The sequence below is a fragment of the Microcaecilia unicolor genome, chromosome 1, assembly GCF_901765095.1.
Source record: "Microcaecilia unicolor chromosome 1, aMicUni1.1, whole genome shotgun sequence".
Classification (NCBI taxonomy): domain Eukaryota; kingdom Metazoa; phylum Chordata; class Amphibia; order Gymnophiona; family Siphonopidae; genus Microcaecilia; species Microcaecilia unicolor.
The window spans coordinates 258,331,131-258,475,309 of NC_044031.1; positions in this window are offsets into that span (position 1 = coordinate 258,331,131).

The following is a 144,179-nucleotide window of genomic DNA, read 5'->3' on the forward strand; positions in this document are numbered from 1 at the left end:
CAGCACCCCCAGGTGCAGTAGAGTGCAGTAATTAGAGCCATGCTGGAAGCAGCCAGCACACAGAAGGAAAACTACTCCAGAAAGGATAGGCAGAAGCCAGCTTAGAAGCTGACCCCCAGAAATAAGGTAAGTCTGAGGGTGGTCACGGCCACAGACGTGACATCTAGTCAGTATTGCCTAGGCCTTGCTTGCCCACCCAATGGCATAAAGTTTTACCAGCAATCTACCAACGGTAAGGCATAAACCTCTCCAACACTGACACCTGCAAGTAATGGTAATATAATCCGTATTGCCCATGCCTTTTCTGTCCACCCGAAGGTATCAGGTTTTCCAGGCCACCCGTGTGCATAAAGAAAACCCATTACTTAAAAGCATAAACCGCTACCCTGAATATGTGATTTTATAATACAACCCTAAGGAAAAAACATAAATTAAAATCATATACCATCAATAGGTATTTTAAAATATGTCATTTCCTGAAGCTATCTCAAACCATCAGGTATCTAACTCATGTAGAATTAGAAACAATAAGGTCTTTGTTTCTTTTGTACATTTTTTTTTGTAATGAATGAATTGGTAGTTATCAAATTGTTAATTAATATGTCCTCCATTCGGAGAAAGTCCCTCATGTGCATGATAACCTCAACCAAATTGCTGGTTTCACTATACTTTTATTAGGAGCTAATAGGGTGCAATAGCAACAAAATAAGGCCTCCCCAAAATGGCTGACAGAGAGATGCACAACATGGCCGCTTTCATGTGGTCACATTAGACCTTCCCAATATGGCCTCCTGATGGAAAATCAAATTGGTCTATATAACACCATAGGCCTCCCTAAGATGGCCCCAAGTAAGACAATAACCCTCATCAATATGGATGTCCATTATTATGCACTATCCTTTCTTAGCACCAGACCTACCCAGATGATGATGCACACTGTAGTTCACGCGTGCCACAACTTCCATCTTTATGATACAAGGTTCCCACCGTAGACCAGATCTACATGGGAATGCTTTAGAGGTTGCGAACAATAGCAGGAGCAAAGCTAGACAACACCGCTGCAGCATTAGAATGACCTCCCTTTCCCAAATCGCACTGGCCCCTATGTCCAACAATCAGGTACTCTCCTAGTACCAGACGAATTCACGGAACACAGACTTTACTCAATGTACTTGCTGGCACATGCTCCCGCACTGCCACTCCTGCAGATCGCCCCTTATGCTCCTGCAACAGCACTCACCCGGTACCCACAGAAGTCGCTCCCCTGTATAGTTCTTCTGTGCTCATTGCCATAAAGGTAGAAGTCCGGCCATAAGATCTACGTGGCACAGCCAAGACAACTCTGCCAAAGGAAGTGCACACACAAACACATCCCATAGTGAGGCAACTTGGCAGTGAGGCAGCACATCCCCCCATAGGCGCTGTTGCTTTAAACTGCGTGCACAAAAAGAAAACAAACCTGCCACTGGCACAGATCAGCCCGCTCCTAGCCAACCCCCCCCCCCCCCCAGTCATTCCAGAACCTCCCAGCCATGCCATCCTCTATTTCTGCCCTGCAAATGCAAAGCAGTGCAAAGTTTCTCACCTACAACTCCCCAGGCAGACTCTTTGTCCACCCAAGGTCATGCAGGAGGAAGCATATGGAAGGAAGCCGGGAAGGACAGGTAGAGCAGTATTTGGGGGAATGGAAGTGGATGACATAAACAAAATCTGGAGCCGAGGAAAACATCCTGAGCTATTGGAGCTCAGCATTGCTCCTTTAGCAAACCAGCTTCTAGCACAGGTCTGCCCAGCCAACCCCCCAGCCATTCCCATACCTCCAGGCCATGCTATTCTCTACTTTTGACCCACAAATGCAATGCAGCACAAAGTCATTCACCAACAACTCCCCAGGCTGATTCGCTGCCCCTCATGAGGTGTGCTGGGTTCCTTTTGTCTGGACTTAGAGATTACAGTCATTTCTTATGCAGATGATATCCTGAGCCATTGGAACAGCAGGCAAAATGGTGGCTGCACCTTTGCAAATGCCCGTCTTCCTGCCTCCAGTGGGCCACCCCTTTTCCTGCCTTTTGGACTTCCCCTCTTGTTACCTGCATCTACCCTTTCCCCTCTGCCCTTTATTACCGCCCCTTTCCCTACCTGCAAGACCTTCCAAATCTCCAGCCCCATCCCTCCCAAGACACCTTTTTCTAGCTGTTCCTGGCTGCCGCCCGTTTGTGCATTGACCCGCCTATGTGTCTAAGTCAGCTTCCTTTTCCAACATTTTCCTCCAGTTTCAAATAACATCATAACATAACCTTGCTGTACGTGGCTTCCGCCACCCAATGAAACACAAAAGGAGAAAAACACTGCAATACATTAACTATATAGTGACTAGCAATCAGTATGTCAGGCTCTTTTTGTCTTTTCTGTAGGTGGAATACTGTGTTATGCTGTACCTGGCTTGACATTAGCCTTGATCTTATTGTATCCAGCCCTGTATATGCTTTATCTGAATTACCAGTGCTTGCACTTATGAATATTAACCTCTGATGCAGGCAATGTGCCAAAACATGATTCATTACATGCAGTTTGAGCTATTTATTGATTTATTGTTTTTGTGTGTTTCAAAAAATGTATACAAGTCTTGTTTTCTGCATAACTCTGTAAAACTTGACCAATTTCAATATCATTCTGAAACAATTTGCAATAAACCTATACTCATGCTGGCTACCTCACCTAAATGACGTCATCACCACCTAGTGATTATTGTCATGATACATGCAGACAACATTTTGCTTTAAACATAAACAGTTACCATGGTTTTCCATCAGGAGGGCCTGGTGCTTATTAAAAATTTGTATCTGGAGAAAGGTTATGGTTGTCATAGACTGGTGTAAGAGTTTCCAGAAAAGATGTGGAAGAGGGTAAGTGTAGAACATGTTTTGAAGAATTGTAAGAGACAGGCTCAACTCACACCAGTCAAGAATCAGCAGGGCCCGATCAGTTTGCACTGAAGAAAACATTGCAACAGTTAAAGAACTAGGAAGTGAAGTGAGGTGGCCGGTGCAAATGTAGGCTTATTGCAAATTTATTCAGGATGATATGTCCAAAATATTATTGATACTGGTCAACTTTTGACAGAGTTATACAGAAAACAAGTTTTGTATAGTTTTTTTTTTTAAACACAGTGTATACATGTCTCTCTCTCTCTCTCTCTCTCTATATATATATATATATAGATGTTGTAAGGGATTCCAGGATAACATCCCTGACAAGACCCCTAGGGTTAACACACGAACCATGAAAAGAGGAGTAGCCAGCAACCACAAGCCTAGAGATGCCCCTCATAGGAAGGAGGGACCTCTGAAAGCAAGTTCTGCTTCCTGACCCAACAGATGTGTGGAAATAGAAGGGAGGGACTCCAGGCAGGAAGGGGAGGAGCATGGGCTTAGTTTGGGGATGAGGGGTTATTACACCCCCCCCCCCCAAACACTGCTGGACTGAGTGCCTTACTCTCCCTCCCAAAGTGTTCCAGTATCTCTCTCTCTCCTCCTTTCTTGTTCTGCTTTGTCACTTCTTGCCCCTCCCCCCACTTTGCATCTGCTCCCTCCCCTCAAACCTGTCCTAGTCCTGCGGCTCCTTCTCAGTGCAGCCATGATGAGCAGGAACTAAAACCAGTACTTTAAGCAGTGATCTCCCAGGCTGCCCTACCCTCTTGGACACACTTCCTTGGGGGCAGTTCCAGTGAACCAGTCTAGAAGCACTACAGCACAAGGCTCTACCGTTTCTAGTTCTTGCTCAAAGTGGCTCTACTGGGAAGGAGTCGCAGGACTAGGACAGGTTTGAGGGGAGGAAGCGGATGCAGGACGGGGCCAGAAGGGACAAAGTACAATGCGGAAAGAGGAAAGAGAGAGAGAGAGAAAAAAAAAATGCACGATACTGGACTGTGAAGGGCAGGGGAGGGAGAGTAAGGCATTCCATCCAGCCACAGGATGAGAACAGGATTGAGGGAAGAGAGTGGATTGGGCGGAGGGCAAAAATGGACAAAGCTGGACAAGGAAGGAGAGGGGGGAGGGGATGCTGGAATATGTAGGGCAAGGGAGGGAGAAGAAAGATGGAACACCGTTTTGGGTTGGGAGAGGGGATATGCTGGACACTGGGAAGAAGAGAATAGGGAGACAAAGGGCAGTTTTGAGGAGAGGAGGTGGATAGGGGTGGATAAGGGCCAATGCTGGATGGGGAAAGAAGAGAGAGAGAGGGAGAGGGAGGAGGAGATGCAGGAACACATGGAGAAGTGGAGGGAGAAGAAAAGTAGCATGTCTTCTTGGGTTGGGAGAGGGGATATGCTGAACATGGGGGAAAAGAATAGGGAAACCAGGGCCAGCTTAAGGGGCCAGTGAGACATGGGCTCAGAGTGCTCAAGTGTAGAGGCGTCTAAAGCTTGCTGCACGGGATTGCCCCTTCACAGCTGCCATCAGGTTCCACCTTACCCCACCCCCTCCCCGGTATCTGGGATGCAAGCAGCTAACACCTCCTTTCCTTTCCCATCCCGCACTCTACTGAAACAGGATAGCAGTGGCATAAAGAAAACGGCAGCATGGGCCTTGGGACTCATGCACCTCCTGAGTGGTTTGCTGATACTACCATCTCTGAATTCAGAAGTTACATCAGAATGGATGGGACCGAAAGAAGCTGAGCATGTGCTGGAGTTCCCAGGCCTTGTGCTACAAGTTTTGTTTCTACCACACTGTGGAGAGGAGGGCATGTAATAGGAGAGATTGGAGGAAGACTCTGGAGAGTAAGTGTGTGGAAGGAGAGATTAGGGGAAGATGCTGGAGAGGAGACTGATAGAAGGAAAGATTGGGGAAGACGCTAGAGAGGAAGTGGATGGATGGATGGAGAGATAGGCAGAAGATGCTGGAGAGGAGGCCATGAGAAAAGAGAAATCAGGAGAAGATGCTGGAGAAGAGGCCGGGTAGAAGGAAAGATAAGGGGGAGACACTGGACGTGGTGGCAAAGAAGATGGAAGGATGCACGGAACATAGAGGAAGGTGGAAGGGAAGATCAAGGGGACATGCTGGAAATGGAAGAACGTGGGACATCGTAGGGCATGCATGCTGGATAGGAAGGAAAGTAGAAAGGAATATCAGGAGAGCATGCTGAAGTTATTGGAAAGGGAGATGGGAGGACATACTGAAAATGGAGGAAGGTGACAGGAAAGATCAGGGAGAGATAACTGGACATGAGAGAAGGGAAGACAGGAGGGATGCCTGATATGGATGGAGAAGAAGGGAAGAGAAGAGAGATGTTTGACAAGGGTGGGGGAGAGATGGAAAGCTAGAAAGAACAGGGAGCTTGAAGACTGGAGAATGAGAAGGAGAAATGAAATTTGAGATGCAGAAAATAAATTGGAGAAAGCTGACTGTGAAAAATCAATGAGGAAATGAAGAAGATAGGAATACAGAAAAGAAATTGCAAATGGATAGGAGGCCCTGGACAGCACAGTAAGAGGATAGAAGAAAGAAGAAGCAGCAGCAGCAGCAGCAGCAGAAATTAGGACCAAATTGATTAGAAAAAAAAATCACCAGACAAAAAAAAAAGGTAGCAAAAATAATTTTATTTTCCATTTATTGATTGGAATGTGTCAGTTTTGGTAATTGACATCTGTTATCTTTATATTTGCACATTACAGGAACAAATACATCTCTTTCTGTTTCTCTGGTGTTGTGCTGCATGCAGAATCTGGCTTTTTGAAGTTTCACATTAATTTTATCCACGAAACAAGATGGCAAATGATCCACAAACTCCAACGTGGAAAACAGAACAGCAGATCAGTAATGGATATTTAAAAACGTTATTAATAGTACCATATACCAAAGTATTGCCTGACACAGGCCGTGTTTTGCCCAGCAGGGCTAAAATAATAAAACACACAAATTGACAGATATAAGCAATCATATAAAAACTGATGTGAAAACAATAATATTAAAAATATTAGAAATAATATAAGAAGTAATATAAAAACACTAGTAAAAGAGACCCGTTTCGTAGAGGAATGAAACGGGTGCTAGCAAGGTTCCACACCCCCCTCCCTACTTCCCTCTCTCCCTGTCTGTCGTCCGAGTTACAGCCCCCTCCCCTCCGAGTTCCATGGCCCCCTCTCTCTGTCCCCCTCTGTCGTCCGAGTTCTAGCCCCCTCCCTCCCTCCTTCTCCTCCAAGTTCTAGGCCCCCCTCCCCTTCGAGTTGCAGGACCTCTTCCCCTGCCCTTCGAGTTCCACGGCCCCCTCCCCTTCAAGCTGCAGGATGCCCCCTCTCCCCTTCAAGTTGCAGGACGCCCCCCTCCCCTTCAAGTTGCAGGACACCCCCTCCCTCCTTCCCTCCACTCCCCTCCCCTCCGAGTTCCACGCCCCCCTCTCCTCCGAGTTCAACGCCCCTGCGCCTCCCTCCCTCGAAGTGCAAGCAGGACCTGTCCTTCGGCAGCCCCTCGTGTTCCTGCGTGCCAGCTGTAATTTAAAAATTGTTACCTCGGGGTCCGGCATCAGCATTGAAGGCGAGCAGCGCTACAGACTGCCTTCCCATCTGTCTGAGCTCTGCCTCTGGTCCCGCCCTCATTTCCTGTTTCCGAAAGGGCAAGTATAATTTAACTCAAACAGTTTTTGCTGATAAAGATTACTTTTGTTGTTGTTGTTGTTGTTTAGTAAAGCTTGGGCATATAAATTGCATTATTTTTTTTTCCTTGGGACAACTGCCTGACTAGTGTTCAGAGTAAGGGGATCTCCTCACCCTCCTTCTTAACCAAAGTTTTCAGAGGACCTTCTCTTTTGGAAGCCTTGGAGGGGGGGAGGGTGCCACCTCATCCCTCACATCAGGAAGCAGTCTGCCTTGAGCCACCCCTGGGGGGTAAGTGCTATCAGGTGGCATGGTAATATAGATTGTAAGCTCTGTAGAGCAGGGACTGTCTCTTCATGTTCAAGTGTACAGCGCTGCGTATGTCTAGTAGCGCTATAGAAATGATAAGTAGTAGTAGTAGTGGTAGGTATGGTAGTAACGGTATCTGGCTATTTTTAAATTAGAAGATTAAATTAGAGGCAATGTTTTGTTTATGATGATTATTGTTTTATGCATTTTATGAACATTTATATGTTTGTACACTGCATAGAATGGTACATATTGCAGTATATAAGTTTTGTAGATAAATAAAGTGGGGAAGTGCTGGTAAGAAGGGAGAGAGATAGGGGGAGAGGAAGGGAGAAAGAGCTGATCTTTGGAAATGGAGAAAAGAGGAGGGCTGTTGGTGTCAGGCCTAGGGAATGAGGAGGGGAAAAGTGTGCTCTTTCCTTGCTAATTCATGTGAATGCAAGAGGGGGCTTTACTAGAGAAATGTACCATGGTGCTGGCTCATTTCAGTTAAAAAATATATATTCAGTATTTTGATAGGCTGCTTTCATATTCATATACTGGCATCATATTCAGTTTTAGCCTGTTTGTTTGTTTTCCTTTAGAATAATCATGAATATGTATGAGATAGCTGTATGCAAATGAATATGTTAATGTGCCAAGCACCACCCTTTTGCCCTCTCCAAACGAAACAGTCAAAATACACCCAAGGGGAGGAGACAGAGCCTATGGACTATGAGGGTCTCTTTTACAAAGCCGCGCTGCAGATTCTCGTTGCGGCAAATGAGAGGAAGCCCATTCAATTCCTATGGGCTTCCTCTCATTTGCCGCATGGGAATCACTGGTGCGGCTTTGTAAAAGAAGCCCTGAGTTAACAAATTTCTAGCCAGATGAAGGCCAGCAGCAATGGAGGTGGAAGGTAACAGTTCAGCGGAGTCCAAAGGAGCAGAGAACTATAACCAAGAAGAAGCTATGGAGCTAAGTGTTTGAACATTTCTTTTCCATTTTTGTTTTGGATAGAAAGTTTTGCCTGAGTATTTTGAAATTGATATAGCAGCTGTGGGAGGACTAGTGTAAGAAAACAAATGATGCAAGGGAGGAGGTGGCTGCTCAGCCTTGGCGGAATCTAAGAAGAGTCAAGTGCTGTATTTTTTTTTAAGGAACAATGATTTTTGTATTTTGTGGTTGTGGAAACGGGACATTGAAAAATATTTTCTTGTTTCTGATTAAAAGACTCCTAAGGATCTTGAATGGACAACTAAATGAGGGAGGGGAAGCCCTTGAACTGGATATAAGAAAAGGGAGGTGGGAGGTTAAGAGAAAGTCCCACCCTCATCTGTCTGGGCAAACTGAAGGAACTTGGAGCAGAGTATTGCAGGGGAAAGGGGCTGCAGAAGACAGGACAGTGTTTTTCATGTAAGCATGTGCCTTCAAGTTTTGTCACTACTGATCTAATTTTTGCCTACAATTGTGGTTGCAAACAGGGATTTTTTGAAAACAAAAGGAGAAGGCTGGACTTAGAACGGCTGATAAGGACTGACTCCCAGTTACACTACAAGTCCCTGTGACAATATGCACACATATATTTGATTCTGTTTATAAATAATATATATTTATCTGTTTATTTATTTATTGGCTTTTGAGTTTTATATGCTTACTTACCTACTGCTTAGTCTTTGTATAATTCCACCATCCAATTCCAAATAGTAAAGATATCCAGACCATGACTCTACAGATTTAAAAATGGAACATGAGTTTTAGGTATGTTGTAATGACACTAATGATAAAGCAACCAGGGTCTGGTCTAAAAATTCAGGTATCTTAGTATATTTCTTTCACAGATAAGCAGGTCTTGTGGCATGTAATTTTCTTTAAATTATTTTGATAACATTTTCAATTATTTGTGGATGTAAATTTTTCTGACTTCAAAATTTACATAAATCAAATCCAAAGGACTTTCCTGACCACTGTGCTAAAATGTATTCATGTAAAACTAATTTTTGATCCATTGTTTGGATGATATCCACATAGAGAAAATAGAGTCAAAATTTAGTAATCTGCCCTTTGCCATCTTCTGTGTTACAGTATGCTCAACTAAATAGTTTCAAAAATCCTAGTCACGGAAATACTTTGAGCTAATCATCTCAATTAGTGAAATACATATTATTATCCCTTTAATTATGTAGCTGTCACAGTCAGGAGAAGGAACTCATAAACCTAGTGACCTCAGAATGTAATCTTGGCACTTTTACGTGAATTTCTTTAGAACTTTCAACCACTCATTCATCTTCTCTGTTTAGGTTTCCTTAATTTGGTCTTTTTCTGAGTCACCCGCTGTTTTGCTGGGTAGAAGCATTCTAAAACTGCAGCTTCTTTTTTGTGCCAGAAATAATCTGCAATTTCTCTTTGAGCTTTCTTCTGACTGCCCCTACTTGACTGACTGTACACTTGTCCTTTAGATTGTAAGCTCTTTGAGCAGGGACTGTCCTTCTATGTTAAATTGTACAGCGCTGCGTAACCCTAGTAGCGCTTTAGAAATGTCAAGTAGTAGTAGTAAACTACTGAGGCATTAAGGACAAGGGTTGCTAAAATGTATTGTTAGTAAATAGGCCCCATTGCATAAAATGTGCTTCTGTGGCAAGTATTAAGGAAGGTCAGTGTATGCTAATGTAGTTATGCCATTTAGTAAATCTTTTTTTTTAAATCATTTTACTTAATTACATTCACATTTATCACGTAAATGTAAGGAAAAACAGAAATTAATATAAGGAAAAAGAAAAAACATTTTCTCTCAACAATATATATAAATAATTGTCCACAATTGGGGGATCCAAGATCAGGAAAACAATCTCAAAGAAAATAAGAAAAACACCAAGTGGTTAATCTTACAAATTCATATTTTCTGAGGGAGGAAGGTTAATCGGTAATTGCAGCCGGTACAGTGGTAACTAAAGGAAGTTGCTGCAGAGGGTTCTTCATCTGTTCTTTTAACTCCACAAACTCTTGTAATTTCTTGGGTTCAACAAATAAGTAATAAGGAAATAAAACACTTACCAGGGAATCGCTCTAGGAAGGTCCCACCTAGGGCAATGATTCTTGGCTTAAAAGCCAAGAGTTCACACCTCCTAGTCTGCGATTCGCTTGATATATCAGGAAATATATTTATCTTTGAACCCAAAAAACTATCAGCCATGTATAGGAAATACAATTTCAAAACATTGTTCCTATCTAAATCAAAGGCAGCCATTTAGTAAATCTTTTTAAACTTCAAATGAGCACATTCAGTGTTTGGGAGTCCTGCCATCAATAACAACAGTTTAATAAATTATGGTTGCTTATTCCTGTAGGTCTCATGGTAGTATTGTATCTATTGAAAGACTGATCAGTACAGTTTCATTGGCTATAGTGGTACTAGTTAGTCAATAGAAAGCCAAGCTTTTTTTTTTTCAATAGAAAAAATCATTTTATTTTACTGATTTCTTTTCAGTAGGAGATCAAGGCAAGTTACATTCAGGTGTATTGGGTATTGCCCAGTCTCCAAAGGCTTAAAATCTAACTTTGTTGTTGAGGTAATGGAAGGTCAAAGGAGGGGGGAGGGGGAAATTCATCAAGCAGCATGAGGGCCTTAAGCCACATTATTGGGCCCTTAATGGAACTGAAACAGTCCTAACGCCATCTGACCAAAATTACCACAGCAATAGTTGTGTTTGCAGGTTAAACAGTAATGAGATGCAAAAAATGCATGTATTGCATCTCATTATTATGCAAGTAACCTAATGCGACTTTAAGTCACGTTAGGGCCCTAAGATAACAGTAAAAAGCTGAGGTTATTTCACCGCATGGGATCATAGGGCCACAGCCCAATGCTTCCAGGTCAGCAGAGCAGGATCCCTTCCCAATACAAGCCTCCTGTCTGAGATCCTGCCCATCCCTACCACCACAAGATTTCAGGCCCCTCACAGGGGCTACCTTTAGAAAGATTGGTGATCCAGGGGGGCTTCAGACAGGAGTGAGGCCCAGTCACTTCTGCCCAGTCCGGCATCATTTTACTGAAGCTGCTGGACTGGGTGGGAGCAACTGGGTCTTGATACTGTCTAAAGACCTCTTTCGACTACAAATGCTTCCAAAAGTAGCCTCTATGGGGTGAAAGCTTCAACTGAGTGGGGAGGGGGGGGGCTGGAATTTTTGGAAGGTGGAGGTGGTTGGGACCTTAGCTAGGGGGGGGGGGGTCTTGTGCTAAAGGGGGAGGACCTTGCTTTGCTGGCCCAGGAACATTGAACCACAGCTTTCCAACCTGATGCTGCCAGGCCATGGGAATAATGCTGCTTGTGAGGTGTTGACTGGAGAAGGGCAGATGAGGACTGCAGATGGGCGGATGTGGTCCCTCTGCACAAGAAAGGAAGCAAGGAGGAGGTTGCAAATTACAGACCAGTCTGTCTGACCTCAATGGTGAGTAAACTAATGGAAACACTTCTAAAGCGGAGGATTGTGAGGTTTCTCGAATCAAATGGACTGCAGGACTTGAGGAAACATGGTTTTGTAGCGCCCCCTAGGTTTCAGCGCTGCTCCGCTTCACAACAATAACAAAATTTGCTATTGGTCACAGCACCGGGGTAAGATATTTCCCCTGAAGCGGAGCACACTTCCACCCAGCACTACTGCCTTTTTTTTTATAATAAAGGAATAAAATAACTAAAATAAAATATTTTTTATTAACGGAGTTGATTATTTTCAGAGTGTGAGGAACCCCATTCACAGGAGTAAAGCAATAAACCACTGTTTAACAGGTAAATATGTTTTGTTTATTCCACAGCAAACATTTGTTTAGCAGTTACATTTAAATAGTTTAAACAGCCCAAAATACTTCTCTTTCTATTAAAACCTTTTATCACCCTTTAAAAATCATATAAGACAAATTCTTTTCCACCTTGTGGAAAATTAAATTACTTTCAAAAATACTTTTTAACTTCAAATGGCTAAACTGAAGTGACAACATGCAATAGTACATATTATTAATCTGTACGCTAACAAAAAATTCACTTTCCCCAGTAACTTCAAGCTCATTCTCTTCCTAGGGTTCCGGATTTCATAGAACCAAGTTCAGGAATTCTCGGAACCGAAACCCAGCAAAACTCAAGTCCCAGCAAATCATCAGATAAGTACTTTAATAATCCATAACCTTTGCTCCTATCTTGACCTTAGCCAAGAAAGTTTAAAATTGCTTATTTTTTCCACAGGTCAAATGAACAACATCAGGTACACCCAGAACTTTCAGGAACCTCAGGAACTTTCAACTCTCAGGTAAGTGATGAACTTTGATATTGCAAGAAAAGCTAGTGCATAAGCTTAAAATTTCCTTAACCATTTCAACAGTCCAAAACTAAAATTATGTGTGCACACAAAACACACACACAAAAAAAAATAGTTCTGGAAAATTATTTAGAATAAAAAAAAATAACATCCTCTCCTCCACGGTTTCAGTCAGGAATCCCCTTGCTGCCGGAAACTGGAACTGTCAGGAACCACCGCTGCCACTTAGGAACAACAGCCACTCTGGAACATCTGTAGCTGCCACTCAGGATTGCTGTTGGAACTCACAGGAACCTCCTTTAATGCAGTTGGTGCACAGGAACAGAAACTTAAACACTACTGTGACACTGATACATGAGTTCTGTCATTAGTACTGGCTAACCTTAAAACCAGGCCCAGCTTCTTCATCTGACAGACACCCACCTCTAAGCCACCCTGTTCAAGAATCCTGTGCTATATTCTGGAGTCTATTCATCCAATGTCACTACTTTCTTGTACAATTGCCCTCTTAAAATAATAAACTCTCTCTCCTTCAACTGGAAACTCCCCAGCACAACACCCTTAAGGTGCTCACTCAGAATCCCAACAATTGTTGGTAAATAACTTCTGTGCCACTTTGGCCTTTCTCATATAAAATTAAACCCCTCTGCCTGGAGCACTGGAGAGTCTCTTTTAAATTCCCTACTCCTACCAGTACAGCTTCCAAAACGATTCTCTGCTTTATCAGCCTTTCACTGAAATAGCCTCTGTCAAGGAAACCAGAACTGGATGACATCAACTGTCCCCCCCTGAGCCAATCAAACTCTCCAACACCAGAGTTACAGTTTGTGCTGAGAAAATAGAATCTGGATTTTCCTGATGTCAGCTCCATTTTAAAACAAAAAGTTCCATAGACTTTAATGAAGAAATCACACTTTCTAAATATTTTAATACCCATACATGCCACACCACTCCCGCTCGCTGAGCTGGTATAGCACATCCCTCCAGGTACCCTGGTAACTTTAGATTTCTAAAATACGTTTTCTCCCGTCCGCACCGCGTTTTCCTGAACCCCCCCCCCCCATAAAATAAGTAATTAAATTTCATGCACACCATCTAATAATTTTCCTTAAATTCCCCTCCATCCTATACAACCATTAAAATTCCAAAATGCACACCCAAAGATGTACAGCCCCTTAAAACTGCGTTCTCCTCAGAAACAATTTTAAATTAATATTTATTTTGGTCAGATCCCCATAATTCACCCAAATAGGACCCCCAAATGCCCTTACTAACAAAAATAATTTAATTAATTAATTTTCTCCAAGGCCCTGTCCAGTCCTCGATTTCAGGCCTCCTCAGAGCTTCAGAGCCTTACTAAGCATGTGCAAAGCTTGTAATTACCCAGTAATGTTCTCTGCCTTCCACTCACTTGAAGCCAGCCAGCCAGCCAGCTATCAGGGGTGGTCACAAACAACTCCTGCTGCAAGCCTCCCTGGAACCACCTTCCACCAGATCAGCCCCTAAAAAAGTCCCAAAATGGGCCAGGAGTATCCTGGACCCCCTAGAAAGGTCTCAAAATTAGACCAAAAAAACAAAAACATTGAACTGGCCTCAGATCTCCTCCGGAACCCTAAAAGGATCCAGAAATGCCTCGGACTGCCTTTGCAGCCCCAAAAAACCACAAGCAGCTCCACACAACAGGTAAAAACACTTTTATTTTATTTTTAACCCTATTACAGTTTCACTATATGCAGATGTTGTCAGACAAATCTGATTGACTTCTTTGACTAGGTGACCAAACATTTGGACATGGGAGGGGCGCTAGATGTGGTGTACTTTGGTTTTAGCAAAGCCTTTGACACGGTTCCACACAGGCGTCTGATACGTAAATTGAATGCCCTCGGTATGGGACCTAAAGTGACTGACTGGGTTAAAACCTGGTTAAACAGAAGGAGACAGATGGTAGTGGTAAATTAAGTTTGCTCTGAGGAAAAGGATGTTACAAGTGGTCTGCCACAGGGGTCAGTCCTTGGGCCAGATGTTTTTAACATCATTGTGAGTGATATTACGGAAGGGCTATCTGGTATCATCTGTCTCTTTGCAGATGATACCAAACTCTGTAATAGGGTGGACACCCCAAAGGGTGTGGATAGCATGAGGAAGGATCTGGCAAAGCTTGAAGAATGTTCCAAAAATTGGCAACTAAGATTTAATGCTAAGAAATACTGGGTCATGCACTTGGGTCACAAAAACCCGAGGGAACGGTACAGTATAGGGGGTGAAAGAAGAGCGGGACTTGGGGGTGATTGTGTCTGATGACCTTAACGTAGCCAAGCAGGTAGAAAATGTGACACAAAGCCAGAAGGATGCTTGGGTGTATAAGGAGAGGGATGACCAGCAGGAAAAAAAAGAGGTGATAGTGCCCTTGTACAAGTCTGTGGTGATGCCCCATTTAGAATACTGTGTGTGCACTTTTGGAGACTGCACTTATGGAAAGATATAAACAATATGGAGTCGGTCCAGAGAGCGGCTACAAAATTGGTCAGCGATCTCGGCCATAAAACATGTAAGGACAGGATCATGAACATCAACATGTATATGCTGGAAGAGAAGAGGGAGAGAGGGGATATGATAGAGCCGTTTAAATACCTCAGTGGTGTTAATGTACAGGAGGTGAGCCTTTTTCAGATGAGGAAAACCTAACAGGAAATGGGCTTAGGATGAATCTGAGTAAATACTCTTTCACAGAAAGGGTGGTGGATGCATGGAATGGCCTCCTGGTGGAGGTCATGGAGATGAAGACTGTATCTGAGTTTAAGAAGGCGTGGGACAGACGCGCGGAATCTTTTAGGAAAAGGAGGAGTTAGTGGTTACTGAAGATGAACAGACTGGATGGGCCATAAGGCCCTTATCTGCCATCATGTTTCTATGTTTCTAAACAGCAGGTTTCTGAATCCAGCGAAGAATCCGGTGATGTGGTAAAAGGCAATCTTTTACTGCACCTTGATGAACTCCCCACTTAGTGATATGCCCAATGGCAGAAGCTGCAGCAGCATGAATATGAATGCGGACTTCCCTTGGTCATAACCCACTGCTCTCATAAGTAGGTTACTTCTCCACATTTTCAGCAATATTAGTGATATATTGTGGCTTGCTAACATTTGATAACACTTAATATTTATATGCCATAATGAGGAGATGTATAGTGAAAGGGTAAAATATATTTAGACCACAGGCATTTATGTTGCTGTCAAAATCATAGTTACTGAAACCTATCTATAGAACCTAGGAAGGGATCTTGGGTGGGGATAGATGAACACATAAATATTGTAACAAAGAGGAGCACATACTGTACTGTAGGAGTGTGTAGCCAGAAAACTTTCATGTTGTGTCATTTCCTGTGACATTGCCAGAAATGTTCATTTTTTGGTTCCATTATGTTGTTCTGGGAGCAATGTCATTAAGAGTGCATGCTCTTTCAGAAAGCACGGGCACCCTTTTTCAAAAGGGTGTCACTGGCGTATTGTTGAACAATACCGTTAATGGAAATACATTGTAGTTTTCTGAACATTTTAAAAGAGCTAAATTTCCTAGCCACTCAATTAAGTGCAATGGGAAGTAGAATGTGTAAATGATGTGGAGTAGAACTCAGTACTAAAAGCTATCATGAATTATTCACATATTTGTGTGATTAACATCAATGCAAGCTGTAGTTCTGGAAAGTGTGTGCTTGAATTTCAAAAAGTCAATATAAAAGAACATTCTGTTTGTCCAGGTTTCCTTGCAATCCAGAGAACCTCCATATTAACCTTTGCAACCTTATCAACTAAGATGCTGAAGAATTTACTAAAGATTTCTGCCATAGACTCAAAAAAGGAAGAACATCCAGAATCAGAGAAAATGAGAGCAGATAAAGACCATATGATCTATCCAGTCTGCCTATACCAATACCAACAATTAAGCTTTTAAATCCTTTCCTCTCCCTTAGAGATCTTCTGTGCTTGTTCCAAGCACTCTTGCTTTCAGCTACAGTCTTCCTTACTACCTCCAGTGGGAGGCCACTCCATGCATCTACTATACTTTTTATACAGCAGTATTTGCAAATATTACTCGAGTTGATCCCCTTTCAAATTCATCCTGTGCCCACTGATTCCAGAGCTTCCCTTCTTATACATTTATGCAATGGAGGTATTTAAATGTCTCTGTAATATCTTCTCTGTCCTACCTTTTTTCCAAAGTATTCACATTAAGATCTGTAAGTTTATCCCCACACGCTTTAAGAAGACCACTGACCATTTCAGTTGCTTCCTTCTGCACCAGCTGTATCCTGATTATACTATCAGGCTTATTTTCGAAAGAGATCGCCAGCGATCTTCCGACACAAATTGGGAGATCGCCGGCGATCTCCTGAAACCAGCCAAATTGGTATAATCGAAAGCCGATTTTGGCCGGCTTCAACTGCTTTCCGTCGCGGAGCTGGTGAAATTTCAAGGGGGTGTGTCAGTAGGGTAGTAAAGGCGGGACGGGGGCAGGATGGGGCGTGCTCACGAGATGGCCGGCTTCACCCGATAATGGAAACAAAAAGCCAGGCTTGATGAGCATTTCGCCGGCTTTACTTGGTCCCTTTTTTTTAATGACCAAGCTTCAAAAAGGAGCCCCAACTGACCAAATGACCACCGGAAGGAATCGGGGAAGATCTCCTCTTACTCCCCCAGTGGTCACTAATCCCCTCCCACCCCCCCAAAAAATCGATGTGCTCGTCAGGGACGTCCTAAATCAAAACTATTTTTGCTCGGCTACCACAAGCCTGGGATATAATAATATATATATAATAATATAACATGATACACTATAATAAGTGATTTTTTTAAAGTGGATTGAATAGATCAATGTTAAAATCTATTTAATAGTTTGATGTGGATTTCTGAGAGCCGCAATGAATGTGGAGTGAGAGAACGTTCTGAGTGAACTTTAGGGTAACATATGTATTAGTGTAGGGGTTATAATAAAATGATTTAAAAAAATTAAGAAACAATCTGGAGTACTTTATGAAAATTATTAGTTATGACTGAAACAGATCTAGATAAAAACACATTTCTTTCATGCCCTGAACATTATTTTCTGTTCCATTATTGCTGAAAAAATGTTCAGATTTTAAGTCAACCAAAGTTCCACCCACAACAAACTGCAAAGTAAAACATCCCAATTCTTAGACTTTTTTTTCTGAGAAAAAGTCCATCTGCCACTTTGTGCTACTTTTGAGATGATATTCTCATTTGGAAATGAAGGCAAGAATGCTATAGGGTCTGAATTAGAACCACCATCCATTTAAAAACTTTTTTTTGTAGGCCCCTTTTAGCATCTATTTTATCATGTGTTTGCGACTGCTTTCATATTATTCAATTACTTAGAGATGTTTGAAGGACAAATAATGATTTTCTGCTAGTGATTTTAGAGAGAATAGCTATATATGAATACACCATAGGACAACGGCATAGAAGCAATTCATAAGGCACTCATCTCCATAGATAGGATATTACACATTCCTATTGATTTTATAGTGAGTCTAGCAGAGATTGCTCCGAGAGAAAATTATTGTTGCTTCAATGGAATTTTTATATAAATAAGTAAAAGGAATAGTAAAGGGCAAACGTATATGGAAGCATTCAAAACTATATATTTAGAAAACAATCCCTTTGATGATACATTAATATGGGGAAACACTACAGTGATTTTATTGTTGTTACATTTGTACCCTGTGCTTTCCCCACTCATGGCAGGCTCAATGTGGCAATGGAGGGTTAAGTGACTTGCCCAGAGTCACAAGGAGCTGCCTGTGCCTGAAGTGGGAATTTAACTCAGTTCTTCAGTTCCCCAGAACCAAAGTCCACCACCCTAACCACTAGGCCACTCCTCCACTCCATATATTTATCATCTGGAAAGGAAATGCAGACAAATTACTGGACTTTCACTAGTTATTCAAGAGAGAGAAATTTGAAATTCAAAATAAATTATGATCTGCAATCAATTCCATATATAGACATCCTAATATCTAAACTGTCCACTCATTTTGCAACATTGATCTATAGAAACCCAACAGATAAAAACAAGTTATTACATTTTAAGAGCTTCCATAATAGATCATTAAAAGCAAATTTACCAATAGCTATGTTCAACTATTGAAGATTTGATATATAGGAGGTGATGTGCAGCCGGTGTTGCTCAGTTCTTTGCTGACCACCCATGGCGTTGTGCCTGGAAATTCAATGCCAGGCCATGTCTGGGGTTCTGCGTTGAATTTCCGGGTTTCCAGAGTTAGCTGAAAACATAGCAGATTATTAGGTATAATATTCAGCCCTTAACCAGCTATAGGGCACTGCATAAAGATAGGACTGACTTTTATATGGTCCTATTTATGCAGTTACTATGGCCGGTTAAGGGACCCTTATACTAAGGCGCACCGAAAAATGACCTGCGCTGGTGTAGGCACATGTATTGGACGTGCGCAGGTCCATTTTTCAGCACACTTGCAAAAAAGGCCTTTTTGTGGCCGAAAAATGGACGTGTGACTAAATAAAAATTGCTGTGCATCCATTATGGACCTGAGAACTTACCACCACCCATTGAATTAATAGTAAGGTCTCACACGTTAACCAGGTGGTAATCATCAGCGTGCATACACTGCCGATTACTACCCAGTTAGTGCCACATAGTAGAAAATTAAAAATATTTTCTGCCGCACGTATCGGACGTGTGTAAAAAATTAGAATTACCGCCCGGGGCACGCGGTAGCTGGGCTGTAGTTCTAATTTGACACACGTTATATGCACATAGGTGCCTGCACACCTTAGAAGAATGGCCCCTAAGTGCTGGATATCAGCACTTAACCGGCCAAATGGCAACTCTGCCCCAGAACACCCCCAAAATAGCCAGTTTTGTTCTAAGTACTAATTGGTCATTTTCAGCAACATTAGCCACTGAAAATGACTGGTTAGCCTTGGGCAGCTGATTTAACTGGGCAGGAGCTGTTTCTGGTCAGTTGAGTCGCTTTGAATATCAACCGCATAATCTTTAGATATGGCAGGTAGGTTTCACAAAAGAAACTATTGAAAAGATTGTTAGAGAAGGATTATATTACAGCCAAAGAATCCAATAGAGATTTTTTTTATAGAGCCATTATAAGATTTATACACCTTTTAAGCAGTAATTATTTATTTGTGACATTTATATCCCACATTATCCCAAGGAATCTTGAGTTCAGTGTGGCTTACAGCAATTAATCAATATAACATTGGAAATGCAGTAACAAGTAAGTATAAGAAAAATATTGACTATAATGTACATCAAACATTATAACAATGAAAGAGGATATATTAACAACAATACATTAGAGATTATTATCCTGAGTAACATACAATTTAAGTTGATGCATGAAATTATAATAAGTACAGTAAATTAAAGTAATTGGAGAAATGTTTAAGTAGACAAAAGTAATTTTAAGTATAAAGCTCATATAAATTGATATTAAAAGGAAATTAAAACAAAAAATTAGTTTTCTGTTGATAACAATTTAATTAAGAGATGTGATTTCAAAAATTTGTGGAACTGACGTTTAATTGATTTTGGTAGCATATCAAATATCTTACACCTTTGATGGCAAATTGTATAAATTTTAGAATGCCTTTTTCTGAAAATAGGTTTCACAATTGCATAGATGAGAGGTAAGAACAAAAAGGCTCCTTTTACTAAACTATGGTAAAATTTGCAGTTATCACAGCAAGAAGTAGGAGCACAGGAATCAATGGTGTTTAAGTTTAAAGTAGGCCTTCTGAATAATATTATTAACCTGTGGTTCTATTGACAAAAGAAGTAAAGCAGCATACCCTGAACTCTGGACTCCCTTTCTACCTTTAAATTTTCCCTTCTTCCGTAACAATAGATTGAGGAATATTTGAATGATGTAGACCAAACCATAAAATCTTGGTTTTATCTGCATTCAATTTAAGTTGCATAAATATAGACCAATCTACAATGTTTCTAATGCTTTTACAAATAGAAGAAATGGAGTCAACATTCTTCCTAACTGGAATTAGGAGAAAAATATCATCAGCATAAAACATACCCCTATATAATCTTTCCCAAAGTGCTCATGTAGAGATTATACAGTAGGAGAGAAATAAGTGAACCCTGAGGTACCCCACATGGTAGGGACCAAGGAGTTGAAAAATGACCATCTTTTAAAACAAAATACTGTCTATTTGATAGAAAATGCTTAAAAGAAATACAGAGTCCATCAATCCACAGCCAGATAGATAATAATATCTTGCGCTTAACTGTGTCAAAGGTGGCAGAGATGTTGAACTGCAACAACACTACCTCGTCACCTCGCCACAGAACCTGCCTGTCCTCAGAGATCAGAGACAGTAACAGCGTTTCTGTGATCTGGAAAGGACGGAACCCATGTTGGGATCCATGAAGCAGATCAAAACTATCAATATAATCTGATAGTTAGAAACCAACTATGAATTCAATTCATTTGGTGAGAAATGGGATGTTAGCAATTGGTCTAAAATGAGAGACCTGAGATAGATCACCGGGAATTGGGGTCAATATAATGTTCCCCATATCATGAGAAAACCAAACAAATACAAGGGTAATATTAACAAACAAAACTAACCAATAAATCAGGAGAAGGATCTTTCAACAGAAAAGAAGGCATTCTATCTAAAGGGCAATTAGAACAGGATAATCTATTTATCGAAGGAAGCAATTTAAATGCAGAAACAGGATTAAAGGTAGCTCAAATTCTGTCAGCTGCAATAGTGTCAGAATCTATATTGCAACCAAAATAATTGTATCTTATCATTGAATTACCAGCAAACAAATGAAAAATAGTGCTTACTTTGGAAGCAAAGTAGGTAGCCAGCTCCTCAGCAGAGGGATGAATTGTATTAGATGAAAGGGGGTGCTAAATTATAATGCAACAATCCTAATAATTTCCTGAGGTTAGGCCTTTCTAAGCCCTCTAATGTCGAGTAATAAGTTCTTCTAGCCAGATCAGATCATGCTTATACTGTTTTAGCAACTGTTTCCAATTATTTCTAATTGACTCCTCCTTAGACTTTTGCCAGCATCCTTCTAATCTACAGCAGTGTCTTTTAGCTCCAATAACTCTGCAGAAAACCATGGAGAATTAACCTTTTTGTTTAGCTTTACTTCACGCTCAGGAGCAATAGCATCTAAGACTTTCAAAGTGGAAAACTTCCAATTAGAGAGCAAAACACCAGGATCAGCTTCGGTTGCATCCAAAAGCGAAACAACCAAAGATCAGTAGGATACCTTATCAATTCTTCCTCTCCCAACTTTGGTGTTTCGAAAAGGAGTTGGCTTTAATTGGGAAGAGGAAACGTTCAGGGTAAATGTGCAACAATAATGATCCAACCAAAATACAGGCTTCCAATTGCAAAAAGTCAATAATGAAGAATTTTTAGCAGACTCTAAATCTAATACATGGCCATTTTCATAGGTAGGAGTTGTCGAATGAATTTCAAATTGCAAATGACTCATAACAGATAAAAAATCACTTACAGAACTGTCATTACCATTGTCAATGTGCAGGTTAAAATCACCTAAAACTATCAGCTTAGAAAACCTGTCATTTTGGCATCAAGAATCTGCTCATGCAGAGTAGATGATACCGAAGACCAGACCCCAGGTCTTAACAAGTCTGCAGTGTTGGTGGTGGCCATTTGACAAAGCATAACCTCCAAACCTGAAGACATATAAGTGTTAATAACAGATACAGATTAAAAAAAAATCCTTATACATAACAGCTAAACCTCCCCCTCATTTTTATTTTTGTGAAGAATAAACAATAGAATAGCCAGGATGTCATAAGTTCTTAATTATAGGAGTAGAAAAATCAGTCAACCAGGTTTCTATGATGAAAGTTAAACCCAGGAAAGTGTCCCCAACAAAATCTCGTAGTAAATCATACTTATTACAAAGAAACCTAGCATTAAAATAGCAGCAAAGGATTGGTAAATCAGAATCAAACAAGGAGTCTGGACATGACAATGAAATCTGTTTAAGATTGCACTTTTGACACCTGGACAGCCTTTAAAAAATGGCCTATTGCTATAAATTATTTCTATATAATATGGCATCATCAAAGAGCAGTCAATTAAAGTTCTTGAATTTCTAGGAGTACCATCAGCACTGCTAATTGTAGAAACACAAAAGAAACATCCCATCATATACTTAAAATATGGAAACTGTACAACATATGAAGTTACTTTACACATATAACAAGGAATATGCTTTGAAAGACTTTTCACATTGTAATACTTCTAATGTAAGAGCTCTTTACTAAATCATGTTAAGCCCTTAGGACAGTGGTTCCTAAACCTGGTCTTGGAGACACCCCAGTCAGTCAGGTTTTCAGGATATCCACAATGAATATTCATGAGAGAGATTTCCGTGTAGTGGAGGCAGTGCATGTAAATATCTCATGAATATTCATTGCTTCCCTATATAATGAGTACAGTATTTTTCAATCTCGTTACTAATATCAATAACTCCCTTCAGAAGAAACTATACATTTTTTTCTACACAATTTTATTAATTTTTAAAACAACTTTTATCAAATCCAATATATATTAAGTACTGTTTCCCCTTGCCAATAATACCTCAATCATACACAATCTCATACTCACTAACACACATCCATTCTCCTAATTAAAACACAGTTTCACTCTTCCCCTTGAAGTGATGAACTCAATGCATATGCCTATTACATTTATTAAAGCTCAGATAACTTTAACATACCTTCTATACCCTCATGCCATCTTCTTCAGTTCTCATACATGTCTTATATTAGTGTTCTTTTCACCAAAAGCTAAGAGCATGTTTTGCTGGTGATACCCATAAGTCCAATGAGCCCCAAAATTAGCAAACTGATTCAAATACCAGATGGTTTATACCACATAATCCTCATCACAATTCACTGTTTTTTCACTTCTTCAGTAATCGAGTGATGTATAAACTCTTCAAAATCCAGTTCTATGGTTGTTTCGCTTTGCAACGCTCCTCTCATATACCCTGTTGAATTTATACAGTAATGGAAGCTGGCATCAAACCCGACGCAGTCGCTGTGTTTCATGCAAGCATCATCAGGGTTTTAATTATTATTATTTATTATATTTGTACCTGCGCTTTCCCACACAATGCAGGCTCAATGCAGGCTCAATGCGGCTTACATAGTAATTTGAAATACAAAGAATAGAATTTTCAATAAAACATTAGTAAAACAACGTAAACAGAAACATATAACAGCATAGAAGAAACCCAATACTTTCATAGCGCCTCATAAAATCACAAATGTATTATTTATTTACCTTAACCAAAGCGAGCCTCCCACAGATGTCTGGAGCGATGGCGTCTTGCAATCCAATGCCGGTGCATGCGCTGTGTGTTAGAGAGTATGAGAGTGCATGATTGTGTATGATTGATGTATTATTGGCAAGGGGAAACTATACTTAGTTGTTTGAAATTTTATAAAATTATGTAGAAATGTGTAGTTACTTTTGAAGGGAGTTATGAATATTCATTGTGGATATCCTGAAAACCTGACTGGCTTGGGTGCTTCCAGGACCAGGTTTGGGAAACACTGCCTTAGGAGGTATTTCTATCTATAAAAGGCACTAAAATTTAGCTGCTAAAATGATGAGCGCTGAGCTAATATTCTATAAAGACATCTGGATGCCCAGATTCCGTTATAAAATATGAGCATAAATCAGTAGCAGCATGCTTAAATGTAGGTGCAGCTATTTATGCCAGCACTATAAGTGGTGTGAATGTGAATGACTAAATATTGACCTTTACCCCTACAACTTACAGTATTCTATAAGTTTCACATGTGTGTGATCTGCCCATATCCTTCCTTCATCACTGTAGAAGTTAGCAGCTAACGTGATCATTTTCAAAAGAGAAAAATGTCTGAAAGTAGCAGAAGAATGCTCTTGTCACTGAAATATCTAAGTTACGATTTTCAAAACTAAGATTTGAGATGTTTTTCTCCACAGTTCATTCAGATTTCAAGGGGGCATGTTGGGAACGTATTTTGGTTCACAAAAGTTAAGACATTTTTCTGCCATAATTGAACAAAACCAAAATGTCTGGGGCAAAAATTGAGACAGTTTTGTCTTGACCTGTTTCAATTATGACTAAGTTATAAAAAGGTGCCCTAAATGAACAGGTGACCAATGAAGAGATTAAGGCATGCCCCCCTCTTTAATCCCCCAGTGGTTAGTGACCCCTCCTCCCCTCCCCACAAAGATGTGACAGTAACAGTACATACAGCCTCTATGACACCTTCAGATATGATGGCCATTCCTTTTAGAGCAGCAAGCAGGTCTCAAGAGTAGACTAGTGGTTAGTACAGTGGACTGTAGAGAAGGGGACCCAGGGCCATATCCTACTGTACCTGGTACACTTGTGATGGAAAGTGTGAGCCCTCCAAAAACCAGTAAATACTTGTTGTATCTACATATAGGTGACACTTTCACGTTTGAGGGCTATTGCTGTGGTGCACAATGAGGTGCAGTTGTTGATGGTTTTTCTTTTCTTTCTGTTCCTGGAATGCTCACAATACATTATAAGGAGGTTATGATGAAAGTTGTACCTTGGACTATACTTCAGTGCCTCCTAGGCTGCCCCACAGCTCTGCTGGGAAGTCTGTTTAGCCAGTCTAGTAAGACTGCTGGCCCTCAGACATCCCAATTACTTGCTTTTGTGCTTCTTTCCCTAGGATGCTTTTTTTTTTTTACCCCAAATTTCACCTTAAGAAAGATGCACTGAGCATAGAAATATCTAGAAAATGGTGATTTTTGAAACAAAAAAAATAGACTGTCTGATTCAAAAATTGTTCTATTCGTCACTCAGTTTTTGGATGTTGTTCTCAAAACGTCCCAAATCGGACTCAGACATCACAACGAAAATGTCTGTCCACGTTTATAGAACAGGGTCATAAATCAGTTATGTATACAACAGCAAATTGGTGCCAATGAATGCTTGCTAAAAGCCAATTTGGCACTTATCACCAACTGAGTATCAATTTAGCACCAATTAACTAAGTTACTTGCATAACTGGTGCTGTTCTATAACTGAGCACCCAATTATGCTCCTGTGTGTACCCTACAGTGGCATATTTAGAACAAGGGGATTTGATATATATGTTAAACAGCAAGAGGAGCTTTGCAGCCCCTACACAGTACTTCCTACCACCTTAAGTCTCACTCCAGCAAGAACACAAGAAAGGACTTGGGTGGCCCAACCTAATACCTTCCATTGCAACAAAAAACAACAAGAGGGATTTGGTGGCCCCAACATAATTGTGGGACTCAGTGACCCCAACAACCATCCATATCACTTCCCAATCCTCTTTTCTGATCTAAACTGTATCCAACAGCTTCTTCCTCTCCCTGTCTCTCTTATCCCTTGCACTTCCCCTCACTCTCATCTCCTATTCCTTAACCACACTCCCCTGCTGTCCACTTACTTCTTCTTTAACTACACCATCTTACTCCCTTTACCTTCTGTTCCCCTCCTGTTGCCATACCTCCCTCTTCTATCCTAACCACATCCCATACTCTCCTCTCTGTGTTTATTCCTTTACTCTTCTCTCCTTGTGCTTTGAACTTCTCTCACTCTGCCTACCCCACCTCCATTCTTTCTTCCCTCCTGTCCCATGCCTAATGCTTCTCTCTTCCAATCTTGCCACTCTAAATTCTGTACAAAAGAGGGTATAGAGGAGACAGGTTAGGGATACAAATTGAATTAATCTGTATCCCTAACCTGTCTCCTCTGTACCCTCTTTTGTAACCATTCTTTTTTTCTTACCATTCTAAGACTCATCCTCACCATGCACTCACCTCTTTGTTCCCCACTGCTTCCCCTTCTCCTTCCCCTCTGTCTTGCTAAACTCTCCTCTTGGACCTAGAAGCATCATTCTGCTCCTACCATTATGACAATGATGACTCAACCTCTTTTACTTCCTTTTATAACCTATGGATATGTTGCTGTTTGGGGGGGAGAGGGGGAAAAAGTGGGGGAGACAGAAGATTGATGCTTCTTAGGAACCGGGTTGCCTAAGGTTGCTAAATGTTTGAAGGACAAAAATCCATCACTTGCTACACCCATATTCTGCCCCACCTCCACCCCCTCTACCTTCTACCCCCTGCTCCCCCACCAAAAAAAACGCAGCTAAGACAGCAGTATAGGATTCAGTGCCTGAAGGCTATATTGAGGGCTGAGGAAGTACAAGAGATTGTATTCTTCATTCCCTATTGAGCCACAGTCCTCCAACACACATATGCTTCCCCATACAGTATTAAAGCCAAATTCTGCACATCTTCCTTCCTTGTGTCCCTGTTTCCCCCCAAGTTCAGCATCTTTCTTTTCTGTGTCCTTATCCCTACACCCTATTTTCAGAATTATCTCTGTTTCCCTATCTCCCATGTCTAGCATTACCTCCCATGTCCAACATAACAGCTATGTCCTTACCTCTATGCTCCCAGCTGTGTCCAGCATCTCCCATCTGTGTCCAGCTACCTTCTCCCCATCCAGCATTGCTCCCATGTATCCATGTCCCAATGCTCCCCTATACTCAGTATCTCCCTACTGTGTCCCTATCCCTTCCTGTGTCCAGTTTCTCCACTCTCTCTGCCTTTCCTGCCCAACATGGCTTCTGTTTGCCCATTGCTTCACCTCCCCCCCCCACCATTACTACTACTACTACTACTACTACTACTACTACTATTTAGCATTTCTATAGCGCTACAAGGCATACGCAGCACTGCACAAACATAGAAGAAAGACAGTCCCTGCTCAAAGAGCTTACAATCTAATAGACAAAAAATAAATAAAGTAAGCAAATCAAATCAATTAATGTGAACGGGAAGGAAGAGAGGAGGGTAGGTGGAGGCGAGTGGGTTACAAGTGGTTACGAGTCAAAAGCAATGTTAAAGAGGTGGGCTTTCAGTCTAGATTTAAAGGTGGCCAAGGATGGGGCAAGACGTAGGGGCTCAGGAAGTTTATTCCAGGCGTAGGGTGCAGCGAGACAGAAGGCGCGAAGTCTGGAGTTGGCAGTAGTGGAGAAGGGAACAGATAAGAAGGATTTATCCATGGAGCGGAGTGCACGGGAAGGGGTGTAGGGAAGGACGAGTGTGGAGAGATACTGGGGAGCAGCAGAGTGAGTACATTTATAGGTTAGTAGAAGAAGTTTGAACAGGATGCGAAAACGGATAGGGAGCCAGTGAAGGGTCTTGAGGAGAGGGGTAGTATGAGTAAAGCGACCCTGGCGGAAGATGAGACGGGCAGCAGAGTTTTGAACCGACTGGAGAGGGGAGAGGTGACTAAGTGGGAGGCCAGCAAGAAGCAGATTGCAGTAGTCTAAACGAGAGGTGACAAGGGTGTGGATGAGGGTTTTGGTAGAGTGCTCGGAAGAAAGGGGCGGATTTTACGGATGTTGTAAAGAAAGAAACGACAGGTCTTGGCGATCTGCTGGATATGAGCAGAGAAGGAGAGAGAAGAGTCAAAGATGACCCCAAGGTTTCGAGCTGAGGAGACAGGGAGAATGAGAGAGCCATCAACAGAAATAGAAAACGGGGGGAGCGGGGAGGTGGGTTTGGGGGGGAAAATGAGAAGCTCGGTTTTGGTCATATTTAATTTCAGGGTGGCGTTGAGACATCCAGGCAGCAATGTCAGACAAGCAAGCTGAAACTTTGGTTTGGATGCAAGGTGAGATATCAGGGGTAGAAAGGTAGATTTGGGAGTCATCAGCATAGAGATGGTAGGAAAAGCCATGGGATGAGATTAATGAACCAAGGGAAGAAGTGTAGATAGAAAAGAGGAGGGGACCAAGAACAGAACCCTGAGGTACGCCGACAGGCAGAGGGATAGAAGTAGAAGAGGATCCACCAGAGTGAACACTAAAGGTGCGGAGGGAGAGGTAGGAAGAGAACCAGGAAAGGACAGAGCCCTGGAATCCAAGTGAGGACAGGGTATCGAGAAGTATGCTGTGATCGACAGTGTCAAAAGCAGCGGAAAGATCAAGAAGAATGAGGATGGAATATTGACCTCTGGATTTAGCCAGTAATAGGTCATTGGAGACTTTAGTAAGCGCAGTTTCGGTTGAGTGGAGAGGGCAAAAACCAGATTGTAATGGGTCAAGAATAGCATGTGAGGAGAGAAAATCAAGGCAGCGGCGGTGAACAGCACGCTCAAGTAATTTGGAGAGAAAAGGAAGGAGGGAGATGGGTCGGTAATTAGAGGGACAAGTAGGGTCAAGTGAAGGCTTCTTAAGGAGAGGTGTGACCACAGCATGTTTAAAGGCAGCAGGGACAGTCGCAGTGGAAAGTGAGAGGTTGAGAATGTGACAGATAAAGGAATAAGAGTAGGAGAGATGGCATTAAGAAGGTGGGTGGGAATGGGATCAGAGGAACAGGTGGTACATTTTGAGGAAGAAAGGAGAAGTGTAGTTTCCTCAATAGTAACTTCAGGAAAGGAGGGAAAGGGAATGAGGGGAAGGAGAGAGAGGGGAACGGACTAGTGGAGGGAGAGCTGGTGAGGTAGAGAAAGCAAGGTTTATCTTTTGAACCTTGTTGTGAAAGAATTCAGCAAGGGTCTGAGGAGATAATGAAGGGGGAGTTGGGGGGAGGGGGCACCTTGAGGAGAGAGTTCAATGTGGTGAAGAGAAGTCGAGGATTAGAGCCAAGAGAGTTGGTCAGTTGGATATAATAATCCTGTTTGGCATGTAAAAGAGCAGATTGGAAGGAGGTCAGCATGAACTTAAAGTGTAAGAAATCAGCAAGGGCCCGAGATTTCCGCCAGAGGCGTTCGGCGGAGCGGGTACAGGAACGTAGGTAGCGGATATTAGAAGTCAGCCAAGGTTGGGGTTTTGTACGCCTTACAGGGCGGGTCATCAAAGGTGCAAGAGTGTCTAAGGCAGAGGATAGAGTATTGTTGTAAGAAGAAACAGCCTCGTTGACAGACGTGGATGGTGCCACAGTAGAGAGGAGGTTTGAAACATGGGAGGATAGAGATGAAGGGTCAATATCGTGAAGATTCCTAGATAAATTAGATAGGATAGGACGGGACTGGAAGGGAGGAGATTTAAGTGTGAAAGTTATAAGATGGTGATCAGAGGAGGGATGATCAGAGGCAAGGAAATTAGAAGGTGAACAGTTGGAGGAGAAGATGAGATCAAGACAGTGACCATTTTGATGAGTGGGGGAGGTGGAGCATAGTTGGAGATTAAAGGATGACGTTAAAGCGAGTAACTTGGAAATATAAGAGTTGGAAGGATCATTAGCAGGATATTAAAGTCACCAAGGATGAGAGAGGGGGAGGAAGGATCATGGAAGAAGGCAAGCCAGGTGTCAAAGTCACTGAGAAAGGATGAAAGGGACTTATCAGGGGGACGATAAATGACCGCTATTCGAAGAGGCAGAGGAGAGAAAAGGCGGATAGAGTGGACTTCAAAGGAGGAAAAACAGTGAGATTGAGGTGGAAGAAGGGGTTGAAATCTGGAGGAGGGAGAGAGAAGTAATCCAACACCGCCCCCACGGCCAGCAGGGCGAGGAGTATGTGAAAATAGATAACCGCCATGGCACAGGGCTGCGATTGAAGCAGAGTCATCAGGGCAGAGCCAGGTTTCTGTTATGGCGAGCAGATGGAGGTGACGCGAGATAAAGAGGTCCTGGATATAGGAGAGTTTGTTACAGATAGAGCGAGCATTCCATAGGGCGCAAGAGAAGGGCAGAGAAGAGGAGGGGAGTAGAGGAATAGAGATGAGGTTAGAGAGGTCACGGTGAGATCTGTAGAGTTTGGATAATAGTTGGTGAGGAGGGCCAGGATTGGGATTGATGTCACCAGCTGAGAGTAAGAGAAGGAGTAAAAGAGAGCGGAGGAGAGTAGGAGAGGTGTGGCCACGAAGGCGTCGAAGGCGAGAGGTATTTAGGTGGAATGGGGAAGGCAAAATGGAGGGAAGAAAGAGACGGAGATTAAAAGCCAAGAGGGAGGAAGAGGGTAGGAGAGAAGGTGAGGTGATGAAGTCAATGGATGGGAAGTGAGTTCCTGTAGTGGAGAGAGGTAGAGGGTGAGGGAAAAGATTAGGAAGGGACAGAGCTAGGAAGAGAATGTGAATAGGGCCATAAATGATTAAGGTACTTTAGGAACTGAAAAAAGATTAGATACAAAGAGAAAAATGCCCCGCGTGCCGTTAGGCACCTAGAGCGGAGGCCCTGAGTGGATCGGGGTGGACCTGGGTGTCACCCCGGAGAAGGCTGTAAGGATATGCAGATGAGCTGCAAGTCCTCCACAGCACCTGAAAGGCAGCCGGTGGTAGAGGTGGGCACCTCTCAGCTGAGGAAAGGCTTACCAGGGGTTAGGCCGAAGCCAGCATTTCTCCCCCTGAGGGTCGCCTGATCCATGGTTAAGCATCTCTTCCTCTCTATTTTTTCTGCCCCTGCCCAGCATTTCTCCCCCTCTCTTCCATCCATTCCCTACAGGCTGGAATCTCTCCCAGTCTCTCTTTCCTTCCCTCTCCCCCTATCTACCCTCCATCCCCTTTAGTGCAGCATCTCTTTCCCTTTTTCCCTCACTAGTAGCCCAGCATCTTTCATGTCTCCCTCCATACAGAGGTCCAGAACTTCTTCCTCTGCTTTTCCCCTGGCTCCAGCACCTCTTCCTCTCCCCAACACCCCATGAGCCCATCACTTCTTCCTTCTGTCCCCCTTCCACAGGTGCAATGCTTCTCCCTCTTTCCTCCTTTTTACCCCCAAGGTCTTCCATTTCCCGCCCTCTACTTTGGCATCTCACCCTTCTTTCCCCAATTTCCTCACCCAAAGTCAAGCATCTCTCCTGTTCCCCTCTTCCCATAGTTCCAGGACCTATCCCCCCATGAGTCAAGCATGTCTCCTTTCTGCCCCCCTCCACCAGTGCAGCACCTCTCTCTCTCTTCCTCCTGCGGCCTCCCCCTGTGAGTCCAGTACTTTGTCTGCTTTCTTCCTCAGATCTACCGCCCCCCTCCCCAGTCCTTCAGTGCTTTTTTTATTTGGCGACAGTGGCAGCAACAATCACTACAGCCTGTCTGAGCTGATGCCATATCCTTTCCTCTGCCACATCCCACCCACACATAAACAGGAAATTGAATCATAGAGGTGAGGCGGTGGAGCTGAAGAAGGAAGCAGACAAGGGGCTGTGGGAGAAAGAGCAAGAGGAGCAGCTGCAGCAGGAGAGGAAAAAAAGGAAAGGGAGGAGGATGCTGCAAACTTCACAGGAATAAAACAAGTCACAGCAGTGAATCCCTTCAAGGCTCAGACTGCACACCACTGGTACCCTATATAGAATGAGATGCTGCATGCCCCGTTTAAGCCACATTAATTTCTAATGCAGAGCTGCACTGAGAGGCTTTGCGGTATAACCGGGTGTTAAGTGCTTTTTTATGATAGGAGGCAAGGCATGGACAGAAAGTGGGCATGGAAGGCAATTGGCAGTTAACGAGCTGTACTTATTGAACACTGCCTGTCTAATGCAGAGTTAACATGAGACCACTTACTGCCTCCTAAACAGGAAGTGCTAAGTCCTTCTATGTTAATCAGAAGCAGGTACCATGCATTAATATGAATGTTAACTCCCACTTAAATGGGCTGTGGCTGCTCTCCCCACCCCAATACTCAGCAGCATTAAACTGGGGTGATGCCACTGAATATAACCTCTGACCACCCATTTAAAAAAATGAGCAGATCGGGGTGAAACAGTGGGTAGCATTTGGGATGATCCAGCAGTTATGTGGGTGCCGGTGATATTCAGTGCTGGCATCCCCATAGCTAAGTGGGTAAATTTAGGACAGCTCAAAAGCTATCTTAATTCTACTTATATAGCTAAGCACCTGGCAGCTCTGAATATCAGCCGGGACCTGTATAACTATATTTTAACTTTAAAGAAGCCCCAATTCCTCCTCCTGGCCTCCAAAAAAGCCCCTCCTCCTTCCTACCCCCTCCCCTTAGCCTGCAAGAATCAAAGCTTTCCCTACCAGAATGAATGCCTCCCCACCCCGATCCCCCTATGGTCTAGGTAGGCCCCCCTGGACCTACCTGTATTCCTGGTGGTCCCAGTGGAGGCGCTGGGGACAGAAGAGAAGCCCCTTGCTCCTGCTTCTTGAGGCTGACCTCTGCAACCTCCTGATATTCAAAGATATTGAAGCAGGCAGGAGAGGATGGCCACGTTTCACCTACACAAGGCTATGTCAGAGGCAGCACTGTCAGAATAAACATCATTTCAAATCAATATATGAACAAACATAAAAATTAACAACCCCCCCAGGTAATTAATTTATCATAAAATCAAATAACTAATAATCATAAATTATAAATGACTAATATGTACATATAAATAAATATTAATGACTAATATACATAAAAATAACTACTGGCAAATAGGTGCTATAATCTTTAAAAAAACAGCTTCTGCAATAAGGATCACATGGAGGGGCATAATTGAAAGGGGCGCCCAAGTTTTCCTGAGGATGTCCTCGCAAGACGTCCCGGCGAAGGAGCGGGGAAACCCGTATTATCGAAACAAGATGGGCGTCCATCTTTCTTTTCGATAATACGGTCGGGGACAACCAAATCTTGACATTTAGGTCATCCCTAGAGATGGTCGTCCTTAGACTTGATCGTTTCTGATTTTCGGCGATAATGGAAACTAAGGACGCCCATCTCAGAAATGCAAGCCCTTTGGTCGTGGGAGGAGCCATAATTTGTAGTGCACTGGTCCCCCTGACATGCCATGACACCAACCGGGCACCCTAGGGGGCACTGCAATGGACTTCACAAATTGCTCCCAGGTGCATAGCTCCCTTACCTTGTGTGCTGAGCCCCCCCAAACCCCACTACCCACAACTGTACAACACTGCCATAGCCATTATGGGTGAAGGGGGGCACCTAGATGTGGGTACAGTGAGTTTCTGGAGGGTTTTGAAGGGCTCACATTTACCACCACAAGTGTAACAGGTAGGGGGGATGGGCCTGGGTCCACCTGCCTGAAGTGCATTGCACCCACTAAAACTGCTCCAGGCACCTGCATACTGCTGTCATGAAGCTGGGTGTGATATTTGAGGCTGGCAAAAAATATTTTTATAAATATTTTTTGAGGGTGGGAGGGGGTTAGTGACCACTGGGGGAGTAAGGGGAGGTCATTCCCAATTTCCTCCGATGGTCATCTGGTCAGTTTGGGCACCTTTTTGTGGCTTGGTTGTAAGCAAAAAAAGGACCAGGTAAAGTTGTCCAAGTGTTAGTCAGGGATGCCTTTTTTTTTTTCCATTATGGGTTGAGGATGCCCATGTGTTAGGCACGCCCAAGTCACGCCTTCGCTACGCCTCCGACACACCTCCGTGAACTTTGGTCATCCCCATAATGGACAGCAGTTGGGGACGCCCAAAATCGGCTTTCCATTATACCAATTTGGGTGACCCTGTGAGAAGGAGGCCCATCTTGTAATTTGTGTCGAAATATGGGCTTCCTTCTCTTTCGAAAATAAGCCTGACAGTGCTTTAAGAATACAGGCAATATGATAGAAGCATGAAGGCAAGGATAATGACCCAACAATGAGTCAGCCCAGAGACAGGGCAGATACCCTCCCCCCCTCCAAGCTGTTTGGGATGGCCCCAGCGAAATGACACTCCCTAAACCAGGAGATACAGGAATATATATACCCATTCAAAAATGACAAGGGAGATATGAGCACAGCACCCATTTAATCAAGACATGAGTGATAGGAACAAAGCCCTTCTTTAAGGAGTAGAGACAATGCCTAACTGCAGCCAGCTAAGTCCAGATTAGCTACCCATCTGGTACACTTATTTTTTTTAAGAGACAGATTTTGTAAACCTCCGTGACTGTGGGGAACTGATTGAGGGGCCAAACTCTAAAATTCAAACATTTTGCATCTTGAGGAAATCTTGAACACCTAAATGGCAGGGGCATAGCCAGAACTCGAGGTTGGAGGGGGCCAGAGCCTAAAGTGTGTGTGTGTGGGGCACATTTTGTTCACTGGCCCACCGCCACTCCCCCTCTGCTGCCGCCGCACCCCTCCACCACCTCACCGCCCTGCCCATTCCCACCCACTGCAGCCACAGTACATCTAGGCTGGTGGGGTCCCCAACCCCCGCCAGCTGAAGACTTCATCCGGGCTGGTCTCCGGTGCTGCCGCATTGCCTGACCTGCTCTCTCTTCCCCTCAATTTCACTAAAAGGAGCGTGCCGGACATGAGGGGAAAAGAGAGGAGGGAAGGCAATGAGGCAGCGTGCAGGGGTTGGGTATCCCCGCCAGCCAAACAGGGGTCTAGAGCAAATTTGGGGGGGGGGGGGCAGGCCCCTGTGGCCCATGTAGCTATGCCACTGCTAAGTGCTAAGCACAGTTCTCCCCTCAAGCTCGCCTACAAACCCCAGGTCCAAACATGAAGTTATCTGACAGCTGAGTGACTTGAAGCAGGTGTAAAGAATGATCAGAAAATGTTCCTAGATATGAGTATTTTCATTCTGAAATATGGAACATGGGTCCTTCAAAGGACTGCTCAGGATATACAATGTACAACCTTCAGCATGCTATAACATATATACTAAAATCACTACATGTACATGCACATAACCACTCTGAATTTTCTCCAGTGCCTGTCATATTTTTGACTTTTCTTGTAAAGGTAAGAAAATACCATGACATTGCTTTCCTAGGCTATAAGTGAGACACCAGTTAAAGTCATTAATCATGGATGGATTTCCGAGTATAGCTGGCTCCAGTGGCTTTTACTCTGGTGTGCCATTTTTGTATCAGATCACATTAAATCCATGTTTTATTAGTGAATATTATGCTAAATCCACACATTATAGTTACATAATATGCAGAGTGAAGTTTGGATGACTTATTATTTGTGATGTTAAGAGAAAAACATGAATGTTAGAATATTAGGAAAGAACATGCTGTCCATTTAAATAACATTTTGTCTGTAGTTACTTTATATACATTATGTGGGGTTCAATTCCATTATTTTTAAAGAAATATTGCCAACAAATAGGGCATAAGATAGCTTGTCTTATGAGATAAGAGCTGCTTTTCCCCAGATTTGAGAATAAAACTTGAGAAAACCATGGCAAAAACACACTGCAGGGACACTGAATAATTAATATATGTATGTGTTTATGACACGTAACTCTTGCTTTCAAGGGCAACTGTGAACTGTGCTGTTTGTAATTTATATTTTCTAGGCTGGAACATACTGAAGCTGTGCTCATTTATATAATTTATCTTTGATTGCTCACTTGGAGGGAGTTATTTATTGTAAAAATGTGCATTTCAACACTGGTATAATTGAAAGGAAATGGGACTTTGAAAGTGTTTATTTTATTATGTATAATTGACTGTGCAAGGGGACATTCATGTCTATTGTATCCTTCGTTTTATGAGACATATTTGCCTGTACTTTCCATAGCTGTTTTGCTCAACTTAAATAGATTCTATCTTTTTTTTTACCCTTTCTCCACTGCCACTTTTGTCAGGGTTTTTTTTTCTGTACACCAAAGGACAATGGGTCATAATAATATACTGTATTGCACAGATTAATTTAATATTATCTTTATTCTAAATGATAATCAAATGTATGTCTTACCTGTTAGGTTTGCAGCAATAACGAAAGCAGAGCTGCATAGTTTTGCTTTGATTATTACTTAATGTCTGCTTTTTGTATGAACACTTTACTTGTGTATTTACCTCCCCTGACCTAACCCTACCCAAGGAATGCCTATTAAACTACTTGGGTCAATGTATATGGGCCCTTTTCACCAAGCTGTGGCAAAAGGGGGCAAGCGCTGCCATCGGCATGTGTTTTACATGCGCACCGAGGCCCCCTTTTACTGCAGTTGGTAAAAGGGAAGTCTCGCCTTCCTTTAGGAGATGGCTGCATGGCAAGTAAAGCACTTGCCACGTGGCCATATCGGGGGGAGCCCTTACTGCCACCCATTGAGTTAGTGGTAAGGGCTCCTACGTTAACCCTCCAGCACTACTACAAAAATAAATAAATGTTTGTAGTGCCAGAAATGACGGTGCGCTGGGGGTGGGAAATACTGCCAAGCTGCTGTGGTAGCCTGGCGGTAATTCCTGTATAGCAAGCGGTAAGCAACTAGAAAGGGTAATACAGTATACACAAAAAGCATACAAAGGAAAAGAGCACAACTGGGCCTTCATGACTGAGACAACAGGAGTCCTTTATTGAGATCAGACCCCACACGGGCCATGTTTCGGTGCAAACAGCGCCTGCCTCAGGGGTCTAGGTTTAGTATCAAGATAAGCAACTGGGGGGGGGGGGGCGCTCAACTCCCCACCAGAGAAATTTGAGAAACTCCTGTAGAACACCATCGGTCAGTAAAATGACCGATGGCGTTCTACAGGAGTTTCACAAATTTCTCTAGTGGGGAGTTGAGCCCCCCCACTTGCTCATCTTGATACTAAACCTAGACCCCGAGGCAGGCGCTGTTTGCGCTGAAACACGGCCCGTGTCGAGTCTGATCTCAATAAAGGACTCCTGTTGTCTCAGTCTTGAAGGCCCAGTTGTGCGCTTTTCCTTTGCCGCTTAGTAAAAGGAGCCCTATGCATTTTTTTACATACTGGGGTAGATTCTATATATGGTGCCTGAAAAATCTGCATAGTAAAAAACATACACCAAGGCATCTTCTCTAAAACACACCAACATTTTATAGAATAAGCTTAAATTTCTGCACTGTACATAGAATACACCGAGTGCCTCTCCATGCGACCACATTTGGTCACGTCCATTTAGGCCATATTTTACTTAACACAAATCCTGACATGTAAATTAGGCGCAGAGCAAGTGTATTCTATAATAATGTGCATAGATTTTAGAAACACCCATGCCCCGCCCATAGCCATGCCCCCTTTTGAACTATGCGCTTTAGAATTTACATACACCACGTTACAGAAAACGCTTAGCAAGTTGTGTGTGTAAATCTTAATGCTTGTTAATTGCTTGTTAATATCCAATTGACAGCACTGATTAGCTAGTTAACCTACTAAAGGGCCCATTTACTAGGCCAGGGTAGGGCTAATGTGTGGGTAGTGCACACCAAATCGACCCTACTGCTGGGATAGCATGGGCGCCCGGTGGTAATTCTGAAATTTAGTGCATGCTGTTTCCAGTGGTAGAAAATAATTTTCTATTTCCTACCGCAGGAGGCATTCCTGGCAGTAATCGGCAGCACAACTAAATCGCCATTCATTGACTGATCACCATATGAGTAGAGCGTGAGCCCTTACTGCCAAGTAAATAGGTGGCAGTAAGGGCTAAGGCAGTAAATAGCAGTGCACTACTTTTAGCACATGGACATTTACCGTCCCATATTTTAAAAAGGCCTTTTTATCCTCCACTGTAAAATATGGCCCAGCATGCACTAATTTCATGCGTCCAAAGTAGTGCAGGCCTCTTTTTACTGTAGCTTAGTAAAAGTGCACCTACATTACATGTAAATTTATCAGGACTTGTTTTGAGGAGGTACTTGGGGGTACTGAGTACCGGCACCTTTTCCATTGTCTACTAAAATTGACCCGTGGACCCCAAGTTTTAATGAAAGAGCTCAGGCTCTACACACCAATTCTGCCTTGTCATAGATTCTGGCTATTGTGGGATGGGTCCATCAGTGATCACCTCACCCCTGAAGGGTGGCCTTAGCATTTGAGTGCCAGCACCTTTTTTGCTAGTAAAAAAACACTGAATTTATAGAATACGTTTTGATTTTCACACAGAAATTAAGGCATGATATATAGAATTCGTGGGACTGTGTGTAAATTCTCAAAATGTCTCTGAATTTTAGACACCAGGATGATGTGTGCCAAATACAAATTCTTTACTGGGTGGTTTACTGCATAGTAACTGCTGCTCATTGTGACCTTGGGCAAGTCACTTAACCCTCCATTGCCTCAGGTACAAACTTAGGGGCCCTTTTACAGAACAGCGGCTTACCACTCGCTCTTTCGGGACTACCGCTGGCCCAACGCAGCCGCTGGCGATTCTCCCACCCTGAGATAATGCCATTTCCAGGAGAAAAAGAAAACCCCTAGAAATGGCTTGTGCGGTGATATCACTGCATGCTGTCTGGTTACTGCTGGGTTAACTCCCAGTAGCATGGCCATGCGGTAAGAGTACTCTTACAGCATGACCGTTTGTGCCTGGGATCTTTTTACCCGCTGTAGTAAAAAGGGCCCTGGCACCGGGAAAAATGGCTCCCACTGCCAATGCAGGGCCCTTTTTCCCGCATCTTAGTAAAAGGGCTCCTCAGATTGTGAGCCCTCCAGGGGCAGGGAAATACCCAGTGTACCTGAATGTATCTCACCATGAGCTACTACTGAAAAAAAGGTGTGAGCAAATCCAAATAAATACATAAATAATAAGCTGTAGTAAAAATTGGCCTTAGCACACCCATGGGTCTTTCCCATGGACCAAGGCCATTTTTTACTGCAGCTATAAAAGTGCCTTTTTTCTATTTTATTTATTTGTTACATTTGTATCCCACATTTTCCCACCTATTTGCAGGCTCAATGTGGCTTACATAGTACCGGAGAGGCGTTCGCCGACTTCAGTATGAACAAATACAAAGTGATGTGGTAAAATAAAGTTCATGTGGAACAGACACATGAGGGAATCGTAGTGTGGAAGAGTTATGTTATGTTCATTACATGCTTTGGTTTCGTTGTGTTGCAGAGTTCAGACATTTAAGTTGGATCGGTAGGGTATGTCTTTTTAAACAGGTTAGTTTTTAGAGATTTCTGGAAGTTTAGGTGGTCATAAGTTGTTTTCACGGCTTTTGCTAGTGCATTCCACAGCTGTGTGCTTATGTAGGAAAAACTGGATGCATATGTTGATTTATATTTAAGTCCTTTGCAGCTTGGGTAGTGGAGATTTAATGGCCATTTGCTCATGTTGCACTTACTGACACCTATTTTGTAGGCAGTAAGGGCTCCAGCAATCTGTGCACTAACCAGTTAGCACATGGTAATGTAGATGCAATAACTGTTTAGCACAGGAGTGCCCACTCTCAGCCCATAACATGCCTAATCACAAATTATTTATTGTTGGTTAGCGCACACACATTCAAAAATTACCACATGATGTTGTAGTATGTCCCATGGTAGTCCATTTTGCACTGTGTTTCACTTCCTTTTTCTGGATTAAGAAGGTCTGATCCTAGTGGCCAGATAGTATCAGGTACTAGAGATCTTACCGGTGACAGTAAGGCATCTCTGCCATTCTAAATACCTCTGAAAAAGAGCCCAGTGGAAGAGCTATTTTATTCATTTCTTTTATTTTCTCTTAGGACAGAGAATCACCACTGACACTGGGTATTTTAGGTATTAGAAAATCACTGAAAGCATATTTTAGAAATTAGAAAATCACTGAAAGCATTAAGTTTCCGAAAAACAAACAGTGACACCCCCCCCCCCCCCCCATCTGCACATAATAAAATGTGAATCAAAATGATCAAAAAAGTGGAGAAAAAAGACCTCAGTAAACAACCCATTCTCCTCACAAATGTATAGAGCTAGAGCATTCAGCCATCACTGGCCAAAAAAACTCCACAACAAGAAAAACAGAGTGAAGTGTAACTAATAAACTCCATTACAGTAATCATTTGCCATGCCGGAAATCACTAGCGCAGTTTAGGAAAAGGGGCCCTAGGCAAAGAAAAGACTACGTTTCTACATGCCAGGTTAGCACTTGATATTAACAGTGCATGCCTACCTCCAACTCCACCCCTGGACCAGCCAGGCAATAAAAGGAGGGTGCTGCAGCAGTCAGAGACAATATTCAGAAGCAGTCTGGTTATGTAACACTGAATATTGACTCCTGGCATGTTCACCCTCTCCTGCCCACTTAAACCATGCTAAATATTGATCCCTTAGATTGTAAGCCCTCTGAGGACAAGGTAATACCTAGGGTACCTGAATGTATCTCACCTTGAGCTATACAACTGAAAAAGGATTAGCTAAATCCAAATCCCTGTTCTTTACAGTTTTATTTCTACAGTAAAAATATACCACCGGAAAGCCAAATTATTTCCATTTCCCTGATGCAATTTCAGATAACACAACCTTCCTTTTATTTTTCATTCTTCCTTTCATATTTCATTTTCACTCTCTTGCAGGAAAAAATCTACCTACTACAGCTCAAGGCTGTCATTCATTCATTCATGGTTCAATGAAGCAAAATCACTTGAATTACCCTTTTCAAAGCATGATATTCTTGTCTGACACAACTCAATTCCTAATGGCTTCATTTAACTCAACTCAACTCACTACAGATTTATTGGCCAAAACATTTGGGGCTGATGCACTAAAGGGTGACAGCAGTTTTGGCACCTGAACGTTGCAGCCAAATGTATTAAGGACTTATTGTGACATTTACCATTAGAAAATAGGTTGCTGTAGTGCATGATAAAAGCTAAGGTATGATGTCAGGAAAGTAGTTGCATTGTTATATAAATGAATATTTTCACTAAATTAGGCATTCATATGGCAGTTTCTGAAATGCAGTTTAAAGTACCACCAAATCGCAAAAAGAACCCAAACCACCTTAAACAAGTCACCTCAGGCATCTAGCCAAGAAGAATGCATAGCTTAACAAATGTTTGGGAAGGAAAAGACCTCAGAAGTCAAAGACAACACTTATAGACCTCTCAATGTGTTGTTCAACAATTTGACTCCATTTTCATTCATTGGTCAAAAAACTCCCCTTAAGTTTGTGCAAAAAGTGGCTCAATGTAATAGCACAAATTTTTTTTTTAGATTTTATCAATCATTCCCAATAAAAAAAAACAAACCCTTTTTACTGTTAGAACCAACGTTTCAGTGTAATTAACAGGATCCAAATCAGCACTTTAATGATCTTTATCAAAAATCCCAACAGGGCCACTGTTTCACCAATAGGCTTATTCAGGGGAAATTATAGTGTGCTCAAATCTAGAATAAACAATGCATAATATTAATTTGTTAATGATAACAAGGAACCCAAAAAGTTAAATGCACTTACATACACTTTGCAAACTGTGCTGGGCATCAATATGTGCTCTGTGCTCAAAATGGCACCCAAACTGTCAAAAAACGCAGACAACTATATAGACATAAAAGACTTCATAAAACACATCAATCAATTATAGTCTAAGGGCCATGTTTTCTAAGTAGCAGCTAAGAGCACTTTAGCGTTTTTAGCGTGCTTTAATGATTAGCAAAGCTAAATGGTAAGTCACCCATATGAACATATGGGTGAGTGAATGCTAATTTTAGTCAGTGCTAAAAACGTTAGCACAGCTTAGTATACAGGGCCCTTAATTCGCACCCAAAATGAAAATATCAGCTGAGACCATCATAAAAGTATGTAGGCAATTCACCCCTCTCTCCAATTCTGGTCCCCTCCCTCCCCAAAATTCCTAACCCCCTCTCCTGATTGTAAGCTCTGTCGAGCAGGGACTGTCTCTTCATATTCAAGTGTACAGCTCTGCGTACATCTAGTAGCACTATAGAAATGATAAGTAGTAGTAGCAGTAGTAGTGACCTTCAAAAAAGATAACATAGGCCCAGAAGGAACCCCCACCCCCAACCTCTAAGGCCCTGATGATCTAGGGGTCCTAAAGGCAGGAATGATGCCCACTTGCTCTTGCTGTTTTGGCTCAAAATGGCAACCGTGACCTCTAGTAGCAGTCCCCTCTTTAACATACAATGTCACCTCACTTCCAGTTTAATGCACCCTATCATTGTAATATAATTTGTACCCTGGTAGCACAGTGTCCCATTGGTTATCCTCCTTCCCCTAGGTTGCTGAAATGACTATTATATCTACCTCTTCATTTAGTGCTATATACTCTAACTCTCCCATCTTTTTTGGTTTCTAACATTTGTATATAAACATGTAATACCCCATGATATGGATATTTCTAGAGTTACCATGTTAGATTCTCTGGAGGCTCTGAGGAGAGAAAGGTCCCTGCTAGTGGATTGGAGAGTTTGGATGCCCCTGGGTGGAAGGAAGCCCAGACAAAGGGGAGTGGATTTGGAATAAGTTGCAGAGAGTAAAGTATTTCCTTGTGGAGAGTCCACAAAATGCAGGAAGAATACTTATGTGGGAGATTCAAACAATATAGTCCCTTCACCCCCACTTAATTCAAATACAGTCTTTTTTTTTCCTAATGTAGTTGTATAAATCCCTCATTAGCAAATGCAACCTGTTTGTGTCTTCACACTAGTGCAAGTCTAATCTGCACCCACCTCCTCATCGGCGCACCAAGCTGACAAGCTTAAATTAAAGTGCTTAAATTATTTTGTACTCATCCTGAAAAATGTCATACAGGGGACACAATGTCCAACATGCATGTTTCGCCTCTACGGGCTGTTTCAAGGACTGTCCCCTAGAAATACATAAAACACTGCATAAGACATATCCTTTACAGTTCCAAACAGTGAACTATTTAACTTACAACTCTTACCTATATTCATTAGTAGCGCCAGCTTAGCTTCAGTTAATGGGAAAACCCCTGCCAAGATGGTGACGGTGTCTTAACCACTAATTTATATACTACTTCCTGATTGTTATGTCATCCACCCCCTACACTCTGATTGGTCTACAGAACTGACATCCACTCTAACTCCAAATTTAGACCTTCTGGTGTGACTGTTTGGACCTTAAACATCATCTGTTGTTCCCTATAATTTAACAATGTATCTACAGTACCTCCCTCCCTCCCTAGCTATATCTGCTCTATAGTCCTCCATTATACATTTCCTACTGTATGATGACAAGCCACCCAATGATTCACCAAAGGAGCTTGGGTATTTTGAGGTTCTATATGAGATTTATGTTCAGTAAGACTTAATAGGACACCTGCTCATCCCCACATATACCAAATTATAGGGGCATACAATGACGTATGTCACATTTTTTTTTGTATCACAATCCCTGCTGCCCGTTGATATTATACACAACCCTGCCTGTGAATCTGACCAAGATGGGCCCACTAAAGCCAACTGACATTATCCACATCCCTGATGTACCCCTATCTTCTCACTCAGTCCAGGCTCGTAATATCTATTACTACCAAACAATTCGCCCACCGTCCTACCCCGCATATAAGATATAATCAGAAACTCCATAAAACAGAGATATAACTGCATAACGTGCCAATGTTGTTTTAAAATTTGTACTATTTGTTGATTAATTTTAGTGAAAGGAAGAATACAAGTTAGCCTATCATCCTCCTCTATGGCACGGTCCTGTAACAGCAGTGGACAATGGGCAAACCGAGCTCTCAAATATGCCTTTCTAATGGCAGTCCTAGGATATCCTCTCATCAAAAATCGATTTTCCACTTGGATTGATATTTAAAGTCTTCCAGAGAAGACTTGCTTCCAGATTTGTCTTGCTCAGAGGAATTGACTCACTGGGAGATTATTTTATATGCTAGGAGATCATTTAGAGCCTCGTGTTTCCGACTAGATGGAGGCTGGAAGGAGAAGACTGTTCTCAAATGAGATGATGTTTGCTTGGACTGTGTTGAACTTTATCTCAAAATAATTGGGAGAAGTTTAGGGGGTCATATTTATGTAAGAAAAAAATAATATTGAGTAAAGCAAAATGTTATGAGCATGATGGAAATTGTGATGGGAAATAAAAACAGGAGTTGGAAAATTATATTGAATAAAAGTTACACTTTATGTTGAATAACGTTTGCTGGTTATCAGAAAATAATGCATATGGTGGGAGATGAAAAAAAAAGAGGTGTAGAGTGTCCCATAACAAAAGGAATGGCTGAGCAGGTTGCCACCCTTACAAGGTATTTGGGTGTCCTGACTCAAGCTGCAAAAGAAAAAGGTTGCTACTGTAAACAGTAGGGTGAGCCCCTAATATGTAGGCTAAGGTACTTGGGATGGCACAAAATTAATAAATTGACCTTCCTCCTACCATTGGATGCTGATTTTCTGACATCATCATACTGTGTTTACCCTGTGATATAAATAAGGCCTGCTATAGAACATGGCCGGCAGACACATGCTCATAGGCATGTGTCTGAGGAGATATATCCAAAGGGGCATATTTACCCCTTTTGGAGCCAGATTGAAAGTCAGATTTGAAAAGGTCAGAATTTGTCCAGAAGGAGTGGTCTTTTGTTGTGCTACCAAAATTCATGGGACCCTTGCCATAGATTCTCTGTCCTGGGCACTATTGCCCTCTTTATGTCTGTGTGATCATATTGGAACTGCTTACAGTTTACTGTAGTAGTAATGGATACAATAAAAGTTAACAACAAGATATTGAGTAATCTAGTATATTCTGTTTAAAGTAGCTCCATGGATTGTTTTGAAGTGGAGAAATAGCCTAGTGGTTAGAGCAGCAGGCTGTGAACGAGAAGGACTAGCATTTGAACCCCACTGACACTCCTTGTTGTCTTAGGTAAGTCACTTAACCCTCCATTCCCTCAGGTACAAACTTTGTGAAACCTTTGGGAACAGGAAAATACCCATTGTACCTAAATATAACTCACCTTGTACTACCAACTGGAAAGACATGAGCCAAAATAAACTATTATGTGATATCATTTGACAAATTGCAGGAATGCCTTAGAACTGTTTGAGGAGATAAATCCAGAGGGATGTATCTTTGAGTACAGACTCCTGCTCAACTCATCTACCATCAGTTGTTGAATCTGGGCTTTCATCTGTGGCTGCTTTTCTGGACAGATAATAGGAACCTTGGTGCAGGGAACATCTATTAAGCAGATTATATGAAGTCTAAAGATGCTCTCAGTGTGGACATGAATGTCCCTTCTATTTCTATATCTCTTGCTGAAGTGGAGAGAAACCAGAGAACACATTTCTTCCTGATCTCAATCTTTGAAACCTGTGGTTTACTCTGGATGTGTTGGGTTATATTCTACTTTACCCTTGACCCCTACAAAGGAGGCTACCAACTTCAAGATATGGAAGCTGATTGCTAAGATGGAAATATGGGCGCTTATCCCAGAAATGTAGATTTCCGGTGGAAATGGTTGAAAAGATAGCATCCTTGGAAAAGGATATGAGAGGTCAAGGGAGGGTGTTGGCTCATATCAATTAGAGGCTAGAGCAGGGGTTATCAACTCAATCCTCAGGACACACCTAGCTAGTCAAGTTTTCAGGATACCCACAATGAATAGGTATGAGACATATTTGCATAGAATGGAGGTAGTGCATGAAAATTTATCTCATGCATATGCATTGTAGATATTCAGAATACCTGACTAGATCAGCGCCCAAATATCAGTGACCAATTTTGGGCACCGTATATAGAATCTGAGGGTAATAACTTTTCTAAATCATTGTTCAAATCAAAAGAGGGGATCCACACAACTTCCACAGAAATCCAAAAGGCACAAAACAGGCGTGGAAGGGGATAAATGTTCCAGGAGAAACAGACAGAGTCAACGTCCAAGCTTCTAGAACAATTTATTATCCAAAAGTCCACAAACAACATAAAAGACCCTACACGCGCCATGTTTCAGCGTAAAGCCTTCCTCAGGGGTCTACAACAATTTGTAAATGAAACGTGATTATAATATGAGTAAATAAGTAAATATTATATATATATATATATATATATATATATATATATCAAACATATAAATGGCAAGAGGCGTACTCACTCGCAAATGCGCAGCAGATACCCTCTCTGTCCCGCCCCCGCGTCAATACGTGATGACGGGGGTGTGACAGAGAGGGAACCTGCGCACCTGCGAGTGAGGGAACTGCCATCGCCACCGCTCCCCCCCGCAGGGTTGCCGCTACTGCTCCCCCCCACCCACCCGCAGTCGCCGCCGCCACCCACCCTCCACCCGGCCCGGGTACCTGGCTTCACTATTCAAACCACCGGAACGCAGCACACAGCTCATCTGAGCTGCCGTTGGCCTTCCATACCTGCCTGTGTCCCACCCTCGCCGACGTTACGTCACACGAGGGCGGAATACACGCAGAGAAGAAGGAAGGCCGACGGCAGCTCAGATGAGCTGCGTACTGCGTTCCGGCGGTTTGAATAGTGAAGCCAGGTACCCGGCCCGTGTGGTGGAGGGGACTCCGGGGGGGAGGGGCGGCGGCGACCTATCCGGGGGGGGGGGGCCTTTCAAACCCTCCCTCCCCCCTTCCTTTACTAGCCCGTTTTTACGGGCTCAACGGCTAGTATATATATATAATATAATAAAACGCACCCTCAACGTTCTGAAGACAACGTTCTGAAGCCATCTGACGTCACTCCCAGGCTGAAGGGTTCGTGGATTCATGGTGGTGAAGCCATCCCACTCACAATGTCTCTCTGCCCCGCCCTCGCGTCAAACGTTATGACGTCGAGGGCGGATCTTTAACAGTGAAGCGATCGCTCGAACCACCCGATCACGCCCCCACCCACACAGATGTCACTCTCTTCCTCCAACGCTGCCACTTCAACGCCCCTCCCATCCCTCCCACCGACTTCAACACTCACCCCTCCCTCCAATTCCAACACCCCCTCCCTTTGCGTTACTGCCCCCCCCGCCCCCCCCCCCCCGGCACGAACCTGAGGACAACACGCTTTCCTGCGGAAAACATCACCCAAAGAACGAACACTGCCTCTCATATCGCTTCTCTTCGGGTCTTCTTCCCTCCCTGTGTCCCGCCCTTCCGGAACCTACGTCACAAGAGGGCGGGACACAAGGAGGGAAGACGACCCGAAAGGAAGCGAACTACTGGGCTGGCGTGGCGTACTGCATGCAGCACTAGACCGGAGCTTCTGTGGGCCAAGAAACAGCTTGGTGCGCCAGGGTTGGAAATGGTGACCGCCAATCTCAGGGGCAGGGCCATGGATGGCCTGGCCTGCTGCGTGCAGCACTTTATAATGGGGGTAAGACGCCGCGGGGGGGGGGGGGGGGCGGCCGTGACCGGCGATCTCAGGAGCAAGGGTGACCACAGAACTCAGGGGGAGGGCCATGGATGGGAACAGAAAGGGAATGATGCATGGCAGGGCAATGTAGGAGAAAAGGCAGAGAAGTCAAGGAAAACTCTGGAACTGGGAGGGAGAGAGGACACTCCAACTGTGACGGAGGAAGGGATCCAGAAACATGGAGGGAGGGAGGGAGGGAGGGAGGATCATCAAACACAGAGGGAAGGAGCTGGAACCTGGAGGGAGGAAGTGGGGGACCAGGAACTGGGAAGTAGGGAGGGACCAAACCTGGAACTGGGAGGTAGGGATGACCATGGAAGGGGGGGGGGGGGAAGTGGGGAGTGACAACAACCCTGGAACTGGATGGACCACACTGGAACTGGGAGGGAGTGAGGAGAGGGGAGGGGGGACCCTCCCCCCTCACACTCTCATTATCACACACACACACTCTCTCTATCACATACACACACAGTCTCACTCTCTCTCACACACACCCAGTCTCACTCGCTCTCTCTCACACACACACACACACACACACACACTCGCGTATTCACTCTCTCTCTCTCTCTCTCTCTCATACACTCACTCTCACACACACACACTCTTTCAGACATACACACTCTGAGGAAACACCTTCCTAGTGCCCGTTTCATTCGTTTCAGAAACGGGCCTTTTTCACTAGTATATCTATATATATATTTTTTTTTTTTTCCTGTTCTCCTTTTATATCACTATTTACCTTGTCTTTGGTATCCTAAAGTGTATCGCATGTTTATTAATTTATGTTTTATATTCTCAAACTGTTTTCCACCTGCTTACCACCATCAAGTAACCCCTAAAACTACAACTACAACCATAACCACAACAAGCAGCCCACTACTTGGAAACTTGGGACTAGTAAATGCCAGATCAGCCAATAAAAAAAAATTCCTATGTTCCATGATGGCATCAGTGCATACCACCTAGACATCTTAGGAATAACTGAGACCTGGCTGGATGAAAGCAGAGGAGTACCATTGGTTAAACTATGCCCCACAGGATTCACTATCCTGCACCAACCAAGACAAGGGAAGCGAGGTGGAGAGGTAGAAGTCCTGAACTGAGAGACAATAAGACTGCACAAAGTCTCCATCCCCCACCTGTGTGAGTCACAATGCTTCCTAATTCAGCTGGAATATAAGGAACCAATATGGCTGCTCGTGATCTACAGAGCACCTCACAACAACATATCATCTGAACAAGAACTGCTGAATCGGTGACTAAGGTAATCCTGAGCTACCCTAGGTTACTGATCATGGGAGTCTTTAACCTAACAATGAAACTCCAGACACTGTTACTGCTGCCTTTCATGATACAATGGCAGATCTAGTATTCATTCAGATGATCAAATCTCCACCCATGAAAAGGGCCATATGCTAGACATGGTGTTCTACAAAGGGTCAACATCTGTGAACCAAAGGATGGGGGAATCTAGATAACACCACTATCATAGACTCATCATTTTCTAATCAAATTTTCTGTTAAGGCCTACCAAAGTTTGGAAGGAAATCTGTGACATGAGAAATCTGACGTCTTGATAACTTCCTAGATGCCTTGAAAAGATGATGACAGTATCAGAATTGGTTGATAACTGGAAAGCATGCTTAGCAATGACATTAGAAAAAATGGCCCCTCTAAAGAAGGTCCTATGCTCTACAAACAAATGTTCCCCATGGTTCTCCCCAGAACTAAGGGTCCTTAAGCCTCAAGGATGTCAACTTAAAATAAAATGGCTGAACTGTAAGAAACACATGGCAATGTATCGCCAGGCCTTAATAACAGCCAAAAAGCAATATTTTTCTCGACATATAGAACAAACTGCATATCAAACCAAGCAACTATTTAAAATAGTAAACAACCTACTGCAAACCCTACAACAGAACCAGCCTTCCCAGTCACAACTAACCAGCAATGATTGTGCCATATAATTTGCCACCTACAGACAGTCCTATGAAAGTTCCAACCATCTAATGAAGAGAACACTCCGTCTTCCCCACCCTGTACTGCCATCTGAGACTCATTCAACCAGATCACAGAGAAAGCTGTTGAAAAAATCCTGAAAGGCCTAAGGCCTGCAACATGCCTTCTTGATCCTTGCCCATCAAAGATAGTACAAAGAGTGAGCATAGGCTTCACTGAAGGGGCCAATAAAATTGTTAACACCTCTCATGTGGAAGGGCAGCTGCCAACAACACTAAAAAGAACTGTGGTGCAATCTCTACTGAAAAAGAGCTCACTTGACCAGGACAAGCTTGAAAACTACTGACCAGTCTCTAACATTCTTTTCCTGGCAAAACATATAGAACGGACACTCTGCATTCAACTCAACGACTGGCTAATTGAAAGTAATTGGCCAGACCCATGTCAATATAGCTTCAGACTTGGGTACGGAACAGAGACAGTTCTTGTGCCCCTTCTTGATGATCTGCACAGAAACTGTGTCAGGGGATATACCTCAATACTAGTGTTGGTGGATTTCTTAGCAGCCTGTGGATCATAATATGCTTACAAACTTGGCAGAAATATTATCAGTGGCACAGTATTTACATGGCTCAAATCCTATTTGTCAGACAGACAACAATCAGTTCCATTCAGCAACAGCACATCATTACCTTGGGCACTGAACTGTCGGATGCCACAGGGATCCATATTGTCTCCCATTTTATTCAATATCTACCTGAGCCTCTGGCTGAGCTGCTTCAGTCTATGGACACACAATTCTACATCTATGCTGATGATGTGCAACTACTCATACCCATTTAACCAGCTCTACCAACAGCTCTGAGTAAACTGCCTGCCTAACCACAACTTAGGAATGGGCAAACAACAACAAACTCTGCCTGAATCCAAGCAAAACAGAGATTCCTTGGGCACCTAATACAAGTTGAGAAATACCCAACTCCAAAATACCTTTTGGGAAGTATGAACTCCCCTTAAAATTACAGGTCAAGAAGCTTGGGTACTGCTAGACTCATCACTCATTCTGATCTTCCAGTTTCAAGCAACCTTTAAAAATTTTCTCTATCACCTATGGCAACTATGAAATCTCTCTCCATATATTGAAAAGATGAGTCTTACCACAGTGGTCCATGCAATGAAAACATCATGACTATACTACTGTAATGCCCTGTACACTGGTCAAACCAAAAAAGTGTTTGCATCAGCTCTAACTAATTAAAAATGTTGCAGCATGACTGATAGAAAGCTGCAATTGGTGTGACCACATCACACCCTTCCTTAAAAAACTACACTGGCTACCATTACCTTACAGGGCTAAATTTAAAACTCTATGTTTGATTTTCAAGGCCCTCAGACAAAATGGGTCAGAGTACTTAAAGAATAAGTTAGCTCTTTACACACCTTTGAGACCTCAAGATCCTCCTAAGGATCATCACTATCTGTCCCTTCAAATAAATTGTACGGTGTGATAACCCGCCAGAAAGTCTTCTCAGAAATAGCCCCCTTGCTCTGGAATTTACTCCCAGAGGGGCTACATATAACTTGAGACTACCTCTACTTCAGGAAGCAGGTGATAGTCTGTGGCTCTTCTCCCAAGCCTTTAATACATAGGGTGACTGACTATACACTCATTCTGCACCTGGACTAGCTGCTATGCATACTGTAACTTAGATCAGTTCCTTATATCTTGTTTACCTGTACGAAGAAATTGCCTTAAGTTTAGCTACCCATCTATTTATCCCAACTGACTCTGACCATGCATCTCGTCCTCATCTTTATATCTGCACTTGGCTCCTCTACTATATGGTAAGCTGTATTGCAGAAAAGCATTAGTATCATATCTATGTCATATGCGTGTTCTAATGTGTGCTTATTAGATGTTTCATTAATATTATGCTGACATCATATTAAATCTATTACTTAATTTTCAGTGCCGTTAAATGCGTACATTTTTATACTTTATTATGATAGTCTTATTAGGTTTCAATTTGCTGTTTTCAAGTTTACCTCATTAAGGGCCCCTTTTACAAAACAGTGGTAAGCCCAACACGGGCTTACCACTTGCTAAAAAGGACGTACCGTTGGGCTACCACACCAGTCCAGTGGTACTTCCCGTCCCTAGCGCACCATCATATCTAGCGCTACAAAAATATTTTTATTTTTGTAGAACTGGTATATACCTGGCGGTAATTGGGCAATGCCGTGCGCTGCTCAGTTCCTGCCAGGTTATCGTGGGACCCCTTACTGCCACCTCAATGGGTGGCAGTAAGGCCCCCCCCCCCAAAATGGTCGCACGGCAAATGCCTCACTTGTCACACAGCCATTTATTTTAAAAAAGAAAGACCTACTTTTTACCCGCTGCAGTAAAAGGGGGTCTCAGTGCACGTCAAAAACAGCTTGGTAAAAGGGGTCCAAATTGTATTTATGTTTATATTTTGTTATTTTACTATTGCTATGCTGTTAACAAAATTTTAAGTTTTATGTTGAACTGTACCTGCTGTACATCGACTTGGGTGAATCTCTTCATAATGGCAGTTAATAAATCCCAATAAATAAATAAATAAATAAATAAAATCTTACATTTTGACAATGTGAAAAGACGAGGATTTATGGACTTAACACACTACAAACATTTGTGTTAGATGCGCAAACTGAAAGGTTTCATTTTTTTTTAAAAGATGATTATTTAAAATAGGAGGTTAAGACAACAATTGTTTCTGATAATTCATTACTGTGCAGTTGTTCCATCAGAATAATACTAGGGAGGAGAATGACATTTTTTTTCAACTAAGGAGATGAGCACACAAAGGGATATATTGAAGAATTTTTTCTGTGACTTACTCTGCTAATGCATTCTTTTTTGTTTGTTTTACTGTCAAAATATCAGGTCATTGATTTTTCATGAGTCTTAAACAATTTTACTTAAGGTGAAATAAGCAGATTCAGTTCTCGGCAATAAAACCACATAGTCAGCACCAACTGGTATCTGAACAGTGGCACTGAATATACAGTCTCATTTTCACTGTGGCAGCTGGCATTTGTTTAAGCATCTATTTTTTGTGTGTGGGGGAGGGGGAGAAAGACGATGCAAGCGTCACAAACGTTGGGGCCCTTTTATTAAGCCACGTAGGCACCTATGCGTGCCCAATGTGTGCCAAATTAGAGTTACCGCATGGCCCTTGCGGTAATTTCAATTTTGGCGCGTGTCCGCTATGTGCGTCTGAAAATATTTTTTATTTTCTGGTGCACGGCAGCTACACACGTCAAGTGGCATTTGACATGCGTAGACCATTACCGCCTGGTTACTGCGTGAAACCTTACCACTAGATCAATGGCTTGCGGTAAGGTCTCAGACCCAAAATGGACATGCGGCAATTTTCCAATTTTTGGCAAAAAAAGGCTTTTTTTTTGGGTTGGCTAAAAAATAATTCTGTGCGTGCCCAAAACACACGTCTATACTACCGCAGGCCATTTTTCACCACACCTTAGTGAAAGGACCCCTTTATTTGTGCCCTATGCAACATGGCCTCTAGTGTCCCACCCTACCCACTGTGCCATAGCCAACTCAGGGAAAACAATGGACAGGGATCAATTTTGATGCCCCCATCTCTCTTGCACCGCTTGTGGGGGTGACCTTGCATCCTTACATTTCAGGGAGAAAAAATAGCATTGATCAGCCTGTCTCATATGGCTTGTAGCCATCTGATATCCTGAATTCTTACTATCTCAACAGCAGCATTCTCACTCTTTTGAAGAGGGATGGAAGCTGGAAGGTTTGAGCACTGAAAACAGGAGCTAATATGTTTATTAGCAAACAGTTATTTTAAACTACCCCTCTTTCCCTAAACAAAAATCTCATTATGAAGCTATAAAAACATGGCAAGTTAGACAAACAGAATGCATAGTAACCCATGAGGAAAGGCATGACAAATGAGGCAAGCAACTGAAAGGAATTAAAAAAAAAAGCACTGGATATGGTCCCTAATTGACAATCGTCATTATATAGAAATATTTTACTTTTCAAAGTCTGGATGGAGGGAAAGAACATTTTGAATGAACAGGAATAAACATTTCTATATTTTTTCCCATGACACTAGCGTAATGGCTACGATTATACATTAGTTTTAATGCAGTGTTCTCTAAAATGATTCTGATATGCTATGCTCACTTTCTTGAGAGGTCCCTGATAATGGCTGACAGGCAGCATAAACTCTCTAATTTGATAAATGGTTCCACTAAGCTGTTTTCTCGGGCTGTTCACTATTGATATACAAAGAGAATTCAGTCCCATCAAACGAACCCACCCTAAGAGCATTAAAGCAATTCAGCAATCTGCATCCAGTGAATTAAACGCTTTGATGAATCAGAGCAACAGAACTAACTTCAAAAACCTATTAACCTACACACCAGGCAGGATGTACCTTATTGATTTATTATTTACGGTCCATCTTTTGGCTATTCATTTGAGGCAATGTACAGGATTGCAATGGATAATATTTAAACATCGTTCATTTGGCTATGGCTTTATCCAAATTTAGAATTTTGAAATATTTCGGACAGCGAAAAAAGGAGGGTGTGGTGTTGCTAGTTTTCCATTTTTTAATAAAAAGATACAGCATAACAAATTTAATTTAATGTAACTCAATGTAATTTAAATTGGTTATATTTATTCAGTGCTTAATATACTGCTGATGAGTGAGCACATGAGGTGATTTATAGGTTAAACCAGAGAGAAAAGAAAAAAAAAGTCCATAAATTGATAGGACAGAATTGAAGAAGGAAAGAAAGAGACAGAAAAAAAACCTCAAGGAGTTTAAGGCAGTTTGTAATATATAATTAAAATAAGGAAACTGATCAATAAAATACATGTCAAATCAGCAGTACATTAAGAAGATCATTTTAGAAAGGTTGTGACGTGTGTACGTATGTCAGTGGCTATAAACTGTCCTAACTTCAGCTGTCCAACAAACTGGGCACCAGTCTGAATATTGGCTGATGTCTGATTAATTTCCTGGTAGCAGCATTGCGGCATCTGGGGTCCTCCATAGTCCTGATTCACTCTCCCTCCCACTTCCTGAAGAAAGCTAAAGCCCTGGTCTGAACTTCCATTCCCTTTCCTGATCTCCCTCCCTCCTGTCCCCAAAGAAAGCCAAAAGCCCGGCCTGTGCTCCCACCCTCATAACCCATGGGACTACTTCAAATGTCCCGAAAGATCTAGAGGGGTCATATGGGCAGAAGTGATGCCCACTCGCTCCTATCTGTTGTGGGTCTGGCCTCATAATGGCTGTGATGACTTCTAACAGCAGTCTCGTACCTTCTTCTAGGGCAGGAGGGAGGGAGGGTGCATCAGGATTTGTGGGATGGGAGCTTGGATCAGGGCTTCAGCTTTCTTTGGAGGGTGGGAGGGAAGGGCATAAGGACCAGGGGTGGGCTCCGGATGAGGCTTCTGCATTCTTTGAGGGGAGGGCAGGAGACTGGGGTATCAGGACCAAGGGGAAGGGAGGAAGGAATTGGAACATCATCTTCCTCTCAGGCTAACTAGTTTTGTTCACCCAAGTAGTTCATAAGACCTACCCACTAAAGCTGACCTGTCCACAATACAGTGAGGGATCCAATACTGAAAGGAAAAAAAATTCTAGGAAATTTGGAAACAACACAGCAACATATATTCTACATGCAGTTTGCTTAGAATGGAATCATTAAACTGATCTAGGTGTTCAAGTTGCTGCCATAGCAGATGCTTGTTGATAGTGAGATCAGCATTTAAAAAGGAAGACAATTATTGAGGCTCATAAAAATATAAATGACTCCTTGATATTTAGATATTTACAAGGTAAACACAAGAAAAAGAGCCCCCTTCCCCCAACTGCAAAACTCCTGGGCAAAGCATTAGAAACTGCTTTCTCTTCTTCTGTGTATTCTTGGTCATATCTGAGAAAATTCTGATAATATGTTCCATAAACTGGAAGTCTTTGACATGAAAATATAATTTTAGCAAACAGTCTATGTTTGGCTCCAAGGCACATGTAATTATCAAGACATATATCTTAGAATAGAGGGTACTGTTACAGAATCTGAGGTCTCCAAAAACTTAATAAGTTCTAAGATGTCCATAGTCAACTGGGCGCCTTGTTCTCGGATTTCAGACTCTCCCCTCCTGGCTAAATCAAATAAAAAGTCCCTTTCAGTGGGGGAACTGACTCCACAGACACTTTTAAAACAGATGTAGCATATTTTAAAAACATCTCAGAAAGTGACCCTTCAAGGAAAATTCAAAAACCTCAAATTCTAGGCAATTTATTCTTTAGAGCAGGGTTGTCCAACCTCGGTCCTCAAAGGTCACAATCCAGTCAGGTTTTCAGGATTTCCCCAATTAGTATGCATGGGACATATTTGCATATACTGCCTCCATTGTATGAAAATAGATGTCATGCATATTCATTCTGGAAATCCTGAAAACCTGACCTGGTGAGGGCGGAGGTTGGACACCCCTGCTCTAGATCCTCAAGCTTTCTGTGCATCACAGTGGAACAACATATAAGCATCTCTTCTCTACCCTGAGAAACTCTCCTTTTTAATGAGTCCAGTCCAGTGGCGTAGCCATGGGTGGGCCTGGGTGGGCTGGGGCCCACCAACTTTGGTGTCAGGCCCACCCAAATTCAGTGCTCCTTAGGCGAGGCTGGTGGGGATCCACACGTCCCGCCAGCCAAAGATCTCCTTCTGGCAGAAAAAGCACTTACATCGCTGAGTTTGCATGCATACATAGAGCCTGGCCATGTCAGCAGCTGTCTGCGACATTACCACCAGCTGCGCAGGGTGTAAGTGTTCATTCTGCTGGGAGGTGGTCTTCAGGTGGCGGGGCTTGCAGATCCCCACTAGCTCAGGTATTTCTTTTGGTTTGATTAGGGGGGGGGGGGGAATTAAGACCAGAGGAGGGCCAAGGAGAGTGGGGAGAGCACCGGAGGAGGGCCGAGTAGGGTGGAGAAGAGATACGTTTTTTGGGCCACCTTCTTTGGGCTCAGGCCCACCCTAAATTTGCTGTCTGACTACGCTCCTGGTCCAGTCACAATAGATACAGGCAATGAGATGTTAGATTTTCTTAAAAAGACCTTGTATCTTGTCAGATAGAGAACTCTCTAAAGGATCAATGCCCTACCAGATCAATTTGAAATCAAATTGTTCAGGTCTCACCAGTATAGATAGGTTCTGAGTAGATTCTGCAGGTCTCCCAGTCTCACCAGGGGCCCATTCTGACATCAGACACTTATCCCACATACCAGGCACATCGCCAACTGACACAGCACTCCCAGCTACTTTTGTTTGCATCACTACTGCAATATCACTCTGGTTGTGTTTCTCCTCCAACACATCTCGAGCAGAAATACTCACTGCTGGCTCCGCAATGCTTGATCCAAGAAGCACTGGTGCAGGGACCCTGGAGTCTTGTTCCTGCAGTAATGCTATGGAAACCAGCACCTCAGAGCTTAAAGTTACATTCAACAGGAGAACTAAGGAAGGTCTTCTTCCATACGCGCAGTACCCAGCAAACCACCTGAGGTTCCTAATGTTGCTGAGGCATGGAAAACAAGTGTCCATCAGTCTTGTAGATGCAGAATCCACCCGAGGTGTAGATTCTGGCTGCTTGACATTCTGTTTTGTTATGTTATGTTATGTCAGGTTTTCTATTTTGCCACAATCTTCATAGTTCAGGGCAAATTACAAAAAAGAAGACCAACTGAACCCTGCTGTAAATCCCCATAACTAAATTAGGTGCAGATCCCTGAATTCTATAATAGTGCATGTATCTTTATTGAATGCCCCTGACTGTCCATGCCCCTCAAATGGCCATGTCCCCTTTTCAGTTACATGCTTCAAGTCTGCTTCTTTTCTTTATAGAGTTCTTTTTTTATTTTTATTTATAACAACTTAATTTTACAAGCACTAAAATTATTTGCCAGAAATACAGAGAAAATAACACACAAGAATTATTTCAATCAGATAATTCTATACTCTTCCTTAGACCACAAAATAGGGAGAGTGAAACAAGACAAGGAGATCAATTAAACAACAGTAAACAAAGAAAATGTGGTATTAACCTGATTATCCCCAGTTATTATTTATCTGAATCATTATTCCACATTGATTGTCTGGTTGGCTTCTTCAAACTCAAAAAGGTGTATAGTCAATTTATTTTGTTGGAAACATACTTATTGTCCAATATTAGTGGAAATAATACACCTGATTTCATTTTTTTCTCTTTTAAAACCAGAAATTATTTAACAATACAAACACTTGAGTCTCTAATCCAATTCCCACTGATTAAGGTAATCCCAGTTTCACAGGCTTCACTCCTTTTGAATTAATATACTAAGAGGAATCATTTCAGAGGAAAAAGCTTTAGGAGTCATACCCGGAACTCTGGGAAAACAACAATCTCAATATTAATCATCTGTAATAATATTCATTTTGTTCAAAATTTTCTGGTCTATTATCATTTCAAAATCGTAACCGTTTCCTACTCCTGTAGAACTTCATTTGCTGTATCAATTTTTCATTCTCAAAGGATTCGATTAGATTATCCATGTGTCTCACTAATAAGATTATATCTGAAGCAAAATTATTTACTACCACCGTTAGGTCCTGGAACGCCTTTTAGATGATATTCAATGTAACCTCCACAGGAGCCAAAAACTCCAAGCTGATAGCTCTTACGGGTTTAGGAGTGGCACCGCCGACACGGGTTCAACTGTAAACGACTTTCATTTCAGCATACACTCCTAACTCACTCCTCCACTCCTTTGGACATGGTGGTTAAATGATTCGGGAGCGATGAAATTGTTTCCAGGTCCAAGAGCATCGACGCTCCTTCGCCGGCGCTAATCAAAGGACTCATCAACCCAGTCATATGTGGCCAGCTCGTCGTGCAGCAGTCCCACACTTTCTGCACAGAGGACAAAACTCTGGCCATCGGCGGCTGACCCCCCATTGTCCCCTTCCTCTCAGTTAAGGTAACTGCAAATGCAGAGAGGAAATTTCAAGTAAACAAAGACAGAACTTCAGAGGACAGCTGGGCCGTTGAGTGTACGAGCTTCAGGTCACCATCTTTCCACTCTCCCTAGTTTGGGACACTCTTTGTCTGGTTTCTCCTCAGAGGCCTGTCTGATATGGGTAACCCTTCAGCATAGCCCTCTGAGTCATTGAAACACAGAAGCCCCTCCACCACTTCAAGGTGATGTCCCTTCAGAGGGGTTCTTTATAGAGTTCTGACTCTGGCTGTGCTTGGTAGAAGGCTTTGGCTGCTTCTAAAGCACTCTCAGGGGTCAATTTAGGGTGCCTCCTCACCCACTGCTTCATAATTGGGAGTAATCCTTCAAGGAACTGCTCCAGGAGGATGATGCTTGGGATCTCCAGGCCTGTCTTGCCTTCTGGTTGCAGCCATCTCCAGATGACCTCCTTAAGTCGGTAGAAGAGACTTTGGGGTTTTTCTTTAACTTATAGGAACCCCTTCTGGAACTGTTGCTAATAGGTCTCTGGGGTTCAACCACCCTTTCCAAAATGGCAGCTTTTTCTTCTGCATAGATGGCCATCCCAATGGAATTAACATCTTGGAATGTCTTCTGGCTGCTACAGATCAGTAAATTCATCAGTTATGCTGTCCATGATACTTCTAGACAACCTGCAATGCAGGCGGTTCTTTCAAAATTGGTCAGGAAATAGTTTGGGTCATCCGCCAGCACCATTTTCTTTAATACTGAAACCAGAGGGGTCACTTGCAAGCTAATCCTGTTTAGGCCTGCTGGACAGCCAACCCTGCTTAGGCCTGAGAGCTCTGTTATAACTCTACCAGCTTTTGCAACATTTGCTGTTGCATCTGTTGTTGATGTTGTAGCTGTTGCCATTGCTCAAAATGGCCTGCATAAACTATTGCTGTTGCTGCTGCTGCTTTTTGCAGGATATCCACCAAGGCCTGGTGTAGTCTTTCCATGTTTTTGCTGTATCGTTAGTGGCCAGAACTGCATGGTACACCAATAACCAAAAATAAAGCCAGCCTATCCAGCACTAGCTATATTCTCCCCCCTCCCAACTCGTGCATAGTATTGTTGATAGGCCCAGAGCCCTGGAGATCACAGATGTGGCTTCCTTGGGCAGGATAAGTACCAAAGATCCCACTTCTAAAACCACATGTGACACCCTGAGTGAAGTTTGAGGGTGGGCATGTGAAACACAGTTGGACAAACCAGGTGTTTTATTAAGTAATTCCTGATGCCTGATATACCACTGTGCCAGGAAGACAATGTGAAACGCCTTTGTAGTTCAGTAAATACAGTCTTTAGCAGGCCTCTGGCTGGCAGGCCCAAAACACAGTCTATGGCTGGTGGGGCTGCCATGCCCCAAACACAGCCTGCAAGTTCTAATTGGTTCTTCTTTGAGTTCCAGCCAGGTAATGATCATAAGACATAAGCTGCAGCGGCATATACTGAGGCTTCTGTTCTTCCTTCTCTGGGTCTCCTTAACCTCAGTCTGCCCTGCCTTTTATACTTACTGGTTCTGACTCCACCCCTCTCGGCTCACTTCCTCCCAGGGCGGGACCAGTGATCTTAAGGTGGCTCAGACTATTTGAGGGACAGCTCTTAAGGGTGAGGGGCAATGTTCTATAAACTCCATCACAGTGAGTTTATCTTTTTGGTCCATTCTTGAAAAAAAAATAAAATGACCAAGTGTAAAATGCAGAAAATCAAGCCACTGGGATATGGGAAGAACCAGCATTCTAAGTGCACTGGCCACACAGACATGCCAGCAGAGCAGTGGGGCCAGGGCCGGTCTTAGCAGTTATGGGGTCCTGTTCAGAACAGTTCGGTGGGGCCCCCCAGCTCCTTGCCTAGCCCTGTGCCCACCTAATCCTGCCCCCTTTTGACAATCGCATTCACAGCTTGCCTGTACTTCTCTGACTCAGCCACAGTTTTTCTCACATGGTTGAGCTACAGAAGTGCAGTGCAGCTGTCTGTGATTGCTCAGGGAGCCTATGTGGTGCCTAAAAGAGCACTCTTGATTGGATGGGACTCCCAGGAGTGACGAAGAGAGGACTGCTGGTTGCCACGCACAGCACACCAAATTTAAAGTAAAGCCAAGGGGAACAATTTGTGAGGTGGAGGCGGGGTGGATTCAAAAGCAAGACACACTGCACTGTTGGGCCCCTAGGAGCGCGGTCACCCCTGCCTAAGACCGGCCCTGAGTGGGGCACCCTAGGGGGCACTGCAGTGGACTTAACATAACAGCTCCCAGATACACATCTCACCTTTACTCCCTTGCATAGTGAGCCCTCCAAAACCCAGCAAAAACCTATTGTACCCAACTGTACATCATTATAATAGCCCTTATGGCTTCAGGTGCACCTATATGTGGGTACAGTAGGTTTTTGATGGGTTTTGGAGGACTCACACTTTTCACTACAAGTGCAACAGTTAGAGTGGTGGATTATGGATCTGGGTCTCCTTCTCCACAGTGCACTGCACTGACCTATAGGCTACTCCAGGGACCTGCTTGTTTTCTAATAGGACTGGCTATAACATCTGAGGCTGTGATAGAGGCTAGTATGTCGTGTTTCTTCTACATCGTTGTGAGGTGGGAGAAGGTCAGTGACCACTGGGGGAGTAAGGGGAGGTCACTCCTTTATTCCTCCAGTGATCATCTGGTCATTTAGGGCATTTTATTTTGTGTGTGTAGCTTAGCTGTTATTAAAACAGGTCTGCTCAAAATGTCTTAGTTTTAGTCCTGGACATTTTTCAATAGGACATTTTTGTTTTGTTCTGTTATTGAAAAATTTTCAGGTCTTAGGAATGCCCAAATCCCACCTTTAACATGCCCCCGACATGCTCCCTTGAGGTTTGGATGCACTGCAGATGAACTGCATAGAAAAATGACTGGAAAATGGGGTTTGAAAATAGAGATTTGAATGTTTTAGTGAGAAAAACATCCAAATGCTGCTTTATGCCACTTTTTAGACATTTTTCTCTTTCGAAAATGAGCCCCTAAATAATAAAGCCTGCACTAATAAACGGAACTGATGCTCTCTAAAGTATTTTTTTTTTTGTTACATTTGTAACCCGTGCTTTCCCACTCATGGCAGGCTCAATGTGGCTTACATATTGTATACAGGTACTTATTTGTACCTGGGGCAATGGAGGGTTAAGTGACTTGCCCAGAGTCACAAGGAGCTGCCTGTGCCTGAAGTGGGAATCAAACTCAGTTCCTCAGGACCAAAGTCCACTACCCTAACCACTAGGGTTCTCCTCCACTCATATCAAACAGAGTTTTCTCAGTATAAAAAAGACTTCTTGGTTAAAGAATTTACCTGATATTCTAGTGATAAGGGAGTATCTAAATAGATTCCTAAAATTTTTATTACTGATGAGAGCTTAAATTCTGATTGACCAATACTAACTGAAGAAAAATTAAGGTCAGAATGGTAATCAAGATATAACAGTTTGGTTTTCTCTATATTCAATTTCAGTTTATGAACAAACATCCAATCTTCTACCAAACTGATGACATTTTTACTAGTAGAAGTCTCTGACTGTATAGAATGTGAAAAGAGAATCAAAGTTTTAATGTTGTTTACGTAACTGTAAAATACAAAACCTTGATTTTGGCATGTTAGTCCTAAAGAATGCATACACACATTAAGTAATAAGAGTGACAAAGGTGAACCCTATGGTTCTCCACAAGGGTTACACCATTGATCAGAAAAACAACCTGTCATCTTAACCCTGTATGATCACCTGGTAAAAACCCCACAAAACCAGTTATATATCTGACCTGTTATCCCTATTTTCTCAAGAGTTTGTAGTAAGATACTATGATCTACGAGATCAAATGCACTTGAGAAATCCAATAGGATAATAACTGTTGTATCCTCAATGAGAACTCGACATGCTTTATCTAAGAGGGAACCTACAACCATTTCAGTGCTGTATGAGGATCCAAAATCTGATTGAGATGAATGTAAAGTATGATGATGGTCAAGATATTCAGCAAGTTGTAGTGTAACTAATTCATTTAGTAATTTTACAGAAAAAGGGAATAGATGCAATTGGTCTATAAGATGTTCAAATTGTATAAATCACTCTCCAGAGTACCATGTATATCAAGGAGCTGAAGATTTGATGAACCTTGACAACATTGTCATTAAGACCAATATGGGTGAAACCACTTTATGTTAACTTGTTGATATGATATTTGTAATTATTGAAATTTTGCAATAACAGTCTCATGAAGCACTAGGTGTGAGAAACAGAATAGAGTGATGTGTGATGTGATGTAGTAGTGAGTATGAATGATGGGGAATGAATGGTATTTAAGCATGTATTATATTTATATTACAGCATAATAAAAATGAATACTTGGTATAATTATACATGATACTCTGGAAAGTGATTTATACAATTTGAACAGTAAAAGCTCTGGTGGTAATAACAGTGTCCCCTGTTAAGTGTATTATTAGCTATAATTATAAATTACAAGATTCTCTTTCGTTCTTCAAATTTGGAGTCACAATAATTTCCAAATACATAAGAACATAAGCATAAGCATTGTCATAAACTGGGACAGATCGAAGGTCCATCAAGCCCAGTATGCTGTTTCCAACAGTGACCAATCTAGGTCACAGGTACCTGGCAAGATCCCAGTACAGTAAAATAGATTTTATACTGCTTATCCTAGAATATGCAGTGCATTTTCCCCAAGTCCATCTTAATAACGGCTTATGGACTTTTAGGAAGATATCCAAACCTTTTTTAAACTTTGCTAAGCTAACTGCTTTTACCACATACTCTGGCAATGAATTCCAGAGTTTAATTACTCATCGAGTGAAGAAATATTTTCTCCTGTTTGTTTTAAATGTACTACTTAGTAGCTTTTTTGTGTGCCCCCTAGTCCTAGTATTTTTGGAAAGAGTAAACAAACAATTCACATCTGTCTGTTCCACTCCACTCATTATTTTATACACCTCTATCATATCTCTGCATAGTCATCTCTTCTCTAAGCTGAAGAGCCCTAGCTGTTTTAGCCTTTCCTCAAAGGGAAGTCATCCCACCCCTTTATCATTTTTGTCGCCCTTCTCTGTACCTTTTCTAATTCCACTATCAGGCTCATTTTCGAAAGAGATGGATGTCCATCTTTCAACATAAATCAGAACATGGATGTCCATCTCCCAGGGACGTCCAAATCAGTATAATCGAAACTCGATTTTGGACATCTCCAACTGCAGTCCTTCGCAAGGATATGCTAAAGTAAAACTTGGATGTTTTCACCCAGATGCATTTTTTTTTACGAATAAGGCACAAAAAGGTGCCCAAAATGACCAAATGACCACCGGAGGGAATCGAGGATGACATCCTGTTACTTCCCTAGTGGTCACTAACCCCCTCCCACCCTCAAAAAACATCTTTAAAAATATTTTGTGCCAGCCTCAGATGTCATACTCAGGTCCATGACAGCACATGGAGCAGTTTCAGTGGGTACTGCAGTGCACTTCAGACAGGCAGATCCAGGCCGATATGCCCCCTACCTGTTACATTTGTGAAGGAAACGGCGAGCCCTCCAAAACCCACCACAAACCCACTGTACCCACATATAGGTGCCCCCCTTCACCCATAAGGGCTATGGTAGTGGTGTACAGTTGTGGGTAGTGGGTTTTGGGGGCTCAGCACACAAGGTAAGGGAGCTATGCACCTGGGAGCATTTTATGAAGTCCACTGTAGTGCCCCTTAGGGTGCCCGGTTGGTGTCCTGGCATGTCAGGGGGACCAGTGCACTAGAAATGCTGACTCATCCCACATCCAAATGTCTTGCATTTGGACGTTTTTGACATGGACGTCTTTGGTTTCAAAAATCGCTGAAAGTCAAAGACGTCCATGTCTAGGGAAGTCCAAAATCGTCCTTGGTATTTTCGAAACGAAAGCTGGACGTCCATCTTTTTTCAAAAATACGGTTTTCCCCGCCCCCAGATTTGGACGTTTTACAAAGACATCCAAATCCAAACATAGACATTTCTTTCGAAATTGCCCCTCCAAATATACAAATTTGGTATTGAAACCTCACTGAAGCTGATTTCATAAGGACTGTAGGGCAACTATCAAGCTGGCAGTAGGATTTGATATATTTTGAAAATAGTGGATTAACTGTGGTCCAATTCAAAGAGATTAATGGCCAAATCCTAGCTGCTGGAGCAATCCCTTGATTATGAATTGAGTTATCAACCTCATAGAATGTTGATAATTAAATTGATTTCAGATGGACAGTCTTTTGTTTTGCATTTCTCCTCTGGTTTTGTAATGGACCTTTGTTGGTATATGCAAACCATAAAAAAATGTCCAATTCAAATTAAATTGAAGAAGGAAATGATCTGACCAAAGTGACTCTGAACACACAATATCAGACACTAAAATATTATTAACAGAAGAACTAGGCTCAGAAAAGGTCATTAGGTATAGTTGGTGCCCTTTACTATAAATGATACATGGACCAGGAATTTGATAATTCAATGCTTTTAAAAAGGAGCATATATCCTTAGTGATTGAATTGTCCTCCTGCTCTAAATGTAAGTTAATATCCCCTAAGATCAAATTATAATGAATTAATCACATTTCTAAAAATAAAGTCATAAAACTGATTCTTTACGTCTGGCCATTTACCAGGGGGAGAGTGAAACAAAACACAGGTCAGTGAATCATTTATGTCATCTTTGAATTGACAAGCTAAGATCTCAAGATGTGGAACTCATAAAGAGTCTATAATGTTCATCTAAAATAACCCTCATATAAATTAATGCAAGGTCGTCACCCCTTTTCCTGTCTCTACATAGAACTGCTATTCTATAACCTAAGGGACAGATCTCAGTAGTAAGAGGGTCTTCATTGGAGGTCAGCTAGATTTCAGTTAAAAAGAAACAACCTGGCTGAGTCTCCTCAATCCAATCCTTAATAATATATGTTTTATTCCATATTGAGTGAATATTAATATAACCACATGGTACAGGAACTATGGAAGAATGAACAACTGTACCAAGGGACAACAGTTTTAAATTAGATCTAATTGAAGAATTATTCCTGGATGAATGAAATAAAAAAAAATTCTTATAAGCCGCTAGTCTATAAATAATTTGAGTTTCAGTCCTATGTGGAAGCTGTTCTGAGCAGTCTAATAATACTCTGGGACAATATCCTCACTTATATGTAAATTTAGAATGCCTAAAAGTCGTGTGGACTAAAGGAATTGGTTAAGACAGACTTCACCTGAACTTAATTGCCAGTTACATGCCAGAAATCTACATGCATTCATTTTGAAAATGAGATGAAAAAAAATACATTTTAGGAAATTTGTCATGGCCCTTGCACAAATATACATATGGATTATGTTGGTTGCTCTTCTACTAGTTGTATTTAGAATAGAGGTTGGTTGGACCTTAACTGACCATATATCCTGACTTCTGAAGAGAAACCTATTACCTGTGTGATTAGAGCAGCAGTGTTAGTATTCCTCATTTGAGAAAAGACCAACCTTTTTTTGTTATAAGCTTTGCCCCTGCAAGCTCCCAGCCAACATATATCCTGAGGCTAACTTTAGTAGGGACCTTCCTTTATTTGATGGTGTCCACATTAATAAAGGTTGCCATGTTAGTCTCAAAGGACATGTAGACAGTTCTTAGTGCAGTGGGGGGCATTCTGCCAAGTGCATCTGCTGTGAGACTTGATGTTTCAAGACATTCTAGAATACTGACTAGGCAAACCAGTCAGGGAGTCCTCTTCCAAATGTAGCACAACTTCAGAAAAGTCATCTTCAGCTGCCAGGGCAAAACATTTGGAGATCTTTCATGGATAGGTACTTGGGGAGGGTACGGAAAGGGAAAGGGTTGGGATGAAGAGGAGATCTCCTCATCCTCCTCATAGAGTACAATGGAAAGTACTGTGGGGCCAATGATGTAGCTGCTGGCACCTCCAGGGGCAGTGGAAACAGTGGTACAGCTGCTGGCACCTCTGGAGCAGGTATTAGTAGTGGTGATGATAGTACCTCCAGAGTTAGTAATGGCAATGGTTTTGGTGCCATTAATAACATCCTCCTCAGAGGAGCTGAAGCACTTCTCCTTGTCATCCTGTTCCTGCACCTTTGAACAAGTGCATCTGTTTTAGGATTGTCATGGGATTAAGTTCCAAGGTAGCATAAAACCCACGGTGGGCATTAGGTGAAGCAAGTAACAGATTTTTCCAAAGCATGAGGTAAGGTTTGTGGCAAGGTAAGAACCAGTAAGTATCAGTTACAATCTTGACAAGAGTGACAGAACAGTTTTAAGCTACAAAAAGGTTCAGGTGAGCAGGTCATAATGAAAAAACAAAGTATATGTTGCTTTGAATTCTTCACATGATAGGGCTTCAGATAATCGAATTAAATAAGAAAATAAACTTCAGTGAACACAGGGAGGGGAGACTTTTTTTTAACTGCCTCCCAAACCTAAATGGCTGGGAATATTATTAGCAACTTGGTTATCGGCTCCACTGGCTCCCTGCTCCAGGAAGTAACCTATTCCGGGGCAGAGGGAGCAGGGAACCAGTGGAGCTGACAGGCGCATGGCTGCTCTCTGCACCCTCCAGCAGCGTGCACCCAGGGTGGACAGCCCCCACCGCCCCACTCTTGCTACGCTGCTGCAAAGAACAACCCTGCCCATGGTTCAATGATAAATTATTAGAGATCAGCGGCGTATCAAGGGCGGGGCTGTGGGGGCGGTCCGCCCTGGATGCACGCTAATGAGGGGGTGCCACGCGCCTGTCAGCTCAGCTGGTTCCCTGCTCCCTCTGCCCCAGAACAGGTTACTTCTTGTTCCAGGGCAGAGGGTGCAGGGAGCCAGTGGAGCCAAGAGCCGCATGGCTGCTCCCTGCAGCTAAAGATGCACCGGGGGGGGGGGTCTGATGTGCCGGGGGGGTGTCATTTCACCAGGGGGGTTCGTGCTGCACCCGGGGGGGGGGGGGATGCGCATCGGCGATCCGCCCCGGGTGGCAACCGACCTAGGATCGTCACTATTAGAGATGAAAAAAATATGCAGAAAACTTGAAAGGATATGGTTCAAAAACAAGACGAGAACAAAAACATATGGAGAAAAGCTATAAGAACATACAGACACAATATAAAAAGAGCAAAAGCAGAAAACTACAGCAAGTATGCAAACCCAGCACAGATCAATACAAAAAAAATATACAAACTTATGAACCGACTACTAAACACCAAAGACCTACTAGCAGCAAATGAAACACCATCATCAGCAGATGAACTCACAAACTGCTTTGAGAAAAAAATAACAAAAATACGATCGAATCTTTCTACAACACAATCATCCCACACAGAATTCCTACCTGAATGCGAAACCGATAATGATCAAATCAAGGCAGACAGAATCTGGTCCTCCTTTGAAATACCAACAACCAAATCAGTCAAAACAATGCTAACAAAATATGCAAACACAAACTGTCTACTGGATGGCTACCCCAGCTACTTGATGAAAAGCCCACCAGATTGGTTCACTGAATGCTTCACAGAACACATAGAATACTTGCTTTCAAATGGATATTTTCCCCAAGACAAAGGAAATATCGTACTCCAATTCCAAAAGACACCACCAATAAGATCAGTGAAATCACAAACTACAGACCAGTGGCTTCAATACTACTACTGACAAAAATGATGGAGGCCCTAATAGCTAACAATTAATGGAGTACCTGACACAACAATCACTCCTTCGTAAATCCCAATCGAGATTCAGACATGAACATAGCACTGAAACAGTCCAACCACGTTGATAACAAAATTCAGAAATATGATTTGCCAAGACCAGAAAATCCTCCTACTGCAATTTGATATGTCAAGTGCTTTCAACTTAATAGATCACTCAATACAAATGACCCTTCTAATCAACATGGGAATCAATGGGGCAGTGGCAGCATGGTTTGACGGCTTCTTAAAAATGCAACACACCTAGTGAAAATATCCAATCAACTATCATCCTTTAGGATAACACTATGATGGCCCCATTCAACAAGAAATTTGAGAAAACAGGATTCAACCTATTTATATACACTGACGATATCACCATATACGTACCATTCAACAACAATATCACAGAGATAGCAGACAAGATTAAAGAAGGTCTAGACCTCATGGAAAACTGGGCAACAATCTTCAAACTCAAACTAAACAGAGACAAAACCAAATTTCTGGTCCTATCCAGCTCGCATAACCCCGTGACCTACAAAAAACTCACAATATACCAAAAAACGTACCCAATGAAATCACAAATAAAAATACTAGGACTCATACTAGACAATCACCTCATTCTAGAAAATCAAGTCTCAGCGGTCACATCAAAATGTTTCATAACTCTATAGAAATTGAGAAAGATCAGAGAATACTTCCGGAAACAATCATTTCAGCTACTAGTACAATCCATGATACTGTCCCAAATAGATTACTGCAATGCAGCATATGTAGGATGCAAAGAAAACCTACTAAAATCACTACAGACTGTATAAAACACGGCAGCCAGGCTGATATACAAAAAGTCAAAATACGAAAGAGTAACTCCACTGCGCAAATCGCCACACTGGCTCCCAATCAAAGCTAGACTGTTCTTTAAAGCCAGTACATCATTTTCAAAACATTATTTGTAATGTCTCCAGAATACATGTTAGAACTGATAGAACTATTACCAAGAAATGGAAGCCCAGAATCCAGAAGCTATTTACTACTCTACCTACCCAGCAAAAGTGCATATAACCAAAACATCAGAACAACCCTAAGATAAAGGTAGTTCTTTTCTATAAGGGATTGCACAGCCCCATAAGCAGACTAAACAAAGTAAAATCCAATGCATAGTTAAAACCATCTTAGATCAATAAAATAAATTAAAACATAGAGACCCACAAAATTAAAGTTGCCCACAAAGGGACACACTAAGGGGTATAACACACCCCTTAGGCATACCCCTTCAGTTGTGCACCTGAGGAGGCATGCCTCATGATGTGTCACGCTGATAACGCTGCGAGCACCACTGATGTTGGTAGGTGGGGCTTAGACACTACCGCCAAGCTGATGTTAAAGAAATTGCTACTGCTTCAGGAAATTCAATGATAAATGTTCCCTCCCAAAACAGCACACAGTCTCTGGGATCTGTAACAAGATGAAGAGTGCCTCGGGAAGTGTCACACTGATAATGCTGCAGGCACAGCTGATGTCGATGGGCAGGGCTTCACCACTACCATCAAGCTGATGTTAAAGAAATTGCTCCTGCTGCAGGAAATTTGATGGTAAATGTTCCCAAACAACAGCACACAGTCTCTGGGATAGTTGGTTATCTTAAGGCACAGTGAGGCTGGATGACTTGTTCAAGATAACAGAAAACTTAGGCAGCAGACATGGTGCTAGAGCTCATTCTATCTCTTAGTCCACTGGATCTCAGCCCATTCCTGAGGATGTTGCACGACAGTCAGGTTTTTAGGATATTCCCAGTGAGAAGGTAACTTTATAACAGGGTGCCTGTGTTGATAGGGCTGGAATTTGCTGTTACATGAGTTCTTCTCTGTTACTCCATCCTCTTTTATCTTGGAAGTTGTTCCCTTGAAAGGCCTGGTAGTCTAGAGGCTTTTTCGGGAGGCAGAAAAGAATCACACTCTTTCCTGCCCACTGCCGATGCTCTATATGGTTATGGCCATGGCACCATGTTTTTCAAAATGGCTGCTGAGACTTACTGCGGTAGTCTCGCAGATCTTGGCACATATTTAGTGTATGTACATATATTAGCTTTAGAGCAAGTGTAAGTGCATTTACTTGTTATTGGGCCTAGATCTGAGAGTCTATTTTATAAAGACATTTAGGTTCTTGTACTGTCTTCATATAACATTGGCACTTGCACTGCTTTCATGCTCACTCAAAACAAATAGTCTGACCAGTTATATTAAGATGGAAATATCTTGGTCACAGCTTTATTCAACATCAACTAACAGGAGTGGAGGAGTGGCCTAGTGGTTAGGGTAGTGGACTTTGGTCCTGGGGAATTGAGGAACTGAGTTCAATTCCTGGCACAGGCAGCTCTTTGTGATTCTGGGCAAGTCACTTAACCCTCCATTGCCCCATGTAAGCTGCATAGAGCCTGCCATGAGTGGGAAAGGGTGAGGTACAAATGTAACAAAAATAAATAGACACTCCATTTACAATTATTTAACTAGTTTCCAAGCTGCCTTCGTTTGCAATTATCAATCAATCAGCCCATGTCTGTTCCAGTGAGACTTGTGGTGTCGTCAAGGCTTTACCTCTGCTAGTGTCAGTCTTGCTCACAAGCAGATCACACTCCTGGTAAAATCATTCACATTATATTTCCTTTAATGAAGGCTGCTTGTGAATTTTCAATGCCTTACCTGTAGCTGCGACCCCTCTCATCTCCCTCCAAATGGAACCAAGATTACATCAGAAAACATCAAAATAACCTCCAAATTAATACAAACAACAAAACAAAAACAAACCAACCCCTCTTCCCCCCCCCCCCATTCCAATCCCCCAAAATTTTCCAGGAGGGCTGGGCAGGAATTAAAAACTACCAAAAATGCAAGTCTGTGCTTTCTCTAACCACCGACCACCCTAACTCTCACAAAAGCCCACCAACTCGCATCACTGCTTCTCCTCACACACCTTTCCACCCACCAATCTGCTCAGCCAATCCTGACCCTCGCTTACCTCCCACAGTGTACCAAGCCCAAAGTCTGTGCATTTTCTTCCTTCAGCTCAGTAACAAAAATACCTCTCTTTCTGCCTCAAATCTCCTTCTCCCCTCCCTCCATTCCCCTATAATTTTAACTTTCTATAGTTTTACATATAATCCTCCTCACCCCTTTTTCCATGTCCCTTTATTCCAATTTCCATTTTAGCTAACCTCTTGATGTTTCATTCCTCCCCCGTCCCCCTCCTTCAAGCAACATAGCCAATGTTACCTAGCCCTCAGTTAATTCCTCAGCCCTCTAAGTATGCATTAAATAGGTGCCTTTGGGGCTTCTCATATTGGCATCCTGTTTAAAATCAGATCCTAAATACATTGGTGTCACATACTAATTTATATATACTAACAGTACTTTCACTATGCATTAATGTTTGCAAATTAGTTAATTCACTTCAATACATTGACCCCTAGGACCAGTGGTGTGCTGGTAAATGTTTAACAGGCTCTCTCTCTCAAAAAAATAAAAAAATAATAATAAATCACCCATAGTTATGTACATAACTGTATTATGCATTCTATTGGTACAATGCTATCTGCAGGCAGCAAACCAATTTACAAATAATGTTAAAACATACAATATTCTTCTCTGTAAATTCCAAATGGCCAATTGATTTTTGCAGAATGCTTTGGCTGATTTTTGTTGCACTTGTATCTGTAGCCAACCTGTGTTTGCTATTCATCCAAGAATTCTTTTCACACTAAATTTATTGACATTAAATCTGACATATGATTTACTGTTAGACTATTTCTCACCCTATATACCAATATACCCACTACTGAGAAACTGGAAAAAAAACTGGACTGTTTCTACACAGGCACTACATACCAACAGAATCCTTCACCTCAGTTGCACATGCAGAACATGGACAGACCTTCAGGTGATACCAAATAGGGGGGGGGGGGGGGCACAAAAAAACATGCAGACAAAAAACTGGAGACCCTCCCCACCAAGAAAGCCAGACTCTATATGCAGTGAATATACTTGTAAAAGTAACAGAAATGCATTTTCTTCCATACTCCACTACCTGTGGCATGAGCCCAGATTACATGATAAAGCCGATAGTTCTTGATGTAGAAGACATATTGAAGGTAGATAAATCTATCTCATGCTACATTTTCCTAGCTATAGAAACATCAGATATAAATCCATATTGAACAGAGGTTTCTCACATACAGGTTCAATATATTTCCAAAAAAGCAAACCACCATGATCAGTATATCCCCCTTTCCTTACCCTCCCATCCACGAGCAGCATTAACCCCTTCCTCTCCATCCCCTTCTGTGTGATGCATTTCTCTCTTTCCCCTTCTCTCCATGTACAACATGTCTCCATCTCCTCTCCCTTCTCTCCCTCTCATCCACGTGCAGCTTGCCCCCCTTCTTTCTCTCTCATCCACATACAGTTGTCCCTTTCTCTTCCCCTCATACACAGAGCTTGTCCTCTTCTCTCCCTCCCAGCCATGCAGCTTGTCCTCTTCTCTCCCTCTCATCCACGCAGCTTGTCTCCTTCTCTCCCTCCCATCCATGCAGCTTGTCCACTCCCATTCCCTGGGTATACTTTACACAGCTCTGGTGGTCTAGTGATCAGCTGAGGCAGAAGTGATCCTCCTACGCTCCTGCCCAGGCAGTCTCCACACGCTCTCTGTACTGAAAATGGCTGCCGTGAGTTCCTGTGACAATTTCGCGAGACTGCCGCAAGTTCCCGCGGCAATCTCTTGAGACTGCCACTGAAACTTAGGGCAGTCACTTTCAGTACAGTCGGTGTATGGAGATTGTATGGGCAGGAGCGTAGGATGGAGGATCGCTCCTGCTCCAGCTGATCTGGTGCAAAAACTGACTCATAGATTTTCAGACAATCTAACAACCGGCTCGTGCGAACCAGTGCAAGCCGGCTCCAGCACACCATTGTCTAGGACATACAAGACAAAGCATAGAGGGGTCCTTTTACAAAGGTGTGCTAGCATTTTTAGTGTGCGCTAAATGCTAGAGATATCCATATATTCCTATGGGCATCTCTAGCGTTTAGCACACATTAAAAACACTACTGCACTTTTGTAAAAGACTCCCAGAATGTTGCAGGAGATATTGTAAGACAGGAATTAATTCAAAGTGAGTTATTAAGGGGTGGCTGATCTTTCTAAATTAGAAAATTATTCCCAAGAATAATGGTATGCTAAGACATTACTCCTTTTGCTGTCCCCTTAATCCAACCCTCACTGTTGAATCAGAACACATGCAGAATATATGGCAATGCATCAGATTAACTCAGTTGGTGACCAAGAACCAACAAAATTCAGCTGTTTCAGCTTAACATTTGCATGTTTGTTTTTGCAGCTGATGGTTATCTGGCATCAGATAATGACAGCACACAATGGAAACCACCCAAGGCAGTAAAATATTATCTAATTCTGTCCGTTTCCCACCAGATTTATCTCCGCTTTTTTTTCTCTTGCTTTCTTGTCTAGCTTTGTTTTGGTTTACACTTAACAAAATGTACATTCAGAATTATTAAGAACCCCAGAAGTTAAAAAAAATAGTAATAATAATAAAAAAATTTTAAAGGTGAAAGAAAATTGCACTGCATTGATCATAATTATGAATAATTGTGCCATTCCCCAATCCTCCCTTCCCCCAATAAACACAATAACTTTATATGCAGGTTTTGTAAATGAGAGTGATATATTGCAGTATAGTATTATGAAAGAACAGACATAAATCTTAGACCAGCTGTTGAGGAAGAAATTGTCCAGTTTTATTAAGTGTTACCATAATTTTGAATAGATTTCATTACTTGGTGTTGCTTCAAAGTAAATATTGCCATGGTAATTTAAATAATGACTAACTGCTTTCAAGGATGGAAACAGAGAGCTGAGGTAATTCTGTTCGATTGTCCTCTTGACAAGAGAGAGTATTTGCAAAGATTCCCTTTTGTTTCTGGATAATCAGCATGCTTACTGCATAAACTGATAGCTCAATAGATGATCTGGTTATGGTATTGTCACCATTGACGTGAAGAATGTACACTCTCATTTACCCTGCCATGTTCCTTTGAGGAACTCGTTGAATACATCTGAATAATTTCACTGATATTTTGAAAATCACTATTTATTTTCTACTGAATTTAACAGTATTAATTTTAGTTATTCATATATGTCTATCATTTCTTGAATCTCACAACCAGCAATAACTGATTTGTGTGGTTTACGGTGCTAATTCATAAAAACAACTAAGCAAGCAATAAGGCGGAAGCAAACTCAATAATTAAAATATAAACAGGGGCAGTCTTCTCAACCTCTCCCATCTTAAATAGATAAGCAATACCAAAGCCCCCAATATTCAGCCGCACCAGTAAGCATTTATTTTAAACGCTGGCCACCATGCTCAAGCTATACCCAGTGCCAATATCTAGGTCTTCACTGGTGCTGGGCAATATTCAGTGTTATTACCTGGATAACCATGTGAATAGCTTAAGCCAGCTGTTTGCTGTTTTAAGTTATATTTATCCAGATTCTGGTGCTGAATATTGTCGGTCTCTAGGTAACTCCTGATTCCACCTGTGGACCAGCCTGATGCTATCCAGGTAACACCGAGGGTTCTATAGAGATTTTCAGGGGCATTGGTTAGGTAATGCTACTGAAAATTTGGGTATGGCCCTGGTCAGCACTATTTATATAAGTAGCGGCACCTTCTATCCAGATAAGTAAATTTAAACATCAGGCCAATAATATTGGTAGGACCTCTTGGCCCACCCAGTCTGCCCAGTTTCACCCACCTATAGTGTCACTGCAACCTGTACTCAATTTCTAGTCATTTCTCTTCCATTCACTTAGGGAGCCTTTTACAAAGCGGTGGTAAGCCTAATGCAGGCTTACAGCTCACTAATCTAACTACCACTGGCCCAACGTGGCCGCCAGCAATAATTCCGGCTGGAGCATGTGCCATTTCTGGCACTCTGGAAATGTTCTTTTGTTTTCTGTAGCATGATGCTAACCCACCACATGCTGCCTGGTTACCGCCAGGTTACCATGGGAGCCCTTACTGCCACCTTAATAGGTGGTGGTAGGTGCTCCCCACCACATGGCCACATGGTAAGGGTTATCATACTGAGTGGACATTTTTTAGGAGACTTTTTACCCGCTGCAGTAAATGGACCCTGCTGCGTGGGAAAAATAGCCCCCGCTGCTCCCACAGGGCCTTTTTTTCCCCACAGCTTAGTAAAAGGACTCCTTACCATTCTGTATCCCATATATTAATTATGGAGCAAACATTAAGCCAGCGGTGGTGAGCATTTTGCCACCGGTGTAATTCCTGGATATTCAATACCAGGCGAGGTCTGGGATTCAGCGTTGAATATCTGGTTTATGTGGTGCCAGCTAATATATGGCAGGTTAAATCAATATTCAGAATTTAAGTGGCCATGGGTTGCCACATAAAGATAGGACTGTGTTCTATGTGGTCCATTTATGCGGTTAAAGTGGCTGGTTAAGTGCTGAATATCGGCACTTAACCGGCCCAGTGTTGATTCAACCCCAGAATGTTCCCAAAATAGCCAGCTTTCACATAGGTGCTAATCACTCATTTTCAGTGGCAATAGCTGGTTAAGAGGCCCTTTTACAAAGGCCGTGGTAGGGCTACCGCAAAGGTAGGGTGCACCAAATCAGCCCTACTGCCGGGGTAGAGCAGGAGCCCAGTGGTAGTTCAGAAGTTGGTGCATGCAGTTTCCTGTGGTAGAAAAAAATGTTTATATTCTACCACACGTGTCATTTCCAGTGGTAATCGGCAGCACGGCCACATTGCTACGCACTGCCCGATTACCGCAGGGTTAGAACATGAACCCTTACTGCCAAGCAAATAGGAGGTGGTAGGGGCTCATGAGGTAAATATCCCTCCCCACTCAAGAAAAAGATGTAGGTGTCTTTATAGGCAATACACTGAAATCTTCTGCCTAGTGAGCAGCAGCAGCAGCAGCCAAAAAAAGCAAACAGGATGCTAGGATTTATTAGGAAAGGGATGCAAATTAAGACTAAGAATATTATAATGCCCGTTTCATTCACTTTGAGTATTGTGACCAATTCTGGTCGTTGTATCTCAAAAAAGATATAGCGGAATTAGAAAAGGTTCAAAGAAGAGAAACCAAAATGATAAAGGGAATGGAACTGCTCCCATATAAGGAAAGGCTAAAGAGGTTAGGGTTCTTCAGCATGGAAAAGAGATGGCTGAGGGGAGTTATGATGAAGGTCTATAAAATGCTGAGTGGTGTAGAACAGGTAAAAGACCAGGGGACACGCAATGAATTGACATGGAAATACATTTAAAACAAACAGGAGGAAATATTTTTTTTACTCAAGGAATAGTTAAGCTCTGGAACTCATTGCTGGAGGATGTGGTAACAGTGGTTAGTGTATTTGGGTTTAAAAAATGTTTGGACAAGTTCCTGGAGAAAAAGTCCATAGTTTGTGATTGAGATGAACATGGAGGAAGCCATTGCTTGCCCTGGGATTGATTGGTAGCATGAAATGTTGTTACTAATTGGGTTTCTGTCAGGTACCTGTGACCTATATTGGCCACTGTTGGAAGCAGGATACTGGACTAGATGGACCATTTGTCTGACCCAGTGTGGTGGGAAGAATTATTTGTGATAAAATGAGAAAAGTGGTAAAAAAAAAATCATATGTGGCCTAAGGCTACTACATAGGAAGATAAGTTATTATGGCAAGGGTAAATAAATTGGTATAGAAACATGATTATGGAAGGCTCATATATGGATAACAGGCAAATCAGAGGGAATAACAACACAAAGGGGTCCTTTTACTTAGGTGCACTGAAAAATGGCCTGCAGTAGTGTAGGCATGGGTTTTGGGCATGCGCAGATTCATTTCTCAGCGTGCCTGCAAAAAATGCCTGTTTTTAAATGTTTGCCAAAAATGGGTGTGCGGCAAAATAAAAATTGGCGCACGTCCATTTTGGGTATGAGACCTTACCTCCAGCCATTGACTTAGTGGTAAGGTCTCTCGCATTAACCATGCGGTAATCCTCTACACGTGTCAAGTCACAGGTACCGCCCGATTTTCGCGGCATGCCAGAAAATAAAATGTATTTTCTGGTGCGCGTAGCAGATACACATTAAAAATGAAATTACCGCACGGGCCACATGGTAGCCGAGTGGTAACTCCAATTTGATACGTGTTGGGTGCACCTAGGCGCCTATGCGGGTTAGTAAAAGGGCCCCAGAAAGTCATAAAATTAGTAAAAGTGTAACAGGTCACAGATGAAACAATGTTTATTCAAAGACCATTTTTCCTTTTTTTTTTTTTTTTAATTAAATAAGAACATAAGTATTGCCATACTTGGATAGACTGAAGGTCCATCAAGCCAAGTAACCTGTTTTTCAATAGTGGCCAATCCAGGTCACAAGTATCTAGCAAGATCCCTGAACAGTAAAACAGATTTTATGTAGCTTATCCTAAGAATAAGCAGGGGAGTTTTCCCATCCTAAAAATGGTTTTTTGGATTTTTTTTTAAAGGAAATTATCCAAACCTTTTTTAAACCCTGCTAAAGCTTTTACCACATTCTCTGGCAACAAATTCCAGAGTTTTATTACATGTTTAGGGAAGACATATTTTCCACAGTTTGTTTTAAATATACTACTTAGTAGCTTTATTGTGTGCCCCTAGTCCTACTATTTTTTGGAAAAGAGTAAACAAGTGATTCATGTCTACCTGTTCCCCTCCACTCAGCATTTTGTAGACCTCTATCATATCTCTCCTCGGCCAGCTCTTCTCCAAGCTGAAGAGCTCTAGTTGCTTTAACCTTTCCTTATGGGGAAGTCGTCCCATCCCTATTATCAAGCAGGGATCCAACAGCGGAGATAATTGGTCTACCGGGGGGGGGGGGGGGGATGAATGTAATGACTTATGAATCTTCAGAAGGATATACATAGTGGGGAGATCAGTTCTTCAACAACCAAAAAATCATTTTGATATTTTTATGTCCTCTCTATTTTTTGGCATCATTTTTTATTAGGCCCTTTTTCAAGTTGGCTTTTTTTATCGTGGTTTATTTGGGTTCTTTTAGTTATTCTTATAATTTCCCTTTTTTGTTTTTTTTTTTATAGTCTGGTTCATTCATGTATAGAACTTTTTTTCCTGATCTTTGACCTTTGCTAGTATTTTTAAAAGAGCTGAGCAGCTGCATAGACTACTACTGCTGTGAGCACTGCTTGAGTTTTTGTGAGAGCTGCCATCTCCTGGATTGAGCTAGTAAGTTGATAACATCTTTGGTTGTGTAATGCTGCTAGAAATAATTTTTTATTAAGTTGGAGTATGCATAAGACTTCACCATTCTTACTTTTTTAGCTTTACTAATGTGGTGAAATAGCACTTGTACACCACTTGGGTAGGTGTCCTACTTTTATTGCATCTACTATTAATGTCTTTTTTTGTATGTCTTGGCTTGTATTTTTAATTATAGTTTACCTTCTTGTTTTTCTTCTATTTATTCTTATTATTTATGATTGCATATGTATTATTACTTATGATGTGTTTTTACTAACATGGACTTTGTTTTATTTGCTGTTAGTACTCTTTGGCCCCTGACACAGTCCTTGCATGGGTGAAACATAGCCAGTGTTGGGCTTATTTGGCTCTTTTTATTCCATTAATAGAGGTTTTAGAAATTTAGAACATTAGCATATACATGCATATGTGCGCACATAGGTGCAGGGGTGGCCCAATGCAATCTGCCACCTAAGGCAGGGCTGCCACTGCATAGGTGCTCATACATTAGTATGTTGCCCAAGTGCTATTCAGTAAATCCATTACTATCTTATATAGTGAATATTTTTAAGGGGGTGTATACATGGGCGGGGATTTCACTTACAGGTATAACTTACACTTACATGTGTCCTTTCTGAATTTATGTGCTCAAACTTATGCCAGGTCTATGGCTGGTGTATGTGTGTGGACCTAAATGTTAGGCATGCTGATATCGTGTTACAATAGTATTATATAAAGGAACTTAGGTTCTTAGATTTCATTATAGAATAGGCTGCTACTTCCCACCCTCAGAATGGTTAAGTGAAGGTACCTAACTATAGAATTGCCCCCTACAGATCCTAAATATATATCCTGTACTGTTCTAGGCAAAGTATAGTGTAGCTTAATATTCCGCCAATGTTGCTACGCTCATATTAGCCCTCTCCGCAAGTCACTTCACTGGTTCCCTATCCGTTTCCGCATACAGTTCAAACTCCTCTTATTGACTTATAAGTGCATTCACTCTGCAGCTCTTCAGTACCTCTCCACTCTCATCTCTCCCTACACTCCTCCCCGAGAGCTCCAGTCACTGGGTAAATCTCTCTTATCTGCACCCTTCTCCTCCACCGCTAACTCCAGACTCCATTCCTTTTATCTTGCTGCACCATATGCCTGGAATAGACTTCCTGAGCCGGTACGTCAAGCTCCGTCTCTGACTGTCTTCAAATCTAAGCTAAAAGTCCACCTTTTTGATGCTCCTAACCCTTATTCACTTGTTCAGAACCCTTATTTTATCATCCTCACTTTAATATTCCATTATCTCTTATTTTTCCTGTTTGTCTGTCCTAATTAGATTGTAAGCTCTGTCGAGCAGGGACTGTCTCTTCATTTTTAAGTGTACAGCACTGCGTATGTCTAGTAGCGCTATAGAAATGATAAGTAGTAGTAGCTTAAACAGCCAGCTTAAACCATCCCCAACCAGAAGCTTTACCAAGCTCTCAATTCTTAAGCAAATCGTCTTTCTTGTCGTACTCAGAATAAACAAAGAAAATCCAACTTACAGTTCAGTTGCTTAGAAGAGAACTCTTGCCTTCTGTACATAGAGTCTGTATCTTGCCACCCCAGAGGCAAAGAGATGGACAGAACCTCAGTGCAGCTGAAAGGAAAAGCTGTAACTCTCAAAGAAAAATAAGCAGGATAAACTCAAGGAAAATAAATGGGGAAAGACTTAGGGAAATGGTGAAAAATCTTGATGGAATTACAGTAGATTCATCCCTAGAACATCTGCTGATTACAAAGCATGCTATCAAGACTGGACTCTCTCACACAGCCCACAGGGGCAGGGAGGGAAGGCTGGCCCTAGCTCAGAGCTAACAGCCAATAGGTAAAGCTCACAAGGAGTCAATCACATGAGACTGCAAACTATAGAAAAGCAGTCCTAATACACAGTGCTATCTATTACACGATGTAATTGAAAACAAATAATACTCATATCAAATATACATCATAATATATTCTGCCTCCATGAATATGGGAGTAGTACACTGCCCGCATGGTATCAGTAGATACCACTTTTTAACCCCTCAAACTATACACATTATAAGCATGCAAAAGTCCATTTATATCTGGATCTTAAACTTGGCAACTTCTTGTTTGTCTCCAGTTTACTGTTTCTCTGGTGACTTCTTTCTTGCTATCTCTCAGGAGCTGAAATAAGAGACAGACAACACAACCAACAAACAACACAAAGAAGAGAGAAAACTCTTTGAGTCTCTGGAGTGGACAGTGGTCCACAGTGTTCTCATCTCTTCTTGGTGTGTATCACTGGCTCAGTAATGGCTCTGCTGAAGAAGATCCTTGTCTTCCAGGGAAGTCTTGTATTGAATTTCCTAGATGGTGCCAAGTTGTCATTGATGATCTGCAGTTCTGCATCTTTGATGGCACTTTTTTTTTTATTTGTACCCCGTGCTTTCCCACTCATGGCAGTCTCAATGCGGCTTAGGTACTTATTTGTACCTGGGGCAATGGAGGGTTAAGTGGCTTGCCCAGAGTCACAAGGAGCTGCCTCTAATCACTAGGCAACTCCTAGGCCTAGGCCACTCCTGGTGATAAATGTCCATTCTTCCATGAGATGGTTGATGAAGTGAAGATGAAATGTTGGTGGCAAGAATAGTCATGTCGGGATGGATCTCTGCATCAGAATCAGGGTCTATAAGTTAAAAAGAGTTCTCTATCACTAGAGATGTGTGGTCAAGTTTTAGAAGTATGGTCCTGATAACAATGTGGTTTCCATTAGACGAGATGCTGACACAGCTCTGGTAGCACAATCTGATGGATTTTGGTCAGTTGGCACGTAATGTCACTGTTCTGGTCATGTTGACTTTCATATACATTCCACTCTGTTGATATTCTATACGTAAAATCTCCTGGTTTGGATGTAGATGTAGTCCAGGATTATTTTACTATAAGTGAAAAACTTAACTTAAAAATGAAGTCAAGATCCTGGCTGTTAACCCTTGTGTAATCTAAATGAAAACATAAAATGATCACTTAAAATATATCTACAATGGACAAGGGAGACATCTTAAGACAATATTCATAGGACTAAACTTGGCTACTATCCATATATTGGGAAAAAGTATAATGAAAAAAGTGCTGAGGAAAAAAAACTATTAAAATGAAAGTTAGGTTTTCTCACAACAACACAAGAGGTACCTGTGTTGTTGCTGCCCGTCTGCTGCCCGTCTCGTCTTCCGCCAGGATCGCTTTACTCATACTACCCCTCTCCTCAAGACCCTTCACTGGCTCCCTATCCATTTTCGCATCCTGTTCAAACTTCTTCTACTAACCTATAAATGTACTCACTCTGCTGCTCCCCAGTATCTCTCCACACTCGTCCTTCCCTACACCCCTTCCCGTGCACTCCGCTCCATGGATAAATCCTTCTTATCTGTTCCCTTCTCCACTACTGCCAACTCCAGACTTCGCGCCTTCTGTCTCGCTGCACCCTACGCCTGGAATAAACTTCCTGAGCCCCTAGGTCTTGCCCCATCCTTGGCCACCTTTAAATCTAGACTGAAAGCCTACCTCTTTAACATTGCTTTTGACTCGTAGCCACTTGTAACCACTCGCCTCCACCTACCCTCCTCTCTTCCTTCCCGTTCACATTAATTGATTTGATTTGCTTACTTTATTTATTTATTTATTTTTCTATTAGATTGTAAGCTCTTTGAGCAGGGACTGTCTTTCTTCTATGTTTGTGCAGCCCTGTGTACGCCTTGTAGCGCTATAGAAATGCTAAATAGTAGTAGTAGTAGTACATAACGCTTTATTCATACTAAAATTGTGTGTGCATTCTCTTCCATTTCATTTATTTTCTTTTAATTTTATATGCTTACTTTTAACTCTATATGCTTTCTTTTCCATTCATTCATTCATATACCAAAATGTAACATATGTATATCTGATTTGTATTTTTAACACCTAATGTATTTGCAACATCTGATGTATAATTTTTAGCCTTCAATTCTATTTGTATCATTTTTGTCATATCTGTTTATAGATTGTCATTCATTTCATGTTTTATCTGTCACTCAACTTAATTTGTTCTGTTGTTGGATAATTTAATTATTGTATATCGTATTCAGTTATGTTTGTAATATGTTCATTTTTAGATCCACGTGACCCCTGAGGCAGGCCTTTGTGCCAAAACATGACCGTGTTGGGTCATTCTTATGGTTTTTAGAATTAAAGACTTTTCGATATCCACTTTGTGTCAACCTCACTTCTTTGTTTGCCGCATCTGGCTTCAGTGTCATATTCTCTTTCTTCCTCTTGGGCTGTCCTTCTGAGTCCATAGGTTGCAACTGCAAGTGATGGACAGTTACCAAAGACATGAACTCTCATTCTGTACTCAACAATTTACTGGATAATGTTGTTGTCATGGTACCACAGGAATCTCAAGTAATTTCTGTAATCTGGATGTGCGACAAAGCAATAGAACATTTGCTGGATATCTGCTGTTATGATGATAGGGTTCTTTCTGAAGCGAATCAGGACTCCTAATAGGCTGCTAATCATGTCAGGCCCAGAAAGCAGCACAATTGTTCAGTGAGATTCCTTGAAATTGAGCACTGGAATCAAACACAATCCTGATCTGGCCTGGCTTTTGTGGATTATACACACCAAAGGTAGGTAAGTCTTTTACTGGTGGAGTTGGCTCTGCATGGCCATTATCCAGCATATTCTGCATGTATGTTGTAAAGTGCTGTTTTCTCTCTGGTTTCCTCCTCAGTGTGTTTCATAATGAAGTAAGATGAGAGAGAGAGAGCTTGCTCTCTGTTGTTAGGTTAGTCCTGTTCTGGGTGTCCAGAATGGTAGTGGAGCCATCCAGCTGTTAGACTCATCTTTGTAGAATTCCTTATGAATGATTCCCAAGAACTCTCTGTCTTCTACTGAAAAAGTTGGCTTGTCATCATCCTTGGTGACTTAGAACACCGAGTTCTCCAGATGTTCTCCTAAATCTGGGGGAGAGGTGTCCTGAAAATTAGTTGAATTAGGGTCTGGTTCTTCCAAGCTGCAAACCTCCATGTACAGATGGTTATGATACAAAGTGGAGCACCCATTTTCCAAGATACATGTTTTCTAGACATCTACACTTGGTCTCAGTCTAAGATAGATGTCACCAATTATCACCCATCCCAGGGTGAGTTGGTAGGCAAATGGGGCATTGAGTGGACCTGCACATGATCCTCAAACTCTGATCAAAGTAGATGTATCTCTTTCCAACAAGAGTAAGGTCTTAACATTCGGATCCAAAGGCTGCAGATACTCCACTATAGGTTGGAGATGATGATGGTGTCTTGCAACTTCCAGTGTGGGAATTCAACTTCCGGTTTGAGACAGGGGCGTAGCCAGACAACAGATTTTGGGTGGGCCTAGGCAAGAAGAGGGTGGGCACCAAGTGTTCTCCCCCACCACCAAAAAAAAAAATCTCAGCTGGTGGGATAACACTTCTTTTCACCTTGGCAGTCTGTAGCAAGCATGTGATAAAAACTGAGAATGTGCAGGTGCCATTATCCTGGAGAGTAGCGTTTTCGTTACCATCAGCTGGCAGAGATTGGGATCCCCACCAGCTACCGCTAAACATGTGCTACTGTTGGGTGGGCCTGAGCCCTAAGTGGGTTGGCCCCGGCCCACCCAAGCCCACCTGTGGCTACGCCACTGGTTTGAGAATTTCCTCTCAGTTATTAGGTATCTGATTACATTCAATAAAAATTGGTAGATGGGTCTTCTTGCTACCATCCATTGCTTCTATCATGTATCCAATTGCTCTTCTCCCCATCCTCCTTGTCCTCGCTGTACAGATCTTGAGGCTATATGGGTAGTGAGTTCCTTGGATGTCAGATTAGTCAAAGAACTCTGTTCTTGCCAGGGACTGGTTACTCTGCTCATCTATGATGACATACATCTTTACTGCCTTTTCTGGTTGCTCTTTTGGATATACCTTGGCTACACATATCTTGGTGCATGCCTTTCTCCACACATTTGTATACAGTTAGTATTCAGTGGTGATGCTTGCTCTACCTCCTTCTCCTGCTGTGGGTTGACTCTGAGGCTAGGATTCTGTACGCATGTGAGCATTTGGATCACTGTGGTGGTGGTTTCCGTCCATTGTGTGCTTTGACTTAGGCTTGCTTCTTTCAGACAAGTGAGACTCTGGTGTGGAGGAATATGATTGCTCAGAACCTAATGACTCTTCTGAATCAACTGACTGTGTGTTTTTGTGAGCCAAGGTATAGGTCTTCACATATTCTGCTGTTTTCTGTGCATAATCTTCTGCAATGATGTAGCTGAGCTGGCTTTCCCCACCATCCAGCATTATATCCTTTTCAGGGCTGTGCTACATCCTATTGAATCAGTGTATCCTTTGACCTTTTAACTCACATATACGTATAACATCTGGGTCAGACATCACAGTTTTTTCAGCAATCATTGATTTCGGCTCCTGCATGTGGGGTAAGTTTTGGGCGTTATCCTTTTGCAACACTTTATATTTCTTTGTCAGCATAATATGCAGGGGGATAATCGAACGTGGGTGCCCATCTCTAAGGGTGCCCATCTCTAAGGATGGCCCCATAAAGGGGCGGGGCAACCCATATTATCGAAACAAGATGGACGCCCATCTTTCATTTGGATAATATGGTCGTAGACGCTCAAATCATGAAATTTAGGTCGACCTTAGAGATGGTCGTCCCCAGTTTTCGGTGATAATGGAAAGCGAGGATGCCCATCTCAGAAACGACCAAATCCAAGCCTAGGGATGACCTAAATTTCAAGAGTTTGTCGTCCCCGACCGTATTATCGAAACAAAAGATGGACGTCTATCTTGTTTATATAATACGGGTTTCCTCGCCCCTCCACTGTGGCGTTTTGCGAGGACATCCTCAGCAAAACTTAGGCATCCCTTTCGATTATGCCCCTCCACGTGCATTATTTTAATTTTGCGCACACAAAGAGCCCTTTTACTAAGCAGTGGTAGGCACTGGTAGTGCCTACTGAACGCCAAAGACCACTGTCACGGGACACACCAAGATTTCCTGCAATAGTTTGCCGATCGGTGCATGTCAATTCCATGCTAAAAAATAGCTTTCATTTTTTTGTGTCAGGGGCGTGTTTAGGGGTGAAGAGTAGACGTTCCCTACGCTTATCGGTCAGCATGAGAGCACTGCTGTGTGCCAACTGATCAACATGGGATTAATACGGGAGCCCCTAGCACCTACAAAATAGATGATGGTAAGGGATCCTGCGCTAAATGGGAAATTAGTGCATGACTATTAAGGATGAAAAGAAAAATGCAGCCATTTTACCGCCACTCTAAAAGTGGCCTGGGTGCACAGGAAAGCCACACGCTAAAACTACCACAGGACACTTTTTAGTGCAGCTTGGTAAAAAGGACCCTACATGTTTTTAAGTTGCAATAACAAACCAAAAGTATTTCCCTAAACTATTTTGAAGGTTTCACAATAAAACTTAAACATTGGTAATTTACACCAAGCATAATTTAAACCATCAGTTTCCTGTTTCATGTGTCTGGTTGTTTGGTCCTCATTATTGTCTTGGTAAGGTTGCAGATTTTGATATAAATTGAATAACTGGTTTGAGACTGAATAACTGTATTAGCATTGGAATCATTGTTGGTGGATCCATGGCTTCTTGCCTTGTGCTGTGTTTGTTTAGCAGAAGACAAGATATTTGCTGATACTATTTCTCTGGTCTATTTTTCATAACAGCTCACTTTAATTTTTTTCTCATTTAGTTCCCATCAAGAAATACTTCAAGTACAGCTTTCAGCATTTCACCTGCTTTTCTCTATCCTTTTCCAAAAGACTGGAATGCAGCTGTCATTATAAAGGCAATTCTATTAAGGGGTGTCTATATTTAGACCCTTCGAAGGTATCTACTTGGAGCCAATTTTGTAAAGGAAAGTAGGTGTCAACTTTCCGAATACTAGTGTAAACAGATATATATACATATGTATGTGTTCAGGCACGAGCACTTATGCCAGCTACAGAGCTGGTGCAAATACACCCAGATTGAGGAGATATGCACATACTGTCCCTCCCCGTGTTTAAACTTGTACAGCGCTGCGTAACCCTGGCAGCGCTATAGAAATGCTAAGTAGTAGTAGAACTAGATTCTATATATGGCACCTGAAAAGTCCATGCAGAACAAAATACGCCTAGGTGTATTCTCTAAGGCACACTCTAAATATTATAGAATAGGCTTAAATTTCCACACGGTATATAGAATACAGCAGGTGTCTCTCCATATGACCAAATTTGTATGCATCCATTTAGACCATGTTTTACTTGGTGTAAATCCTGCAGAGTGGGTGTATTCTATAACAACATGTGTAGATTTTAGAAATGCCCATGACCCACCCATTCCACGCACTCTTTTAACTATGCAACTTGGAATTTACGTGTACCACGTTACAGAATACACTTAGCGAGTTGTGCGTGTAAATCGTAATTAATGCGTTAGTGCTGATAATTGACAGCACCGATTAGTTAGTTAACCAATTAAGTTACGAGCATTGTTATAGAATATGCTTTGATTTCCACATAGAAATTAAGGTGTGATATATAGAATTTCAGGGATAAGTTATAGAAATCTATAAATTATATGCACAAGCATGCATCCCACCCACACTTATGCAAACTCTGCCCTTGTGAAACACACATCTGCAAAGTATATGCTATGCAAAGCATACCTATAGAAGAGTGTGTAGTTGGATTACTGTTATTTACCGGTATCCCCCGATTCTATAAAGGTCACCAAAAATTGCACACCCAAATTTAGATGCAGTTCTAATTTTCACATGCAATTTAATTGAATAGTGAGCCAATTAGTGAGAATAATTTCCTTTTAACAAGCAATTATTGGCACTAATTAGATTTAATTGGGTAAGGTTAGGTGCGGGATCCATGCTGAAAAGATATGCATGGCCCAAAAAAGGAGACACGGAAAGGGGATAGTCATGGGTATTTTGGGGCGGAACGGGGAAGTGATTTTGAGTTACATGTATAATTACAGAATAAAGGTGCTCTATGCGTAAATTTAGGTGTGGGCGTTTGCACCACATTTTCATTGGTGCAATTGGTCATACCTAAATTTCCGTGCGACCATAATGCTTAAGCACTATTCTATAAACTGTGCCAAACTTTAGGCTTGGCTTATAGAATACCACTTAAGCTGTTTTTTTCAGCGCTAATTTTTTAGGTGCAATTTACTGAATCTAGCCCTATATGTATATGTGCTCATATAAATGGATAAATTACTAAAATACCAGCATTTAAGCATGCACTTGCTTCCTAAATCTGCATGGCTTCTTGTAGAATTACTTCCCATAAGTATAACAGGTAAAAGAGGAATATTTCAGTCAGTTCTTGCACCAAGAGCTAAAGATTAACTCAGGTCATTTAGTTGGTCCCTACAAAAAACAAAACAAAAAGCAAACATATATATATATATAATGCAACTTTATAAATTCCTATTATGCTAGCTTCAATTTGAAATCTACTTTCATAATTTCCATAGTAGTATTTATGCTAAGACGATGCATAAATAATATGCATATACATTTCCGTGAATGGGTACCAACTAATTTTCAAAACAAAAATATGAGCGTACCTGTGCTTTGAAAATTATCCCCATTGAATTTATGCACCTATATTTGCATGGAATTGAGTGCTTTATGGCTGCACAAATCTCCCAGGTTAATTTGTGTGCATGTGTGATTTTTAACAAAGCCGGCATGTAAATGCTAGCCTTTCCTCAGTGTCATATCATACGTTGGAATGTTCACTTTATACAAGTGGGCTTCTGCATATCAAATACATTTTTTAATTGCTCTCTATATGATATCTTGGTCACTGCACTTTCTATAGGGATAGTGATTCATGCAGACAGTGCATAGCTGAACAGCTTTGCTAATGGTGCTTTTGGAGAATGTGTACCCAGGGATCTTTACTTTTATATCTGTGCGTCACATGCTTTGCTTTTTGCCAGGAGAATTGTAAGTCTGGGGAAAACTTAGAAATACTATTCAGAAGTCATAGTTGACTATCACAGATTCTAATGATTCCAAGGTCTGTACACGCTGGACTGCTCCCAAAGTAGTTTTATTTAATTTCTATGTTACTGAAAGTGTGAAATGCTGAATGCAAACTACGTTGAACTGTCTTGCTAACTGTTGGCTGAAAACCAGTTTAAGTGTTAGCCTCATTGGCCTCCCTCAACTTATGCACTGGAAATTCATTGCTGACATTCATATTTGGACTGCTTGTCCCTGGGGGTAAGTAGCACAGAATCTTGTTACTTTTTGGGATTCTGCCAGGTAAATTAATGGAGATGCTTCTAAATTAGAGGCTAGTGAGGTTTCTGGAATCCAATGAATTGCAGGACCTGAGGCAGCATAGTTTTACTAGAGGTAGATCTTGTCAGACAAATCTGATTAATTTTTTTGACTGCGTGACAAGACAGTGGGATTGAAGGAGAAAGTGCTAGATATGGTATACTTAGATTTTAGCAAAGCCTTTGACACAGTTCCCCATAGGCAGTATGTTTCTTCTAGCAAAAAAGGTGCCGGTACTCAAATGTCAGGCCACGCTTCAGGGATGAGATGATCACTGAGGGACTCACCCCACAATAGCCAGGACCCCTGCAACCAGTCACAGAATATATGACAAGGCAGAATTGGTGTGTAGAGCCTGAGCTCTTTCATTAAAACTTGGGGACCATGGGCCAATTTCAGCACACAATGGAAAAGATGCCAGTACTCAGTACCCCCAAGTACCCCCTCAAAAAAAACCCTGCCCATAGGCAACTTATAAGTAAACTGAGTGCCCTTGGTATGGGCCCTAAAGTGACTGGATGAGTTTAGAAACTTGTTGGGTGGAATGTGGCAAAGGGTAATGGTAAATATAGCTCCCTCTGAGGAAAAGGACATTACCAGTTATGTGCCAAAAGGATTGATTCTTGATCCAGTTCTTTTTGATATTTTTATGTCATATTGTGAAAGAGCTGTCTGACACAAATCTGACCCAAAGTCAGAATCTTTGAGTAGGAGGAGTTGCAATTTAAGCACAGTCTATATAAAATTTACACATCTGCGCATTGTGTACGTGTACATTTATATTTGCTCCCAAGCTGGTGTAAATGTGTGTGGTGTGGCTTCATTATAGCTATGATTTCTATAGCTTTTGTGGTACAATTTTATGTATCTATCTATCTATCTATCTATCTATCTATCTATCTATCTATCTATCTATCTATCTATAGATAGATATGCAGATATTAGGGCTGTTCATCGATTACACAGCACAATTATCTGCAAACAAAAGGTTTAATCGTGTGATTAATCACATGGAAGGTCCCCTCACATTTCCTCCTCTACAGTGAAACATATACACAGCAGAAATAAATTCTTAAAATTGACATATTTCAATTACTAAACTAAAAAAATAACATAATTTGTCTTACCTTTTCTGTCTGGTGATTTTATTTTTCTAATCACTTGTTCCCTGTTTCTGGTTCTGCTTTCCTCTGTGCTCTGAACTCTGTTTATTTTCTCTCCTCTTCCTATATTCATCCTTCAAGTTCAACTTTCTTCCATTTTTCTTCCTCCTGTCTAGTTTTCATCTATTCTCTTTCCTTCACCTCCCCTCCATGGGCACCATCTCCTCTCTTCTCTCCTCTCCTCCCTTCCCCTCAAAGGACACCATCTCCTCCTTTCCTCTCCTCTCCCCTCCTTCTATGGACACCATCTCCTCTCTTCTTTCTTATCTTCCCTTCCCCTCTACTCCCTTCCTCTCTATGGCCTTTCTCTCCCCCCCCCCCCTCCAAGGGCACCATCTCTTCCCTTATCCCTTCCTTACTCTCCTATCCATTCCCCTGCATGGGCACAATATCTGTTATTTACTTTTCAGATCCCGGCAGCTTTGCCTGGCCTGGCTATATCTCTCATTTGCCTGCACTCTGGCATCTCACACTCTCTTTACCCCAATTAGCCAACCCACAGTCTCTCAATTTTCTCCCACAGGTCCCAACATCTTTCTCTGCCTCTCTTCTCCCCTTGTGAACTGCTATGAATTTACAGCCTGTCTCACTGACACAGACTACTCAATAATTGCTGTGGATTCTTTTGGATTCATATTAAGGAAATGAAACCTTTATTAGAGAAGCTAAAATCTACAATGATTAAGATACATACAATGGTTAGCACATTAACTCTATACACACAATGATTAGCTAAACAATCATTACATCACTGGTCTCTACATCTAAGCAATGCTAAGAGTTCTTAGACCGGGAAAAGAAGCAATAATATATACTATACATACCAGGGGCGTATCTGCGTGGGGCCTCAGGGGCCTGGGCCCCCGCAGATTTTGCCCTGGACCCCCCTACCGCCATCAACCCTCCCCCGCTGCCGTTCTTACTTTTGCTGGCGGGGGACCCCAACCCCCGCCAGCCGAGGTCTGCTTCCACCTGCCGCTGCCTTCAAAACTTCTTCTTCAGCCGGCGGGGGACCCCAAACCCCCGCCAGCCGCCCCGCGCTGTTTAAAATTCATCTTCGGCCTCCGTGGCCGTGCTGCTGGGATAGGCGGCGCTGTTGAAATCCACTTCGGAGTCTGACGTCGTTGTACGTTGTACGTGCTGCGACGTCAGACTCCGAAGTGGATTTCAACAGCGCCGCCTATCCCAGCAGCACGGCCACGGAGGCCGAAGATGAATTTTAAACAGCGCGGGGCGGCTGGCGGGGGTTTGGGGTCCCCCGCCGGCTGAAGAAGAAGTTTTGAAGGCAGCGGCAGGTGGAAGCAGACCTCGGCTGGCGGGGGTTGGGGTCCCTCGCCAGCAAAAGTAAGAACGGCAGCGGGGGAGGGTTGGCGGCGGGAGGGGGGTGGAGAGACTAAGTTATTGGTGGCGGTGGGGGCTCGGCGGCGGCGGCGGCGGCGGGGGGGGGCGGGGGGGGGCGCTAAAATGTGCCCCCTCCCTCTGGCTCTGGCCCCCCCTACCGCCGGAGTCCAGATACGCCCCTGATACATACAATCATCACTGGTCCTTACATCATCCAGGCTTTTAAGATCAGCTGGGGGGGGGGGCTGGTTCACAGCGAGAGCCAGGAGCTTCTTGGACCAGGAACAGATCCTCTGTGCAGTACTTCTACTCACAGATGAGCCCTCACTCTGCTGAGACAAGCCCTCCCTTTTTATTAGGCTCTGAACTCATGTTCAGAGCTAGGGAAAGTTATACAGAATGCTTCTAAGGAAAATTACAGAATGCTTCTCTGCTTAGGTAAACACGCCATACTGTGGGAATGTGGTCACATGCTTTCCCAAGTCCAGGTGGCTAAGCTGTGCCTGGAAAACAAGTGCCATCCTCCCCTTCACATATCAAATTAATTAGAACTGTGCCTTATCTTCTGCATTCCAACTTATTTTCACACAATCAAAGTTACAATGATTTTTAAACAGAATTACTTCTAATCAACAATACAGACCCCAAGTGCACTAGTCGGTCAAGACAGAGATGAAAAACAATCTTTAAAATTCACTTCCATTACACCATGCAAGCAGGCATCTGACTCTCCCCAACTCCCCCTGCTTGCCCTTACTGTTGCTTGTCACAAGCCGGAAGCACTCCCTCTGTAGCAAGTAGCATCCTACTGACAGGAAACAGGAAGTCCTGTCAGAAGAAACGGGAGCTACAAAAGGAGGGCTAGCAGCTCGAAAGAAACAGCGTGCATCTAGTGTTGCACACCTCCTTGGTTTTTCAGACAGTAAAGGCAAGCTGGGAGGGGAAAAAGAGAGAGATACCAGACTCTGTGCGTGCAGGAGGAGGCAGGGCAGCAGTGAGGCATGCGGGAGGAGGCAGGGTGATGGTGAGGCAGAAGAAGGAGAAAGCTGAAAGAAGAGGACAAAGAGAGAAGCAGATAGATACACAGGTAGCAGGGCAAGAAGCAGGGAATGTAATGCGATTAACGCATTAAAAATATTAACATGAGTTAAAATTTTAACAAGTTAATCACATTACAAACACATTAAATGGACAGCCCTAATAGATATAGATGGATATATAGATATAGATATTGATGCTCATGTCTCATGTATTTAGAACAGGATTTACTGACATATAGCTTGTGCTAAAATACTGAGAAATGGACATCCAATTTCTGGCCAGGTCTAGCATAAACATCCATTTTACCTTTCTGTGTCACGGTTGTGCTCATGTTTCGTGCTCTCCTTCTTCTCGCCACCTGGTGGCTGCAATGGACTGCCTGGTTACTGTCACCCGTTCCAGATTTCAGTCCAGTCTGGTCTGGATCTTCCCGGCTGCCAGACTTGCTTGTTTTGTTTGAACCTACATAGCACCCTTAGTTGCCTGGAGATTGCTGCAGCTGAGCCTCAGCTGCTGCTGGGCTTATTAGCCATTTTGAAACTCTCTGCCTTGCCTTTGCATCGTCTAAGGCCCTGGTATGTTGGTGCTTGTTGCACTTCTGGTTAGTCTAGTTTCTTGTTCTAGTTCCCTGTCTGATGCTAGTTAGTTTTGTGTAGCTTAGCTTGTGCTTTCCTAGTCTTGACTCTTGTTTGTATTTCTGTGTGTAGTTTTGGGTTCTCTGTGTTTCTTGTTTAATGGTTGCCTGGCAGCTTTCAGTTCTGTCTTTTGTTTGTCAGTGTTTGTGTTTCTGTTTAGTGGCTGCGTTTGCAGCTTTTAGTCCTAACTTGTTGTGTGTAGTCTGTTGGTATCCAATCCTGCCTTGCCCAGTAAGTCCTGCCGGCCACCTGCAGCCAAGGGCTCAACTCCTGGTGAAAAGCGGCCAAGCGCAGGTGAAGTTTAAGTGTGTCTGTTCTGCCTTGTCTCCGGTTTGGGGGTGGTTTTGCCTGCCACTGCCACTCCTCGACAGTGGCCCAAGGGCTCACAACCTTGTTCCAGTTTTGAAAACGTGACATTCTGTAACCTGAATGTGCCAAGTACCAGGTCTAAATATGGATGTTCAGATACCAGGTCAAAACAGCCCTGTCATAAAAACCCCATGAAAAAAGCCCAGAGATGTGGAGGGGCATAATCGAAAGGTGCACCCAAGTTTTCCTGAAGACGTCCTCACAGAACATCCTGGCGAAGGGGCAGGGAACCCATATCATCGAAACAAGATGGGTGTCCATCTTTCATTTTGATAATATGGTCGGGGACGCCCAAATCTTGAAATTTAGGTCATCCCTAGAGATGGTCGTCCTTAGACTTGGTCGTTTCTGATTTTCGGCGATAATGGAAACTAAGGACGCCCATCTCAGAAATGACCAAATGCAAGCCCTTTGGTCGTAGGAGGAGCCAGCATTCATAGTGCACTGGTCCCCCTGACATGCCAGAACACCAACTGGGCACCCTAAAGGGCACTGCAGTGGACTTCAGAAAAAGCTCCCAGGTACATAGCTCCCTTACCTTGTGTGCTGAGCCCACCAACCCCCCCCCCCAACCCCACTCCCCACAACTGTACACCACTACCATAGCCCTTACAGGTGAAGGGGGGCACCTAGATGTGGGTACAGTGGATTTCTGGTGTGTTTTGGAGGGCTCACATTTACCATCACAAGTGTAATAGGTAGGGGGGATGGGCCTGGGTCCGTCTGCCTGAAGTGCACTGCACCCACTAAAACTGCTCCAGGGGCCTGCATACTGCTGTCATGGAGCTGGGTATGATATTTGAGGCTGACATGGAGCTGGCAAAAAATATTTTTTTTTAATTTTTTTTTGAGGGTGGGAGGGGGTAAGTGACCATTGGGAGAGTAAGGGGAGGTCATCCCCGATTCCCTCCGGTGGTCATCTGGTCAGTTCGGGCACCTTTTTGTGGCTTGGTCATAAGAAAAAAAGGACCAGGTAAAGTCATCCAAGTGTTCATCAGGGACACCCTTTTTTTTCCATTATGAGTCGAGGACACCCATGTGTTAGGCACGTCCAAGTCTCACCTTCGCTACGCCTCTGACATGCCCATGGGAACTTTGGTCATCCCCGAGATGGAAAGCAGTTGGGGATGCCCAAAATCAGCTTTCGATTATGCCGATTTGGGTGACCCTGCGATTTGTGTCGGAAGATGGGCGTCCTTGTCTTTCGAAAATAAGCCTGAAAATAGACCCGACAAAAAAAATAGCTAACAAAAAAGCCCTGGACATAATAGCTCCCAATATAAAAGTCTATGATAAAACAGCCCGCCCACATTATGGCTCCCATCATATTAGCCCCTGACAAAGTGGCCTGACATATTAGCCCCCTCGCCCGCGAAAAATGGCCTGATTAGATAATACTTGCTGTAGGAGGAAATGATGACTGGAGTGATGGGACTCTCAGGTCAGAGCATGGAACTTTGTTGGTGTGGTTGGTGTTTTTCTTTATTTGTCATGCATGCACAGTGTTTTGTCAGTTAACGTTACCATGTATAGGGGGTGGGGTGCCATAGAAGGAATGCTCCGGTGCTGGTCCCAGGCTACCCACAAGAATTGCTGTTGTTGCAAGCAATATCCAAGGCAAGTCGGAAAGTAGAATGGCACAGGCGAAGAAAAGGGAAATGGGAGAGGTCAGTGTTAGATCAGTTATATGCTTGTGATTTGGTATTTCTGGGTATGGATGGTAGCAATAGCATAAGTTATGGTGACAAGAGCAATTTAATTCTCCAGCGTATAAGGACCTAGAAAATATGTTCAATAACTAAATGAATTTTTTGTCTTTCTCTTTCCTCCTCCTCCTCTACTTGCCTTTCCTTCTACTCCCACCACCTCTTCTTTTGTTCTCCTCTGATTTGTGGATAGGAGTAAAAGTAAGAATTCTACATTAGCCTGGCACTATGTCAGCCGTATAGATGTGTTTGACTATCAGTCTCATAAATATGACCAGCATCAAGCAGTAAAAGTGTTTGCTCTTTTTTAAAATTCATGAGTGAAAGTAACAACTCCACATTAGTATTTTAATGATAGCAAATTTGCTGCTTTCAAAATGAACTTTTATTTTGTAATAATGTGGATGATAATAAATGGTAGGAAGAATACTGATAATATGAAATACAATGAAAATGTATATATATTGTGAAGATGAGGCTTGTGCTCCCACTCTGCAACAGGCCTCACTGACCTGTGGTCTCTGAACAGGACTCCAAACAGTCTCTTCCTAGCATCCTGAGCAATCCAACCTCAAGCTCCTGGGCCCTTTTTTCACTCAGGTTGAGCTGGTTCTCAGTATGCATATTGTATGCAGATTAGCATGCTATCCTTTCACGCTCAGGGTGACCTGGTTCTCCAGAGGCAAAATTAAACAGGTCTTACCAACAGCATATTCAGGCAATTCTTTATTCCAGCCCCTGGGCACAGTTCTTCTAGCTTAAATACTTTATACATTTACATATCTTCACACTGAGCCTCCCCACACAGATTCCTGGGCTCAGCATTAACCTCAATACTTTGGGGACTTCTAACCCCAGACTTTGCAGCTTGCTTCTCAGTACTGGGACACACAGCCCTACTTCTTCTTTGGACACCCAGTCCTTCCTTCCTTCCTTGGACACCCAGTCCTTTCTTTGAACACACAGTTCCTCTAAGTACTGAGGCTACACAGTCCAACACTAATGCTTTAGGGACTTCTTACCCCAGCCTGTTTTTCTTCCTTGAACACACAGTCCACCACAAGTCCATAGGGTTTAGCCAGTTCTTTCCAGGGGGATTCTCTTTCTTCAGCTACCAGCTCTCTTCTTTTTCCTTTCACCTCTCAGGTGGGGGATAAAGTGGTTAATTAGCTACACAGGACCCAGCCCATAACCTCCTACACCTGTGGACCTCCCAGGGCTCTCCCCGGTCCTAGCGACCTGCACCTATTCTCCTAGCGCCCTCTAGTGGCCTACCCCGGACATCCTGGACATTTTTAGGGGAACAGCGCCATCTAGGGGCCTGCCCCGGCTAGGACAGCCTCTTATTTATCACAATATGAGTAAGAGGATGGGATAAAAAAATTGTATAGAGTAGGTAATATCAGAGCTGGCGTTAAGGGCATGCTAACAGGGTATCCTGTAGCTTATATCTGTATTTAATATCAGTGGTTGTCCTGCAGCTTGCATTTCTAGGTTCAACTCTAGTTATGAGAATAGGAGACAGCAAAGTGTTTATATTGCAAGTTTGTTTTTTAAGTTATGTTGTTTTTATATTTTTTTACTTTTATAACCTTTACCTTCATTAAAAGGTATGTATTTTTTAGACTGCCGAAGCAGGTACCCACACTTGATTTCATTCATACATCATTCATAGTGGTTTGGGTATGTTATTTCATTTTAATGTGTTCTATTTGTCACTTTGGTGAGATATATACATACAGCTGTTTTAATTGTCTCACTATTTTGTTATATTTATAAATTTCTGTCTTTTCTGATGTTATTTAGAATATCGTAACATATTTTGCATGGTCTTTTTTTTTTTACACTTTCTAAGTTGGTGATTTCTCTGTGGACTGATTGTTTTGAGTCCCCAGTTTTGCATGTTTTTAGTGTTTTGCCAATTTTCTGTAGGTTGATTACAATGGAGTTTGTTGCGTCACAAAAAGGGAAACCATTGTTATTGAAACATGGATATCGTTATCGGAAAACATGGATTAATGTGGATGGGGAAAAGTTACTACTGTTTCTGAACCTAACCATGTACCTGATGTTTCGAAGAATGAAGCAGTTCTTAGTGTTTCTGAGATGAGGAGATGTGCTGAACAAGGAAAGGAAAAGCCTAGGCAGATTGTACAACAGTGTACTAATGGGATTTCTCTGGAGTTGGCTGTTCATCTTCCAGCATATGTTGCTTCGCAACAGGCCATAGAGTGTAGATAGAAGCATGCTCATTATCTATATACCAACTCTCAAAGTGTTCCCAGTGGACTTTGACTTACATCCAAAAATGCCAACTTCCTGCTATGGGATTCAGGTGTTGATGAGAATCAAATACTGATGTTTGGAACAAGTGAACATTTACACCTTCTTGAGGAAAACTCTCAATGGTTCATTGATGGTACGTTTAAAATCAACCCAGAGCTGCTTTTTCAAATGTTTTCTGTTCAGGTCTTGATTGATAGAACTGCAATGCCATTAATTTGTGTTCTGCTGAGGTACAAAAAGGAGGAAAGGTATTGCTCCATGGTGCGACTGCACCTCGAATATTGTGTTCAATTCTGGTTACCACATTTCAAAAAAGATATAGTGGAATTAGAAAAGGTACAGAGAAGAGTGACAAAAATGATAAAGGGGATGCGACAACTTCCCTATGAAGAAAGACTAAAGTGGCTAGGGCTCTTCAGCTTGGAGAAAAGACGGCTGAGGGGAGATATGATAGAGGTCTATAAAATAATGAGTGAAGTGGAACGGGTAGACATGAATCGCTTGTTTACTCTTTCCAAAAATACTAGGACTAGGGGACATGCAATGAAGCCACAAAGTAGTAAATTTAAAACAAATCAGAGAAAATATTTCTTCACTCAACGTGTAATTAAACTCTGGAATTCATTGCCAGAGAATGTAGTAAAAGCAATTAGCTTAGCGGTTTTTAAAAAACATTTGGATGGCGTCCTAAAGGAAAAGTCCATAGACCATTATTAAAATGGACTTGGGGAAAATCCACTGCTTATTTCTAGAATAAGCAGCATAAAATGTATTGTACTGTTTTGGAATCTTGCCAGGTACTTGTGACCTGGATTCGGCCACTGTTGGAAATAGGATGCTGGGCTTGATGGACCTTCGGTCTGTCCCAGTATGGCAATACTTATTTACTTATGTACTTATGAAATATACATGCATGTGTTTAGAAAGCTTATGGACTTAAATCTGAATTTGAACCCTGTAAATGTGCTAGCCGACTTTGAAAAAGCAAGTCAGAATGTGGTGACAAAAGTCTTTCCAATCTCCCGTTTAAATACATGTTCATTTCATCTAGGTCAGTGTCTTTGGAGGAATGTGCAGGATACTGGTTTATCAGAACTATAGAGAGAGAATGAGGATATCAGGATTAACATAAAGATGTTGTTTGCATTGAGTTTCCTGCCAACAGATGATGTTCCAGTGGGGTTTGAGAACATTATCGAGACCAGTCCTCCTCAGATAACACCAGTGACTGATTATTGGCAGAACACTTTCACTGGACGACAGCTTCAAAATCGCAGAGCAGAGCCTCAATAACCAATTTGGAACATACGGAACCACGTGCTAGTTTACCTCATACTAATAACTCTGTGGAAGCATGGCACAGATCATTTCAACAAGCCATTTACTGTCACCATCCTTCAATATTTAAATTTGTTGATCATTTCAGGAGGGAACAAGATCATACTGAAATTCAACTTTCTCACTATCATGCAAGCTTTCGACACCCAGAGTCTTCTAAGTCAAAGTATATACAATTAGAGAAACGTTTGAGAGCACTTGTTCCAACTTATAATGCAGATGATATTATTGCCTTCCTTAAAGTGTAGCACACATTCTGTCTATTTAGAGAATGTTATAGTTGAGCAAGAAGTATGTACAATATGAAGGCATTTGATGTATATTTCAATATACTTATGTTTTTGAAATGCTATTTTATGTCTTTCAATAAAGAATGTGCTGCATCATTTGTTTTTGTGATGGGCTATTTTTGTCCAGGGGACTATTTTGTTTAGAGTCATTTTGTCAAGGGCCATTTTGTTGAGGGTTATTTTGTTATCGGCTGATTTGTCAAGGGCTGTTTTGTTACAAGACTGTTTTGTCAGGGCTATTATGTCCAGGGTGCTGGGTGTCCATCTTTTTGACATTCCTGTCCCCTTCTACAATCAGAGTTTGTAGTCTATCTTTTGGCCCCTTCCTATTTCTACCCAAAACACACCCATACCATGCCTCTTTGCCATATGGATGCACAGCAGTTTTAGACATTCATATTCTGGCTTTTTTTTTTTGGTTACATTTGTACCCCGCGCTTTCCCACTCATGGCAGGCTCAATGCGGCGGCTGTAGAAGGGTACTGTTGAAAGGACCTCCAAGTCAGATAAATCTCAGCAATACAATTGTTGTCAATATATCTGATGTATACCAAAAGTTGAGCCTTCCCTCTTACATCTGTAGATTCATTGAGTTTTAAAGCAAAGCCTGCACTTCCTAACAATTTTACCTGAAGTTGGTCAAGATATTGCCTGACATATCTTCAATTCAATGACTGATTGTACTGTCAGACAAAGGCACTTTCACAATTTTTTTTTTTAGCAGCAGCTTCACCTAGTATAACTCTGACTATTTCTTGACAGTACAGCATTATCAGGCTTTGTTATCGTGTGGGGTTACTTGACCTTCACAATAAGCTCAGCAATGAAGCATCTGACTTCCAGTGCTTTCTTAGAAAGCTTTGTTACATCAGTCATAAACTGCGCTTGCTTTATGTTCTGGTCTTACAAATGTATGAAAAACTGTACATCTTTGTAAGACAACAATGAATGTTTATGTCAGGATGTCTTTTTTAACTTACTTGGTACCATGGACCCATTTCCACATACAAGACATAACGACACTGGGCATGAAGAATCACCTGTTCACGAGAATCTGAAATGCAGATAATTGTCGCTATACTCTCTGCTGATTATCTCAGCCTTCTTTGTGTCGAGTTCCTTCATGCTTGTGAATGAAAACTTTTCTTTGGTAACCAGATACTTATCCATTTTGAAAAACTGAACGATAATAATATGAATAAAAATTCAAGTGAAACTACTGAAGATAGAACAGCTAAACTTAACAGTACAGCTGTACTAGTGTTGTGGTGTGTGTTGGCTAACTGACCCTGGACCTCCTAAGCCAGATGTTAATAATCTGTTGGTGCTTAATCTTGGCCTGCAGCTGAGCATGCCCAGCTTCATGGTGCCGCATGATCGAGGGAACCTGGTGTACATGTAGCAGGATAGTATGATCGGGTCGAAACCTAGGTGACTCACTTGCAAACGTCAAGGGTTGCTATGTGAGTCTTGACCCTCTTGGTAGGATGGATGCTGGCCGGCTGGATGGCGCACTCCACAATGTGGCAGGAACTTGGCCAAATTTTTCTCATCTCAGACATCCGTTAAAGTTTAAAACTTTGGTGGTACACCTCTGGCTCTCTTGTGGCACACCAGTGTGCAGCAATACATTGAGAAACCCTGCACTGGCTGGCCTGGCTGGCTGGCCTGGCTGGCTTCCCTTCCGTTGGTAACATCCTGATGTCAGCTCACCTCCAGCGTTCCCTTCCTTCTCACTGTTATGCCCGCTGACGTCATTACGTTTTGACGCAAGGGCGAGGCATTGAGGGGGAATGGAATGCTGGAGGCTGGCTGACGTCATGAGATGTTATGAACCCAGGCAGCCAGACAGTGATGGAACGTTGGAGGTGCAAATTATTATATAGAATTATTATTATCATCTGTCTTTATAAAATAAGCTTAAAATAGGCACCAGCTTGACTTTCCAATCTACATGAAGTGTTTTAAAATGTACTCTTACAGTGACCAAACGAATCGTCTAACCTGGCGTGTCACCATTGTTTCAATGTTCCGTGGTATGGTTCCCTGAGGAAGGATTGTGAAACGGGACTTTCGGAATCTACACGCAGGAACACTCTGTGTCCAGGCCATAAAGATAAAGATAAGTAACGCTGTGGCTTGGGGCACTAGATATGAGTGATTTTTATGCAATTTGAAAGGACAATTACGCACAAGTTTTATTTGTATCAAGCACAGTAAAATTTTCAAAAAAAGTTTTTTTCAATGGGGGTTTTTCTGTCTATGATGACTTGTTGTGTGTGCAAACCTATTTGAATGTCAATGAACTTCTTAGTTGTTGCACTAGTTGAGATTCCCCCCCCCCCCCCCCACCTTTTTGATTTTTGAAATGTTGATATAGGCAGTATCACTCTGCTATTGAGGCTTTTTGTTGTTTCAATATTTCTAGCAGTTGTGTTGATCTGAATGTGATATTGTGATTGGCTATATTAAAATGCCAACCACCAATGTGTTCACATGTCTCTGCTCCATTTTAGATTTTGTTAGATGTGTTCTATTAAGGATCTAATATATGGTAGTTCTTTTTCATATGGCACAGAATGGAAATAAAAGCTTTTAACCACAGCATAATTATAGAATTTAAGCATTGTGCAAAAAGTAAACTGAAAATTCAGACAAGAGTTGACAAGTCTCCCCTTGTTCTCCAAAAAGGAACAATCAATCTCCTGAATATGGCATAGGATGCACAATAGTATAGTGATTCTGTGCTGATGGTGTATGCTATGAAGAGATGGTGCGATCCTGTTGAGATGTAGTTCAGGTTGGGACAGAAAATCACCACATGTAGGCTCACAGCCTGCAACTAGAACGGTTAATTTAGCACAGCATATGGATTTTCCATCTAGTTTCAATTTTTTTTACAACTATAATCTGAGCAAGACTGATACAAACATTAATTATGTAACTTGGGGATAGGGCAATCAAAGTGAGTGAGAAGAGTTAGACTTCTCCCAATGAAAATGTGAATTCAAAATAATTAGGTTCTGTTGCTCAGTGGTGTTTGACTAGTTTAATTAGGCTTTTTTTCTTTAATGCATTTTATGAGCAGAAAATTGTTTTCCTATAGCTGGTTTTAAAACGTCTGACAGAAGAGTCCATGAGGGCCCCCTCCCATACACTCCACTTGATAAAATAGAGCAGAGGGTGTCTCCCTCATGAAATAAATTACCTTTGTCTCCTATGTATATTGACATAAACTTTAAATGTGTTTGCTAATTTAGCACAGATGGTTTCTCTTGCTGTCTGTGGTTAGCAGCTAGGATTCCAGAGGGCAAGCCAAGGAAAGTTATCTCTTTTAGGACAGATTGTGGTTTCTAAATGTTTGCTCTTTCTATCTGTTATTTCAATCAGAGTAGCTGTGCTTTTTGTAAAACTGCTAACCATGGATAAAATAGAGTGCTGGGGTGTGCTTTCTTTGCATGTTCATTGCTGTATACATTTTAGTTAATGTGAATTTGTTCCATTTAAAGAAAATTGAAATAACTGTTTGATTGCTGTGCGCTGAAAAACACTTTAATATAACTGTGAGCAATTACTTCATTTCCACTGAAGAGGGTTCAGTGTATCTTTTTTATGATAAGTATAAGATTTTGGTATTCCCATTTTTAAAGGGTATAATGCCTTATGTTTTCATAATAGTAAAATGGAGAGCTATTTCCAGAAGAACTGAAACAGTATAGTTCTGCATAGAATCAAATAAGCATTTATTTCTCTGCTGTATTTCATTCAACCAAAGGATTTCATTTTAAGATGGTATTTCTGAGTTCAACAGGGAGCAATTTTCAAGGCCACTGTTCAGCGGTGTAGCTAGGACTGATGTTTTGGTGGGGCTTGAGGGTAACATGGATGGTCACCGAGTACTGAGGATGATGAATAGGTGGCCCTGACTCCAAACTGTATAGAAGGCCATGGCCCACATGTGCCCGCCTGTGTCTACACCCCTGCTAGAGTGATTTGATTTGATTTCATTGACTGGGTGACCAGAGAACTGGATCAAATGCACGTGTAAGATATGGTCCATTTTGGTCTTTGAATAGTGTGGTTAAATATTAAGACAGGTGTGGCGAGGATTCATTCCTCCCAAGGAATATCCCTAACTGCACCCTCTCCGAAGGACATTATGTGATGTGATACCCACCAGCGAGTCTTCTCCAGAGTAGCCCCCACACTCTGGAATGCACTCCCTGAAAGGCTTTGCTTAACACAAGGTTATCTTTACTTCAGGAAGCAGGTGAAAGCTTGGCTCTTCAATTAGGCCTTCAATGGAAGAATTAATTAACGTGTTAGTCACACACACAAGGTGTGACACCAGTTGCACATAATGTAGCAGTGCATGTTTATCCACCCCTACCCTAGCTGAAATTATATTTGTGCACCTTACTGACCTCAAGTGCAACTTTCTGTAAATTAGTCCCCTTATTTTCTAACTCCTGTTCTCTCTCTCTTATCTATCTACTAGTAAAAAAGGCCCGTATCTGGCTGAAATGAAACGGGCGCTAGCAAGGTTTTGCGCGGAGTGTGTATGTTTGAGAGAGTGTCTGTGAGAGTGACTGTGTAAGAGTGAGAATGTGCAAGTGTGTGTGTGTGACAGAGAGTGGGTGTGAGTGTGTCTGTGAGAGTGCGTGTGTGTATGTGAGAATGAGTGTGTGCGAGTGCGTATGTGAGACAGTGAGTGTCCTTCCCTGTCCCCCCTGTCAGGTGTCAGGACTGGGGGGACTGTGGACAGTCATGAAGGCAGCCCCTACCAAAATAATGAAAGCAAGACCATTTGTATAATAATCACTGCATTCCAGAGAACAAAATGGAGCAAGTTCCCACATGCTATCTTTTGCTTTCTGTATTCAGTAGCTGACAGGCTTGCTAGACTTACCTAAGTGGCTGCAGCTGCAATACACTGAAAAGAAAGCAAGAAAACCTATGAGACCTAGATTGGCCTCTGACGCTCCTCCCTTCTTCTATTTGACTTCCCTCTGATAGGTCCGTCATTCGGTGTGACGCTCCTCCCTTTTCCTGTTTCAGTTCCCTTTGATAGGTCAGTTGGCCTCTGACGCTCCTCCCTTCTTCTATTTGACTTCCCTCTGATAGGTCCGTCATTCAGTGTGACGCTCCTCCCTTTTCCTGTTTCAGTTCCCTTTGATAGGTCAGAGCGGTGCAGCTGTGACACTCCTCCCTTCTCTGATAGGTCAGGGCGGGGCAGAGATGTAGTGTGCTTAAAAATGGTTACAGAGCTTCGAACATACGAACTGTTGAAGCCTCAGAGTGCTTTAGAATGTTGAGGGTGCTTTTTATGTGCAGATGGGGCGTGGCCTTTGGCCAAGATGGGCGTGGCTGAGACTGAGGGTGAGTAGTCCGAATAGCCTAGCCTACCAGGAGGACAGGAGTTCAGGACAGATGGAGTGAGCTTCAGAACACTGAGGGGGGATTTTATTTATATAGATATGTTCTATCTCTGCTTACACCCTATGCTGTCTATTATTGAGTATTGTGTTCACATAGAGGGGCATTTTTGATCTAAATGCCGTCAGCGAAGTTTATCCCAAAACTCCTAAGTGGAAGGCATTATTTTAAAATAAATAGATAAAACATTTACAGAGAATTGAAAATATCCTACATAAACGTCTATAAGAAAAGCATTATAGAAGACAGTCAGAAAACGTCTGTACAGGTCGAAAATACAATATAGAACGTCCCACTGAAAATGTCAGCAAAATGTTACCGCTGTAGTGTGTAAACACTCCTGCGACGTGCAAGACGTTTATATATAGCTTTGTACATGGAAGAAACTCGCACATAGAGTAAACATGTCTCTCAGGAGAGAGTCTACTTACTCAATCCAGGAGACACAGATGTTGGTGCGCCAGTTCCTGAGGCACAGGCAGCTGCTGTTTAAATATCACCACCACCACCTGCCTCCAAGAAATGTCTCCCTGTGAGCATGGAGACAAACAAGAGACATCCTGGCAAGGTAAATTTCCAGCACTGCTGCCCTGAAGCACAGAACCATTCATCTACTGTACACTAGTTACAATAACATATTAATGCAGCTGTGGTAGGATCTCCCATTCAGCATGAATCATGTGACATCAGTAAAAATGTGACATCCAGAAAAAAGAATAGAGAAAAAAAAAGGCATTGCTGAATCTAAATGTTCTGACACCACTTTGAGAATGGCACCTAAGCAGGCACCCAGTCGCAAGGACAATTTTACCAAGGCAGAGACTGAACTTTTAGTCCAGGAAATTGCAATTACTAAACACAACACAAATTGTAATTGCTAAACGCTGCTACCACTAAGGGGAGAGAGTAGGAGGCTGCCTCAATGCAGTCTTCCACTGGAACCATGAAGTGGAAGACTTGAAGCGCAAGTGGTGGCAGATCAAACAGGACGTGAGGCATAAGGCTTGTGCCAACCCACCAGATAATGACACTGCCAACCTCACCCCCCTGGAGCAGATTGTTCATAGCATCCTGCCCCAGGATGGTATCCATAGGATTGGGACTCAGGATACCTCAGCACAACCTGAGGGATCAGGTAGGTTTTGGTTTAGGAAGCTGTGAATTCTGTTGTGCTGCACTCTATTTTCCACAAGTGGGGACAGTATGGCGCTCCTAAGTGGTGTGGGCAGGGAAGGGGGTGAGAAGGCATACCTGCCAGTGTGGCTGTCTTGCATATCAGTCTCTGAAGTACACAGTGCTCCATACCACTTGTCTCTAGCAATGTTATATGTAGAAGGGCATCTGTGGGTTGCCTGCCAATGCTATTCCTCATCATCTGTTTGCTGGATGCTTACGTGTAGGGGTTTGTATATGAATGCTGCAAAATAGTGGCAGGTTATTTATTGGTACAAACAGACTTCCTCCCCTTTTTCTATAAGGTGATGACATGGACTCAGAGGCCGAAGCTAGCCCTAGTGCCCCAGCACACTGAAGGGCAGGTTGAGGAGGTTGCATTCACATTCGAATCCAGTGGGCTTGGAGATCAGACTGCACGGAACCAAAAAGGTAGGAAATAAATCCTAATAAATACATAAATACAAATTTCCCCAATTAAATGGCCTCTCTGAAAACTACCTCTTTCATTCTAACTAAAATATAAAGGGTTTCCACAGCATATACATCATTGGTCAACCTTAAAGAGTTGTTTTTCAGAGGTGTGCTTATGTCATGGATAGAAAATAGATTGTGTACATTTTCGCAAGTATATATGCCCTTGTTTGCCTGCACTATGGGGGTCTTTTACAAAGGTACAGTAGCATTTTTAGTGCACTAATGATTAGTGCATGTTAAATGCTAGAGATGCCTATAGGAATATATGGGTGTCTATAGTGAGCATGATATACAAGAAATATATAGTTTAAGTTTGCATGACTTAGAATAAGGGGCGTAATAGCTTCCATGTCTTATTACTATTGGATCCACCCTATCACTACGATATAATGTTTTACCCCGGTATGACAGTGTCACACTAGTAATCCTCCTTCCACCAGGTCTCAGAGATGTCTATTATATCTAATTTTTCATTTAATGCAATATATTCTAACTCTCCCATCTTATTTCTTAGGCTTCTGGCATTCGCATATAGACATCATTCTCAGTAGTGGCGTAGCCACAGGTGGGCCTGGGTGGGCCGGGGCCCACCCACTTAGGGCTCAGGCCCATCCAACAGTAGCACATGGTAATGAAAATGCTGCTCTCCACAATACTGCCACCTTCGCATGCTCAGTTTTCAGCGCATGCCTGCTGCAGACTACCAAGGTGGAGACTGGAGAGAAGCATTTTCCCACCAGCTGAGATATTTTTTTGATGTGGAGGTGGGGGAGAGAACATTTGGTGCCCACCCACTTCTTGCCTAGGCCCACCCAAAATCTGCTATCTGGCTACGCCCCTGATTCTCAGTACTTGACTTTGCAATCTTTTGTCTGATTTTTATTTTTATTTAAGGACACCTGATCTTCTACCGTCTTTTTTGCAACCTCACTATCGGGATACCCTATCTTCCCTGATTTGGTGATATCTTTGAAAGATACCTTATCCCGAACCATTCGCTTTTGAGCAATTGTCATCCTTACCCCAGTTTCTAGTTTAAAAGCTGCTCTATCTCCTTTTTAAATGCTGATGCCAGCAGCCTGTGACTATTTCGGTACATAGCTTTATAGAGTAAGGTACTTAAAAAAATAAAATAAAATACAACAGAACAACCGAATATATAATTCTGGATATATAAACGCTTATATATCCAGACTTACATGGCTGAATCTGGGGTGGGGTTTCGGACATTCAAGGCCGGGCCATTTACAAATATAGGACTATATATGGCATCTGAAAAATTTGAGCCAAAAATAATTCTACCTAGGTGTATTCTGTAAACCCCACCTAGATTTAGGCACGGTTCAAAGGATATGCCTAGCACAGGGGCGTAGCCAGACATCAGATTTTGGGTGGGCCTAGGCAAGAAGTGGGTGGGCACCAAATGTTCTCCCCTACCACCACCAAAGGACATCTCAGCTGACAGGAAAATGCTTCTTTCCACCTTGGCAGTCTGCAGCAGGCATGCGCTGAAAACTGAACATGCGCAGGTGCCAGTATCATGGAGAGCAGCGTTTTCATTACCATCATGGGGAAATCTTCAGCTGGTAGAGCTTGGGATCTCCACCAGCTACCGCTAAGCATATGCTACTGTTGGGTGGGCCTGAGCCCTAAGTGGATGGGCCCTGGCCCACCCAGGTCCACCTGTGGCTACGCCATTGGCCTAGCAGCTATGCTAGGTCCATCCATTTTGGCCAAGTAAAACTTGGTGCAAATACTGGCGCCTAAGTTAGATGTGGAGCAGGTGTATTCTATAACCGTGTACATAGATTTTCAGAATGCCCACGGTCCGCCTATTCCATGCCTATGGCCACATCCCCTTTTTGGAAGTATGCATTAGAATGTATGTGCACCACTTTACAGAATATGCCTAGCAAGTTGTACGCATAAATTCTAATTAATGCCAATTAGTATCAATAATTGCTTGTTAAGTGGCAATTGTCAGTGCTGATTGGTTTGTTAAGTAATTAAAGTGTGCACGCAAATCCAGAATATGACCAGATTTACGTGTGCAATTTCAGTCACACTATATAGAATCCAGGGATAGGGAGGAATTCTATAAATCACACCTAAAAAAAATGGGCACTGAAAAAATGCTTGTGCTATTCTTAAACCGTACCTATAGTTAGGCATGGTTTATAGAATAACTAGTAAAAAAAAAAGCCCGTTTCTGAAAGAAATGAAACGGGCGCTAGCAAGGTTGTCCTCTAATGGCAATTATGTTTTTAAGGGAACTGTTAGGAGAGAGTATGTGTGAGAGAGAGTGAGTATGTGTCAGAGAGTGAGTATGTGTAAGAGAGTGAATGCGTATGTGTCAGACAGAGAGAGAGAGAGAGTGATCAGAGAGAGTGTGTACCAGTGAGAGAGAGAGTGTGTGATTGAGAGACAGAATGTGTGTGTGTGTCTGTGTCTGTCTGTCTGTGTGAGTGAGAGAGTGTAGTGTGTGTCCCATGTGCACCAATTATGCTCTATCCCCTGCATTCATCCATATGCAGCAAACGTCCTCTGTGTCCCGCCCCTTTCATCTATCCATGTAGGTGCCCCGTATAAGAGACTTGGGGAGGCTAAGCCTCCCCAGCCCAACCGTGACCTTCCCCTGCCTCCTCTGTCAGTACCTCCTGCCCTCCTCGAATTCGGGGCAGGAACAAAAAGAAATTGTATCTTCCTCTCCCTGAGAATGCCCACCCCCTGCTCACTTCTTTTCTTACCTGGCCACCTGCTTGACTCGCTACCCTCCCTAAGGCTCCTTCCCCAGCAGTTCTGAGCACTGAAAAAAAAAGAGCTGCCGGTATAGAGTTAGGTGCTACAACACTCACTCACAGGCTCACAGCCAGTTCTGCAGGAAACTCCCACTGTCACAAACTTCCAGCTGCTGTTCCGGCAGAGCCTGGCTGTGAGCCTGTGAGTGAGTGTTGTAGCACCTAACTCTATACCGGCAGCTCTTTTTTTTTTTTAGTGCTCACAACTGCTGGGGAAGGAGCCATAGGGAGACAGCGAGTCAAGCAGGTGGCCAGGTAAGAAAAGAAGTGAGCGGGAGGTGGGCGCCAGTGGGGAGAGGAAGATACAATTTTTCTTTTTTTTTTTCAGTGCTCAGAATTGCTGGGGAAAGAGCCGCGGCTGGGGGGGGGGGGGGGTGGCTGCGGTTTTCAAGCTGGGGCGGGCCATGGGAGGTTGGGGAGCCCAAGGAGATTAGATTAAGAACAGGAGCCCTTCAAAAATGTGATTTCATGTGCCCTAATCAAAGGTGAGTTTAATTTTACTTCCATTTAATTTCAATATAGACCATCTTATTTTATAACACTAGGCTTCCTAAGGCACATTACTACAGCTGTTAAGATGAACCCATCAGGAAAAAGGATATTCTCACTGAATTTGGCCATCTCTATTGTATAGAACAGTGTAGAAAAATGAGCACAAACTGCAGAATTTATAACTGCTGTCTCTACCAGCTACAATATTTTTAAGCTGTTTTATTGATATTCAATTTCTATTTCCTGATATATATATATATATATATATATATATATATATATATATATATATATATATGGGAAGCTTTCCAATGAATGAAAAACTGTCAAATAAGTACAATATCTATATCTATCTATCTATCTATCTATCTATCTATCTATCTATCTATCTATCTATCTATCTATCTATCTATCTATATTGTTTGTCATCTTTTTAAGGCACCACCTATCCAATTGGAACAGCATTTGACTTTTTACAGCTGGATCACACAAATGTAGTTTCTCATTTCTAATAATCTTTTGCTATTATTTAGAATAGCATTTGCTATTGTTTTGGGTGAGTGAAAATGGTGGTAAGCTCTGCCTATGGCTTCAGCCCATATAATGGGCTAGATAGGTTTCCTATGAGAGCATTGTCCTTATTTGAATTAGTTTTTCTGTACAAGTTTTCTTGATTTGTCTTTATTTGAAATTTCATGAATAAAAAATTTTAAAACACATCTTGTCAATAAGGGCAGGGCTAGGTGGGGCGGAGCTAGGTGTGTTGTCAGACAATTATGGATATAAGCCCCACCTCTGGCTCCACCCATAATCCCACCCCCTTTAGCCTCCCCAAACAGTTGGGCCACCGACCGCCTATGCATGTGCAGCATCTCTCCCCTGCCCCCTCCATCCATCGTGGTGCAGCAATTCTCCTCTGCCCCTTGCCCTCCCCCCCTACATGTGCATCAACTCTGCATTCTCCCCTGGCCTCTCCTCCATCCACCCATATCCAGGGCCCCCTCCCTTCATCTCTCTCCCCTCTGAGTTCCAGGCCCCCTCCCTACCTCTCTCTCTCTGTGCCCTCTGAGTTCCAGGCCCCCTCCCCTTTGAGTTCCAGGACCCCTCCCCCTCCCCTTTGAGTTCCAGGACCCCCCTCCCCTTTGAGTTCCAGGATCCCCTCCCTCCCCTCCCCTCTTTTTGAGTTCCAGGACCCCCTCCCTCCCCTCCCCTTCGAGTTCCAGGACCCCTCCCTCCCTTCCGATTTCCATGACCCCCATTCTCGTTTGAGTTCCACACCCCCGTGCCTCCCTCCCTCCCCTTCGAGTTCCAGGATGACCCCCTTCCCCTTCGACTTGCAGTTGTACTGCAAGACTACTGCTGGGAGTCACAGGTGCCATTTTGAAATTGATGCTTGCATGAGCAGGAGTGACTGGGGATTACCCCTGCCTAGCCTTCCCTAGACTACCAGAGATACCTAAGGGAGGCCTGGAAGGAGGGGGATAAGGATGGGTCTTTGTCAGTGGGGCTTAGCAGCATTAATTCATGTGCCTTTAATTAGGGTTACCATATGGCTCCAGAGAAAGGAGGACACATTGATCCAGTCTGGGTTTTGCTTCCATTGAAAGCAATGAAAGTAAAACCCAGACTGGCTCAATCTGTCCTCCTTTTTCTGGAGCTATATGGTAACCCTACCTTTAATGCTAGGGGTGCAGGGGTATCTTTGGAGGGAGGAGGTTGAGTGTATCCTTGGGGGTGTGATAAGGAGAGGGGAATGGGGAGCAGCTTTTTTTCATGGTTTCATGGTTCAGCCCTTTTAGGATGGCACCCAGGCTGCGTATTAATGACATGATGCTCCTGGGCAGGAAGAATAATGACAATTTTGAGGAAACATTTATTTTTGAATAATACAACTTGTTTTCACTGCATGCTATGTTATGATCTACATAATGAGGTGTTTTGCCTCTGTTTGCATGATTTGCATCTCTTTATTAGGTTTCCAGTGGCAACCTAAACTAGCATTCATTAAAGGTAATAAACACATGCTATTGTCTTAATGCACCTTAGTAACTACCTTCCGTAGGCTGTCTTATCAAGCGGCGCTAGTGCCTCCTGGTCTGGTAATGCTGACAAAGCCCATCCACTTTGAATGGGCTCTGTTAGCATTGCCGTGTGGGAACTACTAGTGTGGCGTGATAATAGAAGTCTAAATTGCCTAAATAGACTCAGGTATTTGAGTAAGAATAAACAAACAAAATCAAGAGAGATAGCAGACACCAAACATCAAGAGAGTCACAAAAATTATCTATAATGAAGACCTTATGATATCTGGATTTAATATTTAATAGGCAACAAAAAGAGAAAAAATGTGGAGAAAAAAGACTTCAGTCAAAAAGGAGCTTTTATACAAACAAGTTAAATTGTTTTTGTTATCAGCTCACAAAAATCATTGGTCAAAAAAACTCCACTATTATGACTCCGAAATCTAAATCCAGATTAGTTATATTGGACTTTCAAAGTTCAAAGTTCAGTTATTGCAGAATATAAAGCACATCACTACATCAAAACACTACCTCTCCGTCATCAATTTTCATAGGCTTAAATCATTGATATGCTTAATTTAAAAGTGCTTATCTGTAAAGATGCCACCAATATTTCTAGAAGAGGCAAAGCGCTGTTACATAAACTCTGACAGGGGTACCCTGTTTCGCTGGAGAAGCTGCTTCAGGGGATGATGCTAGATGCACAAGCACAGTTCAGGCTTGTGCAAGTTATGTAACAGTGCTCTGCTTCTTCTAGAAATATTGGTGGCTTCTTTACAGTTAAAAAGTGCCTTTTAAAATAAGCATATCGATGATTTAAGCCGATGACAATGAACTTTGATGAAGGGGGCAGTGCATTGATGTAGTGACATGTTTTATATACTTGAATAACTGAATTTTGAAAATTTAGGGGCCCTTTTACAGAGCGGGGTTGGGCTAATGTGCGGGTAATGCGCGCCAAATCGACACTATCTCCAGGGTAGCGTGAGTACCTGGTGGTAGTTCCGAAGCTGGCATGCGCTGGTTCCTGGAAGTAATCGGCAGCACACCCATATTGGCGCTTGCTGTATGATTACCATGTGAGTGGCGTATGAGCCCTTACCGCTAGGTCAATGGCTGGCGGTAAGGGCTCAGGCAGCAAATAGTCATGCGCTGCCTTTCATTTTAGTGCACGGCCATTTACTGCCCCATTGAAAAACACCTTTTTCCCCAGCCACGGTAAAAAAAAGGCCAAGAGTGTGCCAAAAATACATGCTCACACTAGTGCAGCCCACTTTTTACTTCAGCTTAGTAAAAGTACCCCTTAATTTTGAAAGGCAATTATGATTAATTTGGAGTAAGAATAAGCCACCCTTTAGAGTAAATCAGCATGCAAGAGTTTGGACATTCTTTCCTATATAAAGGTACTAAAGGTTTTGACTTTGATCTAAAAAGTTACACTCATCGTGCTGAAATTAAAAAAAAAAAATCCAGAGGACCTATGAAAAAGATTAGTTGATGATCATCTCTCTGGTCAGGATTGCAAGATCATTTCCAAGCATTTGATACTCCATTTATCTACTGTCAAACAAATAATCCACAGAAGGAAAAATCTGAAGATTACAGTGACTTTACCCAGGAGCAGTTGTCCTGCCAAAAATCACCCTGACAGCAAACCCTCAAATAATCCATAAAGTTGCAAACATCTAAAGACATGCATACTTCTCTCATTGCAGCTGATGTGAGGATTCATCCATCAGCTATCAGGGAAAAAAAAAACCTGAATGGAAATAGTGTTTGTGACAGAATAGCTAGGAAGAAATCACTAGAAGAGAAAGTCAAGTAATGTGCCCGTGAGTTGAAGCTGAGTTCTGATACATTCCTTTATAAACTAGTAAAAAAGGCCCATTTCTGTAGGCAAGGAAACGGGCCTTAGGCAGGCAATTCCCCCCCCCCCTCTCTGTGCTACGGCCCCCTTGAACCCTCCCTTCCGCGAATCTGTCATTCCCCCCCCCCCATTCCGGCGAAAGCTGCCCCCCGCCGCCGCTGCTGCCATTGTTGTGCTACCTGTTCTTACAGCCGAAGTGTTGTTCTTTCCTTCCCGTTGGTTCTTCAATCATCTTGTCGGGACGTTCCTCTGCATGCGTCTGACGTCAGACGCACGGAGTTAAACTTTCTGAGAAGATGATTGAGGAACCCACCCGAAGGGCAGAACAACACTTCGGCTGTCAGCACAGGTAGTGCACAACAGCGGCGGGGGGTGCGGTTTTCGGCATTTCGGTGGGGGGGATCGATAGGTTCAGGAAGGGGGTAGGTTTTGAGTGGGCCGTAGCGCGGGGGGTGACAGCTGATTCCGAGGCAGTAGGAGGAGTAGGGAAACACGCTGCGCGTGTTTCCCTACTCCTCTCCTTGCCTTGGAATCAGCTGTTTTCACGTCATTGACGTCCATGCGTGTCTGCCTTGCAGTCCACCTGCAGCCAGGGAGCCATGGTCCCAAGCATAGAACGTTGGAGGTGAGAATTATTATATAGGATAGCCAATTGGATTATTGCAACTCTTTCTTTAATGGCATATGACTATCAGATATCAGAAGACTTTAGATTGTTGAAAATCTATTAGTTAAATTATTCACTAAATGTATACCATATTACACGTAAACAGACCCCCCCCCCCCCCCCCCCCCCCCCATACTCTTCAAGGAACATTGGCTCCCCATTCAACATAGGATAATGTTTAAGATTTTATTCTTTGTTTATAAAGTACACTATTCAGGTATTCCATCTTATTTATCCAGATTACTAATACCTTATTATCCAAAAAGACCACTCAGTTCAGTAGCATAAAATCAATGAGTGGTTCCATCACTTCAATTTATAATCTTGGATACTATCAGAGCCAAAATATTCAGTGCTATGAGGTCTTCCCTCTGGAATGCATTGTCTCAGTATCTATGTTTGGAGCTCTTGTTAGCAACTTTTGAGACTCAGTTAAAAGTAACATAGTAGAAGACAGCAGATAAAGACCTGTATGGTCCATCCAGTCTGCCCAACAAGATAACTCGTTACAATAAGGTATGACATACTTCATATGTATATCTGATCTTGCTTTCTCCTTGCCATTTTCAGGGCATAGACCATAGAAGCCTGCCTGGCATGGTCCTTGTTCTAAAACTTTAGAAGTTTTCATCAAAGCCCCTGAAAAGCTCCATTACAACCCATCCAAATCTATTCAGCCACGATCTGCCCAGCACTGGCCTTGTTCGCCAACTTCTGAAGATGAATCTATCCAGTGATGGTCAGGGCACAGACTGTAGAAGTCTGCCTAGCACTGCTTCCCCAACTAATCCCCGCTAAGCTTCTTTGATCCATTCCTTCTAAACAGGATTCCTTTGTGTATATCCCATGCATTTTTGAATTCGATTATCATTTTCATCTTCACCACTTCCTGCAGGAGGACATTCTAAGTATCTACCACACTCTCAGTGAAAAAATACTTCCTGACATTATTACTGATTCCCCCCCCCCCCTTCCTTTAATCTCAATTTATGTTAAAAGCGTTTTTATTTCATGATGCTTTTGGAATACAGTTTTTTTAAAATTTCTCAGTGATCCAGTGCTTGCTCGATCTGGTCTAGATGCTGGGTGCCACTGGATATGCACTAACGTTTAGCAATTAAGATTTTATTAATGGTAGGGCCATTTTATGGCTGATAAACTATATAACAATTTTTATTTATTCTCTTCTATTTCTCTGTATTCTTTTGGAAAGAAAATGGAGTTTCTTTCATTAACAGATTTGGGAACTTGGTTATGCAGAAACAACAACCCTAAACATTCAATCAGTGCGAGAGCTATGGGGGTATGTATGTGCATGCTGGGGGAGGCAGGATGTGCCATGAGCAGAGCAGGTTGGATGGGGATCAGCTATTGAGGATGTCTTATTTTCCTGAGGCTTGCATTGTTCCTAGGAGCACACTACCTGCTTGTGTATCCCTAAATAAGGTGAGATCAGAAATACAGAGCAGAAGGAAATACGAAGGTATACACTAAGAAACACCACCTGGTCTTTGTGCATTCTCTTTTGTTTCAAGTATCGTGTGGCTAGCAGCCCAGTCACCACAGATTGGGGTACAAGCTGCCATGTTGGAAGCATAAGAAGCCAATAGAGATTTTTTTAAAAACACATAAAATCGGTATGTTAATTTGTTTATACTAGTATAGATGTAAATATTGACCTATGGTCCTGATAGAAACATTGCTTTGTAACAGATGCATATGATCATCACCACTTGATATACCTATTTAATAAGCTAACTGTCACTACTAAATATAAACCCCAAGAGGTTGTTGCAGTCAAAAAATAAAACATACAAGAAAAACTTCAGAAAATGTGTAGATCGTTATGTATAGCACAAAGGAGAAGGAATCCAAAAGCGCAAAAGCGAATAACCAAAAAAGCACAAGGAGCTTTCAAGAGTGGGGGGTGTTTCAACTTTACTTGATGAATCAGATGCCCCCCGCTCTTGAAGGCTCCTTGTGCTTTTTTTGGCTAGTCGTTAAGATTGTTATGTATCCCAGGTGCTTTAATTGCAACCAGTACAGTTACACCATTAGATAAAATCTTTTGTACAATACAGTGGTTGTATCCTCCCAGATGAGTACACTTTATGTTCAGTAAATGGAAATTGTACAAAACAATTCTTGTGAATTCAATAAAAATATATGAACCCAAAAATTGCGACTGTATCCTGCCTCAGGCACATCACCTTCTCCTTTTTCAGTATTTAATGAGCAAAGGAACTCATTTTGTCTTCTGTGACTCCCGCAACTCACTAACCCCATTTTTTTACATTCCTTTTAACTAATTTTTTTTTATTTGGCTTTACATCTCTCTCACTCATCCAAGTAAGTTTTTAACATTACTAACTGGACAGTTTTAGATGTAATATAATGTAATTTAGATTGGAGTGGGTTTTTTTCCCTTAAGGTGTGTGATGCGGCATGCTACTTCCCTAATGCGAATAGAGGAGAGGCTGGATTCATATTACAGAAGTTTTTTTTTAATTTCCTATTAATTAGATTATATTGTACTTATTTATTTATTGAAACATTTATAGCCCACTACATCAATTCTACTGAGAGGGATAAATACTTAGTTAAAATCAAGACAAACAACACATAGATAGAATACAGGCACCAACCAACTGATAAACGCCTGGATACAATACACTTATAACCCATTCTCTAAACTTAGGGGTCCTTTTACTAAGCTGCGGTAAGTGGCCTGCGGTAGTGTAGGCGCGGGTTTTGGGCGCACACAGAATTATTTTTCAACGCACCTGTAAAAAAGGCTTCTTTTTTTCCCCCACAAAAATATTTTCCAGATGCATGCCAAAAATGAAATTACCGCAAGAGCCACATGGAAGTCGGGTGGTAAGTCCATTCTCCGAGGACAAGCAGGCTGCTTGTTCTCACTGATGGGTGACGTCCACGGCAGCCCCTCCAATCGGAACACTTTCTAGCAAAGTCCTTTGCTAGTCCTCGCGCGCTGATGCGCACCGCGCATGCGCGGCCGTCTTCCCGCCCGAACCGGCTCGTGCCCGCCAGTCTTCTTTTGTCCGCGCTCGGTACGGTCGTGTTTCGCCGTTCGCGCCCCAAAGTTGACCTCGTGCATCGTTTATTGACTTCGTTCTTAAAAAAAAAAAAAAAAAAGGTGTCGGAAGGAGACCTTTATGGTTTTCTCCCTTCCCGTACTTCTAGTTTTTGCCCCGGTAAGTTTTCTTTCGTCGTGCCATTTTCGCCATTTCGAGTTTTGATCTCGCCGGCGCGATTTTTCCGCCCATGACATCGAAGTCTTCCAGCGGCTTCAAGAAGTGCACCCAGTGCGCCCGGGTAATCTCGCTCACTGACAGGCACGCGTCGTGTCTTCAGTGTCTGGGGGCTGGGCACCGCCCTCAGGCCTGTAGTCTGTGTTCTCCTTTGCAAAAGCGGACTCAGGTAGCGAGATTAGCCCAGTGGAATGTTCTGTTCTCGGGCTCTTCGTCGGCGTCGGCACCGGGAGTATCGACTGCTTCGACGTCGTCGGAGCCCGGACCTTCATCCTCGCCCCCGATTGCATCGAGTGCATCGAGGCATCGGCCCTCTGCATCGGGGCGACATCGGAGGGCTGCGTTGGTGGTATCGAGACCTCCTCGTCTGCTGATGTCGTCGGACGGTGGTGCTTCGTCTGGAGTGCAGGTGAGGGCTGTCCATACCCCTGCTGGTGGCGGTGAGCCTTCGGGTGGGTCTCCCCCTACCCTGAGGGCTCCTGCGGTACAGCCCCCCCGAGACCGACCTCCTTCGGCCTCGGCCCCGAGGAAGCAATGGCTGTAATCTATGTCCTCCTCGTCGGTGCCGGGAAGCTCCGGTGACGTGCTTCGTTCCAAAAAATTGAAGAAGCATCGTCACCGGTCCCCTTCCCGTGTCGGCACCGAGAGCTCTGGGTCGCCGAGGGAGTCGGCACCCAGTAAGCATCGGCACCGAGAGGACCGCTCACCCTCTGTTCAAGAGGTGTCGATGCGCTCCCCTTTGGACAGCCCGGAACAGCCTCCACGCCCGGAACAGGTTCTGACATCGACTCCTGCATCGGCTTCCATGTCTTTTTCCACAGCCGCTCTGCACGAGAGCCTCCGGGCAGTTCTCCCAGAGATCCTGGGAGAGCTGTTGCGCCCTACCCCTCCGGTACCGGGGGTGCTTGCGCCACCGGTACCGTCGAGCGAGGCGCCGGCTGGCCCATTGTCCGGGGTGAGGTCTCCGACATCGGTGCCGCTTGCGGTACCGAGTGCGTTAGCCTCCCAGGAAGGCTCCCCGACTACGTCGGCGGAGGGAGCTTCGCCGGTGCGGGCGAGGGAGTCTACCTCTCGACGCTCCCACCGTGGCCGTGGTTCCACGGAGTCGAGCCGGGCACGGTTGCAGACACAGGTCCGTGAACTTGTGTCTGACACCGATGGTGAGGCCTCGTGGGAAGAAGAAGAAGACATCAGATATTTCTCTGACGAGGAGTCTGAGGGTCTTCCTTCCGATCCCACTCCCTCTCCTGAAAGACAGCTTTCTCCTCCTGAGAGTCTGTCTTTTGCTTCCTTTGTCCGGGAGATGTCTACGGCCATCCCTTTCCCGGTGGTTGTGGAGGACGAGCCCAGGGCTGAAATGTTTGAGCTCCTGGACTATCCTTCTCCACCTAAGGAAGCGTCCACAGTACCCATGCATCATGTCCTCAAAAAGTCATTGCTGGCAAACTGGACCAAGCCTCTAAGTAATCCCCACATTCCCAAGAAGATCGAGTCCCAGTACCGGATCCATGGGGACCCAGAGCTGATGCGCACTCAGTTGCCTCATGACTCTGGAGTTGTGGATTTGGCCCTAAAGAAGGCCAAGAGTTCTAGGGAGCATGCTTCGGCGCCCCCGGGCAAGGACTCTAGAACCTTGGACTCCTTTGGGAGGAAGGCCTACCATTCTTCTATGCTCGTGGCCAAGATTCAGTCCTACCAGCTCTACACGAGCATACACATGCGGAACAATGTGCGGTAGTTGGCGGGCTTGGTGGACAAGCTCTCCCCTGAGCAAGCCAAGCCATTTCAGGAGGTGGTCAGGCAGCTGAAGGCGTGCAGAAAATTCCTGGCCAGAGGGGTGTATGACACCTTTGATGTTGCGTCCAGGGCCGCTGCTCAAGGTGTGGTGATGCGCAGACTCTCATGGCTGCGTGCCTCCGACCTGGAGAATAGAATCCAGCAGCGGATTGCGGACTCGCCTTGCCGTGCGGATAATATTTTTGGAGAAAAGGTCAAGCAGGTGGTAGAGCAGCTCCACCAGCGGGACACGGCATTCGACAAGTTCTCCCGCCGGCAGCCTTCAGCCTCTACCTCTACAGATAGAAGATTTTTGTGGGGAAGGAAGACTGTTCCCTACTCTTCTGGTAAGCGTAGGTACAATCCTCCTTCTTGACAGCCTGCGGCCCAGGCTAAGCCCCAGCGCGCTCGCTCTCGTCAGCAGCATGCGCCTCAGCAAGGCCCCTCGGCTTCCCAGCAAAAGCAAGGGACGAGCTTTTGACTGGCTCCAGCAGAGCATAGCCGACATCCAAGTGTCAGTGCCGGGTGACCTGCCAGTCGGAGGGAGGTTGAAAGCTTTTCACCAAAGGTGGCCTCTCATACCCTCCGATCAGTGGGTTCTCCAAATAGTCCGGCAAGGATACACCCTCAATTTGACCACCTCTTGTCCACCGGGAGCTCAGTCTTACAGCTTCCAACACAAGCAGGTACTTGCAGAGGAACTCTCCGCCCTTCTCAGCGCCAATGCGGTCGAGCCCGTGCCATCCGGGCAAGAAGGGCTGGGATTCTATTCCAGGTACTTCCTTGTGGAAAAGAAAACAAGGGGGATGCGTCCCATCCTAGACCTAAGGGCCCTGAACAAATATCTGGTCAAAGAAAAGTTCAGGATGCTTTCCCTGGGCACCCTTCTCCCCATGATTCAGGAAAACGATTGGCTATGCTCTCTGGACTTGAAGGACGCCTACACGCACATCCCGATACTGCCAGCTCACAGACAGTATCTGCGATTTCAACTGGGCACATGTCACTTCCAGTACTGTGTGCTACCCTTTGGGCTCGCCTCTGCGCCCAGAGTGTTCACGAAGTGCTTGGCTGTAGTAGCAGCGGCACTTTGCAGACTGGGGGTACACGTGTTCCCATATCTCGACGATTGGCTGGTGAAGAACACATCCGAGGCAGGAGCCCTGCAGTCCATGCAGATGACTATTCGCCTCCTGGAGCTACTGGGGTTTGTGATAAATTATCCAAAGTCCCATCTTCTCCCAGTGCAGAAACTCGAATTCATAGGAGCTCTGCTGGATTCTCGGATGGCTCGCGCCTATCTCCCAGAGACGAGAGCCAACAACTTGTTCTCCCTCGTCTCGCGGGTGCGAGCGTCCCAGCAGATCACAGCTCGGCAGATGTTGAGATTGCTGGGCCACATGGCCTCCACAGTTCATGTGACTCCCATGGCCCGCCTTCACATGAGATCTGCTCAATGGACCCTAGCTTCCCAGTGGTTTCAGGCTGCTGAGGATCTAGAAGACGTGATCCACCTGTCCACGAGTTTTCTCAAATCCCTGTATTGGTGGACGATTTGGTCCAATTTGACTCTGGGACGTCCTTTCCAAATTCCTCAGCCACAAAAAGTGCTGACCACGGATGTGGCTCTCCTGGGATGGCAAGCTCATGACGATGGGCTTCACACCCAAGGAAGCTGGTCCCTCCAGGAACGCGATCTGCAGATCAATCTTCTGGAGTTACGAGCGATCTGGAACGCTCTGAAGGCTTTCAGAGATCGGCTGTCCCACCAAATTATCCAAATTCAGACAGACAACCAGGTTGCCATGTATTATGTCAACAAGCAGGGGGGCACCGGATCTCGCCCCCTGTGTCAGGAAGCCGTCAGCATGTGGCTCTGGGCGCACTGTCATGGCATGGTGCTCCAAGCCACATATCTGGCAGGTGTAAACAACAGTCTGGCCGACAGGTTGAGCAGGATTATGCAACCTCACGAGTGGTCGCTCAATTCCCGTGTAGTGCGTCAGATCTTCCAGGTGTGGGGCACCCCCTTGGTGGATCTCTTCGCATCTCGAGTGAACCACAAAGTCCCTCAGTTCTGTTCCAGGCTTCAGGCCCACGGCAGACTGGCATCGGATGCCTTCCTCCTGGATTGGGGGGAGGGCCTGCTGTATGCTTATCCTCCCATCCCTCTGGTGGGGAAGACTTTGTTGAAACTCAAGCAAGACCGAGGCACCATGATTCTGATTGCTCCTTTTTGGCCGCGTCAGATCTGGTTCCCTCTTCTTCTGGAGTTATCCTCCGAAGAACCGTGGAGATTGGAGTGTTTTCCGACCCTCATCACACAGGACGAAGGGGCGCTTCTACATCCCAACCTCAGGTCCCTGGCTCTCACGGCCTGGATGATCAGACTTTGTCTCTTTGGGTCTGTCAGAGGGTGTCTCCCGCATCTTGCTTGCTTCCAGGAAAGATTCCACTAAGAGGAGTTACTTCTTTCTGTGGAGGAGGTTTGCCGTCTGGTGTGACAGCAAGGCCCTAGATCCTCGCTCTTGTCCTACACAGACCCTGCTTGAATACCTTCTGCACCTGTCTGAGTCTGGTCTCAAGACCAACTCTGTAAGGGTTCACCTTAGTGCAATCAGTGCATACCATTACCGTGTGGAAGGTAAGCCGATCTCAGGACAGCCTTTAGTTGTTCGCTTCATGAGAGGTTTGCTTTTATTAAAGCCCCCTGTCAAGCCTCCTACAGTGTCATGGGATCTCAATGTCGTTCTCACCCAGCTGATGAAATCTACTACTACTACTATTTAACATTTCTAGAGCGCTACAAAGTGTACGCAGCGCTGTACAAACACAGAAGAAAGACAGTCCCTGCTCAAAGAGCTTACAATCTAATAGACAAAAAGTAAAGCATTTAAATTTAAAATATTTAAGCAGTCAAGCACAAGAGAACAGTCACAGAAGGACAGAAGATGTTGAAGGGTGGTCAGTGTGATTAGGTGTAACTCTGGTTGGAGTAGTGGGAGAAGGTGATAGAAGAATAGAAATGGGTGAGGTAAAGTAATGAGTGGGTTGATAGGGAGGTTATATAAGACATGTCACTCTAGGGGTGGGTGGGTAGAGGGGTAGGGTGGGTGGGATTAAGTCTAAAGCAGGAGAAGGTATTCTCTGCAGCCTATCTGTGAGATGGAAAATGCTCTCTGAAGCTGCTGCTATAAGTTGTTAGTTTTCTCTCCCTGAAAGAGATCCAAGCCACACCCGCGAAGTTCAAACTGTCAGTGGGGAGGGTGAGGGGAGGAAATGGCAGTGCTTGATGAAAAAGAGAGCTCAGTTTGATAGGAGATATACTATAGGATGTCATTCTGAGGCCAGGCTAAGTCTAAAGCAGGAGAAGGTATTCTCTGCAGCCTATCTGTGAGATGGAAAATGCTCTCTGAAGCTGCTGCTATAAGTTGTTAGTTTTCTCTCCCTGAAAGAGATCCAAGCCACACCCACGAAGTTCAAACTGTCAGTGGGGAGGGTGAGGGGAGGAAATGGCAGTGCTTGATGAAAAAGAGAGCTCAGTTTGATAGGAGATATACTATAGGATGTCATTCTGAGGCCAGGCTAAGTCTAAAGCAGGAGAAGGTATTCTCTGCAGCCTATCTGTGAGATGGAAAATGCTCTCTGAAGCTGCTGCTATAAAATCTCCTTTTGAGCCACTGAATTCCTGCCATCTGAAGTACTTGACCTGGAAGGTCATTTTCTTGGTGGCAGTTACTTCAGCTCGTAGAGTCAGTGAGCTTCAGGCCCTGGTAGCCCAGGCCCCTTACACCAAATTTCATCATAACAGAGTAGTCCTCCGCACTCACCCTAAGTTCTTGCCAAAGGTTGTGTCGTTTTCCATCTGAACCAGTCAATTGTCTTGCCAACATTCTTTCCCCGTCCTCATTCCTGCCCTGCTGAACGTCAGCTGCACACATTGGACTGCAAGAGAGCATTGGCCTTCTATCTGGAGCGGACACAGCCCAACAGACAGTCCGCCCAATTGTTTGTTTCTTTTGATCCCAACAGGAGGGGAGTGGCTGTGGGAAAACACACCATATCCAATTGGCTAGCAGATTGCATTTCCTTCACTTAAGCCCAGGCTGGGCTGGCTCTTGAGGGTCATGTCACGGCTCATAATGTTAGAGCCATGGCAGCGTCGGTAGCCCACTTGAAGTCAGCCACTATTGAAGAGATTTGCAAAGCTGCGACGTGGTCATCTGTCCACACATTCACATCTCATTACTGCCTGCAGCAGGATACCCGACGCGACAGTCGGTTCGAGCAGTCAGTGCTTCAGAATCTGTTCGGGGTTTAGAATCCAACTCCACCCCCCTAGGCCCATGTTTGTTCTGTTCCAGGCTGCACTCTCAGTTAGTTGGTAAATTTTTTAGGTCAATTGTGGGCTGTACCCCTCTCGCTCTGGCACAAGATGTCATCAGTAATAGAACTCCAAATGTTCAGATGTCAGTAGTCGTGACTCTGGAGCTCTACATCAGAATGAAAAGGGTAAGCTACAAAAACTAACCTCTCCTCATAATCCCTGGGATCATGAGGGGAAAAAAAACTAGATTCAGGATTATCCCTTATTTGAAGGAGGCAATAAAACTCTATTATGTTTAATATAAATAACACAAGTTTATTCAACACATTCTGGTAATCATAAAAACTAGGAACAATAACATTTTAATTTCTAACCAAATTCCCTTCTATTGGTATCACAATTCTAACTAAATAATTTCTCAACTTAGGGTTAATACATTAACTTAGTTTCTTTTTCTTTTTCTTTACAGGAATCACTTTTAGTCTCAAGAATTTTCAGATAAGTATCTCAAATAACCTTTCTCAATTTCTTTTCAATTAAATCAGATGACAAATAAGCTATACAATAAATTATTAGAATTGATACTTTGTGTGTTCTTTGTTCTCTTTTCACAGGTACCTGTCTTCACTCTAGAGAAGCAAGCAAGGTAAGTATATATATAATTGTCTTTGTCTTTCTCTATCTTTTCTTTTCTATTTTTTTTCTATATTCTCTCAATAGTCACTTAGCTGATATCAATTCACTGTATGATGTGTAGTCTGTCTTGCGGAGGGGCCCTTGTTGGTTCTCCAACTTCCAGGTGCTTCTTCCAGGTCTTCTCCCTAAACCTATCTCTTAAAAACTTAATAGGAAGAAAAAAACCCTATCTATTCTCTCACGTTGTTGATACCTTTAGTTCTAGGGAATTATTATTTAATACTTAGGGCCAATTAAACTATTTAAATAAAATTAAATAAAAATCCCTGTACTGCTTCAAACCTATGCTAATCACTTAATTCCCTAACTGAAGAGGCTGATAACCCTTTCAGTCCCTTGCATCCCAACATTCCTTAATCACCTTCTTATTCTCACCTGTAATCATACACTTTCCCCTATCATTCATACACTTCACTACCAAAACCAATCACATCTCATACCCCCAAGTTCATTATAACTAATCAAAAATTAAATAAAACCCCTTTTACAGGCTTTCCCTTTTATTCACTATCACTCTCATACTTTTTACTATCACACTAAACTCACTTTCTACTTTCCAGTCACCAATAATCTCACACTTTCTCTCCCACACTGAGCTGCGCTTCCGCTCTCTTCAGTCACCAGCCTCTCACTCCCACTGTCAGTTAGCCTCATCTCCTAGGAGACCAAGCTTTGGCTTGGGATTCCAAGCATTGCTGACCAATCCCAAGCCTTTTCCAACATTCTAAACCCTCTAGCTGACCAGCGGAATCTTGAGAAGCACAGCAAAATCTCCATTTTATTTTATAATTTCCCATAGAGTTTAATTGGAAATTATAAAATTAAACTATAACTCCTTCCAATTTTTCCCAAAATACCCCAAATTTTCCCTGCCACTAAAACCCCGAATCCTCCATCTAACCATACTTTTAAATTTTAAAAATACCCCAATTTTCCTATCCGCCGCACACTATCCCCTCTAACACCCCTCCAAAACTACCCAAATTTGTAAAACCCATCTCAAAAATTAATATACCCCTTCCTTAATCTACCCTGTCGAATTTAAGAATTTAACCCTTTATTAACCCCTTCAAACTAGCACCCCTCCAAAAACCCCCTAAAAATATTTAAATTCAAAAAACTAATCCGATAGAAAAATCAAGAAAAATCCCCTGATCATGAATCTAAAAACCAAATTTAAAAAACTTAAACCCCTGATTTTTTAAAAATCAAAAACCGAACTTATACAATTTAAAAATAAATAAATGCAAATTTTAGATTAAAAAACCCCTTACCTTGTTGTAGATTTTCAGCACACTCGATGCCTACCCTCGGTTCCGGTCCCGGACGTCCTGGGGTAAAAACGGATCCAAAAATAAAAAAGCACCGAAGCCAGCCCAAAATTTAGGCCCCGGCTTTGGCCTACTCGCGAAGACACGCGTTCGCGATTCGTGCATGAGGCGCGCTGCCTCATGCACGCTCGCACGTCACTCCCACGATGTCCTCTTTACCTGCAGCCCTTCTTTTCGGCGCTTCCTTGCACTGCACGGGCCCGAAAACAACAGCGCCATCCTCTTCACTCCCGGGGCCTCGCTCCTTCGCCCCGGGAGCCAAAAACGGCGACGCAGCTCCTCCCTCCCTAAAATGGGAACGGAAGGCCCCAAAATCCCTTGGGGAGCGCCACTCCTCCACCGCAGTGCTCCCATCTACACAAAACGGCCCAAAATCGGCCCCGAAACGGACCCCAGCCACAAATGACCCGAGAAGCCTCCCAAAACCTTGCTGCCTGCTCCTGCAGCCATCGGAGACCCTCCAAAAACCTCCCAGGCAAGTATTTATTTTTAAATTCTTTAACCCCAGGTTACACAATCTCAGTTATGTCCTCGCCGTTGCGAGGCCCAATTGACCATGGTTATTGTTTTGAGTGAGCCTGGGGGCTAGGGATACCCCATCAGTGAGAACAAGCAGCCTGCTTGTCCTCGGAGAAAGCGAATGCTACATACCTGTAGAAGGTATTCTCCGAGGACAGCAGGCTGATTGTTCTCACAAACCCGCCCGCCTCCCCTTTGGAGTTGTGTCTTCCCTTCTCTTTGTCTTGCTACATATGAGACTGGCGGGCACGAGCCGGTTCGGGCGGGAAGACGGCTGCGCATGCGCGGTGCGCATCGGCGCGCGAGGACTAGCAAAGGACTTTGCTAGAAAGTGTTCCGATTGGAGGGGCTGCCGTGGACGTCACCCATCAGTGAGAACAATCAGCCTGCTGTCCTCGGAGAATACCTTCTACAGGTATGTAGCATTCGCTTTTTGGCGTGTGCTGGGCGTGTGTAGACACTTACACGGCTTAGTAAAAGGGGCCCTTAATTTCCCATACCATAGCTCTGTAAGTTGTCTTACACTTTACATAAATCATTGATATACAGCACCAAGACCCATTTTAGTTCTTATATTGGGAAAGACCTTTGTGAAAAGTTAGACTTTCAACTTTTTTTCTGAAATCGGTAACATTTTTTATTGTTAATAGGATATATAGAATAGGCACCAGCCCTGTGTGTACTGGAGCACACTAAGGGGCCCTTTTACAATGTAGAGCTACAACATTGTAGAGTTGAAACGTGCCAAATCAGGACTACCGCAGGATCCCACCCCCATTTCAGGTGTGACAAAAATATTTTTTATTTTTGTAGTGCTGGGGCTTACCCAGCAGTAATCGGACAGCGCCGCATGCTGCCCAGTTACCGCCGTGTTGTGCGGGAACCCTTACTATCACCTAAATAGGTAGTGGTAAGAGCTTCCCCTGGATATGGCCGCACAACAATCCCTGTGATTAGCACAGGGCCATTTCATTTTTGGGGGGCCAAAAACAACCTTTTACCCACTGCAGTAAAAGGGGGCCTTGGGACGTGGCAAATCCATGTGCTGACACCACCACAGGCCCCCTTTTACCACAGCTTGCCAGAGAATGTGGTAAAAGCAGTTAGCTTAGCAGGGTTTTAAAAGGTTTGGATAATTTCCTAAAATAAAAGTTCATATTATTAAGATGGACTTGGGAAAATCTGCTTATTACTAGGATAAGCAGCATGAAATCTGTTTTACTATTCTGGGATCTTGCCAGGTTCTTGTGACCTGGATTGGCCACTGTTGGAAGCAGGGTACTGGGCTTGATGGACCTTTGGTCTGTCTCAGTATATCAATGCTTATATTCTTATGGTAGTTGGAGGTGCAAATTATTATATAGGATTATTTTCCTGAACACTTTGCGTTGGGAACTGAAAGCTCAATGCTGCAGGGTCACAAGAAAAGTTAGGAAGGAAGCACTGCGTCTCCACCTTCAACTGCTTTCTTGCATTCCCCTGTGAGGCTCTGCTGCTGGTCTGCAGGTCACTCAAATCCCAGGAGAGCCTTTCCTGGATGAACCTGTAAACTCCTGCCAGCAGATGTCAGCAGGATCCACCAGGTTGGTTACCTTAATCTGCTCCATGGCTGCCGCTTATTCTCTGAAGTCATCTTATTCTTGTAGCACTCTTAGTTAAACCCAGTCTTATTTTACCAACTTTGTCAGAGGTTGGTCACCATTGATTCAGTGTTACCTGTGATTCTGCTTTCCCATGGTACAATTTCTCCTCATTTGGATTTGGATTTTCATGTGATGTCTTTTTTTTTTTAAACCCATATCGGTTTTCTAGCCATTTATTGGTTTCAGTCCAGTTCTGATATTTCTCACTGAAAACAAGTGCTCCCAACCCTTGGCTCTGCAGGCATGCAGATAAGTCCCATGTGGATATTTTTCCAGGAAGTGTTCCCCTTCTGAGCATAATTATTTACTTATTTAGGTATTTATATACCGCCTAGACCTATGATATACCACAAAGTGGGCCTTTGAAGAATGGAAGTATCTGTTAGAGGGTGTCACATTTTCAGTTAAATGTCTGACTCATCATAATAATCTGATTGTTATTGAGGCTTCCAGGTATCTGAACACTCAGCATTTCCCCTGGACCATGTTCTTTGCTCAATTCTAGTTTATCATTTCTTATCATCTTGGTTCATCAAAGCTGTTGTACTTTCTTACTCCAGATCCAGTTGACATATCTGCTTCCAAATTTTGAGTTTCTAGAGAAAATTTCTCAAGAAACCTGGGGTTTACAACTCCTTGGTCCTATCCTTGCTAGTTCAACCTTGTCCCTAGTGTTTTTTTGCCCAGATATGTTCAAATGGGAACACACATCAAAATTGTCTGGTCAGCCTTCAGAGCTCTTTGATGTTCCTCTGTGTGAAAGACTGCACATCCTATGTTTTGGGTTTACCCCAAAAATCCTTCTTATTACTTGTGTGGCTTTCTGCATCCACTTTCTTTCCTAGTTAAGCCTTGATCCAATCTCTCCATGAACTTTATAACTGAGCTAGATGGACCTTTGGTTTGACCCAGTATGGCAATTTGTATGTCTTATGTCTCTGCAGAGATGGATTGGAATAACAAGGCCTTGGAGGAGACCATTTAGAATGGTCTTTCTGATCAGATTCATTCCAGCTCTCAGCTAATAATTCAGTCTGACACCTCCAGGACATCTAAACACAAGTGAACTACAGTCTGGAGAGAGTTACGGGACAATAAAAAAAAAGTCAGAAATCTTCTGCCTAGTGTGTGGTGGCAGCCAAAAAAGCAAACATTATGCTAGGAATTATGAGCAAAAGGATGTAAAATAAGACCAAAAATATTAAAATACCTCTGTATCGCTATGTGGTGAGACTTCACCTTGAGTATTGTGTGCAATTCTGATCACCGTATCTCATAAAAGATATAGCGGAATTAGAAAAGGTTCAAAGAAGAGCAACCAAAACGATAGAGGGGATGGAACTGCTCCCATATGAGGAAAGGCTAAAGAGGTTAGGGCTCTTCAGCTTGCAAAAGAGGTGGCTGAGGGGGGATATGATTGAGGTCTACAAAATCCTGAATGGAGTGAAATGGTTGGAGGTGAATCCGTTTTTCTGTCATTCAAAAAGTACAATGACCAGGGGACATGCAATGAATTTGCATGGAAATACTTTTAAAACAAAAAGGAGGAAACATTTTTTTCACTCAAAAAAAAGTTAAGCTCTGGAACTCATTGTCGGAGCATGTAGTAATGGTGGTTAGTGTATTTGGATTTTAAAAAGGTTTGGGCAAGTTCCTTGAGGAATAGTCCGTAGCCTGCTATTGAGATGGACATGGAGAAAGCCACTGCTTGCCCTGGGATTGGTAACATGGAAGCAGGATACTGGGCTGAATGGACCATTGGTCTGACCCAGTATGGATGTTCTTATGAAAGGCACTGCAGGTCACAACCTCAGTTCAATGTGGGCAATAAAGTGTCATTGTTCACAAAACTGTCATGTAGTAAACTGGATCCTAGAAAGAAAGGTACCTCCAGGTGCGACTACTCCTGTCTCCTTAGAACAGAAGAACATTTTTAAAAAGCCATGCTGATTAGACTAAAATCATTGATCCCAACAACCTGTCTCTTACAGTGGTCAATCCAGGTCACAAATACCCAACAGATTCAAAAATGGAGATCTATTTCTCCTAGCTTACTTCTAGTAATTAGTAATGGCACCATCTTGAGAACAGGAGTTTAAGAGTTATCACTGATATGCCAGCACTTACAAGTTTAAGATTTCTACTTTATCACATTCCCCAGGAGTGAGAGATGAGTGATTTTGCTTTAAACATTTTACTTGTGGGTGCAATATCAAAAGGAAACATAAAAAGCAGAAAGAAATATATCTTTGAAGAAGTCTTTGGAAAATAATAAGTTAGCATAAACTTAAAACAAGTTATTCATCATGGGAGGTATTCTTTAGACCAATGAAAGGTAAGCTGACCCCTGTGAGAAGAAATTCTTTATCTGTGGTGTCCTTTGTGGTCTCTGAGGTCTTTTTCTCCTTATATGACACATAGCTTTTCTCTAATATGAGTAATGGCTCTCCCAAGTTTACTGGGTTAATAATTTTTTTGTGGACTTTTCCTCCAGTAACTTGTCTAAACCTCTGATCACATTCCCCAGAAGTAGATTATACAGTTTAATTATGTGCTGCATAAAAAAAAAAAATTCTACAAGTTAAACAACCATTTTCTATTTAACCATTCCACCTCACTTTTTGCATACTACTTACAAGCCCACTGCAACTCTTAAAACTAACTTTTTTTAAATTACAAAAAACATATATCACCTGCTATCAACATAAAACAATTTATCAATCCCGGTTTCCTAGTATATCAAGTGGGAATGTATCAATAAACTCAAAATGTCAATGTCCTCAAGTTGTTGCTTCCAACCTAAATTCTATAGTCCATACTAATCTTGTAATAAAACTCTTCTCATCATTAATTGTCCATCTGCTGCTTCCAGATGGCTCCACACCAAAATGTTGCTGTAATAAAAACCAAAAATGGGTTCTGAAGTGTATTAATAAAAATATCTCCAACATAGCCAAGGTTCATCTAATAATGCTGCATCAGGGGTCAATGGATTTTTTTTTTAAGCAGAAGAACAGTATGGCAAAATTCTTCCAAACAGAGGAATTAACCAGCCACTCTATAAATTTCTCTCTCGCGAACAAGGGCAGGAAACCACCGCTGCAGCTGAAATTCTTCCAGTATATGGTAGAGTGGCCCAGTCTGGTGCATCCCGGGGTACACAGGATGACCACCAAGGTGGAGAAATGAGATCTACTACGGACAGGACAACACAAGAGCAGGTAATGTGTGCATGAGAACTCTTCCAATAATCTGAGGAGACGTAATGAAGAAAAAATGTCTTTATTCAGTGCTAAAAAGAGCCTTGACACAGCACCGTGTTTTCGCAAAGTGCCTGTACATCATGATGTCTGTGTGTTGTGTTGACTGGAGGGAAGACAGTGAAAATATGTAAATCAAAGATGAACAGGATTGAGTCTTTAAAAAGACTAACAATACCAGTAAACAATAAAAAGTAGCATCAGCATCAATGCAGAAATTCTGGTTGTGCAAAGACGTATGAAGACGTTAAGTGAACGTGCCCAAAATGACTCGATCCTGTTCATCTTTTATTTAAATATTTTCTCTATCTTTCCTCCAGTCAATACAACACACAGACTCCTGATGCAGGCACTTTGCCGAAACACGGTGCCATGTTGAGTCTCATTTTAGGACTCATTTCCTTGGATTATTGGAAGAGTCCTGTTGATCACACTACTTCCCTGCCCTTGTAGCATCCCAGGGTACACCTCATAGAGCACTATCACTTTGTAGATGATAGTGCTGGAGGCAGGAGCAAGTGGACATTGTCCCTACCTCTTCAGGTTTTGAGGGGAGCACACAAAAAGGGTCAGGGGTGGGTGCCACTAGACAACAGGGAATGTTGTATTGTTTTTTGTTTACTGTTAGGTTTTGAGAGTTGGGGTGGGGGAAGAAAGTGGTCCCCTTAGATACCAGGAAGTATTTTATTACTGCTGGAGTTTGGGGTGGGGGAAGGGAAGGTCTCACCAAAACCACTAGGAACTACTGTTTTTTTAATACATTCAGGTCAGGTCAGGTTGAGGACCACAAAGCAATATTTTTAGGGAGGAAGGGGTAGTTGATAGGCTCTTTAGCATGTATTTTAATAGACTGTACACTGATGTCTACTACAAGAATAAACCTCAGCATAGAAAACTTTTTAATATGCGAAGGCCATTAATGAACAAGGGCATGCTGCAGCCTTTGGTAGCTTTCTGTATCAGTTCCCTCAGGGGGAAATTCTACAAAGATCCCTCAAATTTGTACACTAAAATGCAGGGTGCTGAGCGTGAGCTCTATAAGGACATTTAAATACCCAGATTTCTTTATAGAATAGAGCATAAGTCAGCATTTGCAGAATAACTTTTAGGCACTATCACTTATGCCATGTACAAAGCAGACATAAATGTTAGCACGTAAACAATGCACTTTAGCATGCAACTTACAGGATTCTATAAGTTACGTGTGTAAGTGCCTCATAGAAGACTCTTGAGGAAATTAAAAAGCAATAGGATAAGAGGCAATGTCCTATTGTGGATTAGGAACTGGTTAAAAGATAGGCAGCAAAAAGTAGGGTTAAATGATTAATGGTTTCATGCCAGGTTTTGCATATTTCCTGTACCCTTTACCTTTTTTCCTTTTTTGCCTTCTGTAAAATCTTTTTAACTCTATTTTATTTCCTGCATACTTAGGGGTATGTTTACTAAGGCACGTTAGTGTTTTTAACGCACCTTTAAAGTTAAGGCGCATTAAATGCTAATGTACCTTTACATACCCATGGGCTCATAAGCATTTAACTTGCATCCACCATTAATGCGGGTTGCTAATGTACCTATTGCGCACCTTAGTAAACATACCTCTTAGCATGTAATTGTATCATTAGTATGGTAATATGAATTTCTCTGTATACCTGTTTTAATTCTGATGGATTCAAAACGGTGGAATTCCATTCTACGCGAAATAAAAAGTATTACCAATTACTCAACATTCAGATTTTCAGGATATCCACAATGAATGTGCATGAACTTGATTTGTATAATTGTGTTTATACTTTAGTGAAGACTGACATTATTTATTTGAATGTGTGAAACTGTACGCAGCCATTTGATTTTATATGAACACTTCATTGCTGATAAATACTTTTATATGCATTATAACACTGAACAAAAAGGAACATATTGACAGAATATTTAAGGAACTGATGATTATAGGGAAGGGGAAAGGGAAATGGAACTTAATATACTGCCTTTCTGTGGTTTTTACAACTACATTCAAAGCAGTTTACATATTATATACAGGTATTTTTTTTGTACCTGGGGCAATGGAGGGTTAGGTGACTTGCCCAGGGTCACAGGGAGCTGCAGTGGGAATTAAACCAAGGTCCCTAGAATCAAAGTCTGCTGCACTAACCACTAGGCTACTCCTCCACCAAATCAAATTATAGTTAATCTGACTGATGATTATAGCCAAGAGCAAAGTATAGTGTAGTGATTGAGTTGCTGCTGATTAGCCCTAAGGTTTTATGGCACCTTAAGCATATTTATTGCACATTCTTTATTACTGTTATGCAAGGTATCAGTGGGGTGTTTCATTAGCTTTTATAAGATAGATATGAAATAGGCACTATTTTGACATCCCACAAGGGTGTTCTTTCACAAAATTATTCTTCATATGCAAAAATGGCCTTTGCTAAAATAGGCCAGAATATGTTTCAAAACTTATGTACTCTGAATAATGCCTAACCTTATCTGACCTCAGTGGCAATGTCCCAAGGGTAGAACCTGGATGATGTTAGGGCTTATGTGTATACTTTAAAAAAACAAATAAAATGGGAAATTATGCATACCAAAGAGCAGGTATAAAATGTGTGCATACTTATCTGTTTAAAACTGGTGCAACGTATGCACATATATGCTATACAAATTAGGTGATCTATCATAAATCTATGATCGAAATGTATAGGTAAACATTCCTTGGCATCCAATCTTCAATTGCTTACCCTTTATGGAATTGCTAAAATTTTAAATTCTCAAGTGTGAATTTAAAGTAAATAGAGCAATGCTCATGGAATTCTTTGACAAGCCAAAGGGAATTATCAACATAGGGGGATATCAAAAACAAGAAGAAAGCACAGTAGGCCAGAAGTAGGGGGCAAATTTTATTCTCAAAGTGGACCCCAACATGGTCAGTGTTTCAGCAAATGAATGCCTGCCTCAGGGTCTAAAAACATAAATATACATTAAAAATATAAAATATTACAATATAAACCATAAACATAATTTGAAATCATAAAAATATATATTACAAAAAATATCTAAAAAAGAATGGCCTATACCTTAACTGGGGTGGAACCGGGCTGCTGGCACTAACATTTAAAAAAGGAAATAGAGCATCTTGTAAACTAAATGGACAAGAAAACCTAGGAGCGTATGGTACAGCATGGAGCATCCTTGAAGGATACTATTGAAACAGGACATTTAGAGAATCCCAATAGAGAGGTTTCAACAACAGTGAAAGAAAGCCAGGAGTGTTTAAGGGGAGAGTAGAGTAAAGTATGCATGTTCTGCCTTCTCACTGGGGACCCCTTTTACAAAGCGGCGGTAAGCCCAACGTGAGCTTACTGCTCGCTAAAAAGGAAGTACCGCCGGACTACTGCAGCAGCCCGGCGGTACTTCCCATCCAGTTACCACTGGGTTAGCACTGGAGCCCTTACGGTCACCTCAATGGGTGGTGGTAAGAGCTCCCTCTGAAATGGCCACGGGGCAAATGCTTCACTTTCCACATGGCCTTTTCTTTAAAAATAGAAAGACCTGTCTTTTACCCGCTGTGGTAAAAGGGGGGCCTTGGTGCACGTCAAAAACACGCACCGATGCCAGCGCAGCCACAGCTTGGTAAAAGGGGCCCGGGATGATTGACATGTAGTTTAAACTAGAATATAGAATATGAAAAGACTCAGAACTCTTGAACCAAAATAGATTTTAACGCAGTAATCAAACAAGGAAAAATAACTTACAGTTCAGATGTGCTGGACAAGAGTTTTTGTTTTGCAAACTGAGAGTCTGTTCTCCACCAGCTCTCTTTCAAGCAAAAGAGGCTGGAAGATATTCAGTCACATGCTGCAGAGCAATGCTGTTTATATTTTACAATGGTGAAATCTAGATAGAGTCACGGTAGCTTGAAAGGATCATACAACAGAATACAGCATAGATGGTTTTAGTTCACAGAGAAGATATGCTGTAGACTAACTCTTCAGACCTGATGGAGAGAGAAGGGGGAGGCAACTTGCCCAGCAAGCTTAGAGAACAAGGCAAGTCAATATAAAGAGCCCTATAAGTCACAGGGAACAGGACATGTGCTCTGAACGAGTCTATTACAGGGAACTACAGGATTACAGGGATTTGTAGTCTTACTATATATATCCTATCATCTGCCTCCATGTAAATAGGGAGAAAAACAATCCAAATTGCTCCCATCAACATCTAAGCAGCTTGTAGATGCAAGTTAAAAAAACACAATTTGAAGGGTTTGTATACAAATGACAGAAGCCTAAAAAAATAAGATGGGAGAGTTAGGATATATCGTATTAAATGAAGAGGTAGATTTAATAGGCATCTCAGAGATGTGGTGGAAGTAGAACAATTAATAGGACACTGTTAACAAGGTACAGATTATATTACAATGATAGAGTAGATCAGATTGGAAGGGGGTTGGGGTTGCACTACATATTAAAAAGGAAATTGAGTCAAACAGAAACATTGTACATGAAAAAGATAGCAGCATGGAATCCTTATAGATAGATACTCATATCCAAGACAGAACGGACAGATGAAGAAATGTTAACACAAACTTAGGAAACCTGGCAAATTGAAATCATCCATTATTATACTATTACCCAATTGCCCAATATTGATTAGATAAATGTTACACAAGTAAAAACAGGCAAACAGAAAGAAGCCTCTATGTAAATCCAGCAGGAATGAAGGAATAGTATTTTTCGAAAAAAATAGACGTCCATGTTTTATTCGACAATTTGTGAGCTGGGCGTTTTTGTTTTCAGTGATAATGGAAAATGAAAGCGCCCAGGTCAAAAATGAATAAATCCAAGGCATTTGTTCGTGGGAGGGGCCAGGAGTCGTAGTGCACTGGTCCCCCTCACATGCCAGGACACCAACCGGGCACCCTAGGGGGCACTTTTACAAAAACAAAACAAAAGGTAAAAGAGCTCCCAGGTGCATAGCACCCTTCCCTTGGGTGTTGAGCCCCCCAAATGCCCCTCAAAACCCACCACCCACAAGTCTACACTATTACTATAGCCCTAAGGGGTGAAGGGGGGCACCTACATGTGGGTACAGTGGGTTTGGGGGGCGCTTTGGAGGGCTCCCATTTACCAACACAAGTGTAACATGTGGGGGGGGATGGGCCTGGGTCCACCTGCCTGAAGTCCACTGCACCCCCTAATAACTGCTCCAGTGACCTGCATACTGCTGCCAGGGAGGCAGGTATGACATTTGAGGGTGAAAATAAAAAGTTGTGAAACGGCATATTTTGTGGTGGGAGGGGGTTTGTGACCACTGTGGGAGTCAGGGGAGGTCATCCCCGATTCCCTCCAGTGGTCATCTGGTCATTTAGGGCACTTTTTGGGGCCTTATTCGTGGAAAAACAGGGTCCAGGAAAAGTGCCCTAAATTCTCGCTAAAAACACATATTTTTCTTCCATTATCGGCGAAAGGTGCCCATCTCTGATCGCCCGATAACCACGCCCCAGTTCCGCCTTCACCATGCCTTCGACACGCCCCCATCAACTTTGTCCGCATCCGCGACAGAGTGCAGTTGAAAACGTCCAAATTCGGCTTTCGATTATACCGCTTTATTCATTTTTGTGAGATAAACGTCTATCTCCAGATTTGGGTCGCAATATAGACATTTTTCTTTTTCATTTATAAGCTGGATACTGAGCCAAATTCACAAATTAAAAATTAGTAAATATCATGAACCAGCTGGCATGCACCCTAGGTTACTTAAAGAACTCAAATATGAAATTGCAGATCTGCTGTTAGTGATCTGTAACCCGTCGTTAAAATCGTCTGTAGAACCTGAAGATTGGAGGGAGACCAATATAATGCCTACTTTAAAAAAGGGTTCCAGGGGTGATCTGGGAAATTACAGACTGGTAAGCCTTACTTCAGTGCCAGGCAAAATAGTGGAAACTATTATAAAGAATAAAATTACGGAACACAAAGACAAACTTGGTTTAATGGGACAGAGTCAGTATGGATTTAGCCAAGGAAAGCCTTGCCTCACCAATTTGCTTAATTTCTTTCAAGGTGTGAATAAACATATGATGATAAAGGTGAGATGGTTGATGTATCTAGATTTTCATAAAGCCTTAGACAAAGTTCCTCATGAGAGACTCCTAAAACAAATTAGTCATGGGATAGGAGGCAAGGTTCTGTTGTGGATTAGGAATTGGTTATTGGACAAAAAACAGAGGGTAGGGTTAAATGGCCATTTTTCTCAATGGAGGAGGGTGAATAGTGGTCAAAGGAATCTTTACTGGGACTGGTGCTATTTTGAATATTTATTAATTATCTGGAAATTGGAATGACAAATGAGGTGATTAAATTTGCAGATGACACAAAACTATTCAAGTTGTTAAAATGGGATATGTAAAATTGCAGGATGACCTTAGGAAATTGGAAGACTGGAAATCCAGATGGCAGATGAACTTGTGTGGACAAATGCAAAGTGATGCACACTGGGAAGAACAATCCAAATCATAGTTACTTGATGCTAGGGTTCACCTTGGGAGTAAGCACCCAAGAAAAAGATCTTGGTGTCACTGTAGACAATAAGCTGAAATCTTCTGTCCAGTATTCAGCGGCAGTCAAAAAAGCTAACAGGATGCTAGGAATTATTAGAAAATGGATGGTAAGACCAAGTATACTATAATGTCTATTGCTCCATGGTGCAGCCTCATCTTGAGCATTTTGTTCAATTCTGTCACCATATTAAAAAAAAATAAAGCAGAATTAGGAAAGGTTCAAAGAAGAGCGACTAAAATGATAAAGGGGATGGAACTCCTCTCATAAAAGGAAAGGCTAGAGGTTAGGGCTCTTCAGCTTGAAAAAAAGATGGCTGAGGGGAGATATGATTCAGGTCTACAAAATCCTGAGTGCTTTAGAACAAATAGAAGTGAATCAATTTTTTTAATCTTTCAAAAGTACAAAGATCAGGGGACACAATAAAATTTCATGGAAATACTTGTAAAACAAATAGGAGGAAACATTTTATTCACTCAGTGAATAGTTAAGCTCTGGAACTCATTATCAAAGGATGTGGTAACAGCAGTTAGCGTTGCTACTATTTTGGTTTCTGCCAGGTACTTGTCACCTGGATTCGTCACTATTGGAAACAGGACAGTGGGATAACTGGACAATTGGTCTGACCCAGTATGGCTATTCTTACGTTTTTATGTTCTTATGGACATCCAAATACCAATTATATAAAGTCATGATATGAATGTCTATGCATTACCTCCATATGGCAAGAGAGTGTGGTCTGGGCGTTTTTTGGGTGGGGCTAGGGAGGGGCCAAATATGGGCATCCAACTCTACTTAGAAAAGGGGAAGGGATGTCCATGTCTAAAAAGATGGACGTTGTTAATTAGACCTGGTACTTGGCAGGTCCATGTTGCAGAAATGTTCTCTGATTGAGCAACTGTCCACTGGAGGGATTAAGGCATGACACCTCCTTAATCCTCCAGTGGTTGCTTTCCCCCTTCCTCTGCCCAAATGTGAAACCAGTAAGGAATACCAGGCTCTTTGACAGCTTCAGGTAGTATGAACCTTTCATAACAAAGCAGCATGCAGATTTAATTGTTAGTGCAGTGGATTGAGAACAAAGGGTACCCAGGTCAATTCCAACTTCAGCTCTTTTTTTTTTAATTGTGAGCCCTCCAGGGACAGAAAGAATACCTCCTGTAGCTGAATATATGACACCTGCAAGCCTAAAGGCTATTGAAGTGCTGTACTTTCAGGTGCAGTTGATATTTTTCTGATCCCTTAAGGCTCACAATTAATAAACAAATCATAACAGCAGAAGTAGAATTTGAACCTGGGTCCCCGGATGCTCAAACCACCGCTCTACACAAGAAGCTACCCCTCTGTTCTGCTTTGACCTCTGTGTGGCCATTATATAATATGGACGCGCCTATGCTGCCACACAAACATCAATGTTCTTTGTTTTGCCCATTCATAATTTGGACATTTCAATTTGTACAATGGATGTTCATGCTGGACGTGTCCAGCACTTAGATGTTCATCTTACATGTTTTCTAAAATACATGTGAGATTGATGTCCATTTGTGAAGCACTGATTTGGTCGTCCATATTCTGAGTCAGACTTCCTTCCTAAAATGCCCCTCCATGGTAATTAATAGTGCTTTGGTGCTATGCAAGCATCAGTATACAAATTGAGAAGAATGTAGAATTACATTTCATTTTTATATTACAATACATAAAATACCAGTGCTCCATCTAGCCCAGTATCCTGCGTCCAATAGTGGCCAATCCAGGTCACACGTATATGGCAGAAACCCAACTAGTAGCAAAATTCCATGCTACGAGTTCCAGGGCATACAGTGGCTTCCATTGTTCACTAAATACAAAGTGTCAAACCCAACCAGAAAATACTTATTTCACCAAACATTTCTTAACTTTTAAATACATTTTTTATATATACGTATTTTTTTAGTTTTTGAATTTTATGCTTGGGAGAAAAAGACCTGAGACCTCAAAAAGCATATGTATAAATTTCCATGCTATCCATAAATGGGTTAAATCTCAATCACTGGTCTTTAAAAAAACTCCCATTTTTTGTTTTTTCAAAATTCTATCTTTCCACTCACTGACATGAGTAATAAAATATAGTGGAGACTGTCAAATATATGATCAGCACTTATCTTAATGCCCAACAGAGCCCCGTTTCACACAGTGATTTGGCTTCCTCAGGGGTTAGTGCTGATAATGATGCTGTTACTCCACAAATCTAAAAAAAAAAAAATAAACATTGATAAAACCATTAACTGGTGAAAAGTTCTTCTCTGCTCATATAAAGCTGTTCATAAAACACTCACCACCATGCATTTCACTTCAAACAAAATGGTGCTGTGATGTAAAGATGCCTTGATCTTTTATCCATTCATTTCCTTTTATTATTTACTTATTCAATTATTACTCAGTAGAAAACATGCAACTCATTCAACCCATTCAAGCCTGCCAGTTCAAGGGTGTTTAATATAAATATCCATCTTAATTCCTGTTGTTATAGGTTTAATTTGCAATTTCCTCCTCTCTTCCATGCAACTACTCTTGTCAATTATAAAGCACTGTAAATCTTCAAAAGCATGCTTACATTGACTACAATGCATTACCAATGGTTCATTTAGATTTTTTTTCAAATTGGATTTCTATTCCACCAATCATGTTCTTAATTGTCTTGTTGTTGAGCCTACATAGTATTTATTAGAAGGGCAAAAAATTACGTATAGTACATAATCTGATTTACAATTTGTCAGATGTCTCCACCAATATGTTTTGCCATCTGCTGGATTCACAAAAGACGTGGAGGGGCATAATAGAAGGAAAACGTCTATCTCCATGGGCGTTTATCTCCGAGAACAGGTCCGTGAAGGGGCGGACCAAACCGTATTTTCGAAAAACATGGACGTTTATCTTTTTTTGAGCTGGGCGTTTTTGTTTTTCAGCGATAATGGAAACCGAAAATGCCCAGCTCAAAAATGAATAAATCCAAGGCATTTGTTCGTGGGAGGGGCCAGGATTCGTAGTGCACTGGTCCCCCTCACATGCCAGGACACCAACCGGGCACCCTAGGGGGCACTTTTACAAAAATAAAAAACAAGGTAAAACAGCTCCCAGGTGCATAGCACCCTTCCCTTGGGTGTTGAGCCCCCCAAATCCCCCTCAAACCCACTGCCACAAGTCTACACCATTACTATAGCCCTAAGGGGTGAAGGGGGGCACCTACATGTGGGTACAGTGGGTTTGGGGGGCGGTTTGGAGGGCTCCCATTTACCAGCACAAGTGTAACAGGTGGGGGGGGGGATGGGCCTGGGTCCACCTGCCTGAAGTCCACTGCACCCCCTAATAACTGCTCCAGTGACCTGCATACTGCTGCCAGGGAGGTGGGTATGACATTTGAGGGTGAAAATAAAAGTTGTGAAACGCCATATTTTGTGGTGGAAGGGGGTTTGTGACCACTGTGGGAGTCAGGGGAGGTCATCCCGATTCCTTCCAGTGGTCATCTGGTCATTTAGGGCACTTTTTGGGGCCTTATTCGTGGAAAAAACAGGGTCCAGGAAAAGTGCCCTAAATTCTCGCTAAAAACGCATATTTTTTTTTCCATTATCGGCGAAAGGCGCCCATCTCTGATCGCCCCGATAACCACGCCCCAGTTCCGCCTTCACCACGCCTTCGACACGCCCCCATCAACTTTGTCCGCATCCGCGACGGAGTGCAGTTGAAAACGTCCAAATTCGGCTTTCGATTATACCGCTTTATTCGTTTTTGTGAGATAAACATCTATCTCCTGATTTGGGTCACAATATAGGCGTTTTTCTATTTCGATTATAAGCTGGATAGTCTGCAATGTAATATTACACATACTACATGTGTTACATCTGAAGTGTCCCTTTAATGTATTTCTCACTTCTTGTCTTGATTTCCTCAGTAATTCTGCAGGGCTGGTATATTATTTAAGATTTTTACCTCATGAAAAAGTCATCCTCAAATTAGTCTCTGTGAAACATGGATGTGATTGTATTATATCCCATCTTTCTTTAATAATAGTCGCTACTTCTGTAGTTCTAATAGAATGGCTCAACACACAATTTTGACAATTAACATCTTGTTCAACCATGTTGATTCCCATTAAGAGCCATTCACGATCATTATATTTCACTCTTTTATATGCTCTTTTTAATATCTGCTTAGGATACCCCCCCCCCCTTGCGTCTAATTTCTTTGTTAGATCTTTTGTTTGTTTTTTAAAGTCCTCAATTCTTGAACAATTCTTTCTTATTCATAACATTTGTGAAAAAGGTAGGCTGTCCTTCAGATGTTTAGGATGACTACATGAATATAATAAAAATGGATAGAAATTATTTTTTAATTATATTCAAGTAGTCATTTCCAGATCATTTATAGCACCAGTTCCAGTACAGGTCCTTGAGGCACTCCATTATTCACTCACCTCCATTGAGAAAAATGGTCATTTAACCCTACCCACATTTTTCTGTCCAATAACCAATTCCTAATCCACAACAGAACATTGCCTCCTATCCCATGACTTTTTACTTTTCGCAAAAGTCTCTAATGAGGAACTTTTTCAAAAGCTGTCTAAAATCTAGATATATTACATCAACTGGCTCACCTTTATCCACATGTTTATTCATGCCTTGAAAGAAATTAAGCAAATTGGTGAGTAAAGACTTCCTTTGGTTGAATCCATGCTGATTCAGTCTCATTAAACCATGTTTGTCTTTGTGTTCTGCAATTTTATTCTTTATGACAGTTTCTACTATTTTGCCTGGCACTGAATTCAGGCTTACCAGTCTGTAACTTCCCAGATCACTCCTGAAAAATTGGCCACCTTCCAATCTTCAGGTAGTGCAGACGATTTTAACAGTAGGTTAAAGATCACTAACAGCTGATTAGCAATTTCATGTTGACATTCTTTCAGTACCCTGGGATGTATACTATCCAGTCAAGGTGATTTATCACTCTATTACTTGTCAATTTTGTCTCAGAACATCTTCCAGTTTCACCAAAATTTCTTTCAAGTCCTCCGCATCATCACCCTTGAAAACCATCTTCTTCTGAAAGACTGAAGCAAAGAATTCATTGAATCTCTCCACTATGGCCTTGTCCTTCCTGAGTGCCCCTTTTGCTCCTTCATGATCTAATGGTCCCGTGGATTCCCTCACAGACTTTTTGCTTCTGATGTACCTGAAAAGTGTTACTATGAATTTTTCTGTCTGCATTAAGTTTTTCTTCATATTCCCTTTTAGCCTTCTTTATCAATAATTTGAATCTAACTTGACAGTGCTTCTGTTGCTTTTTATTTTCTTCATTGGGATCTTTATTCTGTTCTTTGAAGGATGTTCATTTGGCTCTTGTGGAGGGGGATAATCGAATGGAGACGACCATCTCTAAGGGCGCCCATCTCTAAGGATGGTGCCGCAAAGGGGCGGGGCAACCCATATTATCTAAACAAGATGGGTATCCATCTTTCGTTTCAATAATACGGTCGGGGATGCCCAAATCTCAACATTTAGGTTGACCTAAGAGATGGTCGACCTCAATGTTGAGATCGTCGACCTTAGAAATGGGCGACCTAGGTTTTCGCTGATAATGGAAACCGAGGATGCCCATCTCAAAAAATGACCAAATCCAAGCCTTTGGTCGTGAGAGGAGCCAGAATTTGTACTGCACTGGTCTCCCTCACATGCCAGGACACCAACCGGGCACCCTAGGAGGCACTGCAGTGGACGTCACAAATTGCTCCCAGGTGCATAGCTCCCTTACCTTGTGTGCTGAGCCCCCCAACCCCCCCCCCCAAAACCCACTCCCCACAACTGTACACCACTACCATAGCCCTTAGGGATGAAGGGGGGCACCTACATGTGAGCACAGTGGGTTTCTGATGGGTTTTGGAAGGCTCACATTTATCAGCACAAGTGTAACAGGTAGGAGGGGGATGGGCCTGGGTTCGCCTGCCTGAAGTGCACTGCACCCACTATAAACTGCTCCAGGGACCTGCATACTGCTGTCATGGAGCTAGGTATGACATTTGAGGCTGGCATAGAGGCTGGAAAAAATGTTTTTTAATTTTTTGGGGGTGGGAGGGGTTTGGTGACCACTGGGGGAGTAAGGGGAGGTCATCCCCGATTCCCTCCGGTGGTCATCTGGTAAGTTCGGGCACCTTTTCGAGGCTTGGTTGTGAAAAAAATTGGACTAAGTAAAATTGGCCAAATGCTCGTCAGGGACGCCCTTCTTTTTTCCATTATCGGCTGAGGATGCCCATCTCTTAAGCACGCCCCCATCCCGCCTTCGGTACGCTGCCAATACATCCCCGGGAACTTTGGTCATCCCCACGACGGAAAGCAGTTGAGGATGCCCAAAATCGGTATAAACACTAGGCCCATATGTAACAAAACTATTATTATTAGAGATTAGATTGCTGAGGCACAAACAGGACTGGTCTTTGCATGGAGAAAATGATCCCTTGACATTTGACTTATGTCAATTCCCTTTAACATTTTGATGTCCATGCTTAGTTTTTTGACCACTTCAATGTAAGCTTATACTCATATGCTGATGACATAACTATTATGGTTCCCTCTTGATTATCATTTAGTTTGGCAGACGTAGATAGGTGTTTTCAAAAGTTGAAAAGCTGGGCTAATCAATTTAGATTGAAATTAAGTACTGCAAGGCTTAGATTTTATGGCTTAGACTTCATTCAAAGGAGCCACTTTTCCATACACTCTCCATTTCAAATAAATAGTTTGTCCTAGAATCTTCATTCAGCGTTTTAGGGGTCATAATGGATTCACATTTATTCATGGCATTGTAAATCAAACAATTAGTGAGAAAAAATATTTGTTTTTTTATGACAGCTTCAACATATTAAAATATATTTCCTGCAAGACTATTTTCAGTTAGTAGTACAGATAAGAATTGCAGTTAGATTACTGCAATTTACTGTATTTAAGGTATACAGACACCAC